This window comes from Myotis nattereri (assembly GCF_964212035.1).
Source record: "Myotis nattereri genome assembly, chromosome: 12".
Lineage (NCBI taxonomy): Eukaryota > Metazoa > Chordata > Mammalia > Chiroptera > Vespertilionidae > Myotis > Myotis nattereri.
Genome location: NC_138087.1, coordinates 66750067 through 66894245, shown reverse-complemented (window position 1 = coordinate 66894245; position 144179 = coordinate 66750067). Strand labels below are relative to the sequence as shown.

The following is a 144179-nucleotide window of genomic DNA, read 5'->3' as shown; positions in this document are numbered from 1 at the left end:
CTATTCCTTATGTTTCTTTTATATATACTTCCAGTTGGCTTCTCTGAGAGGCCTCCAGGCCCAGATGAGGAGAATATACCAGGGATCAGCATGGACTTGAGCTCTGAGGTGAGGGTCAAGGGCAGCTGGGTGGGGGCCAGACCAGACAGAAGACTGAGGTCCCGGTGTTCTTGACCCTGCTCGGTTCCTCGGCACCTCTGCCTGAGATATAAACTGTCTGACATGGAAGCACAACTCCAGAGAAGGGGGTGGGGAACCTAAGTTAAATAATATTTTGTTTTTGTTTTTCCAGTTGGCAGAATGAAGGCTGAAGTTGAAGTTAGATTTGGTTACTAAACAATAAAGAAAGCAACATTTCTTGCATACCCGACTGTGTGGTCTGAGTTTGCTTCTGCCTATAAACTGAGAAAAAGTTATAAAATGAAGGACTAATCTCTAGGGTTTAGGTCAGACCGAGGAGTAGTGCCACTCAGCCAGAAGCTGGCTCATGGCTGGCCAGTGCAGAGGTGGTGGCAGGATCCTCTCCCACCTCCGTGGCAGCATTAAGAATGTCCAACTTGAGAAACTAAGATGGCGGCATAGGGAAACACCGAAATTGCTGCCTCCTACAACAACTTCAAAACAAAATAAACAGACAAAACGGACATCATCCAGAACTTACAGGAAGGCTGGCGGAGTGGACATTCTACAACTAGAAGGAAGGAGAAAAGCACATTGAGGGTCAGGAGCTGCGGAAGTAAAGTGCAAAGGTATGGAGGCTCGTGCGCGCGGAAAGGGGCTGGTACCTGAGGACGCAGCTGTCTTTGAATCGGGAGGGAGTCACAAGCTCCCGACTGCTCTGAAATCCGGTTCCGGGAAGTCTCTGGGGACCCAGGACTCATACGGGAAGAAACTGGACTGTTTGGCAGCGGGCAGAACTCGGAACTCAGGGCGGCTTTCCCTCAGAGGTGCTTGCAGCAATTGGATTGTCGGGACACTGAGATGCACGTGTGGTCCCTTAGGGCAGGGCTGAGAATCTGCCATAGTTCCTTGCTCCACCCTTTGACTCCCTGAGACCCCGCCCCACCCAGGCTACAGCAGAGGCTTTTGCATATGAATACCCTGGCCCTTTGCAACCTGAAAATTACCTAACAAATTGCAGCTGGGCCACAGACCCAGCACTTCCAAGAGAAGGCCCAAGGCCCCACAGCAGCTTGCATTGCTTCACAGCTGGGCCTCATCAGGGCACCTCCAAACTCCAAAAAAGGAAGGGGAATCTGCAGTTCTCTTCATAGCTCCTGCTGGGTAACCTCCAAGAGCCAGTGTACCCAGTGGTTAGAGGGGGACCATCCTGATTACAACTCCTCAGATCCATAAGGGACACACCCATGGGGCAGACTCAGTGAACACCAAAGCCCCACTGAAGCAAGTCTTGCCCCAGAAGGGTGTCTTCAGCACAGAAGTTCTCCCACTGCAGACACAGCCGATTCTCACTGCCAATTGGCCTGGAGATCAATTCCTCCTGGTGATCCTACAACAATCAAGGCTTACCTACAACAAGACTGTGCACAAAGCCCACAACGGGGTGCACCAAGAGTGTCCACCTCAGGTAACTGGGGAGGCTGAGCCACTGGGCCCTACAGGACACCTAGCACACAAAACCACTCTACCAACACAGGGAAGCATAAAAAATGCAGAGACAAAGAAACAGGTCACAAATGACAGAAATGGAGGAAAGCAAACGACTGGATATAGAGTTCAAAACCACGTTTATAAGGTTTTTCAAGAATTTTATGGAAACCGCCGATAAATTTAGTGAGACCATCAAGAAATCTAGTGAGACCCTCGAGGATATGAAAAAGGACCAACTAGAAATTAAGCATACACTGACTGAAATAAAGAATAATTTACAGAGATCCACCAGCAGACAAGAGGATCCCAAGAATCAAGTCAAAGATTTGAAAGACAAAGAAACAAAAAATACCCAACCGAAAAAGAAAAAAGAAAAAAGAATCCAAAAATATGAAGATAGTGTAAGGAGCCTCTGGGACAACTTCAAGCGTACCAACATCAGAATTATAGAGATACCAGAAGAAGAGAGAGGGCAAGATATTGAAAACCTATTTGAAGAAATAATGACAGAAAACTTCCCCTACCTGGTGAAAGAAATAGACTTACAAGTCCAGGAAGCGCAGAGAACCCCAAACAAAAGGAATCCAAAGAGGACCACACCAAGACACATCATAATTAAAATGACAAGAGCAAAAGATAAAGAGAGAATCTTAAAAGCAGCAAGAGAGAGAAAGTCAGTTACCTACAAGGGAGTACCCATACGACTGTCAGCTGATTTCTCAACAGAAACCATGCAGGCCAGAAGAGAGTGGCAAGAAATATTCAAAGTGATGAATAGCAAGAACCTACAACCAAGATTACTTTATTCAGCAAAGCTATCATTCAGAATAGAAGGTCGGATAAAGAGCTTCACGGATAAGAAAAAGCTAAAGGAGTTCATTACCACCAAACCAGCATTATATGAAATGCTGAAAGGTATTCTTTAAGAAGAGGAAGAAGAAAAAGGAACTCTTACCATTTGCCACAGCATGGATGGAACTGGAGAGCGGATAAATACTACATGATCTCACTCATTTGTGGAACATAATGAACAACATAAAGTGATGAACAAGGACTGATCCAGAGACGGAGAGGCATTGATTGGACTGTCGGGCCTTGGAGGGAAGGTAGGGGAGGGTGGGGGTAAGGGGGAAAGATCAACCAAAGGACTTATATGCAAGCATATAGGCCTAACCAACGGACATGGACAACGGGTGGGGCGGGGGGGGGGGGGTGAGGGCATGAGCGGGGGGGGGGGGTTAGGGGGTAATGTGGGGATAAGGACACATATGTAATATCTTAATCAATAAAAAATATATTAAAAAAAAGAATGTCCAACTAATGGTTTAGGCCCGATCCCTTGGGGGCCTAAGCCTTTAGCAGACATCCCCCGAGGGCTCCCTGGCTGCCAGAAGGATATCTGACTGCAAGCTTAGGCCTGATCCCCCAGGAAGTGGGCCTAAGTCAACAGGTGGACATCCCCCAAGGGGTCCTGGACTGCAAATGGGCACAGGCCGGGCTGAGGGACCCACCCCCGAGTGCACAAATTTTTGTGCACCGGGCCTCTAGTTTTTAATAAAAACTCAGTATAGTGAAGGCCTGGAGCAGAGGGGGGACAGGCTAGAAGGGGTACTTGGGGAAAAAAGGGGATATATGTAATACTTTCACCAATAAAGATTAAAAGAAAACTCAGCAAAGTGAGAATAGAGGTATCATACCTCAACATAATAAAGGCCACATATGACCAACTTATAGCCAAAATTATACTCCATGGGCAAAAACTAAAACCATTTCCCCTAAGAACAGGAAGAAGACAGGGATGTCTGCTTTCACCACTCTTATTCAACATAGTACTGGAGTTTTAATAGCCACAGCAATCAGACAAGAAGAAAAAATAAAAGGCATCCAACTTGGAAAGGAGGAAGTAATAAAAGCAGGCAAGAGCATACAATGGAGTAAAGACAGTCTTTTTGTTAATCTTTAATTTCTTTATTGGTTAAGGTATTACATATGTGTCTTCATCCCCCCATTAATTCCCAAACCTCACCCCGCCATTCATGCTCTCATCCCCCTGTTGTCTGTGTCCATTGGTTGGGCTTGTATGCATGCATACAAGTCCTTTGGTTGATCTCTTGCCCTTACCCCCACTCTCCCCTACTTTCCCTCTGAGGTTTGACAGTCTGATTGCTGCTTCTCTGTCTCTGGATCTGTCCATGTTCATCAGTCTATGTTGTTCACTATATTCCACAAATGAGTGAGATCATGTAGTATTTATCTTTCTCTCACTGGCTTATTTCACTTAGCATTATGCTCTCCAGGTCCATCCATGCTGTTGCAAATGGCAAGAATTCCTTCTTTTTACTGCAGCATAGTATTCCATTGTGTAGATGTACCACAGTTTTTTTAATCCACTCATCTGCTGATGGGCACTTAGGCTGTTTCCAAATCTTAGCTATGGTGAATTTAAATAAATGGTGCTGGGAAATTGGACAGATACATGCAAAACAAAATACAAAAAAGAAAGAACCAATAACTTACACCATACACAAGAGTAAACTCAAAATGAATACAATACTTAAATATAAGTCGTGAAACCATAAAATATTAGAAGAAACCATAGGCAGCAAACTCTCAGATATCTCTTGTAGCATTATGTTTGTAGAGACATCTCCTAGGGCAAGAGAAACAAAAGGGAAAATAAATAAATTGGACTACATCAAAATAAAAAGCTTCTAACAGCAAAAGAAACCATAAACATAGTGAAAAGGGAACCTACTGTATGGGAGAACATATTTGACAATGATACATCTGATAAAGGATTAATATCCAAAAAATATAAGGAACTCATACAATTAAACAAAAGGAAGACAAACAATTCCGTTAAAAATGGGTGAAAGACCTAAATAGACACTTTTCCAAAGAGGACACACAGATAGCCAAGTGACATATGAAGAAATGCTCAAAGTCACTGATCATTAGAGAGATGAGATGCAAATTCAAATACAATAAGGTATCACCTTATACCTATCAGAATGGCTACCATCAACATATCAACAAATGAGAAGTGCTGGCGAGGATGTGGATAATAGGGAACCCAAATACACTGCTAGTGGGAATGCAGATCGGCACAGCCGTTATGTAAAATAGTATGGAGTTTCCTTAAAAATTAAATATGGAACTACCATTTGACCCCGCAATTCCACTTCTAGGAATATATCCTAAGAAACCCAAAACACCAATCAGAAAGAATATATGCACCCCTATGTTCATAGCAGCGCAATTCACAATAGCTAAGATCCAGAAATAGCCCAAGTGCCCACCAGTAGATGAGTGGATAAAAAAGCTGTGGTACATTTACACCATGGAATACTATGCAGCTGTAAAAAAGAAGGATCAAAAAAAAAAAAAAGAAAAGAAAAGAAAAAAGAAGGATCTTTTACTCTTTGAGACAGCAGGAAGGAACCTGCAGAGTATAACACTAAGCAAAAAGCAAGTCAGAGAAAGACAAGTATCACATGATCTCACTTAAATGTGGAATCTAAAACAAAATAAGCTGATGAACAAAATAGATTCAGCGACGTAGAAGCATGGAACATACTGTCGAATCTCAGAGGGAAGACAGGCATGGGTGGGTGGGTGGGTGGGAAGAGATCCACCAAGAACGTGTATGCATGTATTCATAAGAAATGGACCCAGATATTAGTCTGGTGAAGGTCTAGGGTAGGGAGTGGGGCAGGCTAGAAGGGTTAATGGGGGAAAAAGTGATATATGTAATACTTTCAACAATAAATTTTTTTTTGAAAATTTGTTAAAAAAGGATTAAAAACACTAGCTACTGGAAACATTATCATATGCCTTCTGATAATATGCACTGGTATATCAGCTATAAATCTAAGCCTGAAATATACACACCAACATACATACATATATAAATATACACACCCAGAATGTAGAATGTTAACCATTGGGGAATTGGCTGAAGATTGCCCAGGAATTCTTAATATCATTATTACAACTTTTCTATATCTTTAAAATCATTTCAAAAGAGAAAGTTGAAAAATCTTTCTTCCCAGCAGGAACAATGCCCAAGAACAAAGCAGTCTAGGGCATGACTGGAATCAGGGACACTGTCCCCTAGGACTCCAGTCCCTCTTACTCTTGGATACACAGCTCCCAAAGGGCAGTCAGAAATCAACCACAAGCTTGGGGACCACTGTCCCCTAGGACTCCAGTCCCTCTTACTCTTGGACACACAGCTCCCAAAGGGCAGTCAGAAATCAGCCACAAGCTTGGGGACCACTGTCCCCTAGGACTCCAGTCCCTCTTACTCTTGGACACACAGCTCCCAAAGGGCAGTCAGAAATCAACCACAAGCTTGGGGACTTGGGTGCAGTCTCTCATTAGCAGTTAAATGTCATTTGTGGACTCATTTTTCTGGAGTCAGATAAGGAAAAGGAAAGTCTGTAGAAGTGCAAAGGCCCCAGGTATTTCCTCTGTGTCAGCATGTTAGATCTCCTGAAGAAAACCTGAGGAGATGGGTGATAATTTGGAGCAGAAGGTGTCTGAACTCACCAATGACGAGCCCAGGTGAGAGGAGCTGGAAATCTGCCCTTGGCTATGTGCTACGGGGTTCATGTGTGAGACTCTGTCCATGACCCTGTGTGTGTGCATGTATTGTGTATGCTTGTATATGTGCTGTTTGATAGTTGTATGTATGTGCTGTGGATCTGACTCACAGTCTCATTTTAGTGTTTGTAGACCAAGTTCTCAGCCTCCTGGTGTGTGATTAAGGACTCCTGATTCATGTCTGTGACTGTAAACACTGGCATCACAGCTGAACACCGGGAGTGAGACTGTGGACTCTTCCTTTACAAGGAGATGCTGACCTCATAAGATACCAAGGTCAGCTCAGAGGGAGCTCAGGCCTCTGCTCAGCAGTGTGTTGAAGTGCACATGTAAGCTGTGCCTGTGGGTGATACTTTTGTATATGAGAGCTGGAAGTAATGTTATTGGATTTTCTCTGTGTGTATGTGACCATGAGTGTGTGAGACCATATGCATGGGTGTTGGTGGTGGTTTAATGACTGTACCTGTGACTGAATAGACTTAACTGCCCCATGCTGACTGCCCTCACCCAGCAAGGGGAAAGTCAGAAAGTGGGAAGCTCATTAATACACTCTTATTAATAGGAGAGTGTATACTGTTTGTTGTAGCAAGTGTGTCTGGGTATGCATATGTATTATGGTGTGGTTGTCTTGTAAAATTTTTGAATTGTTTGTGGTCTTGTGTGTTTTTGGTGAAGTGTGTGTAGTGTTTGAGTTATGTATATGTGGTGAGTTGAGTGCTCAACCAGGTGCATCATTAAGCAGATGTGTTGATGTACATTGTGAGTGTTTTTTGGGGTGAGAGGTATATTATTGTATGTGTGTATGTCCGCTTTGTGTTAATTCTGACTTGTATGTATGCATATGGGTGTTTATGAGGTGAGCCACATATTGGCTATTCTTCCTTTAGGATGGAAATTTGGTCAGGAGTGACTTACATTCTGCAATCAGCAGTGTGTGTGTGTGTGTGTGATCTGTATCCATGACTCAAGTATTTCCTGAAGTGTCCTCCTTCTGGGGCACCATTATCTAAGATACACAAATTCTAAGTAACACCCTGTTTCTTGAAATGGATCTGCTATCATTTTTAGGTACCTGAGTGTGAGTGAGTTGCTCAGAATTTTCCAACCTTTCTTTATTTTTACTAAACATTCCAGGGAAGCAAACAAAAAAGTAAGTGAAGCAAAAAATCCAGGCATCATGATATGTGGAAGGTATTGGGTAGAATTAGAATTAAATAGTGATGAGACCTTGGGGAAGTTATATAAAACATCTGTCTCACTTTCACGTCTATAAAATGGAAAGAATGAATCAAGTTTTGTGAATCTTGCAGACACTCTTAGTAAATAGTTATTGCATAAGTAGACCTTAATGTATTTGAGAATTCTTTGTCAGTTGGAAAGTAAATAAATATGAAGGACTATAAATATCTAGTAAAGGGAATAAAAAATTTTGGACAACTCTGGGTCCTCACAGCTCTAAAGTAATATGTTGTGCTTCGCTCCTAAGCAAGAAAAGGGAACTTTCCCTGTGTAAGAGTTAAGAGCATAGTTTCTGATCACACAGATATATTAGACTGAAATCCATGAAGTATCAAACAGTTGGCGATTTTTAATTTATAGAAAATGGTAATACATATATATCAAGTTATAAACATCACATATCACATATGTAATAGATACTGATATACACAATGTGTATTTGTGTACCATTCTGTCCCTGCTGCACTGCTGTGTGCCTACAGAATTTGTGTCATTTATGTTTCTATTTCTTAAAAACTAAAATAGGTCAAAGAATACAAATCCTTAGAGCAGCTGTTAAGAGGTTTTAAAATCTGGGACTGTAAGGCTGATGTGTGAATTTAATTGGGAAATGTAGGTAAAGTCCTTAGCCTGGTACCCAAATATTCATCTAAATGTTCAGCATTATTATGAAAGACTAGAGGCCTGGTGCACGAATTTGTGCACACTAAAAGGAAATTAATTAGAAGAAATATTTTAATATCGCTATTTGCCCTTTCTCTATAATAGATGTGTCAACCCAAATCATGATCGGCAATGACAGATAGAAACACAGGTGTGCTATAGGCGCCAGTGAGAGCTTTATATTTATATATAAACTTGCTTAATTAGCTAAACTTTTTACAGCCCAGTGAAGCACCTCAACTTCTCTTTCAGGTAATTGTAAGCAACACAGCAATAAATATCAACACGAAGCACATTATTATTGTATATCACACAGGGAGAACAAAGAGTAAAATATATAACTGCTGCAGTGTTTGACTATATTCTGCGCAGAGAGAAAACCTAAAGTCACTTTATTTATTTACTTATTTTATTATTTATTTATTGATTAAGTTATTTTATATGTATCCTTATCCCCACTTTACCCCCTATCCCCCACACTCATGCCCTCATCCCCATGTTGTCTGTGTCCATTGGTTAGGCCTATATGCTTGCATATAAGTACTTTGGTTCACCTCTCCTCCTTATCCCCACCCTCCCTTACCTTTCCTCCAACCTGAAGTTATTTTTTTTATATATATATTTTTTATTGATTAAGATTTTACATATGTGTCCTTGTCCCCACGTTACCCTCTACCACCCACCCCCCGCTTATGCCCTCACCCCCCCCATTGTCCGTGTCCATTGGTTAGGCCTATATGCTTGCATATAAGTCCTTTGGTTGATCTTTCAACCCCTCCCCTACCTTCCCCCAAAGGCCCGACAGTCCAATCAATGCCTCTCCGTCTCTGGATCAGTCCTTATTCATCAGTTTATGTTGTTCATTATATTCCACAAATGAGTGAGATCCTGTGGTATTTATCCGCTCTCCAGTTCCATCCATGCTGTGGCAAATGGTAAGAGTTCCTTTTTCTTCTTCCTCTTCTTAAAGAATACCTTTCAGCATTTCATATAATCCTGGTTTGGTGGTGATGAACTCCTTTAGCTTTTTCTTATCCGTGAAGCTCTTTATCTGACCTTCTATTCTGAATGATAGCTTTGCTGGATAAAGTAATCTTGGTTGCAGGTTCTTGCTATTCATCACTTTGAATATTTCTTGCCACTCTCTTCTGGCCTGCATGGTTTCTGTTGAGAAATCAGCTGACAGTTGTATGGGTACTCCCTTGTAGGTAACTGACTGTCTTTCTCTTGCTGCTTTTAAGATTCTCTCTTTATCTTTTGCTCTTGTCATTTTAATTATGATGTGTCTTGGTGTGGTCCTCTTTGGATTCCTTTTGTTTGGGGTTCTCTGCGCTTCCTGGACTTGTAAGTCCATTTCTTTCACCAGGTAGGGGAAGTTTTCTGTCATTATTTCTTCAAATAGGTTTTCAATATCTTGCCCTCTCTCTCCTTCTGGTACCCCTATAATTCTGATGTTGGTACGTTTGAAGTTGTCCCAGAGGTTCCTTACACTATCTTCATATTTTTGGAATCTCTTTTCTTTTTTCTTTTTCGGTTGTGTTTTTTTTTGTTTCTTTGTATTTCAAATCTTTGACTTGATTCTTGGGATCCTCTTGTCTGCTGGTGGATCTCTGTAAATTATTCTTTATTTCAGTCAGTGTATGCTTAATTTCTAGTTGGTCCTTTTTCATGTCCTCCATGGTCTCACTATACTTATTGAGGGATTCATTAAATTTATCAGCGGTTTCCATAAAATTCTTGAAAAACCTTATAAACGTGGCCTTGAACTCTATATCCAGTCGTTTGCTTTCCTCCATTTCTGCCATTTGTGACCTGTTTCTTTGTCTCTGCATTTTGGCTGCTTCCCTGTGTTGATAGAGTGGCCCTGCGCGCCAGGTGTCCTGTAGGGCCCAGTGGCTCAGCCTCCCCAGTTACCTGCGGTGGACAGTCTTGGTGCACTCTTGGTGCCTTGGTTGTTGTAGGATCACTGGGAGGAATTGACCTCCAGGCCAATTTGCTGTGAGAATCAGCTGTGTCTGAAGTGGGAGAACTTCTGTGCTGAAGACACCCTTCTGGGGCAAGACTTGCTTCAGTGGGTCTTTGGTGCTTACTGAGTCTGCTCCCCGAGTGTGTCCCTTATGGATCTGAGGAGTTGCAATCTGGATGGTCCCCCTCTGACCACTGGGTACAGTGGCTCCTGGATCTAAGGAGGTGCTAATTCAGCCTCTGCCTGAGGCCACACAGCAGGAGCCACGAAGAGGCTCAGCTGTGAAGCAATGCAAGCCGCTGCGGGGCCTTGGGCCTTCTCTTGGAGGTTCCGGGTCTGCCGGGCTCGACTGCAGTTAGGTACATTCACATGCAAAAGCCTCTGCTGCAGCCTGGGTGGGGCGGGGTCTCAGGGAGTCAAAGGGCAGAGAAAACAGCTATGGTGATTCTCCGCCCGGAGTCGCGCGTCTCAGTGACCCGATAATTGCTGCAAGCACCTCTGAGGGAAAGCCGCACTCAAGCTTGCCCGCTGCCCGACAGTCCAGCCTCTCCCCGCATGAGTCCTGGGTCCCCAGAGACTTCCCGGAACCGGAGTTCAGAGCAGTCGGGAGCTTGTGATTCAAAAAAACCAGCCGCGTCCTCAGGTGCCACCCCCTTTCCGTGTGCGCGAGCCGCCGTACCTCTGCACTTCACCTCGGCAGCTCCTCTGGCTCTCAGCGTGCTTTTCTTTCCTTCTAGTTGTAGAATTTACACTCAGCCAGGCTTCCCGTTGTTCTGGATGATGTCTGCTCTGTCCTTTGCGGTATTTTTCAATTGTTGTGGGAGGCAACAATTTCCCGGTGTTTATATATGCCGCCATCTTAGTTTCTCCCAACCTGAAGTTATTTTAAAGTTCTACCATTTCTTACTTCTTTTTAGTTGGGTCAAGTTTCTAAACTTTCTAAATCCCCATTATCCAGCTAATGAAAAGAAAATAGGATTCTACCGAGTCTCCTATCTACCTACTCCAGGACTTCTGTGCTGATCAAATGAGATGAGGCCCCTGAAAAAGCTTCACAGACATTTGGTTAAAGTGTAAAATGTTTCCACCTGGCTATAAAGCAAGTTGTGCTCCTGCGCTGAAGAAACTCCAGGGAGGCTAGTCCATGGGAAGAGGAAGCCAGGTGTTGCTATGTGACATCATTAAGCCGGGTGTTGCTACGTGACATCATTACCCAGCGCCCACAGCCACCATTTCCGGGCTCATCTGGTGGACTGGGCTGGTCTGTGGGCCCCAATTTGCACCTTAGGGTCTCAGCAGCTTTGGCTGCAATTTGGTGGGCTGTCATTCTGGGGTGGTGGCGGGGCCTGTATCCCACTTGGGGGAAGCCAAGTGTTGCTTTGTTGGTGCCAGGTCCCTGGAGCCATTTCTTTGGAAATGGCCAGTGCACATCACAGCAGCTCCTGTATTGAGCGTCTGCCCTCTTGTGGTCAGTGTGCATCAAAGAGACCAATCACATGGTCAGAAAGACACTTAGCATAGCAGCCATATATATATATATATATATATATATATATATATATATATATATATATATATTTTGTGAACTATTCTGGTTTTGGAGATATTCTGGCATCCAGTGGCTTTCAATAGCCTCCCATTTCCAGAGTGTTCCTGAGTTTACAGCTGAGGGTCACTGGGAGCCGGCAGGTTCACAGGAGGTCTGACAATGCTCCAACAACACCCACTCAGCACTGGAGTCTCACATTACTTTCAGGCAGAAACAACTGACACTGGTTTGCAGGGGCTCATCTAACATTCCTGCCACAGTGAATCATTATGGTTAGGCTCTGGCCTGGTGTAGAAATGATCCCTCCATGTTCATCAAGATATAAACTCATAGAAGTGGGCACCTTGCTTTTCTTATTCACTGCTGCCTTTCAGTCCTTAGTAGAGGTCTCAACTCAGTCTTAATGTTAATAGTAGTATTTGAATGAACAGTGAACCCCTCTTACTTCTATGTGATGAGGTCCTGATGATTACTTTGGGGTTCAATGTTTTCCTTGAGCCAGGCTAGAATAGAGGGAAGGTGCATACATCCACAAATGTGTGATACTAATATGAAAGTATTTAAAAATTAATTGTTTTCCCAGAGAATGACAGTATGAGATGTGATGGTTCTGGTCTTCTTTCTAGGTTCCTGAGATTCCGACACTTTTTTAATCCCCAGCAGACAGAAGAGCAGCATGAGGCCTGAGAACCAGAGCAGCGTGTCCCAGTTCCTCCTCCTGGGGCTCCCCATCCCACAAGGGCAGCAGGGCGTGTTCTTCACCCTGTTCCTGGGCATGTACCTGACCACGGTGCTGGGCAACCTGCTCATCATCCTGCTCATCAGGCTGGACTCTCGCCTGCACACGCCCATGTACTTCTTCCTCAGCCACTTGGCCTTCTCTGACATTTCTCTCTCCTCTGTCACTGTCCCTAAGATGCTCATGAACATGCAGACTCAGCAACAATCCATCTCCTATGGGGGATGCATTTCTCAGTTGTATTTTTTCATAATTTTTAGTACTCTTGATAATTTTCTTCTGGCTGTGATGGCATATGACAGGTATGTAGCCATCTGTCAGCCTCTGCACTACACCACCATCATGAGGGAGGGGCTGTGTGCAATGCTAGTGGCTGGCTCCTGGATTCTCTCCTGTGGCCAATCCCTGTTGCACACCCTCCTCTTGGACCGACTGTCTTTCTGTGCTGACAATGCCATCATCCACTACTTCTGTGACCTCGCTGCACTCCTGAAGCTGAGCTGCTCAGACACCTTCCTCAATGAGCTGGTCATATTCACCGAGGGAGCAATGATTTTGTTTTTGTGTTTTGGTATTATTTTGTGCTCCTATATTCGTATAGGGACCACCATCCTGAGGGCGCCCTCCACTAAGAGACTGTTTAAAGCCTTTTCTACCTGTGGCTCCCATCTCTTTGTGGTGTCTTTATACTACGGGACACTTGCTGGTGTTTACTTTTCCTCCTCATCATGGGGTTCCAAAGACATAATTGCTTCGGTCATGTACATGGTAGTTACCCCCATGCTGAACCCCTTCATCTACAGCCTGAGGAACAGAGATATAAAACAGGCCTTAGAGATGTGTGTCAACAGGGTTAAGTTCTTTAAGCAGCAATCACTAGATCCTCCTGTTGCAGTCAGGAGCACAGTGAGACAGATCTCCTAAAATTATTGTATGGTTGACATCTGCATATAACTTTTATAGAATATACTTTCTGTCATATGTACAGTGTTTTACATCTGTCATCTATGTAAGTTTGCTACTTGGATTATTAATAATTCTTTATTCCAAATCAATATTTTTCACATGCCTATCATCTCTTATTATATATATATATATATATATATATATATATACATATATATATACATATACATAATGTTATGCAAAACATGTTGTATGATTATAACTGTGGTTTTGTCTCTTTCTGTTTTGAGATATGTCACTTTTTGCTTATGCATTTTTAAAAATTTTATGTTATCAAATAGCCACTTATTAAGCATCAGGATCTGCTTCTGGTAATCTTCCCTTTTTATTACCTGATTTTTTAAATGCTGCCTTTTGTTGGCTTCTGCTTTGCACATCTCTTCCTAATGTTGGCTGACTGCCATCAGGCATGATTAAGAATAATTACACTATGAAAATTGGTATGTCCTACAAAGCAAGGATGTTGGAGAAAGAGACTTTTAGGAATGCATTTAAGAGCACACCACTAGTTTTATAATTAGGAAGAGTTTCTAGCAATGGGTCTTACCTTAATACCTCATCTACTTCTGATATTAATATAAATATGTTATATCTGTATAGAGAGCAATACATATACAGATAGACATACAGCTAGATATATAGATACTACTATAGCATAGAATAGTAAAGTATAGCATAGTATGGTATGGTATGGTATGGTATGGTATGGTATGGTATGGTATGTTAAGGTATGGTATGGCATGGCATGGCATTGCCTGTCATGGCATGGCATACTATAGTATAGTATAGTACAGTATAGTATAGTATAGCATAGTATAGTATGGTATGGTATGGCATGGCATGGCATAGCATAGCATAGCATAGCATAGCATAGTATAGTGTAGTGTTGCATGGCGTGCTATGGCATGGTATAGTGTAGTGTAGTGTATTGTAGCATAGCATAGCATGGCATAGCATAGCACAGCATAGTGTAGTGTAGTGTAGTATAGTAAATATAGTATAGTATAGTCAGGATGCAGCTTTCTCGTTGTTGGTGTTTAAATGGTATTTCTTTTCCATCAATTTAAACATTTCTTCGTCCTTATATCTGTGAGGTGTGCATTGTTCAATATGTAATGCTGGAAAATGTTCATTTTATGTAAAACAAAAATTATTATATTTCTGGATATACTGTCTATGGACATCTACTATAATTATAATACATTAGAATTTATATTTTCCTTATTACTATATTTTCCATTTGATTCATCTGTTTCACATATACTCTTCTTGTCTTCCTCTGTTTTAAGTAAATACATATATTCAGTTCCATTTTCTCTCTATTAACATATTAATCATACATTATTATTATTGTTTTATAATTCTTTTCTGTGATGTATGCAGGCATCACTTTTTACTTTCTACTTAGGTATTTGAGGTATACAATTTAGTGGCATTTAGGACACATATCAACAATATCGCATTTCATGACCATTAAAAAAAACTATAAAATATCAACTGAGTATTTTTCAACTGTGAGTAAATAAGAACAAAGATATCTGTAAGTCAATGTGGAGAAATATTAGAATATATTGCTGGATGAAAAAAGCAATGTGTGAAAGAGTATAGCATGCTATTTTTTATGTAAAAACAAAGGAGAATAACATATACATGTGTCTGCCTATTTGAGCAGAAAGAAGCACAGGAAGAATGAATTACAAACTGATGAAATTGTTTACCAACAGGAGTTGTGGCAGAAGAAATGAGGAGATGAGTAAAATTATTTGTGTAGTCTGGACTATGCTAATTTTGCAAGTAAAACATAAATATTAAAGGTGTTTAATAACGCAAAGTAGAATAAAACAAATCAAATGTACTTAAGTATTTTTCAAACTCCAAAATTAGAGTAACAGGGAAAATTAAATAAATACCCTAAGATATTGTTGAGTCCAGAATTTATATTTATCTTTAAATTAAAAATAAAACACTGAAAACAATGTCTTAAGTTGTACATTGCATGGCATTAACAGTTCAAGGTTCTGAATCAAGTCACCATGTATCCAACAATTCAGCACATAAGCAACCATTGAGGAAAAGGAAGTGACCCTCACTCTGGGAAAGGAGCTCTGTACATGGAAAAGGAGAGGCTGGAACGGACTCTATGGTGTCAAACTAGAATTGGAACTATCAATTCAAACTCCTGGGTTTTAAATGTATAAACAGGTTGCAATTTACATGTTATATATCATCGTCTATACTGTTCCCATCCTCATTCTTTCTGTCCTGCTCTGACCCACCTGCTATGGGCAAACATGCTTTTAGGTCTTCGTTTCCAGTTTTTCCTTCCTGTGTTTCTTTTATATATATTTCCCAGTTGGCTTCTCTGTGACCATTTAGAATCCTTGAAAGCAATGAACTCACCCAACGCTATAAAATGAATAACAACAGTAATGGACTATAACTTAGAGAATATGAATCAACAAATACATAATGAAGAAGAAATTATAGAATTTGAAAATCACCATTTAGCCTTCATATTTGCAATAATTTTCTCACATAAGAATCACCAATGATGGCTTCACAGGGGAGTTTTACCAAACATTCCAAGAAGAACTACTAACATTTTGTCTTCAAACTACTACAAAACATTCAAGAGGAAGGGACACTTCCAACCTCTTTTTATGAGGCCAGCATTATCCCAATTCTAAAACCAGATAAAGACACTACAAAGAAAAAATATTATAGGCCAGTATTCCTGGTGAACATATCTGCCAAAAATCACAATAAAATATTAGCAAATCGGATCCAGCAATATGTTAGAAAGATCATACACCATGACCAAGTAGGATTTATCCCAGGGATGCAAGGCAGGCACAGTATTCACAAATTAGTAAAACTGATACATCACATAAACAAACTGAAAGACAAAAATCACATGACCATATCAATAGAGGCAGAAAAAGCACTTGACCAAGTCCAACACCCATTTTTGACAAAAACTCTCAGCAAAGTGCGATAGAGGGATCATACCTGAACATAATAAAGGCCATATATGACCAACCTACAGCCAAAATTGTACTCAATGGGCAAAAACTAAAACCATTTCCAGTAAGAACAGGAGCAAGAGGGCATTTATACTTTTACTACTGTTATTCAACACTAGAGGCCTGATGCATGAAATTCATGCAAGAGTAGGCCTTCCGGCCCCCTGCTTCCAACACCAGCTTCCCTCTGTTTCCGGGGACCCGGGCTTCCCTCATCTGGAAGGTTGTCCGGAAGGTCGTCTGGTCTAATTAGCATATTACATTTTTATTATTATACATAGTACTGGAAGTGCTAGGACAGTGATCAAACAAGAGGAAAATATAAAAGTCATCCAAATTGAAAGGGAGGAAGTATAATTCTCATTATTTACAGACGACACAGTATTGCACATAGAAAACTGTAAACAGTCCATGAAAAAAACTACTAGATTTAATAAATTAATTAGGCAATGTAGCAGGATAAAAAATTAACACCCAGAAATCCATAGCATTTTTATACACCAATAATGATCTATCAGAAAGAGAAACTAAAAAACAATCTCATTTACCATTGCAAGAAAAAGGTAAGAATTTATTAATAAACTTAACCAAGGAGGTAAAAGACTTGTCCTTGAAAAACTACAAAACAATGCAAAAAGATATAGAAAAACATATAAACAAGTGGAAGAATATATTGTATACATAGATTCATAGAATTAACATCATTAAAATGTCCAATCTACCCAAAGCAATCTATAAATTCAATGCAATACTTATTAAACCACCAACGGCATATTTCGCAGATCTAGAACAAACACTCCAAACAAACTATGAATAGCTGCAGCAAACTTGAGAAAGAAGAACAAAGTTGGAGAGATCACAATACCAGACACCAAGTTATATTACAAAGACTCTGTAATCAAATCAGCCTGGTACTGGCACAAGTACAGGTATACAGATATGGAACAGACAGAGACCCCAGAAACTGACTCAAGCTGTTATGCTCACTTAAAATTTGACAATGGAGAAAAGAGCATACAATGGAGTCAAGACAATCTCTTCAATAAATAGTGTTGGCAAAACTGGAGAGATGCATGAAAAAAAAAAGAAAGAAAGAAAAGAAACTAGATCACCAACTTACATTATACATAAAAATAAATTCAAACTGGATAGAAGACTTAAATGTGAGTCATGAAACCAAAAAATCCTAAAAGAAAACAAAAACAGAGGCATCAAAATCTCAGACATTTCATGTAGCAGAAATTTCACAGGTATATAGACTAGGGCAGTGGTCGGCAAACTGGGGCTCGGCAAACCACGGTTCGCGAGCCACATGCGGCTCTTTGGCCCCTACAGTGTGACTCTTCCACAAAATACAGACTTCTGCACATGGGCCACAAAGTTTCAATTGCACTGTACGTGTGTGCCCACACGTGGTATTTCGTGGAAGAGCCACAATGAAGGGGACAAAGAGCCGCATGTGGCTCGCGAGCCACTGTTTGCCAACCACGGGCCTAGGGCAAAAGAAATAAGAAAAAATAAACAAATCAGACTACATCAAAATAAAAAGCTTTTGCACAACAAAGGAAAGTAGCATCAAAATAAAAAGGGACCCCAATGTATGGGAGAACATATTTGCCAATGATACATCTGATACGGGGTTAATTTCCAAAATATATAATGTACTCATGCAACTCAACAAAAGGAAGCAAACAATCCAATTGAAAAATGGGCAGGAGACCCTAATAAACACTTCTCCAAAGAGAATATGCAAATATCCAAGAGACGTGTGAAAAAGGCTCAATGTTACTGATCATCAGAGAGATGCAAATTAAAATGACAATGAGGTGCTACGACACACCTGCCAGTATGACTATCATCACTAAGTCAACACACAGCAAGTGCTAGTGAAAATGTGGAGAAAAGAAAAGCCCTAGTGGGAATGTAGACTGGTATAACCACTATGGAAAACAGTGTGGAGTTTCCTAAAAAAATTAAAAATGGAACTGTCATTTGACCGCATGATCCCACTTCTAGGAATATATCCTAAGAAGCCTAAAACACCAATGAGAAACAGTATGTGCACCCCCATGTTCATAACAGCATTGGTTATAATAGCTAAGATCTGGAAACAGCCCAAGTGCCCCTCAGTAGATGAATGAATTAAAACAAACAAAACACAGTCACATATTTCACAATGGAATACTATGCAGCTGTGAAAAAGAAGGATCTCTTAACCTTTGAGACAGCATGGAGAGACCTGGAGAGCATTATGCTAAGTAAAATAAGCCAGTCAGAGAAAGATAAGTAATACATGATCTAACTTATATGTGCTATCTATTGAACACAATAAGCTGACTAGCAAAAGAGACCCAGGGACATTGAAGCATGCCGCAGACTGATGTATTTCAGAGGGAAGGGGGACAGGGAGAGATTAATCAAAGAGATAATATGCATATATGCATAACCATGGACACAGACAATAGTGCAGTGAAGGCATGGGGAGGGGGTGGCAGTGGGGAAGAGGGGATCAATTGGGGAAAAGGGGACATCTGTAATACTTTCAACAATAAAGATAAATTTAAAAAATAAAATAAAATAAAAAAGAAGTTACAAAATAGTCATGAAGATATAAGTTACAGCATAGGGAATATAGTCAATAATATTGTGATTAACTGTGTGTTGCCCGTTGAGTACTGGAAATATCAGGATGAACACTTTATAAAGTACATGATTGTCTAACCACTATGCTGTACATGTGAAACTAATACAAAATAGTATTGAATATAAACTGTAATTTAAGATTGTAATTAAAATATTAGTAAAATAAAAATAGGTATCATATGATCTCACTCAGATGTGGAATCTAATGAACAAGATAAACTAATGAACAAAATAGATCCAGAGATATAGAAGCATGGAATAGATGATGTATCTTAGAGGGAAGGTGGGGGTGGGGCAGGTGGGAGTGAAGAACCAGGGACCTTATATGCATATATGCATAGCCCATGGACACAGACAATAGTGTGGTGAAGGCCTGGGAGGGGCGGGTGTGGGGTGGAGGGAGTCAATGGGGGGAAAAAAGGTGACAACTATAATACTTTCAAAAATGAGGATACATTTAAAAAATAAAGAGATTTTTTTTTGAGGCTTAAGTGAATGCAAAAAACTTCATATATTTAAAATATACAATTTGAATACTTCTGACATATGTATACACCCATTAAGCTGTCAGGACCAGGAAGTTTCCCCAAGCCTACCTCCTGCTCCTTCTTTGCTCCTCACCTCTGTCCCCCAGGGGAACTACTGATATGTTTCTGTCACATCAATTAGTTTGCACCTTCTAGAAGTTTATCTAAGTGGGATCATACAGAATCTATTCTTTTATTGCTGCCTTCTTTCACTCAGCATAAGCATTTTGAGATTGTTTAACGATGAATATGTATGAAGACATTTTTATATTCTTTTTGTCCTTTAGATGATTCTTTTATTGGCAAGTCCTATTCCACTGTACAGATCTACTACCGCTTTTCTGTTCACTCACCTGTTGAAGGGGCTTTGTGTTCTAACAGAGGTCTGTATAGGTTTTGGGGAGCCTGCTGAATGACATCATTGGAATTGTGATGCAGAGGCCACGGGCAACTGGGAGCCTTCTGCTTGCCACCTGGAGACTTGGGCAGAGGCCCTAGGTATCAATGACATTACGGACACTGTCTGCTGGGACTCCAGTTGCAGTTCAGTCTCTGGCCCCTAACCATGTTCCTTCCCAAGGGGCCTGCAGGAAGTTGGGCAATTATCCCAATTGACTGGGAGGCTTGGGGCTGTCTCCCTCTGGGGTCTCTTTCTGAAGCTAAAAGGAGATCACCTGCTCACTGTTTTGAAGCTGGTGAAGAGACATGAGAATCTGTAAAGTTCCTGGACCACGAAAGTATTTTTCCTTCCCTTTAAGCCTGGGTCTCCTGCACAGAATCTGAGGATTCCGGAGACAGCACAAAGCACAAGGTATGAGAGCTCACAGCTCTGGTTTAGATTAGAAGGGACCCAGAAATCTCCATATTCATGTGTGTGTGTGTGTGTGTGTGTGTGTGTGTGTGTGTTGTGTTGTATGACTTTGTGTGTGTGTCAGTGACACACACTGAATGTCTCCACTGAGGATAAGTATAAGTCAGGGAAGCCTGGAGGTTCCACAGCGATGTCTGCCTTATTTCTCTTGTGTTTGCTGCCTGTGTGCTGCATGGAAGACCTTGTGCCTCACTTGTGATTTGAATCTGTGACTGCCTGTGACTGCAATGTGTGTGGTGGAGGATGCTTGATAGTTACGTGTGCACAACTGTGTTGCACACATGTGAGTGAGTTTTGTGTGAGTTTTGCATAGATTTGTGTGACATTGACTCACACTCTGGCTGTATTTACTTAGCTGGAGTGTAAGCCAGGGAAGTCTGTAAGTCTCCATCTGGCAAGGCTGTGGGTGTGGTAGTGTGTGAGTGCTTTTGTGTTATACAAACTCACACCTTGACTTCCTTCACACAGAAGATACATAGGACGGAGACTTAAAACCAAGATACTGAAAAGGCCAACAAATATCTTGCTTTGATATGTTGGGATTCACCATAGCTACAGACCAGAACCCACACAGGCAGCTCCAAAAAAAGCCCATTTTGAAGATCTGTTGGGGCCATTTTTCAGTGACTTGAATAATACAGGAGCATCCCTGGAAGCCCAATGCTTTTGAACTTTTTCTTCAACTTTGTTACATAGTTTAGAAACTAAATGCTCATATCTGATATCACATATGTCTACACTCAATTCTATGTCTTTTCCCCACTTAACAGCTTTGTGGTCGTAGATGCTCAGCAGCCTCCACTGTCAAATGGGAATAATGACAATCACTGTGGAATCTGGTCTGTAAGGTGCTTAAATACTAGCACATTGTAAGCACTTAGTAATTTGTAGCCTGTAGAGGCCATGACACCCGACTCTCCATTTCCTGAATGCTAGGAGACAATACCTGGTACACTGACAGGAAAATTATCCAACCAAAGACTCCCCTGGACCTCCAGGCAGCTGCTTCTCCTCTCCATTACTAAGTGTCTCCCAGGCACCTCTTTCACTCATGGTGCTGACAGAATCAAGGTACTATTTCTGTATTGTTCCCATCCCTCCAAATGGGTCTCTTCCAGTAGATGTTTGAGATCCTAGTTACTTACTGGGATTATTTAACCTTGTTACACACACACACAACAATATCAATGCCAAGTTCCTCTCCCGAGCTTATGGGTATTTTGACATTCAACTTTAGCGTAACCTTTCTGCCACCCACAGGAAGAAATGCGTGAATTCTCTTCCCAGTGAAAAGATGACTAGAAAATCTACCTTTGAGACCAGGTTCCGCTGGGTAATGTCTATTTGAAATTGTGTAAGCCATCTCACTACTCCTGTTAGTAAATTAAGGAACAAATATCACTATTTTCTCTACTTCCCAGACACAGTATAAACAATGGTAGATTGAGTGAAATTGAAGGTACATGAAATCCATTTGCAAAATACTGGGCTGTAGGACTATGAGTGGTGACTGCAGTCTGAGCAGAAGGACTTCCTCAAATCCTGAGACTATATTTCTTAAGGTCTTGGCTCTTTTGTCTAATTGAAAAGAGGGAGAAACAGCAGGGTCATAGGAGCAAAGATTCTAATATATCTAAGAAACATGAGAGAATTGAGACTACAGCAGTTACTAACTGTGGCAATAAATGCAAAAATGGATTGGTTTGACAGAGTGTTCACTAAATGTCAATTATTATAAATGTGAAGATCGGTACTAGAAATAGTGATGGTCAGTCAGGTAACTGTGAATCCTAATAGACACTTCCCATCCTTCAGGGTCCCCAGTTCTCACCTGCCTGATCTCGGGTCTCTCTTGCCATGGATCCTCATTTTGGACCCAGCTCGAAGCACCAGATGCAGATGGAGAGAGATGCACTGAGGTAAGTTTATTTCTTCGCAAAAAGATGGATGTGCATTTAGACTTGTCTCACCAGAAGATTTACCCGATGACAGGAGCTCCGCAATGCCTCTTGAGAGGGTGAGAGCTCCGATAAGGTAGCACAAGGGGCTGGATCAGCTCCTTGGCCCTTTGCTGATCTTCTCAAGATGCTTTTTATTGAATTTCTACATTTGATTTTGGCTTTATTTGGATAGTTAGCACATCATAAAAATAATAATTAAAATTTTATGTGTTTATTTTATACAGTCACTGTTCTTAGATATTCATGTGTTTTGAATTAGAATCCTCTTATTGACTCTAGGAATGTGTGATATTGGTATCTTCACATACTGTGGCACAACATGTAACCACGATAGAATCAGCTCCTTAAGTCAGTTGTCCAAGGAGCAATGTCACCAGACTCATAGCACAAGGAATCTGCCCACAGAGCCTTACCTTTACTCAGTCCTCTGTCAGGGGTGCCCAGAGGGTCAGGGGGCAGAGGAAAGAGGTTCTGTGTGTCCCATTTATTCTTGCATCTCTAATTAGTAGCACGGTGCCAGGACCTGGGTGATTAAGAAAATAAAGATGAATTTGTTCTGGTTTCATTTGAAAGAAGCATTGAAGGTGTGTTGCTTGCAATGAAAGCTCTAGCAGATTATATGAATGCAAGGAGATGTTATTTTTCTCCAGGAGTGTGGGAAACTGATATAGGGTTAAGCCTTGGACTGACCTGATGGCAAAGTCACAAACAAGTCCTAGCTTAGAGGGCACAGTCCTCTTAGCATAATTAGGCTTGACCTTATAACACTCCTAGATCTTATCTGGGAATCTAATGTACCTTTTTCAAGAAAACAGAAGTTATGTTCTATAACAACATGCAAAAACTATAAGAGATTACCTTCTGAAACTTTTAACTCCTTAAACATGAAACTCAAAAGTCTATAATAAAATTTCTTACTTTTTTAAAAGCCCAATCTACTTTTTAAAAGCTGAATCCTGCCCCGTTAGCCTGGTTGAGAAAACGTTCCCACACCGCCTACAGCTCCGGACCACTGTAGCTGATTGTGGGTGTTTGTGTGCGGTGAAATAACCCCTCACCTTTACGGTGAATTTTCCTACCTTAATGGTGAATTCTTTGTTCCTCACTTTGCCTTCACTTCCAGAGCCCCACGTTGGGCGCCAGATGTCGTGTTTCCCTCCACGTCCTGCGTGGTTCAGGGTTCGGGTCTGGAAGAGGAGCCGCACAACAAATGAAAAAGAAAAGACAGGAGATAATTTGGGAATATTGGGGGACCAGGTGGCAAGTCCAACTCAAGAGGAAGGACTTCCACTGTGCTCAGGCCTCACCAAGGTTTTTATAGTGAGAGGTAAACAAGGTAGTGGTTACCAAAGTTACACTTTTCTTGTGAGTTTCACTTGTTTACACCATGGTTATACTTCCTGCACTTCCTCAGCCCATTAGATTCCCAGATAAGATCTAGGGAGTGTTTTAAGGTCTGCCTAATTATGCTAAGAGGACTGTGCCCTCTAAGCTAGGACTTGTTTGTGACTTTGCCAGCAGGTCAGTCCAAGGCTTAACCCTATATCAGTTTCCCACACAGGAGAAAGTAGGAAACCCTACAGTGGTGACCATAAACACATTCAATGTCTCTAGCCTTCTTCACTGTCCTTTCATCCCCAGCAGACAGAAGAGCAGCATGAGGCCTGAGAACCAGAGCAGCGTGGCCCAGTTCCTCCTCCTGGGGCTCCCCATCCCGCCAGGGCAGCAGGGCGTGTTCTTCACCCTGTTCCTGGGCATGTACCTGACCACGGTGCTGGGCAACCTGCTCATCATCCTGCTCATCAGGCTGGACTCTCGCCTGCACACGCCCATGTACTTCTTCCTCAGCCACTTGGCCTTCTCTGATATTTCTCTTTCCTCTGTCATTGTCCCTAAGACCCTTAAGAACATGCAGACTCAGCAACAATCCATCTCCTATGTGGGATGCATTTCTCAGTTGTATTTTTTCATACATTTTGCTGGTCTTGACAATTTTCTTCTGGCTGTGATGGCATATGACAGGTACGTGGCCATCTGTCACCCTCTGCACTACACCACCATCATGAGGGAGGGGCTGTGTGCATTGCTGGTGGCTGGCTCTTGGATGGTTGCCTGTGCCCATGCTCTTATTCATACCCTCCTCTTGGTCCGACTGCCTTTCTGTGCTGACAATACCATCACCCACTTCTTCTGTGACCTCGCTGCACTCCTGAAGCTGAGCTGTTCAGACACTTCCCTCAATGTGCTGGTCATATTCACTGAAACAGGAATAATTTTCTTTCTTTGTTTTGGTATTATTCTGGGCTCCTATATCCGTATAGGGACTATCATGCTTAGGGTGCCCTCCACTAAGAGACTCTTTAAAGTCTTTTCTACCTGTGGCTCCCATCTCTCTGTGGTGTCTTTATACTACGGGACACTTGCTGGTGTTTACTTTTCCTCCTCATCATGGGATTCTAAAGACATAATTGCTTCGGTCATGTATACAGTAGTTACCCCCATGCTGAACCCCTTCATCTACAGCCTGAGGAACAGAGATATAAAACAGGCCTTAGAGATATGTGTCAACAGGGTTAAGTTCTTTAAGATGCAATCATTAAATCCTCCTGTTGCAGTCAGGAGCACAGGAAGATAGATCTAAAAGTATTGTATGGTCGAACCTCCATATAACTTTCATAGAATATGTGTTTTGTCATCATGTACATGTGTTATTAATATGTTAACTATGTCACATTTGCTACTTGGATTGTTAATAATTTTATATTACTAATTAATATTTTTTGCTTGTTCATCATCTCTTACAAGATGTATGCAAAATCTCATGCAAAACATTTTGCACAATTATAATTGTGGATTTTTGTTTTTTTCCTTTGAGTCATGTCTATTTTTGTTTATGTATTGTTTATACTGTGTTAATAAGGACGCCCTGATTTAGCATCATAGTCTGCTTCTGGTGAACTTTCCATTTATTTTTTAATGTTGACTTTTCTTGGCTTCAAGCTGATTATGCGTATTTCTACCCAGATCACATTCAATGTCATCATGTTGGTAGATTGTAATCAGCCATAGTAAGAAATATAATAAATTGGAAAGTCCCAGGTACTACAAAAAAAAAGCTTTGTAAAAAGAGAGAGACTTTTGAAAAATGCATTTAACAGCATATAATAGCATTTATAATTAGAAGATAGTTCTAGTACTGGGTCCTACCTTAAGACCTCATCTACTTCTGATACTTTCTATCTATATGTACAGATGCAGATAGAGCTATAGATACTAGTGTAATATAGATGGTAAAGATGCAGCTTTCTTATGGTTAGTGTTTACAGGTATTTCTCTTCTATCACTTGAAACTTTTCTTTGTCCTTATATCTGTGAGATGTCCATTGTTAACAGTGTAATGTTAGATTTTGCTCTTTTTATGTAGAGTAACCATTATTATATTTCTGGAGAAATATATCTACTAACATCTAATGTAATCCTATATAATAAAAGACTAATACGCAAATTGACTGAATGGCAGAATGGCCAGTCGCTATGATGCACACTTACCACTAGGGAGCAGATGCTCAACATGGGAGCCGCCTCATGGTGGTCAGTGCACTTCCACAGGGGGAGGGTCTCTCAGCCAGAAGCTGGGCTCACAGCTGGGAAGCGTAGTGGTGGTGGTGGGAGCCTTTCCTACCTTCATGGGTGCATGAATTTCATACACCAGGCCTCTAGCCTATATATATAAAAGCCTAATATGCATAGTGTCCCCTTGGGAGTTCGACTGACCAGGAGTTAGATCGCTAGCTATGATGTGCACTGACCACCAGGGGGCTACGTGGAAGGACAGAAGGCCCCAGCCGGCAGCCAGCAGCCAGGAAAGGAAGACCCAGGCCAGCAGCCGGCAGCCACTAGTGACCCTAACTGTGCACAAATTTTGTGCACTGGGCCTTGAGTCAGAATACATTTGCATTTATATTTTCTTTTTTGTATTTATATTTTTAACATTATTATATATTTATTGTTTTTTTTAAAGCTCTGTACTTTATATTTTTTAATATATTTTTATTGATTTCAGAGAGGAAGGGCGAGAGAGAGAGAGAGAGAGAGAGAGAAACATCAATGATGAGAGAGAATCATTAATAGGCTGCCTCCTACATGGCCCCTACTGGGGATCGAGCCTACATAACCCAACCATGTGCCCTTGACTGGAATTGAACCCCGGACCCTTCAGTCCACAGGCCGACGCTTTACCCACTGAGTCATACCGGCTACGGCCCATATTACTATGTTTTTTTATTTGATATATGTGTTTCACATTTATTCTCTCTTATCTTCTCCTTGTTGATTAATTAAGTATATTTTTGTTATATCATTCCCCTCTATTTACTTCTTGTTCATATATTATTATTTTATAATCCTTTTATGTATTGTATGTAGAGATTATTTTTACTTTCTCTTTTCATTTTTAATTGTAATTTAAATACAAAATATGAAATTTATTATGTTAGCTCTTGCAGTGTCATTTAGAACACTCATCACCTATATCTCATTCTAGGACACCTATAAAAGCTCTATAGAACATCAGTGAAATCAAGTGTTTGACAATTGTGAAAAAAATTAGAACAAAGTTATCTATGAATCAGTATGAAGAAATATCCAGATAACTGGGAAAATAGCAATGTGTAAAAGCGCATTTACAAGATTCCAATTTTAAGTTAAAATAAAGGGGAGATAGAACACACATAAGTCTGTGTATTTGAACTAAAAGAAACACAGGAAGAATAAAACAGATCTGGAAAAAGCCCAAGTGCCTATCAATAGATAAATGAATAAAAAAATTGTGGTACTTTCATACAATGGAATACTACTCAGCTGTATAAAGGAAGAAAATCTTATCTTTTGCGACAGCATGGATGGGTTTGAAAATTATTATGCTAACTGAAATGAGCCAGTCACAGAAAGGCAAATACAATATGATAGCACTTATAGGTAGAATCTAATGAACAAATAATATTTTTCAACAAATAGAAACAGAAGCATAGATACACAGAATAGCCTGACAGCTATCAGAGCGGAGGTGGTTACTGGGGCTGTATGAACAGGTGAGGGGATAAAGCAAATATATATATATATATTTACAAATATGATATAATATATTATGACAGATAGACACAGACAAACAACAATATGTGATAGAGGGAAAGGGGTGGTAGAAGGTGGACGTGAACAAAGGGGATAAATGGGGATGAAACGGGACATGACTTTGGGTGGAGAACTCACCATGCAGTATGCAGATGATGTTTTACTGAATTGTACATTTGCAACCTGTATTGTTTTATTAACCAATGTCACCCCAATAAATTCAATAAAACAGAAACTAATGAGCTTTTTTTACCTACAGGAGGTGAGGCAGAGAGATGGGAAGAGGAGGACAGTTATGTGTAAACTTTTGACTATGTTCTCGTTTGCCATTGAAAAATAAACAGAAGAGGTGGCGAATAAAGCAAAATAGAAAACAGAACAGGCCTCGCCAGCTTGGCTTAGTGGAGAGAGTGTCAGCCTTCGGACTGAAGGATCCCAGGTTCAATTCCAGTCAAGGGCACGTACCTCAGTTGCAGGTTTGATCCCCAGCCCTGGTTGGGGCACATGCAGGAGGCAACCAATTAATGAGTCACTCTCATATTGATGTTTCTCTCTCTCTCTCTCTCTCTCTCTCTCTCTCTCTCCCCGCCCCCCCTTTCTCCCCTCTCTAAAAATCAATGGAAAAATATATTCAGGTGAGGATTAACAAAACAAAAAGAATATAATAAAACAGAAACAAAGAATAAAACAAAACAAATGAACCTAACTATATTTCAAATTAATACCATAATTAGACTAAAGGGGAAAATAAAATAAGTAACTAAATTAATTTTTGAACCCCAAATTTTGTCTACATACTCTCACAAGTGAAAAAAATACACTTGAAATAAAATTTTAAGCTGTATTTAGTGCCATTGACAGTGGTGTGGATAGAATACTTAAATATAAGTCACGAAAGCATAAAAACACTATAAGAAGCCATAGGCAGCAAAATCTCAGACATCTCTTGTAGCATTATGTCTATAGAGACATCTCCTAGGGCAAGAGAAAATATACAAATTAGACTACATCAAAATGAAAAGCTTCTAAACAGCAAAAGAAACCATAATGAAAAGGGGGCCTATTGTATGGGAGAACATATTTGCCAATGATACATCTGATAAAGGATTAATATCAAAAAAATATAAGGAACTCATACAATTAAACAAAAGGAAGACAAACAATCCAATTAAAAATGGGCAAAACATCCCTAACCGGTTTGGCTCAGTAGATAGAGTATCAGATTGCAGACTGAAGGGTCCCATATTCAATTCTGGTCAAGAGCATGAACTTTGGTTGCGGGCACATCCCCAGGAGGGAGTATGCAGGAGGCAGCTGCTCGATGTTTCAAATTCTCTATCCCTCTCCCTTATTCTCTGTAAAAAATCAATAAAATATATTAAAAATTATTTAAAAAGGGCAAAATACCTAAATAGACACTTTTCCAAAGAGGACACACAGATAGCCAAGAGACATATCAAAAAATTCAAAATCACTGATCATCAGAGAGATGAGATGCAAATTCAAACTACAATGAGGTATCACCTTATACCTATCAGGATGGCTACCATCAATATATCAACAAATGACAAGTGCTGGTGAGGATGTGGAGAATAGGGAACCCTAATACACTGCTGGTGGGAATGCAGTTTGGTGCAGCCATTATGGAAAACATTATGGAGTCTCCTCAAAAAATTAAATATGGAACTGCCATTTAATCCTGCAATTCCACTTCTAGGAATATATCCTAAAAAACCCAAAACACCAATCAGAAAGAATATATGCACCCCTATGTTCATAGCAGCGCAATTCACAATAGCTAAGATCTAGAAACAGCCCAAGTGTCCACCAGTAGATGAGTGGATAAAAAAGCTGTGGTACATTTACACCATGGAATACTATGCAGCTATAAAACGAAGGATCATTTACCCTTTGAGACAGCATGAAGGGAACTGCAGAGTATTACACTAAGCAAAAAGCCAGTCAGAGAAAGACAAATCTCATATGATCTCACTTAAATGTGGAATCTAATGAACAAAATAAGCTGATGAACAAAATAGATCCAGCAACATAGAAGCATGGAACATACTAGTACTGTCGAATCTCAGAGGGAAGGCAGGCATGGGTGGGTGGGTGAGAAGAGATCAAACAAAGAACGTGTATGCATGTATGCATAATCAATGGACCCAGATATTAGTATGGTGAACATCTGGGGTAGGGAGTGGGCCAGGCTAGAAGGATTAATCGGGGAAAAAATGGGGACATATGTAATACTTTCAGTAATAAAATATTTTTGAAAATTTGTTTAAAAAGGATAAAAACACTAGCCTTGAAAACATTATCATATGCCTTCTGATAACATGCACTGGTATATCAGCTATAAATCTAAGCCTGATATATATACATATATATATACATACATACATACATACATACATATATACACACACACAGAAGGTAGAATGTTAACCATTGGGGAATTGGCTGAAGATTGCCCAGGAATTCTTAATATCATTATTACAACTTTTCTATCTCTTTAAAATCATTTCAAAATAGAAAGTTGAAAAATCTCTTTCCCAGCTAGAGCAATGCCCAAGAACAAAGCAGTACAGGGCATGACTGGAATCAGGGACACTGTCCCCTAGGACTCCAGTCCCTCTTACTCTTGGACACACAGCTCCCAAAGGGCAGTCAGAAATCAGCCACAAGCTTGGGGACTTGGTTGCAGTCTCTCATTAGCAGTTAAGTGTCATCTGTGGACTCATTTCTCTGGAGCCGGATAAGGGAAAGGAAAGTCTGTAGAAGTGCCAAGTCCCCAGATATTTTCTCTGTGTGTCTGATGTTAGGTCTCCTCAAGAAAAGCTGAGGAGATGGGCGATAATCTGGAGCAGAAGGTGTCTGAACTCACCAATTATGATATGAGCCCAGGTGAGAGAAGCGGGAAATCTGCCCTTGGTGATGGACCTGCCTGTGTGCTAGTGGGTTCATGTATGAGACTCTGTCCATGACCCTGTGTGTGTGCACGTATTGGATATGCTTGTATATGTGCTGTTTGATAGTTGTGTGTGTGTGTGCTATGGATCTGACTCACAGTCTCATTTTAGCATATGTAGACCAAGTTATCAGCCTCCTGGTGTGTGGTTGGGACTCCTGATTCATGTCTGTGATCATAAACACTGGCATCACAGCTGAGCACCGGGAGTGAGACTGTGGTCTCTGTTGCTGGACAGGAAGATGCCGACCCCATGAGGAACCAAGGTCAGCTCAGGGAGCTCAGACCTCTGCTCAGCAGTGTGTTGTGGTGCACATGTGAGCTGTGCCTGTGGGTGACACTCTCGTATATGAGAGCTGGAAATTATGTTATTGATTTTCTCTGTGTGTATGTGATCATGTGTGTGTGACCATATGCATGGGTGTTGGTGTTGGTTTAATGACTGTGCTTGTGACTGAATAGGCCTAATTGGCCCATGTTGATTGCCCTCCCCCAACAAGGGAAGGTCAGAAGAAGGGTAGATCGTTAATACAATCTCATTAATAGGAGAGTGTATACTGTTTGTTGTAGGGAGTGTGGCTGGGTGTGCATATGTGTTGTGGTGTGTGTGTCTTGTAAGATTTTTGAATTGTTTGTGGTCTTGTGTGTTTTTGGTGAAGTGTGTGTATTGTTTGAGTTATGTATATGTGGTGAGGTGAGTGTTCATCTTGGTGCATCATGAAGCAGGTGTGTTGATGTGCATTGTGAGTGTGTTTTGGGGTGAGAGGTATATTATTGTATGTTCTGTATGCCCACTTTGTGTTAATTCTGACTTATATGTATGTATATGAGTGTTTATGAGGTAAACCACATATTGGCTATTCTTCCTTTAGGATGGAAATTTGGTCAGGGGTGACTTACATTCCCAAATCAGCAGTGTGTGTGTGTGTGTTTGAGTGTGTGTGTGTGTGTGTGTGTGTGTGTGTGTGTGTGTGTGATATCTGCATCCTTGACTCAAGCATTTCCTAAAGTGTCTTCCTTCTGGGGCACCATTACCTAAGATACTCAAATTCTAAGCAACAGCCTGTTTCTTGAAATTGATCTGCTATCATTTTTATGTACCTGAATGTGACTGAGTTGCTCAAAATTTTCCAATCTTTTCTTTATTTTTACTAAACATCCCAGGGAAACAAACAAACAAACTAACTAACTAACTAACCAACCATAAACTCCAGGCATCATGACGTGTGAAAGTATTGGGCAGAATTACCATTAAATAGTGATGAGATCTTGGGAAAGTCATATAAAACATTGGTCTCACTTTCTCCTCTATATAATGGAAAGAATGAAACAAGTTTTATGAATCTTGCAGAGGCCTCAGTAAATAGTTGTTGCATAAATAGACCTAATGTATTTGAGAATTTTTGTCAGTTGGAAAGTAAATAAATATGAAGGAATAAAATTATCTAGCAAAGGGAATAAAAAATTTATGGACAACTCTGGGTCCTCACAGCTCTAAAATAATATATTGTGCTTGGCTCCTAGGCAAGAAAAGGGAAGTTTCCCTGTGTAACAGTTATGTGCATGGGTTCTGATCACACAGACATATTAGACCAGTGATGGCGAACCTATGACACATGTGTCAGAGGTGACACGCGAACTCATTTTTTTGGTTGATTTTTCTTTGTTAAATGGCATTTAAATATATAAAATAAATATCAAAAATATAAATCTTTGTTTTAGTATGGTTGCACATATCAAAAAATTTCTATATGTGACACGGCACCGGAGTTATGTTAGGGTTTTCAAAATGCTGACACGCTGAGCTCAAAAGGTTCGCCATCACTGTATTAGACTGAACCCCATGAAGTAGCTAACAGTTGGCGATTTTTAATTTATAGAAAATGGTAATACATCCATATCAAGTTATAAACATTACATATCACATATGTAATAGATACTAATATACACACGTGTATTTTTGCGCCATTCTGTCCCTGCTGCACTGCTGTGTGCCTACAGAATTTGTGTCATTTATGTTTCTATTTTTTTAAAACTAAAATTGGTCAAAGAATACAAATTCTTAAAGCAGCCGTGAAGAGGTTTTAAAATCTGGGAATGTAAGGCTGATGTGTGGATTTAATTGGGAAATGTAGGTAAAGTCCTTAGCCTGGTACCCAAATGTTCAACTAAATGTTCAGCATTATTATGAAAGATACTTTGTAGACCATTCTGGTTTTGGAGATATTCTGGCATCAAGTGGGTTTCAATGGCCACCCAATTCCAGAGTGTCCCAAAGTTTACAACTGAGGGTCAATGGTAGCCAGCAGGTTCACAGGAGGTCTGACTATGCTCCAATAACACCCACTCAGCACTGGAGTCTCACGTGACTTTCAGGCAGAAACAACTGACACGACTTTGCAGGGGCTCACCTTCTATTCCTGCCACAGTGAATCATTATGGTTAGGCTCTGGCCTGGTGTACAAATGATGTCTTCATGCTCATTAAGATGTAAACTCATAGAAGTGGGCACCTTGATTATCTTGCTCACAGTTGCATCTCAGTCCTTAGTAGAGTTTCCAACACAGATGAGATGTTAAAAGTAATATTTGAATAAACAGCGAACCCCTCTTCCTTCTCTATGATGAGGTCGTGTGACTACTTTGGAGGTTTAATGTTTTCCTGGAGCCTGGGTGGGAGAGAGGGAAGAGGCATACTTCCACAGGTGTGAGAAATTAATAAAAAATATTTAAAAATGAATTGTTTTTCCATTAATGACAGTATGAGATGAGATGTCCTGTTCATCCTTTCTAGGTTCCTGAGACTCCCAAGCCTTCTTCATCCCCAGCAGACAGAAGAGCAGCATGAGGCCTGAGAACCAGAGCAGCGTGGCCCAGTTCCTCCTCCTGGGGCTCCCCATCCCACAAGGGCAGCAGGGCGTGTTCTTCACCCTGTTCCTGGGCATGTACCTGACCACGGTGCTGGGCAACCTGCTCATCATCCTGCTCATCAGGCTGGACTCTCGCCTGCACACGCCCATGTACTTCTTCCTCAGCCACTTGGCCTTCTCTGACATTTCTCTCTCCTCTGTCACTGTCCCTAAGATGCTCATGAACATGCAGACTCGGCAACAATCCATCCCCTATGTGGGATGTATTTCTCAGTTGTATTTTTTCATATTTTTTTGTGCTCTTGACAATTTTCTTCTGGCTGTGATGGCATATGACAGGTATGTGGCCATCTGTCACCCTCTACACTACACCACCATCATGAGGGAGGGGCTGTGTGTGCTGCTGGTGGCTGGCTCCTGGATTCTCTCTTGTGGCCAATCCCTTTTGAACACCCTCCTCTTGGACCGACTGTCTTTCTGTGCTGACAATGCCATCATTCACTACTTCTGTGACCTCGCTGCACTCCTGAAGCTGAGCTGTTCAGACACCTTCCTCAATGAGCTGGTCATATTCACTGAGGGAGGAATGATTTTCTGTTTTTGTTTTGGTATTATTTTGGGCTCCTATATCCGTATAGGGACCATCATCCTGAGGGTGCCCTCCACTAAGAAAATCTTTAAAGCCTTTTCTTCCTGTGGCTCTCATCTCTCTGTGGTGTTTTTATACTACGGTACATCTACAGGTGTTTACTTTTTCTCCTCATCATGGGGTTCCAAAGACATAATTGCTTTGGTCATGTATACAATAGTTACCCCCATGTTGAACCCCTTCATCTACAGCCTGAGGAACAGAGATATAAAACAGGCCTTAGAGATGTGTGTCAATAGGTTAAAGTTCTCTAAGATGCAATCACTAAATCCTCCTGTTGCAATCAGGAGCACAGTGAGATATATCTCGTAAAATTATTGTATTGTTGACACCTCTATATTACTGTCTTTTTTTTTTTTTTACAGAGAGGAAAGGAGAGGGATAGAGACTTAGAAACATCGATGTGAAAGAAACATCGATCAGCTGCCTCCTGCACCCCTCCCCTTGGGGATGTGCCCACAACCAAGGTACATGCCCTTGACTGGAATCAAACATGGGACCTTTCACTCCACAGGTCGATGCTCTATCCACTGTGCCAAACCGGTTAGGGCTACTTTCATAGTATATCGATCATCTTGTCATGTATACGTTGTTATATGGCCATGTTTGCTTCTAGGATTGTTAATAATTTTTTATTCATAATTGATAGTTTTTGGTTTTTCATCATCTTTTACAATATATATAAAAAATCCCATGCAAACCTGTTACACAATCATAATTGTGGTTTGTCGCATTCTGTTTTGAGATATCTGATTTTTTGCTTATGCAGTTTTAAAAATTTTATGCTATAGAAGACTCACTTATTTAGCATCATGATCTGCTCCTGGTGATCTTTCTTTCTTGTTTTTTTTTTTTTTTTTTTCCAACTGATTTTTATATGCTGGCTTAAAGCTGATTGTGCACATCTCTTCCTGATTCACAATCAATGACATCATGTTGTCTGACTGCAATCAGCCATGGTAAGAATAATTACACTATGAAATTATGTGCTGCAAAGCCTAGCTGTTAGAAAAGAAGAGGAATGGAGTTTTTAAAAATGCATTTAAGATCAAACCATGTTGTTTATAATTAGGAAAATCTCTAGTAGTGGGTCCTACCTTAACACCTCATCTACTTCTGATAACTGTATAGATATTTATATCCATCGATATAGTTACAGATATATAGATACAGATAGAGATATAGATATCAGTATAGTATAGCTGGTCAAGATTCAACTTTCTTATGGTTAGTGTTTAAATGGTATTTCTTTTTCATCACTTTAAACTTTTCTTTGTCCTTGTGTCTGTCAGGTGTGCACTGTTAAAAATGTAACGCTGGTTTTTGCTCATTTTATGTAAGGCAACAATTATTATATATCTGGAGAATATTGTCTATAAACATCTAATCATAATATATTTGAATTTATATTTTCCATACTACTCTGTTTTTTATTTGATACATCTGTTTCACAGATATCCTCTCTCATATTCCTTCATTTTAATTAAATGCATACTTTAATTCAATTTTCCCTCAATTAACTTATTAATCATACATTATTATTTTTATTGTTTTATAATTATTTTCTGTGCTGTATGCAGATATCACTTCTTACTTTCTTTTTAGCCATTTGAGGTATACAATTCAGTGGCATTTAGGGCACTCATCACCAATATCTCATTTTATGACCACTAAAGAACTCTCTATAGAACATCAATTGAGTATTTTGCAACTGTGAATCAAATAAAAGCGAAGGTATCTATGAAGCAATGTGGAGAAATATGCAGATATATTGCTAAATGAAAAACAGCCATGTGTAAAAGAGCACGATACCACATTCCTCTTTATGTAACAATGAAGGGGAATAAAAACACATGTGTCTGCACATTTGAGCAGAAAGAAGCACAGGAAGAATAAATCAGAAACTGATTGTTTATCCACTGGAGGTGGGCAGAAGGGATGGCAAGAGGAGTCGGGTTTTTTATGTACTTTTGAATATGCTGTATTTTGCCACTAAAAAAGAAATAGGAGAGGTGGTGAATAAAGCAAAATTGATTAAAACAATACAAATGAACTGAAATTATATTTCAAATTAACTCAAAAAATTAGATTACAGGGGAAAATAAAATAAATAACCTAAACAATTCTTAAACCCCAAATTTTGTCTGTATATTCCCACAATTAAAAATAGTCTAAACAATGTTATAAGCTGTTGAGTATCATTAACAGTGGTGTGAGTTCAAGATTCTGAAACAAGTCACCATATATCCAAAGACTCAGGAACTAAATAAACACGGAGGAAAAGGGTTTCACTCTCACTCTCAGGAAAAGGAGCTCTGTACATGGAAAAAGAGAGGCTGGAAAGGACTCTATGGTGTCAAACCAGAATTGGAGCTATCAATCAGAAATCATGGGTTTTAAAATGTATAAATAGATTGCAATTTATAGGTTTATATGAACATCTATACTGTTCCCTTTCCCCATTCTTTCTGTGCCACTCCTGACCCATCTCCTGAGGTAAAAATTTACTTTAGTTTCTTAACTTCTGATTTTTTCTTCTGGTGTCTCTTTTATACATATTTAGAATCTTTGTAAGTAATAAAGACACCGAAAGTTTCAAAATAAATAACACTGGTAAGGTATTATAAGTCAGAGACTAATAATCCATGTATCCATAATGGTATAAATGAATAAATAAATAAATGGCTGAAGAATAAGGATAAGTTCATTCTTATAAAGGAATATCATCTTACACCTGCCAGAATGGTTCCTATCAACAAATCAACAAACAACAACTGCTGGCAAGGATGTGGAGACAAGTAAAGCCTAGGCACTGTTGCTGGGAATGCAAACTGGTGCAGCCACTGTGGACAACAGCATGGAGTTTCCTCAAAAAATTAAAAATGGAACTGCCTTTCAACCCAGTAATCGTTCTTCTGGAAATATATCCTAAGAATCCCAAAACACCAATCAGAAAGAATATATGCACCTCTATGTTCATAGCAACACTATTCACATTTGTTAAGATCTGAAAACAGCCCACATGCCCATCAGCAGTTGAGTGGATAAAAAAGCTGTGGTGCATTTACACAATGGAATACTACACGGCTGTATAAAAGAAGGAACTCTTACCCTTTGCAACAGCATAGATGGACCTGGAGAGTATTATGTTAAACAAAATAAGCAAGTCAGAGAAAGACAAATACCATACATGGTGTCTAATGAACAAATTAACGGATGAACAAGATGGAATCAGAAGCATGGATACATAGAACAGAAAGGCAGAAACCAGAGGGGAGAAGGCTTGGGGTGACCAGATAAAGAAGCTGAAAGTATTAGCTGAAGAACATATTTGCGTACCTCATATTACATAAACAATAGTGTAAGGAAGGCAAAAAAGAGGGAGGAGAGGGTAGTGGATGTGACAAGGGGAAAATCTGCAATAATGTCAACATTAATTTTTTTTCATAAAAAGAAAAGAATACGACTAAAAAGGAAGAAGAAGTGATAGAATTAGAAAACTTGCCATTAGACCACCATATTTGCCAAGTAGGCATCAGCAATGGATGTGAAACATAGTGGGTGAGATTTTAATAAGAAAAATGTTAATGTTATAGAATCAAAATAACTACCCAAATGATACCTATTAATTACAAATTTAAAGGAGTAACGTTTAATAAATGTTAACATTATAGTATAGACACCACCTTAACCAATTGATCAAAGATAAAAACACAAGTATTTGGAAAAATTAACATCAGAAGCTTAATTATATGCACTGCGGTATATATGCTGAAAACAAAGCCTGAAACATGTATGTATAAATGCACACACACATAGAACGTAAACATCATAAAATGTTAACCATTAGGGAATCTGGCTGAAGCCTGTCCAGGAATTCTTGATACCATTTTCACAACTTTTCTATATCTTTGAAATCATTTCAAAATAAAAAGTTGAAAAAACTTTGTCCCAGCTGGAGCAATGCCCAAGAACAAAGCACTCCAGGGCATGACTGGAATCAGGGACACTGTCCCCCAGGACTAAAGTCACTCATCAGAAATCAGCCACAAGCTTGGGGACTTGGCTGCAGTCTCTCATTAGTAGTTAAGTGTCATCTGTGGACTCATTTCTCTGGAGCTGATTAAGGAAAATGAAAGTCTATAGATGTGCCAATTCCCCAGATATTTCCTCTGTGTGTCTGGACATTAGGTCTCCTGAAGAAAAGCTGAGGAGATAGGCAACAGTCTGGAGCAGAAAGTGTCTGAACTCACCAATGATGAGCCCAGGTGAGAGGAGTTGGAAATCTGCCCTTGGTGATGGACCTGCCTGGGTGCTAGTGGGTTCATGTATGAGATTCTGTGTCCATGACCCTGTGTGTGTGCACGTATTGTATATGCCTGTATATGTGCTGTTTGATAGTTGTGTGCGTTTGTGCTATGAATCTGACACACAGTCTCGTTTTAGCGTATGTAGACCAAGTTCTCAGCCTCCTGGTGTTCGCATGGGTTCAGGTCTGATTCATGTCTGTGACTGTAAACACTGGCATCACAGCTGAGCATCAGGAGTGAGACTGTGGTCTCTGCTGTTGGACAAGAGGATCCCGACCTCATAAAGAACCAAGGTCAGCTCAGAGAGATCTCAGGCCTCTGCTCAGCAGTGTGTGGTGCACATGTGAACTGTGCCTGTGGGTGACACCTCGTGTATGTGAGCTGGAAGTTATGTTATTGGATTTTCTCTGTGTGTATGTGACCATGTGTGTGTGACCATATGCATGGGTGTTGTTGGTGGTTTAATAAATGTGCCTGTGACTGAATAGGCTTAACCGCCTCATGCTGACTGCCGTCCCCCAGCAAGGGGAAGGTCAGAAGTAGGGAAGCTCGTTAATACACTCGCATTAATAGGAGAGTGGCCCTAACTGGTTTGGCTCAGTGGATAGAGCGTTGGCCTGCGGACTAAAGGGTCGCGGGTTCGAATCCGGTTAAGGGCATATACCTTGGTTGTGGGCACATCCCCAGTAGGGAGTGTGCAGGAGGCAGCTGAATTGATGTTTCTCTCTCATCAGTGTTTCTAACTTTCTATCCTTCTCCCTTTCTCTCTGTAAATAATCAATAAAATATATATTAAAAATATAGGAGAGTGTACACTGTTTGTTGTAGCAAGTGTGGCTGGGTGTGCATATGTGTTGGGTATGTCTTGTAAGATTTTTGAATTGTTTGTGGTCTTGTGTGTTTTTGGTGAAGTGTGTGTAGTGTTTGAGTTATGTATATGTGGTGAGTTGAGTGTTCACCAGGTGCATCATGAAGCAGGTGTGTTGATGTGCACTGTGAGTATGTTTTGGGATGAGAGGTGTATTATTATACTAGAGGCCTGATGCACGAAAATTTGTGCAAAAGTAGGCCTTCCTTCCCCTGGCTGCCGGCACTGAATTCCCTCAGGCAAATGGGACCCAGGCTTCCCTTTGGCCACTAGCAGGCACCGGGACCCAGACTGCTCTCCTCCGGCTCCTGGCAGGCACCTGGGACTCGGGCTGCCTCCCTCCTGCCCTGGCTTCATCCAAAAATGATGCCTGGAAGGACGTCGGTCTAACTAACATATTACCCTTCTATTATTATAGATGTTGTGTATGTCCAACTTTGTGTTAATTTTGACTTGTATGCATACATATGAGTGTTTATGAGATGAACCACATATTGCCTATTCTTCCTTCAAGATGAAAATTTGGTCAGGGGTGACTTACATTCCCAAATCAGCAGTGTGTGTGTGTGTGTGTGTGTGTGTGTGTGTGTGTGTGTGATCTGTATCCATGACTCCAGTATTTCCTAAAGTGTCCTCCTTCTGGGGCACCATTACCTATGATACTCAAATTCTAAGCAACAACCTGTTTCTTGAAATGGATCTGCTATCATTTTTATGTACCTGAGTGTGACTGAGTTGCTCAGAATTTTCCAACCTTTTCTTTATTTTTACTAAACATCCCAGGGAAACAAACAAACAAACAAACAAACAAACCATAAACTCCAGGCTTCATGATGTGTGAAGGTGTTGGGCAGAATTACCATTAAATAGTGATGAGAACTTGGGGAAGTTATATAAAATATTGGTCTTACTCTCACGTCTATAAAATGGAAAGAATGACACAAGTTTTATGAATCTTGCAGACACTCTTAGTAAATAGTTATTGCATAAATATACCTAATGTATTTGAGAATTTTTTTCTCAGTTGGAAAGTAAATAAATATGAGGGACTATAATTGTCTAGTAAAGGGAATAAATTTTTTTTTGATAACTCTGGGTCCTCACAGCTCTGAAATAATATATTGTGCTTGACTCCTAAGCAAGAAAAGGGAAGTTTCCCTGTGTAACAGTTATGAGCATGGGTTCTGATCACACAGACATAATTAGACTGAGCCCCATGAAGTAGCTAACAGTGGCGATTTTTAATTTATAGAAAATGGTAATACATATGTGTCAAGTTATAAACAGTACATATCACATATGTAATAGATACTAATATACACACGCATATTTGTGCACCTTTCTGTCCCTGCTGTACTGCTGTGTGCCCACAGAATTTGTGTCATTTGTGTTTCTATTTCTTAAAAACTAAAATAGGTCAAAGAATACAAATCCTTAGAGCAGCTGTGAAGAGGTTTTAAAATCTGGGAATATAAGGCTGATGTGTGAATTAAATTGGGAAATGTAGGTAAAGTCCTTAACCTGGTACCCAAATATTCATCTAAGTGTTCAGCATTATTATGAAAGACCAGAGGGTTAGTGCAAAAATTTGTGCACATTGAAAGGAAATTAATTAGAAAAATATTTTAATATCACTATTCGCCCTTTCTCTATAACAGAAGTGTCACGATAGGCAATGACAGATGGAAATACACGCATGTGATAGGCGCCACCGAGAGCTTTATATATATAGATAAACTTGCTTAATTAGACATGCTTTCTGATTTAGCTAAACTTTTTCCAGCCCCGTGAAGCACCCCAACTTCTCTTTCAGGTAATTGTCAGCAACACAGCAGTAAATATCAACACAAAGGAGATTATTATTGTAGATGACGCAAGGAGAACAAAGGGTAAAATATTTAACTGCCTCAGTGTTTGACTATATTCTGAGCAGCGAGAAAACCTAAAGTCACTTTCAAGTTCCACCATTTCTTCTATTCAGTCAGGTCTAATTTAGAAAGTTTCTAAACTTTCTAAATCTCCATTTTCTGGCTAATGAAAAGAATATAGGATTCTACTGAGTCTCCTATCTACCTACTCCAAGACTACTGTGCAGATCAAATGAGATGAGGTATGTGAAAATGCTTCACAGACATTTGGTTAAAGCGTAAAATGTATTCACCTGGCTATAAAGCAAGTCGTGTTCCTGGGCCGAAGAAACTCCAAGGAGGCTAGTCAATGGGGAGAGGAAGCTGGGCGTTGCTAAGTGACATCATTACCCGGTGCCAGAGCCACTGTTTCTGGGTTGGGCTGGGCTGTGGGCCGCATTTTGCACCATGGGGTTTCAGCAGCATTGGCTGCAATTTGGTGGGCTGTCACCCTGGAGTGGTGGCAGAGCCCAATTCCCTCTTTGGGGAAGCTGAGTGTTGCTTTGTCAGCGCCAGGTCCACGGTGCCGTTTCTTTGTAAATGGCCAGTGCACATCACAGTAGTTCCTCTGTTGAGCATCTTCCCTCTGGTGGTCAGTGTGCATCACAGTGACCAGTCGGATCAAAGCGGCGAGTCAGATGGTCAGAAGGACACTTAGCATATTAGCCTTTTACATATATAGATACTTTGTGAACTATTCTGGTTTTGGAGATATTCTGGCATCCAGTGGCTATCAATGGCTACCCATTCCCAGAATGTTCCTGAGTTTACAGCTGAGGGTCAATGGGAGCCGGTAGGTTCACAGGAGGTCTGACAATGCTCCAACAACGCCCACTCATCATTGGAGTCTCACATTACTTTCAGGCAGAAACAACCGACACCACTTTGCAGGGGCTCACCTTCCATTCCTGCCACAGTGGATCATTATGGTTAGGCTCTGGCCTGGTGTAGAAATGATCCGTCCATGCTCATCAAGATGTAAACTCACAGAGATGGGCACCTGGCTTTTCTTGCTCACTGCTGCAGTGCAGTCCTCAGTAGAGATCCCGACTCAGTCGTGATGTTAAAAGTAATATTTGAATTAACAGTGAACCCTCTTATTTCTATGTGATGAGGTCTGTGACTATGTTGGAGGTTCAATGTTTTCCTTGAGCCAGACTGGGAGAGAGGAAAGAGGCATACATCCACAGGTGTGAGAAATTAATATGAAACTATTTAAAATTTAATGGTTTTCCCAATAATAACAGTATGAGATGAGATGTCCTGTTCATCCTTTCTAGGTTCCTGAGACTCCCAAGCCTTCTTCATCCCCAGCAGACAGAAGAGCAGCATGAGGCCTGAGAACCAGAGCAGCGTGTCCCAGTTCCTCCTCCTGGGACTCCTTGTCCCGCCAGGGCAGCAGGGCATGTTCTTCACACTGTTCCTGGGCATGTACCTGACCACAGTGCTGGGAAACCTGCTCATCATCCTGCTCATCTGGTTGAAAGCAGGTATCTGGGGTTTATTTACCTTCTGTAATTGCAACTTTGTTGCCTTCAGTGGGGCTCAGAGCCGGCCGGAAAGCTTGGCTTCCTCCACCACTGGAGCAACCAAGCCTCCTTCTCACTTCAACTCCGTGGCTGCCAGCTGCCATCTTGGTTGGGTTAATTTGCATATAGTCGCTCTGATGGGCTGGTGAGAGTGGCTTCAGGCGTCACGAAGGTATGGTCAATTTGCATGTTTGTCTTTTATTAGTGTAGATTAATATTTTTATACGTCCATCATCTCATATAATAGATATGCATAATCTTATGCAAAACGTGTCTCACAATTATCACTGTGGTTTTGTATCTTTCTGTTTTGAGATATGTTATTTTTTGGTTATGTATTTTAAAAAATTTTATGTTATCAAATATCCACTTACTAAGCATCATGATCTGCTCCTGATAATCTTCCCTTTTTATTACATGATTTTTTTATGCTGCTTTTTGTTGGTTTCTGGCTGATTGTGCACATCTCTTCCTAATGTTAGCTGATTGCCATCAGGCATGATAAGAATAATTACATAATAAAGAATTGGTATGTGTTACAAAACAAGGATGTTGTAGAAAGAGACTTTTTAGGAATGCATTTAAGAGCACACCACTAGTTTCATAATTAGGAAGAGTTTCTAGTAATGGGTCCTACCTTAATACCTCATCTACTTCTGATATTAATATGAATACATTATATCTATATAGATGTAGATACATATACAGATAGAGATACAGCTAGATATATAAATACTACTATAGCATAGTATAGTAAAGTATGGAATGGCATGGCATGTTACAGCATGGTATGGTATGGTATGGTATGGTATGGTATGGTATGGTATATTATAGTATGGTAGGATATGTTATAGCATGGCATGGCATGTCCTGGCATGGCACAGCATAGTGTAGTATAGTATAGCATGGTATGGTATGGTATGGTATGGTATGGTATGGTATGGTATGGTAGCATATGGTATGGTATGGTATGGTATGGTATGGTATGGCATGGCATGGCATGGCGTGGTATGGTATGGTATGGTATGGTATAATATAACATAGCATAACATAGCATGGCATAGCATAGCACAGCATAGCGTAGTGTAGTGTAGTATAGTAAATACGGTATAGTATAGTCAGGATGCAGCTTTCTCCTGGTTGGTGTTTAAATGGTATTTCTTTTCCATCAATTTAAACATTTCTTTATTCTTATATCTGTGAGGTGTGCATTGTTCAATATATAATGCTGGATACTGTTCATTTTATGTAAAGCAACAATTATTATATTTCTGGATATACTGTCTATAGACATCTAATATAATTATAATACATTTGAATTTATATTTTCCTTATTACTATAATTGCCATTTGATTCATCTGTTTCACATATACTCCTCTTGTCTTTCTCTGTTTTAAGTAAATACATATATTCAGTTCCATTTTCCCACTATTACCGTAATATATATATATATATATATATATATATATATATATATATATATGTTTTATTGATTTTTTACAGAGAGGAAGGGAGAGGGATAGAGAGTTAGAAACATCGATGAGAGAGAAACATTGATCAACTGCCTCCTGCACACCCCCTACTGGGGATGTGCCCGCAACCAAGGTACATGCCCTTGATTGGAATCGAACCTGGGACCCTTCAGTCCATAGGCCGATGCTCTATCCACTGAGCCAAATTGGTTAGGGCCATACATTATTATTATTGTTTTATAATTCTTTTCTGTGCTGTATGCAGGCATCACTTTTTACTTTCTACTTAGCTATTTGAGGTATACAATGCAGTGGCATTTAGGACACATATCAACAATATCTCATTTCATGACCATTAAAGAAAACTCTATAAAACATCAACTGATATTTTTCAACTGTGAGTAAAATAAGAACAAAGATATCTGTAAGTCAATGTGGAGAAATATTAGAATATATTGCTGAATGAAAAAAGCAATGTGTAATAGAGTATTTATAGCATGCTACCTCTTATGTAAAAACAAAGGGGAATAAAATATACATGTGTCTGCCAATTTGAGCAGAAAGAAGCACAGGAAGAATGAATTAGAAACTGATGAAATTGTTTACCGACAGGAGTTGTGGCAGAAGAGATGAGGAGATGAGTAAAATTATTTGTGTAGTCTTGACTATGCTACTTTTGCAAGTAAAACATAAATATTAAAGGTGTTTAATAACACAAAGTAGAATAAAACAAATCAAATGTACTTAAGTATTTTTCAAACTCCAAAATTAGAGTAACAGGGAAAATTAAATAAATACCCTAAGATATTGTTGAGTCCAGAATTTATATTTATCTTTCAATTAAAAATAAAACACTGAAAACAATGTGTAAAGTTGTACATTGAATGGCATTAACAGTTCAAGGTTCTGAATCAAGTCACCATGTATCCAACAATTCAGTGCATAAGCAACCATTGAGGAAAAGGAAGTGACCCTCATTCTGGGAAAGGAGCTCTGTACATGGAAAAGGAGAGGTTGGAAAGGACTGTATGGTGTCAAACTAGAATTGGAGCTATCAATTCAAACTCCTGGGTTTTAAATGTAGAAACAGATTGCAATTTACGTGTTATATATCAAGATCTAAACTGTTCCCATTCTCATTCTTTCTGTCCTGCTCCTGTCCCACCTCCTATGGGCAAACATGCTTTTAGTTTCTTAGTTTTTCCTTCCTGTGTTTCTTTTATATATATTTCCCAGTTGGCTTCTCTGAGACCATTTAGAATCCTTGAAAGCAATGAAATCACCCAAAGCTTTAAAATGAATAACAACAGTAATAGATTATAACTTAGAGAATAAGAATCCATGAATACATAATAATATAAATGAATAAATAAAAAACTAACAGGTGTTGGATAAGGATAATTTCCTTCCTTTAGGATAGCACAACTAATAAAGAAGAAATTATAGAATTTAAAAATCACTATTTGGCCTTCACATTTGCAATAATTTTCTCACATAAGAAGCACCAATGACGGCGTCACAGGGGAGTTTTACCAAACATTCCAAGAAGAACTAACACTTTGTCTTCAAACTACTCCAAAACATTCAAGAGGAAGGAACACTTCCAACCTCTTTTTATGAGGCCAGCATTATCCCAATTCCAAAACCAGATAAAGACACTACAAAGAAAGAAAATTACAGGCCAGTATTCCTGGTGAACATAGATGCTAAAAATCACAACAAAATATTAGCAAATCGGATCCAGCAATATATTAGAAAGATCATACACCATGACCAAGTGGGATTTATCCCAGTGGTGCAAGGATGGTACAGTATTTGCAAATTAGTAAAACTGATACATCACATAAGCAAACTGAAAGACAAAAATCACAGGATCATATCAATAGAGGCAGAAAAAGCACTCGACAAAATTCAACACCCATTTTTGACAAAAACTCTCAGCAGAGTGGGATAGAGGGATCATACCTGAACATAATAAAGGCCATATATGACCAACCTATAGCCAAAATTGTACTCAATGGGCAAAAACTAAAACCATTTCCAGTAAGAACAGGAGCAAGAGGGGATTTACACTTTTACCACTCTTATTCAACACTAGAGGCCCAATAGATGAAATCGTGCAAGAGAAGGTCTTCCTTCCCCTGACTGCCAGCACTGGCTTCCCTCCGACACACACGACCCAGGCTTCACTCACAGCGCCAGATTCATTTGGAAGGTTGTCCAGAAGGACATCGGTCTAATTTGCATATTATATTTTTATTATTATAGATAGCACTGAAAATGCTAGGAAAGTGACCAAACAAGAAGAAAATATAAAAGTCATCCAAATTGGAAAGAAGGAAGTAAAAGTCTCATTATTCACAGATGACACACTATTGTACATAGAAAACCATAAACACTCCACCAAAAAACTGCTAGATTTAATAAATTAATTCGGCAATGTAGCAGGATAAAAAATTAACTCCCAGAAATCCATGGCATTTTTATACACCAATAATGATCTATCAGAAAAAGAAGCTAAAAAAAAACCTCATTTACCATTGCAAGAAAAAAGGTAAGAATTTATTAATAAAACTTAACCAAGGAGGTAAAAGACTTGTCCTTGGAAAACTACAAAGCAATGCAAAAAGAAAAAGAAAAAGATATAAACCAAGTGGAAGAATATATTGTATAAATAGATTCATAGAATTAACATCATTAAAATGTCCATACTACCCAAAGCAATCTATAAATTCAATGCAATACTTATTAAAATACCAACGGCATATTTTGCAGATCTAGAGCAAACACTCCAAAAAGACCATGAATAGCCACAGCAAACTGAGAAAGAAGAACAAAGTTGGAGAGATCACAATACCAAATACCCAGTTATATTACAAACACACTAATCAAATCAGCCTGGTACTGGCACAAGTACAGGTATACAGATATAGAACAGAACAGAAACCCCAGAAACTTACTCAAGTCGTTATACTCAATTAAAATTTGGCAATGGAGAAAAGAGCATTCAATGGAGTCAAGACAATCTCTTCAATAAATAGTGTTGGGAAAATTGGAGAGATACATGCAAAAAAGAAAGGAAGGAAGGAAGGAAGGAAGAAAAGAACCTAGATCACCCACTTACACTATACATAAAAATAAACTCAAATTGGATAAAAGACTTAAATGTGAGTAATGAAACCATAAAAATCCTTAAAAAACACATAGGCAGCAAAATCTCATACATTTCTTATAGCAGAAATTTCACAGGTATATAGCCTAGGGCAAAAGAAATAAGGAAAAAAACACAAATGGGACAACATGAAAATAAAAAGCTTCTGCACAACAAAGGAAACTAGCATCAAAATAAAAAGGGACCCCACTGTATGGGAGAACATATTTGCCAATGATACATCTGATAGGGGATTCATTTCCAAAATATATAAAGTACTCATACAACTCAACAAAAGGAAGACAAACAATCCAATTGAAAAATGGGCAGAAGACCCTAATAGACAATTCTCCAAAGAGGATATGCAAATGTCCAAGAAACATGTGAAAAAAGGCTCAATGTTACTGATCATCAGAGAGATGCAAATTAAAATGACAATGAGGTGCTACGTCACACCTGCCAGTATGACTATCATCACTAAATCAACAAACAGCAAGTTCTAGTGAAAATGTGGAGAAAAGAAAAACCCTAGTGAGAATGTAGACTGGTATAACCACTATGGAAAACAGTGTGGAGTTTCCTAAAAAAATTAAAAATGGAACTCTTTTTTTTTCTTTCTTTTTTTTTTTAAAATTGTTTTATTGCTTAAAGTATTACAAAGAGTATTATATATGTTTCCTTTTTTTTCTCCCCTTGACCTTACCCTAGCCTCCCAAACCCCCCAGTGTCTTGTGTCCATTGGTTATGCTTATATGCATGCATAGAAGTCCTTTGGTTGATCTCTTACCCACCCCCCCAACCCTCCCCGGCCTTCCTGCTATAGTTTGACAGTCTGTTCCATGTTGCTCTGCCTCTGTATCTATTTTTGTTTATCAGTTTATAATGGTCTTAATTATCCATAAATGAGTGAGATCATGTGGTATTTTTCTTTCATTGACTGGCTTATTTCACTTAGCATAATGCTCTCCAGTTCCATCCATGCTGTTTTTACAGCAGCATAGTATTCCATTGTGTAGATGTACCACAGTTTTCTAATCCATACATCTGCTGATGGGCACTTAGGCTGTTTCCAGATCTTAGCTATGGTTAATTGTGCTGCTATGAACATAGGGGTGCATATATCCTTTCTTATTGGTGTTTCTGTTTTCTTGGGATATATTCCTAGAAGTGGGATCACTGGGTCAAATGGGAGTTCCATTTTTAACTTTTTGAGGAAACTCCATACTGTTCTGCACAGTGGCTACATGATCTCACTTCTAGGAATATATCTGAAGAAGCCTGAAACACCAATCAGAAACAGTATGTGCACCCCCATGTTCATAACAGCATTGGTTACAATAGCTAAGATCTGGAAACAGCCCAAGTGCCTATCAGTAGACGGATGGATTAAAAACAAACAAACAGTGGCATATTTCACAATGAAATACTAGGTAGCTATAAGAAAGAAGGATCTCTTAATCGCTGAGACAGGATGGAGAGACCTGGAGAGTATTATGCTAAGTAAAATAAGCCAGTCAGAGAAAGATAAGTAATACATGATCTAACTTATATGTGGAATCTAATGAACCCAATAAGTTGACTAGCAAAAGATATCCAGAGACATTGAAGCATGCAGCAGACTGATGTATTTCGGAGGGAATGGGGGACAGGGAGAGATTAACCAAAGAAGTAATATGCATATATGCATAACCATGGACACAGACAATAGTGTAGTGAAGACATGGGGATGGGGTGACAGTGGGGAGGAGGGGATCAATTGGGGAAAAGAGGACATCTGTAATACTTTCAACAATAAAGATAAATTTGAAAAATAAAATAAAATAAAAAAGAACTTACAAAATAGTCATGAAGATATAAATTACAGCATAGGGAATATAGTCAATAATAATTGTAATAACTGTGTATTGCCTGTTGAGTACCAGAAATATCAGGATGAACACTTTATAAAGTACATGATTATCTAACTACTATGCTGTACATGTGAAACTAATCTACACTAATAAAAGAGAAAAATGGTAATTGGCGTACGGCGATACCTTTTTCATTGGTTAATCAGGGCTATATGCAAATTAACTGCCAACTAAGATTGGCAGTTAACTGCCAACTAAGATTGGCAGTTAACTGCCAACAAGATGGCGGCTAATTTGCATATGTAGGCACAATGCAGGGAGGCAAAAGGGAAAGCAGGAAGAAGCCCCCTGCCACTGACAGTGATCGGAAACCCAGGGGGGAGCTAAGAGCCCTGGGGCCGCCTTTGCCCTGCCCCCCAGCCATGATCGGAGAATCAGGCGCCTTTGCCGCCCTGGCCAGTGATAGCAGGAAGTAGGGGTGGAGCCAGCAATGGGAGCTGGACACGGTCGAAGCTGGCAGTCCCAGGAGCTAGGGGTCCCTTGCCTGGGCCTAAAGCGAAGCCCACGATCGTGGTGCCCCCCGCTGCCACTGCAGGTCCCCGCTGCCTGGGCCGGACGCCTAGGCCAGAGGCATTAGGCCTGGGCAGGGGCGGAGCCTGCAACCGCGGGGAGCTGGGGGTCCCCTGCCCAGGCCTGACACCTCTGCCGGAGGCCTCAGGCCTGGTCAAGGGGCCGATCCGGTGATTGGTGATCAGAGGGTGATGAGGGTCAACTCCTCTGGCTGAGGCATCAGGCCTGGGTGGGGGGTGGAGCCGGGGATTGGGGGGATATGATGGTCCCCTTGCCCAGGCCTGAAGCCTGGGTCAGAGGGGTCAGGCTTGGGCGGGGGGTGGAGCAAGCGATCAGAGGGAGATGGGGGTCCCCTGCCCAGGCATGATTCCTGGGCCAGAGGCCTCAGGCCTGGGCGGGGGCCAGAGCCAGTGATCGGGGGGAGATGGGGGGTCCCCTGTCCAAGCCTGACACCTCTGGCGGAGGCGTCAGGCCTGGGCAAGGGGCTGATCAGGCGATCGGAGGGTGATGGGGGTCAACGCCTGAGGGCTCCCAGTATGTGAGAGGGGGCAGGCTGGGCTGAGGGACACTCTCCCCCCCACCCCCACCCAGTGCACGAATTTCGTGCACCGGGCCCCTAGTACAAAATAATATTGAATATTAACTGTAATTTTAAATTTTAATTAAAAATGAGTAAAATAAAGATAGGCATCACATGATTTCACTCCTATATGGTATCTAATGAACAAGATAAACTAATGAACAAAATAGATCCATAGTCATAGAAGCATGGAATAGACTGATATATCTTAGAGGGAAGGTGGGGGTGGGGTAGGTGGGAGGTATGAATCAGGGACCTTATATGCATACTAGAGGTCCAGTGCACAGATTCATGCACTGGTGGGGTCCCTCAGCCTGGCCTGTGCTCCCTTACAATCTGGGACCCCTTGGGGGATGTTGGACTGCTGGTTTCAGCCAGATTTCCTACAAAGATATAGCAGTGTGTGAAGTGGCAGGTGGCTGGGGAGGAGCCCAAGCCCCGGCTGGGTGTTGCATCGCTCCCACTCAATCCAGCCCCCTGCGTCTGCTGCTGCCACTGTCATGGTAGTGCTGCCATGGAGGTGGGAGAGGCTCCCCCAGCTGCAGCTGTGCTCGCCACCTGTGAGCCCGGCATCTGGCTGAGAGGCGCTCCTGCTGTGGGAGCACACTGACCATCAGGGGGCAGCTCCTGCATTGAGCATCTGCCCTCTGGTGGCCAGTGCACATCATAGCGACCAGTTTATGGGTCAAGCAGTTGTAATGGTTGCGTAGGCATTTATATATATAGATATGCATAGCCCATGGACACAGACAATAGTGTGGTGAAGGCCTGGGAGGGGCGAGTGTGGAGTGGAGGGGGCCAATGGGGAAAAAAAAGGTAACAACTGTAATACTTTCTAAAATAAGGATACATTTAAAAAGTAAAGAGATTTTTTGAGGTTTAAGTGAATAAAAAAAACTTCATATATTTAAAGTATACAATCTGAATACTTTTGACATATGTATACACCCATTAAGCTGTCACTACAAGCTGTTAGGACCAGGAAGTTTCCCCAAGCCTACCTCCTGCTCCTTCTTTGCTCCTCACCTCTGTCCCCCAGGGAAACTACTGATATGTTTCTGTCACATCAATTAGTTTGCACCTTCTAGAAGTTTATCTAAGTGGGATCATACAGAATCTATTCTTTTATTGCTGCCTTCTTTCACTCAGCATAAGCATTTTGAGATTGTTTAACGATGAATATGTATGAAGACATTTTTATATTCTTTTTGCCCTTTAGATGATTCTTTTATTGGCAAGTCCTATTCCACTGTACAGATCTACTACCGCTTTTTTGTTCACTCACCTGTTGAAGGGGCTTTGTGTTCTAACAGAGGTCTGTATAGGTTTTGGGGAGCCTGCTGAATGACATCATTGGAATTGTGATGCAGAGGCCACGGGCAACTGGGAGTGCTTGCCATCTGGAGACTTGGGCAGAGGCCCTAGGTATCAATGACATTACGGACACTGTCGGCTGGGACTGCAGTTGCAGTTCAGTCTCTGGCCCCTAACCATGTTCCTTTCAAGGGGCCTGAAGGAACTTGGGCAATTATCCCAACTGACTGCTGCTCTAGTCGGAGGCTTGGGGCTGTCTCCCTCTGGGGTCCTTTTCTGAAGCTAAAAGGAGATCAACTGCCCACTGTTTTGAAGCTGCTGATCAGACATGAGAATCTGTAAAGGTCCTCAGACCATGATGGTTTGTTCCCTTCCCTTTAATCCTGGGTCTCCTGCACAGAAACTGAGGATTCCGGAGACAGCACAAAGCACAAGGTATCAGAACTCACAGCTCTGGTTTAGATTAGAAGGGACTCAGAAATCTCCATAGTCGTGTGTGTGTGTGTGTGTGTGTGTGTGTGTGTGTGTGTGTGTGTGTTGTATGACTTTGTGTGTGTGTCAGTGACACACACTTAATGTCTCCACTGAGGATAAGTATAAGTCAGGGAAGCCTGGAGTTTCCTCAGCGATGTCTGCCTTATTTCTCTTGTGTTTGCTGCCTGTGTGCTGCATGGAAGACCTTGTGCCTCACTTGTGATTTGAATCTGTGACTGCCTGTGACTGCAATGTGTGTGGTGGAGGATGCTTGAGAGTTATGTGTGTGCAACTGTGTTGCACACGTGTGAGTGAGTTTTGTGTGAGTTTTGCATAGATTTGTGTGACACTGACTCACACTCTGGCTGTATTTACTTAGCTGGAGTGTAAGCCAGGGAAGTCTGTAAGTCTCCATCTGGCAAGGCTGTGGCTGTGATAGTGTGTGAGTGCTTTTGTGTTGTACAAACTCACACCTTGACTTCCTTCACACAGAAGATACATAGGACGGAGACTTAAAACCAAGATACTGAAAAGGCCAACAAATATCTTGCTTTCATATGTTTGGATTCACCATAGCTACAGACCAGATTCCACTCAGGCAGCTCCAAAAAAAGCCCATTTTGAAGATCTGTTGGGGCCATTTTTTACTGATTTGAATACAGAAGCATCCCTGGAAGCCCAATGTTTTTGAACTTCTTCTTAAACTTTGTTACATGGTTTAGAAACTAAATGCTCATATCTGAGGTCACATATATCTACACTCAACTTAATAGCTCTGTGGTCATAGATGCTCAGCAGCCTCCACTGTCAAATGGGAATAATGACAATTACTGGAATTTTGTCTGTAAGGTGCTTAAGTTCTAGCACATTGTAAGCACTTAGTAATTTGTAGCCTGTAGAGGCCATGACACCTGACTGTCCATTTCCTGAATGCTAGGAGACAATACCTGGTACCTGACAAGAAAGTCAGTCCATCCAAAGACTCCCCCCGGACCTCTAGGCAGCCACTTCTCCTCTCTATTACTGAGTGTCTCCCAGCCACCTCTTTCACTCATGGTGCTGACAAAATCAAGGTACTATTTCTCTATTGTTCCCATCCCTCAAAATGGGTCTCTTCCAGGAGATGTTTGAGATCCTAGTTACTTACTGGCATTACTTAATCTTAAGTAATGCCAGTAAGTAACTAGCATTAGACACACATACACAACAAGATCAATGCCAAGTTCCTCTCCCAAGCTTATGGGTATTTTGACATTCAACTTTAGCTTAACCTTTCTACCTCCCACAGGAAGAAATGGGTGAAATCTCTTCCCAATGAAAAGATGATGAGAAAATCTACCTTGAGATCAGGTTCCGCTGGGTAATATCTATGTGAAATTGTGTAAGCCATCTCACTACTGTTAGTAAATGAAGGAACAAAAATCACCGTCACCCTACTTCCCAGATACAGAATAAACAATGGTAGATTGAGTGAAATTGAAGGTACATAAAAGCCATTTGCAAAATACTGTGCTTTAGGACTATGAGTGGTGACCCTGTCTGAGCAGAAGGACTCCCACTAATGCTGAGACTATATTTCTTAAGGTCCTGGCTCTTTTGTCTAATTAAAAAGAGGGAGAAACAGCAGGGTTATAGGAGCAGAGATTCTAATAAATTTAAGAAACATGAGACAATTGAGACTACAGCAGTTACTAACTGTGTGGTCATGTGGGTTCTCACAACTTCTGAATATGTATATAATGAAGTTTTACAATACCTACCTCCTAGGACAATTGAAATTTAATGTGTCAATGAATGCAAAAATGTATTGGTTTGACAGAGTGTTTACTAAATGTCAATTATTATAAACTAGGGGCCCACTGCATGAATTCGTGCACCTTGAAAGGAACTGGAGGCCGTAAGGTTGCGGTGGGCACAGGGGCGGGTCTTGGCCCATCCTTGGAGCCCCTGCCAGGTCCATCCTACTGAGGCCCCCCAGGTCCCCTGTCTGTCAGCAGCCCTTCTCTCACCGCCACTGACAGCGCAAAGCGATTTGAGCCAGTGCCAGCTTCAGATGCGAGCAGCAGCAGTGCCGGCAGCAGATGAGAGCAAAGAATTTTCAATAACTACGAGAGGCTCGCCCCAATCACAGCGACTGGTGCCGAGCCTTGGACTAGCATCCGCGCTCACCTACTCCACCATCACACCATGGCCGATGCCCACCATATTCTGCACTCTGCCACCTGGTGGTCAGCACACATCATAGCGACTGGTTGTTTGGTTGTTCCACCATTCAGTCTATTTGCATCATAGCCTTTTATTATATAGAATGTGAAGATTGGAACTAGAAATAGTGATGGTCAGTCAGGTATCTGAATCCTAATAGGCACTTCCCATCCTTCAGGGACCCCAGTTCTCACATGCCAGATCTCAGATCTCAGGTGTTTCCTGCCAATGGATCCTCATTTCTGAGCCAGCATGAAGCACCAGATACAGATGGAGATAGATGCACTGAGGTAAGTTTACTTCTTGGCAAAAAGATGGATGTGCATTTAGACTTGTTTCACCAGAAGATTTACCCAATGACAGGATATGAGCTCCGCAATGCCTCTTGAGAGGGTGAGAGCTCCGATAAGGTAGCACAAGGAGCTAGGCCAAATCTTTGGCCCTTTGCGCTGATCTTCTCAAGATACTGTTTGATTAAATTCCTACATTTGATCTTGGCTTTTTGAGGGTAGTTAGCACATCATAAAAATAGTGACTAAAATTTTGTGTATTCATTTTACACAGGCACTGTTCTTAGATATTCATGTGTCTTGAATTAGAACCTTCTTATTGACTCTAGAAATGTGTGATATTGGTATCTTCACATACTGTGGCATAACATGTGGCCATGATAGAATCAGCTCCTTAAGTCAGCCGCCCAGAGAGCGATGTCACCAGACTCACAGCACAAGGAATCTGGCTCCAGAGCCTTTCCTTTACTCAGTCCTCTGTCAGGTGTGCCCAGAGGGTCAGGGGGCAGAGGAAAGAGTTCCTGTGTTTCCCATTTATTCTTGTATCTCTAATTAGTAGCACAGTGCCAGGAACCTGGGGGATTAAATAATAAGGATGAATTTGTTCTGTTTTCATTTGAAAGAAGCCATATTCGGCATTGAACATGTGTTGCTTGCAATGAAAACTATAGCAGATTACATGAATACAAGATGTTATTTTTATCCAGGAGAAAGTAGGAAACCCTACAGTGGTGACCATAAACACACTTTCAAAGTCTCTAGCCTTCTTCACTGTCCTTTCATCCCCAGCAGACAGAAGAGCAGCATGAGGCCTGAGAACCAGAGCAGCGTGTCCCAGTTCCTCCTCCTGGGACTCCCCATCCCGCCAGGGCAGCAGGGCATGTTCTTCACCCTGTTCCTGGGCATGTACCTGACCACGGTGCTGGGCAACCTGCTCATCATCCTGCTCATCAGGCTGGACTCTCGCCTGCACACGCCCATGTACTTCTTCCTCAGCCACTTGGCCTTCTCTGACATTTCTCTTTCCTCTGTCACTGTCCCTAAGATGCTCAGGAACATGCAGACTGAGCGTCAATCCATCCCCAATGTGGGATGTATTTCTCAGTTGTATTTTTTCATACATTTTGCTGGTGTTGACAATTTTCTTCTGGCTGTGATGGCATATGACAGGTACGTGGCCATCTGTCACCCTCTGCACTACACCACCATCATGAGGGAGGGGCTGTGTGTGCTGCTGGTGGCTGGCTCTTGGATAGTTGCCTGTGTCCATGCTCTTATTCATACCCTCCTCTTGGTCCGACTGTCTTTCTGTGCTGACAATACCATCACCCACTTCTTCTGTGACCTCACTGTGCTCCTGAAGCTGAGCTGTTCAGACACCTTCCTCAATGAGCTGGTCATATTCACTGAGGGAGGAATGATTTTCTTTTTGTGTTTTGGTGTTATTTCATGCTCCTATATCCGTATAGGGACCATCATCCTGAGGGTCCCCTCCACTAAGAGACTCTATAAAGCCTTTTCTACCTGTGGCTCCCATCTCTTTGTGGTGTCTTTATACTACGGGACACTTGCTAGTGTTTACTTTTCCTCCTCATCATGGGATTCTAAAGACATAATTGCTTCGGTCATGTACACAATAGTTACCCCCATGCTGAACCCCTTCATCTACAGCCTGAGGAACAGAGATATCAAACAGGCCTTAGAGATGTGTGTCAATAGGGTTAAGTTCTTTAAGCAGCAATCATGAAATCCTCCTGTTGTAGTCAGGAGCACAGTGAGATAGATCTAAAATTATTGTATGGTCGAACTTCCATATAACTTTCATAGAATATGCGTTTTGTCATCATGTACATGTGTTGTTAATATGTTAACTAGGTCATATTTGCTACTTGGATCGTTAATAATTCTTTATTACTAATTGATATTTTTTGCTTGTTCATCATCTCTTACAAGATGTATGCAAAATCTCATGCAAAACATTTTGCACCATTATAATTGTGGATTTTTGTTTTTTTCCTTTGAGATATGTCAGATTTTGTTTATGTATTGTTTATACTGTGTTAATGAGGATGCCCTAATTTAGCATCATAGTCTGCTTCTGGTGAACTTTCCATTTATTTTTTTCCCCCTGATATTTAAATGTTGGATTTTCTTGGATTCAAGCTGATTATGCACATTTCTTCCCAGCTCACATTCAATGTCATCATGTTGGTAGATTGCAATCATTCAAAGTAAGAAAAATTACACTTTGGAAATTCCTAGCTACTACCAAAAATAGCTTTGTAAAAAGAGACAGACTTTAAAAAATGCACTTGACAGCACACAATTGTGTTTATAATTAGAAGATATTTCTAGTACTGGGTCCTACCTTAAGACCTCATCTACTTCTGATACTTTCTATCTATATGTACAGATGCAGATAGAGATATAGATACTAGGGTAGTGTAGATGGTAATGATGCAGCTTTCTTGCGGTTAGTGTTTACATGGTTTTTCTCTTCTATCACTTGAAACTTTTCTTTGTCCTTATATCTGTGAGGTGTCTATTGTTAACAGTGTAATGTTAGATTTTGATCTTTTATGTAGAGTAACAATTATTATATTTCTGGAGAAATGTATCTACTAACATCTAATGTAATCCTATATTATAAAAGGCTAATATGCAAATTGACCAAACAGCAGAACGACCGGTCGCTATGATGCACACTTACCACCAGGGGGCAGACTCTCAACGCAGAAGCTGCTTCCTGGTGGTCAGTTTGCTCCCACAGGGGGAGAGCAGATCAGCCAGAAGCCGGGCTCACGGCTGGCGAGCACTTAGGCACACTCCCCATGTCAGTTCAACATCCTCCGAGGGCTCCCAGACAGTGAGAGGGTACAGGCCAGGCTAAAGAACCCCCCAAGTGCATGAATTTCTTGCACTGGTCCTCTAGTATATATATATATAAGTCTAATATGCAAAGTGTCTCTTTGGGAATTCGACCAACCAGAAGTTCGATCGCTTGCTATGACGTGCACTGACCAGCAGGGGGCATCGTGGAACGAAGGAAGGCCCTGGTGGCATCCAGCAGCCAGGAAACGGAGGCCATGGCCGGCTGCCTGCAGCCACTAGGGACCCTACCCATGCACGAATTTCGTGCACTGGGCCTCTAGTTATAATATATTTGCATTATATTTTTTCTTTTTGTATTTATATTTTCAATATTACTATGTTTTTTATTGTTTTCTTAAAGCTCTGTACTTCCTTTTTTTAAAATATATTTTTATTGATTTCAGAGAGGAAGGGAGAGAGAGACAGAGATAGAAACATCAATGATGCAAGAGAATCATTGATTGGCTGCCTCCTGCATGCCCCCTACTGCGGATTGAGCCTGCAACACGAGACTGTGCCCTTGAATGGAATGAATCCCGGACCCTTCAGTCCATAGGCTGACACTCTATCTTCTGAGCCAAACTGGCTATGGCCCATGTTACTATGTTTTTTATTTGATACATCTGTTTCACATTTATTCTCTCTTGTCTTTCTCCTTTTTGATTAATTAAATATATTTTTGGTATATAATTCCCCCTCTATTTACTTCTTGTTCATATATTCTTATTATTTTACTAGAGGCCCAGTGCATGATTGAATTGGGCATGTGTAGGGTCCTCTAGGCCTAGTCTGTCAGCAGAGCCATGTCTGCCACCCCGTGATGCCTCGCACACTCCCTGGATGCTGCCGGTGCCCTGCGATGCTCCACCAATGCTGCCGGTGCTCTAGGGTGGGGTGGGGGGAGGGCTCAAGAGGTGCTCCATGCACCTTCTGGGACTGGTCATTTGGTCGGCCCGGTGTTACCATGTTATGGCCACAGGCTTTTATAATATAGATAGTCATTTTATGTATTGTATGTAGAGATTATTTTACTTTCTCTTAATTTTTAATTGTAATTTAAATACAAAATATGAAATTTATTATTTTAGCTCTTGCAGTGGCATTTAGAACACTCATCACCTAGATCAGGGGTAGGCAACCTTTTTGTGAGTGCCTGCCAAAACCAGCAAAATGTCTGACTCAAAATTCTTCTGCGTGCCAACCCTAATTTTTTGAGAACATGTTACGCCTACTTGATATCTCTTAAGGTGTACGTATGTGAAGAACCTTGAAGAAATAATAAAATTCATTTGAGCAACAACAACAGTATATGATGATGAAAAATACATTGATTTTTTAATGTATACATGTACACTGGTAGTCCAACAGAAAACTTTATGACTCCACTTGATATTACCAGTGGGACTTTTGCTGCTGCATCACTGATGACAGAGATTTTACATCAGGTTTATATTTCATGACCTTCAGAGATATGCATGAGCTACTACTTTCATCCATCAGGCTACTCCTATTACGAGACTTAACAAAATTCATCACTGAGAACAAAGATTCACAAGCATATGTGGATGAAAACATGGAGAGTAACGCTGTTGCAAAGTTTTTTAAACAGAAATAATTTTCTGGATTGGCATTCCAAGTCCTCAATAGTTCGTTTTCTACACTTCTCTCTGGGACTCCTGTCTCTAGTCGCTTTTTTTCAATGTTTTCCAAGTCAACTCTGAGGTCAATAAATTTCTGCTTCCAAATAAAAAAGTCGATATTAAGAACAAAATTATAAATGGAAGATTATAAAAGAGGGTTTCGCGTGCCACAAAAGTTACTGGCGTGCCATGTTTGGCACGCATGCCAGGGGTTGCCCACCCCTGACCTAGATCTCATTCTAGGACACCTAAAAAAAACTCTATAGAATATCAGTGTAATCAAGTGTTTGGCAATTGTGAAAAAATTAGCACAAGGATATCCATGAATCAGTATGAAGAAACATCAGGATAAATGGGGAAAAAGCAATGTGTAAAAGAGCATTTACTAGAGTCCAATTTTAAGTGAAAATAAAGGGGAGATAGAACACACATATGTCTGCCTATTTGAGCAAAAATAAACACAGGAAGAATAAAACAGATCTGGAAACAGCCCAGGTGTCCATCTATATATATAAAAAGCCAGCATCCATAAGGACTGGAATGACCAATGCCTGGTCGCTATGATGCCCACTGTGGCCAGGGAACTGACCTGATCAAAAGGTGGGGCCAGTTGGCCAACCTCCTGCAGACCCTCCCCCTGGCCAGCCCAACCCTGATTGGCCCACCTCTCCACGATAGGCCTGCAGACCCTCCCCCAGGCCATCCATGCCCTTGATTGACCCCCAACCCCAATAGGGAAGGGGTCTGGCTGGCTAACCTCCTGCAGCCCCTCCCCTACAGCTGGCCCCACCCCTAATGGGACCCTACCACCAATTGGCCTGCAGCTCTTCCCCCTGGCCAGCCCCGCCCCTGATCACCTCTCACCCCAATAGGGGTTGGGGCTGGCCAGCCAACCTCCCGCAGCCGCTCCCCCCACCTGGCCACACCCCAGGTCAGCCCCCCTACCCCGATCAGGGGCAGGGCCGGCTGGCTAACCATCCATGGCCCCTCCTCCAAGGTGCTGGCCCCCAGTGGGCATCCCCCACCCAATTAGGGGGTGGGGCCAGCTGGCCCATGCTCCATAGCCCCTCTCTTTGGCCAGCCCCGCCTCCAATCGGTCCCCCAACCCAATAAGGGGTGGGGCTGGCCGGCCAACCTCCTGTAGCCCCTCCCCCTGGCCGGCCCCATCCCTGATGGGCCCTCACCACTCTGATTGGCCTGCAGCCCCTCCTCCTGTCTGGCCCCACCCGTGATTGTCCTTCCATCCCAATAGGTAGTGGGGTTGGCTGGCCAAGCTCCTGTAGCCCCTCCCCCTGGCTGGCCCCACCCCTGATAGGCCCCCCCACCATTTCTATCAGGGGTGGAGCCCACTGGCCAATTGCCCACTGCCCCTACCCTAGTTGGCCTAGCTCTGATTGAGCCCCGATCAGGGCAGGCCGGCTGGCCAACCTCCCGCTATCTCCTCCCCGCAACAGGCCCAGCCTTGGTCTGCCCTGATTGGGGCCGAGCTGGCTGGACCCCACCTGTGCACGAATTCGTGCACTGGGCCTCTAGTCAATAGATAAGTGAATAAAACAATGGTGGTACATTCATACAATAGAATACTACTCGGCTGTAAAAAGGAAGAAAATCTTATCTTTTGAAACAGCATGGATGGGTTTGAACATTATTACGCTAAGTGAAATGAGCCAGTCACAGAAAGGCAAATAAAATATGATAGCACTTATATGTAGAATCTAATGGACAAATAATATTTTTCAAAAAATAGAAACAGAAGCATAGATACACAGAACAGACTGACAATTATCAGAGGGGAGTTGGTTAATGGGGTTGGATGAACAGGTGAGGGGATAAAGCAAAAATACATATATTTACAAATATATATATATATATATATATATATATATATATATATCAGATAGACACAAACAGATGACAATATGTGATAGAGGGAAAAGGTTAGCGGAAGGTGGAAGTGAACACAGGGGGAAAAATGGGGATGAAATGAGACATGACTTTGGGTGGAGAACTCACCATGCAGTATACAGATGTTTTACTGAATTGTATGCTTGAAACCTATTTGGTTTTATTAACCAATGTCACCCCAATAAATTCAATAAAACAGAAACTAATGAGCTTTTTTACCTACAGGAGGTGAGGCAGAGAGATGAGGAGGACAGTTATGTGTAAACTTTTGACTATGTTATTGTTTGCCATTGAAAAATAAACAGAAGAGGTGGCGAATAAAGCAAGCAAAATAGAAGACAAAACAGGCCTAGCCAGCTTGGCTTAGTGGAGAGAGTGTCAGCCTTCAGACTGAAGGATCCCAGGCTCAGTTCCAGTCAAGGGCACGTACCTCAGTTGCAGGTTTGACCCCCAGCCCTGGTTGGGGCACATGCAGGAGGCAACCAATTGATGACTCACTGTCATATTGAAGTTTCTCTCTGTCTCTCTCTCCCTTCCACTCTCTCAAAAAAAATCAATGGAAAAATATCTTCAGGTGAGGATTAACAAAACAAAAAAGAATAAAATAAAACAGAAACAAAGAATAAAACAAAACAAATGGACCTAGCTATATTTCAAATGAATACCATAATTAGACTAAAGGGGAAAATTAAGTAAGTAACTAAATTAATTTTTGAACCCCCAATTTTGACTATATACTCTCACAAGTGAAAAACAACAACACTTGAAATAAAGTTTTAAGCTATATTTAGTGTCATTGACAGTGGTTTGAGTTCAAGATTCTGAAACAACTCACCACGTATCCAAAGATTCAGCAAATAAGTAACATTGAGGAAAAAGTAGTCCCTCTCACTCTGAGGGAAAGTTGCTCTGTACATGGGAAAGGAGATGCTGCAAAGAACTCTATGGTGCCAAACTAGAATTAGAGATATCAATTCGAAATTATGGGTTTTAAAAAGTATAAACAGATTGCAACTTATAGCTTTTATGTCAACATCCACACCATTCTTTCTGTCCCACTCCAGACCCACGTCCTGTGGGTAAACTTTCTTTCAGATTTTTAGTTTCTAGTTTCTATTCCTTGTGTTTCATATATATATATATATATATATATATATATATATATATATATATATATATATATTTCCAGTTGGCTTCTGTGAGATCATTTAGAATCCTTGCAGGCAATAAACACACCTAAGGCTTCAAAATGAATAACTACAGTAATGGATTTGAACTTAGAGAATAAGAATACACAAGTCCATAATGAAATAAATAAATAAATAAATAAATAAATAAATAAATAGAAATAAATGAGGTGGAATATGGGCAAGTTCCTTCTTATAGGAGAATACAACTAATAAATATATAAGAAATGATACAATTGGAACAATCACTATTTGGCCACCACTTTTGTAATAATTCTCTCATATGAAAAATCAAACAATGAATATTTAGTAGGTGAAATTTTAATAAGCAAAAATTTCATGGTTACATAGTATCAAAATATGTACCTAAATGATACCTATTAAGTATAAGGTTAAAATAATAACAAAAAAATAGCAACTTTACAGTAGAGAACCTTGTACACACTACCTTAACTAACTGATCAAGGAAAACTTTTTATGAGGCCAGCAGTACCCTAATTTCAAAACCAGATAAAGACACAACAAAAAAAGAAAATTACAGGCCACTATCCCTCATGAACATAGATGCTAAAATCCTCAAAAAAACACTAGCAAATTGGATCCAGCAACATATTAAAAAGATCATACACCATGACCTAGTGGGATTTATTCCAGGGATGCAAGGCTGGTATAATATTTGCAATTCAGTAAATGTCAGCACATAAACAAACTGAAAGACAAAAATCACATGATCATATCAATAAATGCAGAAAAAGCATTTGACAAAATCCAACACCGATTTTTAATAAAAACTCAGCATGGTGAAGGCCTGAGTGAGGCGTGGGGGGTACGGGGGAGGCTAGAAGGGGTCCTTGGGGGAAAGGGGAATATATGTAACATTTTCAACAATAAAGATTAAAATAAAAAACTCAGCTAAGTGGGAATAGAGGGATCATACCTCAACATAATAAAGGCCACATATCACCAACTTATAGCCAAAATTATACTCCATGGGCAAAAACTAAAACCATTTCCCCTAAGGACAGGAACAAGACAGGGATGTCCGCTTTCACCACTCTTATTTAACATAGTACTGGAGTTTTAATAGCCACAGCAATCAGACAAGAAGAAAAAATAAAAATCATCCAACTTGGAAAGAAGGAAGTAATAAAAGGAAGCCAGACAGTCTAATAAATGGAATAAAGACAGTCCTTTCCATAAATGGTGCTGCGAAAATTGCATAGATACATGCAAAATAAAAAATATAAAAGAAAGAAGCACTTGCTTATACCACACACAAGAGTAAACTCAAAATGGATTGAATCCTTAAATATAAGTCGTGAAACCATAAAATCCTAGAAGAAACCAGAGGCAGAAAAATCTCAGATATCTGTTGTAGCATTATGTTTGAAGAGACATCTCCTAGGGCAAGAGAAACAAAAGAGAAAATAAACAAGTTGGACTACATCAAAATGAAAAGCTTCTAAACAGCAAAACAAACCATAAAAGTAACGAAAAGGGAGCCTACTCTATGGGAGAACATATTTGCCAATGATACATCTGATAAAGGAGTAATATCCAAAAAAATATAAGGAACTCATACAATTAAACAAAAGGAAGACAAACAATCCAATTAAAAATGGGCAAAGGACCTAAATAGACACTTTTCCAAAGAAGATACACAGATAGCCAAGTGACATATGGAAAAATGCTCAAAGTCACTGATCATCAGAGAGATGAGATTCAAATTCAAACTACAATGAGGTATCACCTTATACATATCAGAATGGCTACCATCAACATATCAACAAATGACAAGTGCTGGTGAGGATGTGCAGTATAGGAAACCCTAATACACTGCTGGTGGGAATGCAGATTGGTGCAGCTGTTACGGAAAACAGTATGGAGTTTCCTTAAAAATTAAATATGGAACTGCCATTTGACACCGCAATTCCACTTCTAGGAATATATCCTAAGAAACCCAAAACACCAATAAGAAAGAATATATGCACCCCTATGTTCATAGCAGTGCAATTCACAATAACTAAGATCTAGAAACATCCCACCAGTAGATGAGTGGATAAAAAAGCTGTGGTACATTTACACCATGGAATACTATGCAGCTGTAAAAAAGAAGGATCTTTTACCCTTTGAGATAGCATGAAGGGACCTGCAGAGTATTATACTGAGCAAAAATCCAGCCAGAGAAAGGCAAATATCACATGATCTCACTTAAATGTGGAACCTAATGAACAAAATAAACTGATGAACAAAATAGATCTAATGACATAGAAGCATGGAACATACTGTCCAATCTCAGAGGGAAGACAGGCATGGGTGGGTGGGTGGGAAGAGATCCACCGAACAACTTCTATTCATGTATGCATTATCAATGGATCCAGATATTAGTATGGTGAAGATCTGGGGTAGGGAGTTGGGGGCAGGCTAGAAGGGTTAATGAGGGGAAAAAAGGGACATATGTAATACTTCCAACAATAAAATTTTTTGAAAATTTGTTAAAAAAAGAATAAAAACACTAGATATTGGAAACATTATTATATACCTTCTGATAATATGCACTATGGTATATCAGCTATAAATCTAAGACTGAAATAGACATACAAACATACATACATATATACATATAGACACAGAGAAGGTAAACATAGTAGAATGTTAACCATTGGGGAATTGGCTGAAGATTGACCAGGAATTCTTAATATCATTATTATTATAACTTTTTATATCTTTAAAATCATTTCAAAATAGAAAGTTGAAAAATTTTTCATCCCAGCTGGAGCAATGCCCAAGAGCAAAGCAGTCTAGGGCATGGCTGGAATCAGGGACACTGTCCCCTAGGACCCCAGTCCCTCTGGCTCTTGGACACTCAGCTCCCAAAGGGCAGTCAGATATCAGCCACAAGCTTGGGGACTTGGCTGCAGTCTCTCATTAGCAGTTAAGTGTCATCTGTGGACTCATTTCTCTGGAGCTGGTTAAGGAAAAGGAAAGTCAGTAGAAGTGCCAAGGCCCCAGATATTGCTTCTGTGTGTCTGATGTTAGGTCTCCTGAAGAAAACTGAGGAGATGGGCGATAATTAGTAGCAGAAGGTGTCTGAACTCACCAATGAGGAGCCCAGGTGAGAGGAGCTGGAAATCTGCCCTTGGCTATGGACCTGCCTGTGTGCTAGGGGGTTCATGTGTGAGACTCTGTGTCCATGACACTGCGTGTGTGCACATATTGTACATGCTTGTATACGTGCTGTTTGATAGTTGTGTGTGTTTTTGCTGTGGATCTGACTCACAGTCTCGTTTTAGTGTATGTAGACCAAGTTATCAGCCTCCTGGCATGTGGTTGGGACTCCTAGTTTCTCAGGGGCTCTGGATCCGGAGCTCCTTGTGGCTGTTGCTGAGCTGATGATAGTTTAGAAGCCTCTTATCCACTGGCTTTAGATACACTACTGTTTAGTGTCTTCTCTTAGCTTTCTCTCTGTGTTCCTTTTGTGTACTTGGCTCACTCTGCTTTTTCATTCTTTCCCTTATGGAGATGTCCAAAGTTATGACTTTGCCCATCTTTTCTCCCTATATGTTGCCATATACAAACCCTGGTCCACTTTCATCACCAACTTGCTGTTTTCTGAACTTGCCCTGTACTTTCCCACTTTACATTTAAGGTCATACACTTCCCTCTACCTAACAAATCCCACCCAATGTCTGTCATCGTAAACACTGGCATCACAGCTGAGCACCGGGAGTGAGACTGTGGTCTCTGCTGCTGGACAAGAAGATGCCGACCTCATAAGGAACCAAGGTCAGCTCAGAGAGAGCTCAGACCTCTGCTCAGCAGTGTGTTGTGGTGCACATGTGAGCTGTGCCTGTGGGTGATGCTCTCATGTATGAGAGCTGGAAGTTATGTTATTGATTTTCTCTGTGTGTATGTGATCATGTGTGTCTGACCATATGCATGGGTGTTGGTGGTGGTTTAATGAATGTGCCTGTGACTGAATAGGCTTAACCGCCCCATGCTGACTGCCCTCCCTCAGCAAAGGGAAGGTCAGAAGGAGAGATGCTCGTTAATACACTCTCATTAATAGGAGAGTGTATACTGTTTGTTGTAGCGAGTGTGGCTGGGTGTGCATATGTGTTGGGTATGTCTTGTAAGATTTTCGAATTGTTTGTGGTCTTGTGTGTTTTTGGTGAAGTGTGTGCAGTGTTTGAGTTATGTATATGTGGTGAGTTGAGTGTTCACCAGGTGTATCATGAAGTAGGTGTGTTGATGTGCATGTGAGTATGTTTTGGGATGAGAGGTATATTATTGTACTAGAGGCCCAATGCATGCAAATTCGTGCCAGAGTAGGCCTCCCTTCCCCCGGCTGCTGTCACTGGATTCCCTCTGGCACCCAGGACTCTGGCTTCCTTCCAGCTTCTTCCAGAATGATGCCTAGAGGACATCTGGTCTAATTAGCATATTACCCTACTATTATTATAGACTAGAGTACTGGTGCATGAAATTCATGCACGGGAGGGTTGGGTTCCTCAGCTCAACCTGCACCCTCTTGTAATCGGGGACTGCTGGCTCCTAACCACTTGCCTGCCTGATCACCCCAACCACTCTGCCTGCCTGCCTGCCTGATCACCCCTAATTGCCTCTGCCTACCTGCCTAATCATCCCTAACTGCCCACCTGCCTGCCTGATCACCCCTAACTGCCTCTGACTCAGCCCCTGGACCTGGGACCCAGGCTTCCCTCCTTCATCCGGCCGCAGGCAACCGGACCCGAGCTTCCCTTCCTCTGGCTGGCCGCAGGATCCTGGGACCCGGGCCAGCTTCGCTCAGGCTGGCTGCTGAAACCCAGGACCCTGGGTGGCTTCCCCCTGGGCCACAGGCACTCAGGACCTCAGGTGGTTTTGCCCAGGCCCAGCTTTGCCAGGAAGGATGTCCAGAATGACATCCGGAAGACTTCTGGTCTATCCAGTCCAATTAGCATATTACTCTTTTATTAGTATAGATGTTATGTATGTCCAACTTTGTGTTAATTCTGACTTGTATGTATGCAAATGAGTGTTTATGAGATGAACCACATATTGGCTATTCTTCCTTTAAGATGGAAATTTGATCAGGTGTGACTTACATTCTCAAATCAGCTCTGTGTGTGTGTCTCTGTGTGTGGGTGTGGGTGTACCTATGACTCAAGTATTTCCTAAAGTGTACTCCTTCTGGGGCACCATTAATTAAGGTACTCAAATTCTAAGCAATACCCTGTTTCTCGAAATGGATCTGCTCTCATTGTTATGTACCTGAGTGTGACTGAGTTGCTCAAAATTTTCCAATCTTTTCTTTATTTTTACTTAACATCCCAGAGAAACAAACAAACAAACTAACCATATCTCCAGGAATCATGATATATGGAAGGTGTTGGGCAGAATTAGCTTTAAATAGTGATGAGACCTTGGGGAAGTCATATAAAACATTGGTCTCACCTTCACTTCTTTACAATGGAAAGAATGACACAACTTTTGTGAATCTCGCAGAGGCCCTCAGTAAATACTTATTGCATAAATAGACCTAATGAATTTGAGAATTTTTGTCAGTTGGAAAGTAAATAAATATGAAAAAATACAATTATCTAGTAAAGGGAATAAAAATTTTTTGGACAACTCTGGGTTCTCACAGCTCTAAAATAATATATTGTGCTTGGCGCCTAAGCAAAACAAGAGAAATTTCCCTGTGTAACAGTTAAGAGCATGGGTTCTGATCACACAGACATATTAGACTGAACCCCATGAAGTAGATAACACTTGGCAATTTTTAATTTATAGAAAATGGTAATACAAATATATCAAGTTATACAGTACATATCACATATGTAATAGATACTGATATACACATGTGTATTTGTGTGTCTATCTGTCCCTGCTGTATTGCTGTGTGCCTACAGAACTTGTGTCATTTATGTTTCTATTTCTTTAAAACTAAAATTGGTCAAAGAATACAAATGCTTAGAGCAGCTGTGAAGAGGTTTTAAAATCTGGGAATATAAGGCTGATGTGTGGATTTAATTGGGAAATGTAGGTAAAGTCCTTAGCCTGGTACCCAAATGTTCATCTAAATGTTCAGCATTATTATGAAAGATACTTTGTGGACTCTTCTGGTTTTGGAGATAATCTGGCATCAATTGGGTTTTAATGCCTCTCACCCCATTTCCAGAGTGTCCCTGAGTTTACAGCTGAGGGTCAATGGGAGCTGGCAGGATTACAGGAGGTCTGACAATGCTCCAACAACAGCCACTCAGCACTGGAGGCTCACATTACTTTCAGGGAGAAACAACCCACACCACTTTGCAGGGGCTCATCTTCTATTCCTGCCACAGTGAATCATTATGGTTTGGTACTGGCCTGGAGTGGAATGATCCCTTCATGCTCATCAAGATGTAAACTCATAGAGGTGGGCACCTTGCTTCTCTTATTCACAGCTGCATTTCAGTCCTTATTTGAGGTTCCAAACAGACGTGATGTTAAAAGTAATATTTGAATAAACAGCGAACCCCTCTTCTATGTGATGAAGTCTTGTGACTACTTTGGAGTTCAATGTTTTCCTGGAGCCAGGGTGGGAGAGAGGGAAGAGGCATACCTCCACAGGTGTGAGAAATTAATATGAAAGTATTTAAAAATGAATGGTTTTCCCAATAATGACAGTATGAGATGAGATGTCCTGTTCATCCTTTCTAGGTTCCTGAGACTCCCAAGCCTTCTTCATCCCCAGCAGACAGAAGAGCAGCATGAGGCCTGAGAACCAGAGCAGCGTGTCCCAGTTCCTCCTCCTGGGGCTCCCCATCCCGCCAGGGCAGCAGGGCGTGTTCTTCACCCTGTTCCTGGGCATGTACCTGACCACGGTGCTGGGCAACCTGCTCATCATCCTGCTCATCAGGCTGGACTCTCACCTGCACACGCCCATGTACTTCTTCCTCATCTTCTTGGCCTTCTCTGACCTTTCTCTTTCTTCTGTTATTGTTCCAAAGATGCTCATGAACATGCAGACTCGGCAACAATCCATCCCCTATGTGAGATGCATAATTCAGTCATATTTCTTCATGCTTTTTGGTACTCTTGACAGTTTTCTTCTGGCTGTGATGGCATATGACAGGTACGTGGCCATCTGTCAGCCTCTGCACTACACCACCATCATGAGGGAGGGGCTGTGTGTGCTGCTGGTGGCTGGCTCCTGGGTTCTCTCCTGTGGCCAATCCCTGTTGCACTCCCTCCTCTTGGTCCGACTGCCTTTCTGTGCTGACAATGCCATCACCCACTTCTTCTGTGACCTCGCTGCACTCCTGAAGCTGAGCTGCTCAGACACCTTCCTCAATGAGCTGGTCATATTCACCGAGGGAGGAATGATTTTCTTTTTATGTTTTGGTGTTATTTTGGGCTCCTATATCCTTATAGGGACCATCATCCTGAGGGTGCCCTCCACTAAGAGAATCCTTAAAGCCTTTTCTACCTGTGGCTCCCATCTCTCTGTGGTGTTTTTATACTACGGGACAGCTACAGGTGTTTACTTTTTCTCCTCAGCGTGCGGTTCCAAAGAGATAATTGCTTCAGTCATGTATACAATAGTAACCCCTATGCTGAACCCCTTCATCTATAGCCTGAGGAACAGAGATATAAAACAGGCCTTAGGTATGTGTGTCAATAAGGTTAAGTTGTTTAAGGAGCAATCACTAAATCCTCTTGTTGCAGTAAGGAGCACAGTGAGATATATCTCCTAAAATTATTGTATCGTTGACACCTTCATATGTCTTTCATAGTATATACATCGTCTTGTCATGTATAAGTGTTGTTTATATGGTCACATTTGCTTCTAGGATTATTAATAATTTTTTATTCATAATTGATAGTTTTTGCTTGTCCATCATCTCTTATTATATGCAAAATCCCATGCAAGCCTGTTACACAATCATAATTGTGGTTTTTCTCATTCTGTTTTGAGATATCTGATTTTTTGCTTATGCAGTTTTAAAAATTTTATGCTATAGAAGACTCACTTATTTAGCAGCATGATCTGCTTCTGGTGATCTTTCTTTTTTTTGAACAATTTTTTCTATGCTGGCTTAAAGCTGATTGTGCACATCTCTTCCTAATTCACAATCAATGACATCATGTTGTCTGACTGCAATCAGCCATGGTGAGAATAATTACACTATGAAAATTATGTGCTACAAAGCCTAGTTGTTAGAAAAAGAGAGGAATGGACTTTTAATAATGTATTTAAGAGCAAACCACTTTGTTTATTATTAGGAATAGTTTCTAGTAGTGGGTCCTAACTTCACATCATCTACTTCTGATGACTGTATAGATATTTATATCCATAGATATAGATGCAGATATATAGATATAGATACCAGTATAGTGTAGCTGGTCAAGATTCAGCTTTCTCATGGTTAGTGTTTAAATAGTATTTCTTTTTCATCACTTTAAACTTTCTTTGTCCTTATGTCTCTCAGTTGTGCATGGTTTAAAATGTAATGCTGGTTTTTACTCATTTTATGTAAGGCAACAATTATATTTTTGGATAATATTGTCTATAAACATCTAATCATAATATATTTGAATTTATATTTTCCATACTACTCTGTTTTTTATTTGATACATCTGTTTCACAGATATCCTCTCTTGTATTCCTCCATTTTAATTAAATACTTTAAAATTCAATTTTCCCTCAATTAACTTATTAACCATACATTATTATTTTTATAGTTTTATAATTATTTTCTGTGCTATATGCAGATATCACTTCTTACTTTCTTTTCAGCCATTTGAGGTATACAATTCAGTGGCATTTAGGGCACTCATCACCAATATCTCATTTAATGACCACTAAAGAACACTTTAGAGAACATCAATTGAATATTTTGCAACTGTGAATCAAATAAAAGCAAAGGCAGAAATCAGAGGGAAGAAGGCTTGGGGTGACTACATAAAGAAGCTGGAAGTATTAGCTAAAGAACATATTTGCATACCTCATGGACACAAACAATATTATAATGAAGGCCAAAAAAGGGGGAGAGAGGTGGCAAGGGACAAGTCTGCAATAATATCAACATTAAATTTTTTTTCATAAAAAGAAAAGAATACAACTAAAAAGGAAGAAGAAGTGATAGAATCAGAAAGCTCACCATTAGACCTCCATATTTGCCATATGTTCACAGACATGAATCCGGAGTCCCTCACCACAAGCAGAAGGTAACTTGTCTATTTGTCTGCACACCCTAAAACAAGACTGTGGATCAGATACCTAGCAAACACTCACTCACATTCACACACACACACACACACACACACACACACACACACACCTATAAAACAACATGTACCCAAGCATACACAATCCATGCACACACACACAGAGTCATGGACAGAGAGCCTCACACATGAACCCACTAGCACACAGGCATCAGCAATGGATGTGAAATATAGTGGATGAGATTTTAATAAGAAAAATGTTAATGTTATAGTATCAAATTAACTACCCAAATGATACCTATTAATTACAAATTTAAAATATTAACTTTAAAAACAATGGTAACATTATAGTACAGATACCACCTTAACCAAATGATCAAGGATAGAAACTCTACTAATTGGAAAAGTTAACATCACAAGCTTAATTATATGCACTGTGGTATATGCTGAAAACAAAGCCTGAAACATATATGTATACTAGAGGCCTGTTGCAGGAAGATTCCTGCAAGAATAGGGCTTCCTCCAGCCTATTCCTGCAAGAATAGGGCTTCCTGAGGCCTGAGCGAAGCAGAGAAGGAAGCGAAGCCCACCGAGGCAGGCTTCACTCCCTTCTCCGCTGACTCCCTCCCTCCCTTTGCCGCTTAGCCCTCGGCTCCCTCCCTTCTCTGCCACCTGGGGTCTCTCCCTTCTCCGCTGCTTTGCTCCCTCGCCAGGTCACAGATCCAAGGCCTGGATCCCCCGGGCAGCATCGGGTGCTACTGGCCCCGCCACACCGGGTCAGAAATCCAGGGCCCGTGACCCACGGGCAGTGTCCTGCGCTGCCAGCCCTGCCTCGCCGGGTCAGGGGTCCGGGGCCCGGGTCCTGCGGGCAGCATTGTGTGCTGCTGGCCCCACCTGAAGTATGCAAATTAGACGCCATCTTTGTTGGCAGTTAATTTGCATTTCGAGCTGATTAGCCAATGGGAGGTGTAGCAAAGGTACGGTCAATTACCATGTTTGTCTATTATTAGATAGGATATGTAGACACACATAGAAGGTAAATATCATAAAATGTTAACCATAAAGGAATCTGACTGAAGCCTGTCCAGGAATTCTTCATACCATTTTCACAACTTTTCTGTATCTTTGAAACCATTTCAAAATAAAAAGTTGAAAAAACTTTGTCCCAGCTGGAACAATACCCAAGAACAAAGCAGTCCAGAGCATGACTGGAATCCCCTAGGGCTTCAGTCTCTGGCTCTTGGACACACAGCTCCCAAAAGGCAGTCAGAAATCAGCCACAAGCTTGGGGACTTGGCTGCAGTTTCTCATTAGCAGTTAAGTACTATCTGTGGACTCATTTTCCTGGAGCTGGTTAAGGAAAAGGAAAGTCTGTAGAAGTGCCAAGGCCACAGCTATTTCTTCTTTGTGTCTGGATATTAGGTCTCCTGAAGAAAAGCTGAGGAGATGGGTGACAGTCTGGAGCAGATGGTGTCTGAACTCACCAATGACGAGCCCAGGTGAGAGGAGCTGGAAATCTGCACTTGGTGATGGATCTGCCTGTGTACTAGTGGGTTCATGGGTGAGACTCTGTCCATGACTCTGTGTGTGGATGGATTGTGTATGCTTGGGTACATGTTGTTTTATAGGTGTGTGTGTGTGTGTGTGTGTGTGTGTTTGTGTGTGTGTGTGTGTTTGCTAGGTATCTGATCCACAGTCTTGGGTGTGAAGACAAGCAGACAAGTTACCTCCTGGCTTGTGGTGAGGGACTCCTGATTCATGCCTGTGATCGTAAACATTGGCATCACAGCTGAGCATTGGAAGTGAGACTTGTCTCTGCTGCTGGACAGGAAGATGCCGACCTCATAAGGATCCAAGGTCAGGTCAGAGAGGGCTCACACCTCTGCTCAGCTGCATGTGCTGGTACCTGTGCGAGCTCTGTTTGTGGGGGACACACTCGTGTGTGAGAACAGGAAGGTGTGTTGTTGGGTTTTCTCTGTCTATTATCATGTGTGTGACCACGTGCATGGGGTGTTGTTGCTGGGTTAATGATGTGCCTATGACTGAATAGGCTTAACTGCCCCATGCTGACTGCTTCCCCAGGAAGGAGATGGTAAGGAGGAGGGTGTGTGCTGATTGTTGTACTGAGTGTGGCTGGGTGTGTATGTGTGTCGTTGGTGTGTGTTTCTTGTGAGAAATTTGAATTGTTTTTGGCCTTATGAGTTTTGGTGACGTAGGTGTATAGTGCAGAGTTATGTATATGTGGTGAGTTGAGTGTTTTCCAGGTGTGTCACGAGTCACCTGTGTTGATGTGCATTGAGAGTGTGCTTGTGGGTGAGTGGTGCATCATTGTGTGTTGTGTACGTCTCACTTTGTGTTTTACTTGTGACTTGTGTGTATGTATATGAGTATTTATTAACTGAACCCACATTAACCATCCTTCCATTAGGTTGGGAAAGTAGTCACACGTGACTGGAATCCTCAAATCAGCTGTGTGTGTGTGTGTGTGTGTGTGTGACTTGTATGTGTGTCTAGAGCTTCCAACTTGCCCACATGACCTGAAATATTTCTTTCAGAGCCCTTCTCCTGGGGCAACATTGGCTGAAATAAAATTCAAAGAACCCGTATTTCTGACATGGATCTGCTGATCTTCCCACATAGCTGAGTGTGACTGCATCACTCAGAGATTTCTAACACTTTCAGGCAAAGGAACGTTAGGTGTCCCGGTGCATGAAGTCAGAGGGCAGGACTGCTACCAAATGGTGGCGACCTTGAGACAGTTACTTAACTTGGTGGCCTCAATCTACAAAGTGGAAGGAATGACACTTGCCTCAAAACACAGGCCCTCAACTAACACGTATCTGTAAGCAAATGATAATGAATGTAAGGGTCATTTGTCAATTGAGAAACATCATATAATTGATGAGAATTCTCTAGGTAGGGATCTAAGAAAATTTTGAAGTACTGGCAAAGGGTGGTCCCAAGGAAGGGGGAAATTTCTGTGGGGAGTGGGCAAGAGCACGGAATTTGATCATGCAGGCATATTAGACTGAACTGCATGATATAGTCAATATTTGTTCATTTTTCTCCTTTACATTTATTGTTAATTAAAGTAGACATACAAGATTATATTAGATTTTTGTGTGTACAACGTGGTGATTAAACACTTATATACCTATCACCATGATAAATCTAATAACAGTCAGTCACATACAAAGTTATTACAATACTATTGACTCTATTAAAGAGTATTTGGTACTTTTAACCTACAGAATATGGAAATACCTATAGTTTATATATATATGGATCCCTTATATTTCTATTTCCAAACATCCCTTATATTTCTATTTCCAAACAACTGAAATAGGAAAACGACCATTCATTCTTAGTGCAGCTGGAAAGATTTTTAGTCTGGGAATGTAAGGCTGATGTCGGATTTAGTTAGGAAAGCTCAATAAAGCCCTTAACCTCGTGTTCAGCACAGTGTTTATGCCCCAAATGCTCAGCATTGTTATGGAAGACAGTTTTTGAAATATTCTGTTTTGGGGTTTTTCTGGCATCAAGTGGGTTTCAATGGCCACCCATTTCTAGAGTGTCTCTGAGTTTACAACTGAGGGTCAATGGGAGCTGGCAGGTTCACAGGAGGTCTGGCAAAGCTCCAACAACACCCGCTCAGCAGCTCAGCACTAGAGTCTCACATTACTTTCAGACAGAAAGAACTGACACCACTTTTCAGGGGCTCACCTTCTATTTCTGCCACAGTGAATCATTATGGTTTGGCTCTGGCCTGATGTAGAAATGATCCTTCCATGCTCATCAAGCTGTAAAGTCAGAGGAGTAGGGATCTTGCTTTCCTTGTTCACTGCTGCATCTCTGTCCTTACTAGAGATGTTAAAAGTAAGCCTATATAATAAAAACCTAATATGCAAATTGTTCGATCTGGAGTTTGACTGCTCTCTATGACGTGCACTGACCACCAGGGGGCAGCACAGAACATGGCAGGCATCAGTGACAGGACGCTGGCAGCAGGAGACAGTGGAGGCACTGCTGGCCCCAATGCGTCCCAACAAGAGCGGGACCACAGCGGGATGGTGGAGCAGGTTAGTGGGCAGCGCCAGGCCAAGGTGGGTGCGATCAATCACCCTGCAGATGGTGACCAGCAGCAGTGGTGGGGGGTGGGGCCACTGTCCAGCTTCCAGGAGCTGAGAGAGCCAAGCGGGGGGGGGTGGGGGGGGGCCTGGGCCCGATTGATTGCCCCACAGGCAGGATGGTGGAGGAGGTGAGGGGGTGGCACCAGGCCACAGCAGGGTGCCAGGTGGGATTGTGGGGCTGTGAGACTGGGGGCGCAAGCTGGGGAAGCGAGCTGGGGCCCAATCCCTGCAGGCCACCCTGAGGGACCCCACCCATGCACGAATTTGTGCACCAGGCCTCTAGTCTTTATATATGCCTAAGCAACTGTTACGACGGAATGACTAGAATGACCAGAACGACTGGTCAACCAGTCGCTATGATGCACACTGAGCACCAAGGAGCAGACACTCAATGCAGTAGCTGCCCCCTGGTGGTCAGTGTGCTCCCACAGCCAACCTCCCACAGCTCCTCCCCCCAGACGTCTGACCTCGCATAGCCCCCACCCCAGCCAGCCGGCCCCCCTGATAAGCCCCAATTGCTGGTCAGGCCTAGGGACCCAACCTGTGCATGAATTCATACACCAGGCCTCTAGTGTTTGAATAAAACAGTGAACCCTCTCTTGCTTCTGTGTGATGATGTCTGTTTATTACTTTGGGGTTCAATGTTTTCCTGAACACAGACTACAACGGGGGGAGGTTGTATATATTCACTGATATGAGAAATTAATATGAAAGTATTGAAAAATGGTTTTCCCAAAAAATGACAGTATGGGATGTGATGGTCCTGGTCATCATGTTTAATATCCTGAGATTCCCACATTTTCTTCATCCCCAGCAGACAGAAGAGCAGCATGAGGCCTGAGAACCAGAGCAGTATGTCCCAGTTCCTCCTCCTGGGACTCCCCATCCCGCCAGGGCAGCAGGGCGTGTTCTTCACCCTGTTCCTGGGCATGTACCTGACCACGGTGCTGGGCAACCTGCTCATCATCCTGCTCATCAGGCTGGACTCTCGCCTGCACACGCCCATGTACTTCTTCCTCAGCCACTTGGCCTTCTCTGACATTTCTCTCTCCTCTGTTATTGTCCCTAAGATGCTCATGAACATGCAGACTCAGCAACAATCCATCTCCTATGTGGGATGCATTTCTCAGTTGTATTTTTTCATACTTTTTGCTGGTCTTGACAATTTTCTTCTGGCTGTGATGGCATATGACAGGTATGTGGCCATCTGTCATCCCCTGCACTACACCACCATCATGAGGGAGGGGCTATGCATGCTACTGGTGATGGGCTCCTGGATTACTGCCTGTGGCAATTCCGTGTTGAACACCCTCCTCTTGGGTCGACTATCCTTCTCTGCCAACAATACCATCCCTCACTTCTACTGTGACCTCGCTGTGCTCCTGAAGCTGAGCTGCTCTGATGTCTCCCTCAATAAGCTGATGATTTTCACTGAGGCAGGAATGCTTTTCTTTTTGTGTTTTGGTGTTATTTTGGGCTCCTATATTCGTATAGGGACTATCATGCTGAAGGTCCCCTCCACTAAGAGACTCTTTAAAACATTTTCTACCTGTGGCTCCCATCTCTCTGTGGTGTCTTTATACTACGGTACATCTGCAGGTGTTTACTTTTCCTCCTCGTCATGGGATTCCAAAGACGTAATTGCTTCTGTCATGTATACGGTAGTTACTCCCATGCTGAACCCCTTCATCTACAGCCTGAGGAACAGAGATATCAAACAGGCCTTAGAGATGTGTGTCAATAGGGTTAAGTTCTTTTAGCAGCAATCACTAGATCCTCTTGTTGCAGTCAGGAGCATAGGGAGATAGATCTCCTAAAATTATTGTATGGTCGACACCTCCCTATAACTTTCCTAGAATATGCCTTTTCTTGTCATGTATAACCATTGTTATATGTGTACTAGCTCATGTTTGCTAACTGTGTTAATAATTTTTTATTTGCAATTGATAATTTTTGCTTATTCATCATCTCTTATAAGATAATACAAAATCCTATGCAAAACAAGTTACACAATCACAATTGCAGGTTTGTCTCTTTCTGTTTTGAGATATGTCATTTTTTTGCTTATGCATTTTTAACAGTTTTTATTACTAATCGTGTATTGAAAGCAGTAAGAGGTTCCACGACACCAGAGAAACCAGTTCTGAGGTTTTACCCGAGATGAATTTTAACAGATCTAGGTTCTTCAGTGTTTATCAAAATACAAAAGAAAAATGTAGAGGTTGTTGTTTTTTATATCAATCTGGCCCTTGCAGGCTGAGGGAGTGAAGGCACATGTGGACGGGGGCTCTGAGGAGCTGGCTCTAGGATGACTAGTCACCTGTCTGCGTTCCTACTCGTGAGACCCAGACAACCTGGCGCAAGTGAGTGTGTGAAGGGACCATGGAGGCCTCCTGTTCTGGCCTGAGTGGACCCACCAAAGCACCTATGCTGATCCACACTGACCGAAGGGAAGGCTGGGGTCCCTCAAAGGGGTCTGAGTGGTGGCCGCAGCCCCAGCCCACCCCCATAGGCAGTGGTGTAGGCACAGGTAGAGCACGAATGCTATGGGATGCAGGTGACCCAGCGAGACAAAGCCCATCAGGGCCTGTAAGTGACCATGCAGAATGTATTGTGGCTGGTTCTGCCCACTGCACGCTCCAGATGGGACACAGACCACAGGCAACCTGGACTCAAGCCGTTACTGCAGAACCCACACTAGGAACATTTCTCCCTTCTCTGTGTTAAAGTGTCTCCTGACCTTGTATTTATACTATAAAAAATGCACTGAGGTTGTGTTAAAAACCAACCACCAAAATGGATCTCAACACAGATTTAAAGCCCAGAGGAGGAGCAATGCTGATCTCACAGCAACTCCTAGAGGCCCCGCCCCAGGTGCCTAAAATCCCTTCTCAGTATAAACAGTGGGTTGATTCTGTTATTTTTATTTTTTACAATAAGAAAAACTGAGTAATATTGCTTAGGCGTACAGAAACTGCCTCATTGGAAACAAGAACTATTTACATTAAATAAAAACCCAGTTGCAGGCTGTGTCTGCACATCTACAGCATGATGAAGCACACTGGGACCGACCATGGACACAGCTTCTGGCACTCACACCACAGGGGCACATCTGCCACATGAGAGGAAAGCAGGGTGAAGAGGGAGTGAGGCGGAAGAGAGGAGTTCGGCTCACTTCTGGTTTCGGAGCGGATTGGACAGCCAGTCCAGTCCCTCACAGAGCCCGTCCCCACTGGTGGCACAGGTAGCCTCAATGGGCTGGTTCCTGTAGCACAGGGAGTGGAGGCCCAGCTTGTCTGTGATCTCAGCTGTGTTCATGGCATTGGGGAGGTCCTGCTTGTTGAGCAGGACAGCAGCCCTGAGCTCATCCTCTGCCAGCATCCACATAAGCTTCTCTCGAGCCTCGTACACACGCCCTTGGTCATTGCTGTCAACCACAAAGATGAGACCTTTTGTGTTCTGGAGGTAGTGGTGCCACAGAGGCTGAATCTTGTCCTGGCCACCCACGTCCCACACAGTGAAGGTGATGTTCTTTTTTTTTTTTTTTAAAGGGGAGAATGGTGTTTTTTTTTTATTTTTTAAAATATATTTTATTGATTTTTTACAGGGAGGAAGGGAGAGGGATAGAGAGTCAGAAACATCAATGAGAGAGAAACATCGATCAGCTGCCTCCTGCACACTCCTTACTGGGGATGTGCCCACAACCAAGGTACATGCCCTTGACCGGAATCCAACCTGAGACCCTTGAGTCCTCAGGCTGATGCTCTATCCACTGAGCCAAACTGGTTAGGGTAAAGCTGATGTTCTTATACTCCACAGTCTCCACGTTGAATCCAATGATAAGGATGGTGGTCACGATCTCACCCAGCTTCAGTTGGTACAGGGTGGTAGTCTTCCTCGCAGAGTCCAGCCCATCATGAGAAGGCGCATTTCTTTTTTGCCAAAAAGGCCCTTGAAGAGGTTCACAAAGATATTCCTCACACTGTAGACTGGAGGGAGAGACACTGGCCAGAGAAACCCTCGGCAGCCGTGGTGACGCTGCTACTCCGAGCCAGTCGTTGGTTTCGCTCCCACCCATTTTTAATGTTGTTATGTTATAGAACACTCACTTATTTAGCATTATGATCTGTGCCTGGTGATCTGTCATTTTTTTTGGACTGATTGTTTTTATGCTGGCTTTTGTTGGCTTCTCCTAATTATGTTGGCCGACTGTAATCAGCCATGATAAGAATAATTACACTATAAAAATTGGTATGTGCTACAAAGCAAGGCTGTTAGAAAAAGAGACTTTTTAGGAATGCATTTAAGAGCACACCACTAGTTTTATAACTAGGAAGAGTTTGTTGTAATGGGTTCCTACCTTAATATCTCATCTACTTCTGATATTAATATAAATACTTTATATAAATACTAGAGGCCCGGTGCATGAAATTCCTGCATGGGTAAGGTCCCTAGGCCTGGCCAGCAATCAGGGCCGATCAGGGCCTTCTGGATGCTGGCCAGAGCCTTCCTTCATTCCGCGCTGCTCCCTAGTGGTCAGTGCACATCATAGTCAGTGATCAAACTCCAGGTCACCTGGTTGAATTCCCAACGGTAACACTTTGCAGTTTAGCCATTTATATATATACATACATATACAGATATAGATAAGATAGAGATATAGATACTAGTATAGCATAGTACAGTACAGTATAGTATAGTCAAGATGCAGCTTTCTTGTGGTTATTGTTTAAATGGTATTTCTTTTCCATCACTTTAAACTTTTCTTTGTCCTTATGGCTGTCAGGTGTGCATTGTTAAAAATTTAATGCTGGATATTGTTCATTTATGTAAAGCAATAATTATTATATTTCTTGATAAAATTGTCTATGTACATCTGATTTAATCATAATACATTTGCATCTATTGTTTCCTTATTACTATATTTGCTATTTGATTCATTTGTTTGACATATATTCCTCTTGTCTTTCTCTGTTTTAAGTAAATATATATATTCAATTCCATTTCCCTCTATTAACTTAGTAATCATACATTATTATTATTTTATAATTCTTTTCTCAGCTGTATGTAGGCATCACTTCTTACTTTCTATTGAGCCATTTGAGGTATACAATTTAGTGGCATTTAGGACACATATCACCAATATCTCATTTTATGACCATTAAAGAAAACTCTATAAAACATCAACTGAGTATTTTCAATTGGAAAACTGAACAAAGATATCTATGAATAAATGTGGAGAAATATTAGAATACTAGAGGCCCGGTGGAAAAATATTAGAATGCTAGAGGCCCAGTGCACGAATTTATGCACAGTTGGGGTCCCTTGGCTTGACTGGCTATCGGGGCCCATTGGGGCTATCACGCCCAGTCCAGATTGGGGCCAGCGGGGGCAGGGGTGAGGGACCGTGGGAGGTTAGCAGGCCAGCCTAATTGGGGCTGATCAGGGCTGGCTGGATTGGTGGAGGGACCATGGGATGTTGGCCAGCCGGGACCGCTGGAAGTTGGACAGCCACTGGAGGTTGGCTGTGAGAGCACACTGACCACAAGGGGCAGCTCCTGCATTGAGCATCTGCCCCCTGGTGGTCAGTGCATGTCATAGCGACTGGTTGACTCATTCCGGTCATAACAGTCGCTTAGGCTTTTACAGATATAGATATTGCTAAATGAAAAAAAACCCAATGTGTAAGAGTATTTATAGCATGCTACTTCTTATGTAAAAATGAAGGGGAATAAAATATACATGTGCTTTCCATTTGAGCAGAAAGATGCACTGGAATAATAAATTAGAAGCCCTAGCCAGTTTGGCTCAGTGAATAGAGTGTTGGCCTGAAGACTGAAGGGTCCCAGGTTCGATTCTGGTCAAGGGCACATGCCTGCACTGGGGGCTCGAACCCCAGTAGGAGGCGTGCAGGAGGCAGCCGACTGATAATCCCCTCTCATCATTGATATTTATCTCTCTCTCTCTCTCTCTCTCTCCCTTCCTCTCTAAAATCAAGCCAAGAAGTAATTGAAATCCAGAGGAAGGAATATGAAACACTGAAAATGTGAACATATAGGTATCTGAATATGTGGTATGTATGTAATTATACGTGTGTGTGTATATACAAATACTTATATTTGTACTCTTACACAATTTCATTTTTCCTTTCTGAAGTTCCTTAAAATCCTTCTAACTTCTTAAAGCAAAATAAAAAATTGTATTATTGGCTTTAAAATAAATAAATAAATAAATAAATAAATAGAAACTAATGAAATCGTTAGCTTATAGGAGATGGGGCAGAAGAGATGAGACAATGAGTAGAATTATTTGTGTAGTTTTGACTATGTTGTCTTTTGCAAGTAAAACATAAATATTGAAAGTGGTTAATAAAGCAAAATTGAATAAAACAAATCAAATGAGCCTAACTACATTTCAAATTAACTCCAAAATTTGACTAAAATGGAAAATAAAGTAGGTACCCGAAGTCAGTATTGAACCCAGTATTTTGTCTATATGTCTCAATTAAAAATAAAATACTGAAGCCTATGGGTGTGGCTTAGTGGTTTAGCATTGACCTATGAATCTGGAAGTCAAAGTTTAATTCACAGTCAGGGCACATACCTGGGTTGCAGGTTCGATCCCCAATGTGAGGTGTGCAGGAGGTAGCTGGTTAATGATTCTCTCTCATCATTAATATTTCTGTCTCTCTCTCACTCTTGCTTTCTCTCTGAAATCAATAATATATGTATATATAAAAGAAAAAAGTTATCTTCATATAATATCAAATTATTTACAAATGATAACTCTTAATTACAAGGTTAACATGGAGGCTTTTCTGTAGAGAACCTGGCAGACCATCTTAGCTCACCGATCAAGAATAAAAACACTGGAGATTTCATGATGGCTGCTGAGAAGTTGGAATCCGTGCTCACTTGCTACCAGCCCCCAACCAGATTTGCAGTTAAATTGCAGGGAAATCAACTTGAAAGACCAATTGAAGGATACTTGATGTGAAAAATTATAACTAAGGAGTAGAGAAGAGGCCACCTAGAGACTTGTAAGAAGGGTAAAGACCTCGATAGAGAGAACCCCGCACACAGGTAGGACTGTGGCTGAGAAGGTGAGGGATATGGCAGTTGTGAAGCTCACTCCCTCTAGGAACGAGGGGTCTCAACCCCACACAGAGATCCGCAACCCTGGGCAACGGAGTCAGGAAGAGGAGCTCGATTAGCATCTGGTGGGGGGTATTCTGTCCACCTGGGAGATTTGGACCATATCACCTAAGGGAAATTGAACTCTTATTGTTATCAGACAGGAGTTCACACCAAATTCTGACTGCTAGAGAGGCCACACAGCCATACTCAGGCCATGTGGAGGGGTCTGCTCGCTACACCCAGAAGACAAAGGAGCCATTTATTTTCTTGAAAGCCTTTGGGTGAAGACCCAGACAGTGACTCAACTGTGGAGTGGGAAAGAGGAACAGGCTCCTCTACCTCCAGCACACAGTCTATGCCCCTCCGTCCACCTGTTGAGCTGATTGGCCTGCCTTATCTTGTTGCATTCACCAGGACAGAGGAGTGGCCCCCTGGAATTTTCACCCTGTCCTGCTAGGTTTGAAGCTCAGTGGAGCGGGATTTTGGCATGATTTGCAGGGTTTGGAGCCTAAATGGAGCTCAGAACGGCAATGTGGAGAGATCAGACAGCCACACAGGGCTGCTTTTCAGCTTTTTCCTGATTGGTTGGGCAGCATGGTGGTGCCAGGGATATGTTCAGACCTGGAATTTTCGACTGTGTCTCTTGGGGAGGCTTCTGTTTGGGAGACAGACAAGCAAATGCTGGACTCTGTGGCTACATTGTGGGCAGGCAAATTCAAGCTCCCCTGCAAATTTAGCCTGCTTTTCCCTGAGAAGGAGAAGTGCCCATCACCCTCCTAAAGGTTGCAGGCACCACTCCCAACAGGACAGTGTTTGGATCATCCCTGCCCAGTCACAGACATTCCCGCTGGGAGGGGCTGGGGATGGGGGAATGGTTCACAGTGAGGACATTCAAAGTGTGAGACCCTTGGAGACTATTGTCTGGAATGCGGAGAAAGTGCTTAGCCTCCTCCTGTGGGCTGGGCCAGCATCATCCTCAAGAAGAGACTCTTTTTTTTAAAAAAATAATTTTATTGATTTTTTACAGAGAGGAAGGGAGAGGGATAGAGAGTTAGAAACATCGATGGGAGAGAAACATCGATCAGCTGCCTCCTGCACACCCCCTACTGGGGATGTTCCCGCAACCAAGGTACATGCCCTTGACCGGAATCGAACCTGGGACCCTTCAGTCCCAAGGCCGATGCTCTATCCAGTGAGCCAAACCAGCTAGGGCAAGAAGAGACTCTTGATCTATCCCCCTGAGCCTAGGTTTCATGGCTAAGCTCCTGTAGAGGGGTTGGCTGTCTGTATGCAACCTGAACCTGCATTGAGTCCCACTAGAGGCAGCTAGAGTTGTAGACTCTGGGTTTGGCTTTGAGGTAGAGAATACAGTACTTTCCCCTCACAGGCATGATCCCAAAGTAGGGTCCACACAAGCCCTATCTTGGCTAACCTGAGTATACCCTATATTCTCTCTTGAAAAGGCTCTGGAGGAAGACCAGGCAACCTCAGGGCGAAGGTGGAATAGCTGACAGATGGTCCCCAGCTCTAACCGGGAAGAAGCTCACCCTTTACACAGATTGGCCTCCCACCCACACACAGGTCCAATATATGCAGACACAAACAGTGATCAGTTTTGTACCTACAGAACATTAGCCCAAGACTTATTACACGCAATGTCTGACAGTGATCTACACCTGAATGGCTCCCAAGTGGACCCAGAACTAACACAACCAGTGGTGGGCCTCAGACCACACAGGAGCTTGATCCTACAGCAATACAAGCTGCACACCCAAAGGGGGATCCCTGCTGGGAACACACCACCTCTGGGGGTAGCCCCTGTACAGTGTCTCATACAAGGTGATGGAGGTTAATCCTTATAGTCACCGAGCCTGAAGGGTTAACTGTACTAACCATCAGCAAACAAACCTCACCTACAATAGGGTGTGCACATAACCCACAAGAGACATTTCTTAGTGCACTCAGCTCAGGAAATCAAGCAATTGCACCACTGGGTCCCAAGAAACACCTACTACATAAGGCCACACCATGAAGAGGGCATCATCATAGTTCTTTCTAATACACAGAAACAAGCACAAATAAAAAACCAAAAAGGGGAGACAAAGAAACAGGGCCCAAATGAAAAAACAAAATCAAACAAATAAACAAAAACATACACACACAGGAGGAATCTCCAGAAAAAGAGCTAAATGAAATGGAGGCAAGCAATTTATCAGATATAGAGTTCAAAGTAAGGTTTCAATGGTTCTCAACTTAAAGAATTAAAAAGAGAACAACAAGAAAAGCCCAGAGTAAGTAGAAGGAAGGAAATAATAAACACCAGAGTAGAAATAAATGGCACAGCAACAAAAACAACACAAAAACAAACAATACAAAAGATCGATAAAACAAGAGCTAGTTCTTTGAAAGGATAAACAAGATGGGTAAACTTTTACCCAGACACACCAAGAAACAAAGAGAGAGGACTCAAATAAACATAATCAGAAATGAAACAGGTGAAGTACCAACTGACCCCACAGAAATATAAAGGATTGTAAAAAAAAAAAAAAATACTACGAACAATTCTATTCCAACAAACTGGGAAACCTTGATGAAATGGACATATTGCTAGTTTTTATTACTTGAATTTCTTTTCTTTTCTTTTATTTATTTATTTATTTTTTTAATTTATTGCTTAAAGTATTACAAAGAGTTGAATTTCTTTTATATATAATCCCAGTTGGCTTCTCTGAGATACTTTAGAATCCTTGCAGGCAATAAACACACCTAAGACTTCAAAATGAATAACTACAGTAATAGATTTGAACTTACAGAATAAGAATACACAAGTCCATAATGATATAAATAAATAAATAAATAAATAAATAAATAAAAATAAATGAGGGTGGAACATGGGAAAGTTCCTTTTTATAGAAAAATACAACTAATAAATATATAAAAACGGTAGAATTGGAACAATCACTATTTGGCCACCACATTTGTAATAATTTTCTCATATGAAAATCACTAATGGATGTTAAGTATAACAGCTGAAATTTTAATAAGCAAAAATTTCGTGGTTATATAGTATCAAAATATGTACCTAAATGATACCTATTAATTATAAAGTTAAAATAGTAACTAAAAAACATGTCAACTTTACAGTAGAGAACCTGGCACATACTACCTTAGCTAATTATTCAAGGATAACATTTTATGAGGCCAGCATTATCCTAATTTCAAAACCAGATAAAGACACAACAAAAAAAGAAAATTACAGGCCAATATACCTGGTGAACATAGATGCTAAAATCCTCAACAAAATACTAGCAAATTGGATCCAGCAACATATTAAAAAATCATATACTATGACCAAGTGGGATTTATTCCAGGGATGCAAGGCTGGTATAATATTTGCAAATCAGTAAATGTCAGCACATAAAGAAACTAAACGACAAAAATCACATGATCATATCAATAGATGCAGAAAAAGCATTTGACAAACTCCAACACCCATTTTTTAATAAAAACTCAGCATGGTGAAGGCCTGGGGTGGAGGGCAGGGGGCAAACTAGAAGGGGTCCTTAGGGGAAAAAGAGGATATATGTAATACTTTCAACAATAAGGATTAAAAAGAACTCAGTGAAGTGGGGATAGAGGGATCATACCTCAACATAATGAAGGCCATATATGATCAAGTTATAGCCAAAATTATACTCCATGGGCAAAAACTAAAACCATTTCCCCTAAGAACACGAGCAAGACAGGGATGTCCGCTTTCACCACTCCAACATAGTATTGGAATTTTAATAGCCACAGCAATCAGACAAGAAGAAAAAAATAAAAGGCATCCAACTTGGAAAGGAAGTAATAAAAGGAAGCAAGAGCATACAATGGAGTAAAGACAGTCTTTTTCATAAATGGTGCTGGAAAATTAGACAGATATATGCAAATTAAAAAAGAAAAAACCACTAACTTACACCATACACAAGAGTAAACTCAAAATGGATAGAATACTTCAATATAAGTCGTGAAACCATAAAAAACTAGAAGAAACCATAGGCAGCAAAATCTCAGATATCACTTGTAGCATTATGTTTGTAGAGACATCTATGAGGACAAGAGAAACAAAAGAGAAAAACAATTTAGACTACATCAAAATAAAAAGCTTCTAAACAGCAAAAGAAACCATAAAAATAATGAAAAGGGAGCCTACTGTATGGGAGAACATATTTACCATGATACATCTGATAAAGGATTAATATCCAAAAAATATAAGGAACTCATACAATTAAACAAAAGGAAGACAAACAATCCAATTAAAAATGGGCAAAAGACCTAAATAGACACTTTTCCAAAGAGGACACATAGATAGCCAAGAGACATAGGAAAAAATGCTCAAAGTCACTGATCATCAGAGAGATGAGATTCAAATTCAAACTACAATGAGGTATCACCTTATACATACCAGAATGGCTACCATCAACATATCAACAAATGACAAATGCTGGCGAGGCTGTGGAGAATAGGAAACCCTAATACACTGCTGGTAGGAATGCAGATTGGTGCAGCCGTTATGGAAAACAACATGAAGTTTGCTCAAAAAATTAAATATAGAACTGCCATTTGACACCGCAATTCCACTTCTAGGAATATATCCTAAAAAACCCAAAACACCAATAAGAAAGAATATATGCACCCCTGTGTTCATAGCAGCGCAATTCACAATATCTAAGCTAGCCCAAGTGCCCACCAGTAGTTGAGTGGATAAGAAAGCTGTGGTATATTTACACCATGGAAGACTATGAAGCTGTAAAAAAGAAGGATCTTTTACCCTTTGAGACAGCATGAAGGGACCTGCAGAGTATTACACTAAGCAAAAAGCCAGTCAGAGAAGACAAATATCACATGATCCCACTTAAATGTGGAATCTAATGAACAAAATAAGCTGATGAACAAAATAGACCCAGCGACATAGAAGCATGGAACATACTGTCAAATCTCAGATGGAAGGCAGGCATGGGAGGGTGGGTGGGAAGAGAACAACCAAAGAACGTGTTTGCTTATATGCTAAATCAATGGACCAGATATTAGTATGGTGACGTCTGGGGTAGGAAGTGCGGGCAGGCAAGAAGGGTCAATGGGGGAAAAAACGGGGATATATGTAATACTTTCAACAATAAAATTTTTTTGAAAATTTGTTTAAAAAGGATAAAAACACTAGCCTTGGAAATGTTATCAGATGCCTTCTGATAATATGCACTGGTATATCAGCTATAAATCTAAGCCTGAAATATACACACAAACATACATACATATATACATATACACACAGAGAAGGTAAACATAGGAGAATGTTAACCTTTGGGGAATTGGCTGAAGATTGACCAGGAATTGTTAATATCATTATTACAACTTTTCTATATCTTTAAAATCATTTCAAAATAGAAAGTTTAAAAATCTTTTTTCCAATGGATCAAAGTCCAAGAACAAAGCAGTCCAGTGCATGACTGGAATCAGGGACACTGTCCCCTAGGACCCCAGTCCCTCTGGCTCTTGGACACACAGCTCCCAAAGGGCAGTCAGAAATCAGCCACAAGCTTGGGGACTTGGTTGCAGTCTCTCATTAGCAGTTAAGTGTCATCTGTGGACTCATTTCTCTGGAGCTGGTTAAGGAAAAGGAAAGTCTGTAGAAGTGCCAAGGCCCCAGATATTGCTTCTGTGTGTCTGATGTTAGGTCTCCTGAAGAAAAGCTGAGGAGATGGGCGATAATCTGGAGCAGAAGGTGTCTGAACTCACCAATGAGGAGCCCAGGTGAGAGGAGCTGGAAATCTGCCCTTGGCTATGGACCTGCCTGTGTGCTAGTGGGTTCATGTGTGAGACTCTGTGTCCATGACCCTGTGTGTGTGCACGTATTGTACATGCTTGTATATGTGCTGTTTGATAGTTGTATGTGTACGTGCTATGAATCTGACTCACAGTCTCATTTTAGCGTATGCAGACCAAGTTCTCAGCCTCCTGGTGTGTGGTTGGGACTCCTGATTCATGTCTGTGATCATAAACACTGGCATCACAGCTGAGCATCGGGAGTGATATGGTTGTCTCTGCTGCTGGACAAGTAGATGCCCACCCCATAAAGAACCAAGGTCAGCTCAGAGGGAGCTCAGACCTCTGCTCAGCAGTGTGTTGAGGTGCACATGTGAGCTGTGGCTGTGGGTGACACTCTCATGTGTGAGAGCTGGAAGTAATGTTATTGGATTTTCTCTGTGTGTATGTGACCATGTTGTGTAACCATATGCATGGGTGTTGGTGGTGGTTTAATGACTGTGCTTGTGACTGAATAGACTTAACCGCCCCATGCTGACTGCCCTCCCCTACCAAGGGGAAGGTCAGACAGAGGGAAGCTCATTAATACACTCGCATTAATAGGAGAGTGTACACTGTTTGTTGAAATGAGTATGGCTGGGTGTGCATATGTGTTGTGTTGTGTTGTGTGTTTCTTGTAAGATTTTTGAATTTCTGGTCTTGTGTGATTTTGATGAGTGTGTGTAGTGTTTGAGTGATGTATATGTGGTGAGTTGAATGTTCACCAGGTGCATCATGAGGCAGGTGGTTTGATGTGCATTGTGAGTGTGTTTTGTGGTGAGAGGTCTGTTATTGTATGTTGTGTATGTTTGAGTTATTTATGACTTGTATATATGCATATGAGTGTTTATGAGATGAACCACATATTGGCTATTCTTCCTTTACGATGGATATTTGGTCAGCGGTGACTTACATTCCCAAGTCAGCAGTGTGTGTGTGTGTGTGTGTGTGTGTGTGTGTGTGTGTGTGATCTGTATCCATGACTCAAGTATTTCCTAGTGTCCTTCTTCTGGGGCACCATTACTAAGACACTCAAATTCTAAGCAATACCCTGTTTCTTGAAATGGATCTGCTATCATTTTTATGTACCTGAATGTGACTGAGTTGCTCAGGAGTTTCCAACCTTTTCTTTATTTTTACTAAACATCCCAGCAAAACAAACAAACAAACAAAAAAACAAACAAACCATAAACTCCAGGCATCATGATGTGTGAAGGTATTGGGCAGAATTACCATTAAATAATGAAGAGACCTTGGAGAAGTTACATAAACCACTGGTCTCACTTTCACGTCTATAAAATGGGGAATGACACTCGTTTTGTGAATCTTGCAGACACTCTCAATAAATAGTCATTGCATAAATAGACCTTACTGTATTTGAGAATTCTTTGTCATTTGGATAGCACATAAATATAAAGGAGTAAAATTATCTAGTAATGGGAAAAAAAATTTGCACAACTCTGGGTCCTCACAGCTCTGAAATAATATATTGTGCTTGGCTCCTAAGGAAGAAAAGAGAAGTTTCCTGTGTAACAGTTAAGAGCATGGTTTCTGATCACACAGACATATTAGACTTAGCCCCATGAAGTAGCTAATACTTGGTGGTTTTTAATTTATAGAAAATGGCAATACATAATATATAAAGTTATAAACGTTACATATCACATATGTAATAGATACTAATATACACATGCGTATTTTTGCACCATTCTGTCCCTGCTGTACTGCAGTTGTGCCTACAGAATTTGTGTGATTTATGTTTCTATTTCTTAAAAACTAAAATAGGTCAAAGAATACAAATTCTTAGAGCAGCTGTGAAGAGGTTTTAAAACATGGGAATGTAAGGCTGATGTGTGGATTTAATTAGGAAATGTAGGTAAAGTCCTTAGCCTGGTACCCAAATGTTCATCTAAATGTTCAGCATTATTATGAAAGATACTTTGTGGACTATTGTGGTTTTGAAGATATTCTGTCATCAAGTGGGTTTCAATGCCCCCCACCCCGTTTCCAGAGTGTCCCTGAGTTTACAGCTGAGGGTCAATGGGAGCTGGCAGGTTCACAGGAGGTCTGACAATGCTCCAACAGCACCCCTCAGCACTGGAGTCTCATGTTACTTTCAGACAGAAACAACTGACACCACTTTGCAGGGGCTCACCTTCCATTCCTGCCACAGTGGATCATTATGGTTTGTCTCTGGCCTGGTGTAGAAATGATCCCTCCATGCTCATCAAGATGTAAACTCATAGACATGGGCACCTTGCTTTTCTTGATCACTGCTGCATTTCAGTCCTTAGTAGAGGTTCTGAAACAGATATGATGTTAAAGTAATATTTGAATAAACAGTGAACCCCTCTTCTATGTGATAAAGTTTTGTGACTACTTTGGGGTTCAATGTTTTCCTGGAGTCAGGTTGGAATAGAAGGAATATGCACACATCCACAGGTGTGAGAAATTAATATGAAAATATTTAAAAATGAATGGTTTTCCCAATAATGACAGTATGACATGAGATGTCCCGTTCATCCTTTCTAGGTTCTGAGACTCCCATGCCTTCTTCCTCCCCAGCAGACAGAAGAGCAGCATGAGGCCTGAGAACCAGAGCAGCGTGTCCCAGTTCCTCCTCCTGGGGCTCCCCATCCCGCCAGGGCAGCAGGGCGTGTTCTTCACCCTGTTCCTGGGCATCTACCTGACCACGGTGCTGGGCAACCTGCTCATCATCCTGCTCATCAGGCTGGACTCTCGCCTGCACACGCCCATGTACTTCTTCCTCAGCTTCTTGGCCTTCTCTGACCTTTCTCTCTCCTCTGTCACTGTCCCTAAGATGCTCATGAACATGCAGACTCGGCAACAATCCATCCCCTATGTGAGATGCATAATTCAGTCATATTTCTTCATGCTTTTTGCTGGTCTTGACAGTTTTCTTCTGGCTGTGATGGCATATGACAGGTACGTGGCCGTCTGTCACCCTCTGCACTACACCACCATCATGAGGGAGGGGCTGTGTGTGCTGCTGGTGGCTGGCTCCTGGTTTCTCTCCTGTGGCCATGCCCTTTTGCACACCCTCCTCTTGGTCCGACTGCCTTTCTGTGCTGACAATGCCATCACCCACTACTTCTGTGACCTCGCTGCACTCCTGAAGCTGAGCTGTTCAGACACCTTCCTCAATGAGCTGGTCCTATTCACCGAAGGAGGAATGATTTTCTTTTTGTGTTTTGGTATTATTTTGGGCTCCTATATCCATATAGGGGCCATCATGCTGAGGGTCCCCTCCACTAAGAGACTCTATAAAGCCTTTTCTACCTGTGGCTCCCATCTCTCTGTGGTGTTTTTATACTACGGGACAGCTGCAGGTGTTTACTTTTTCTCCTCTTCATGGGGTTCCAAAGACATAATTGCTTCAGTCATGTATACAGTAGTTACCCCCATGCTGAACCCCTTCATCTACAGCCTGAGGAACAGAGATATCAAACAGGCCTTAGAGATGTGTGTCAATAGGGTTAAGTTTTTTTAGCAGCAATCACTAAATCCTTTTGTTGCAGTCAGGAGCACAGTGAGATAGATTTCCTAAAATTATTGTATGGTTGACATCTCCATATTACTTTCATAGTATTCCATCATCTTGTCAAGTATAATTGTTGTTATAGGGTTACATTTGCTTCTTGGATTGTTTGCAACTTTTTATTCATAATTGATAGTTTTTGCTTGTTCATCATCTCATAATATACTAGATATCTGGTGCACGAAATTGGTGCACTCCAGGGGTGGGGGTCCCTCAGCCCAGCCTGCACCCCTCCAACCTGGGACCCCTCGAGGGATGTCTGACTGCCCGCTTAGGCCTGATCCCGGCAGTCAGACATCCCTCTCACAATCCAGGACTGCTGGCTCCCAACCACTCACCTGCCTGCCTGCCTGATTGCCCCTAACCGCTTCAGCCTGCCAGACTGATCACCCCCTAACCACTCCCCTGCCAGCCTGATCAATGCCTAACTGCCCCCCTGCCGGCCCTACTGCCCCTAACTGTCCTCCCCTGCCGACCTGGTCACCCCCAACTGCCTTCCCCTGCAGGCCTGGTCGCCCCTACCTGTCCTCCCCTGCAGGCCTGCTAACCCCCAACTGCCCTCGTCTGCTGGCCGGGTCACCCCTAACTTCCCTCCCTTGGCAGCCTGGTTGCCCCTAACTGCCCTCCCCTGCCAGCCCAATTACCTCTAACTGCCCTCCCCTTCCGGCCTCATCCCCCTTAACTCTCCTTTCCTGGTCGCCCCTAATTGCCCTCCTCTGCTGGCCTGGTCATCCCTAACTGTCCTCCCCTGCTGGCCTGGTCCCTCCCAACTACCCTCCCCTCCCGACCATCATTTGGCAGCCATCTTGTGTCCACATGGGTCGGTCATCTTGTGTATTGGAGTGATGGTCAATTTGTATATTAGCTCTTTATTATATAGGATATGCAAAATACCATGCAAACCTGTTACACAATCATAATTGTGGTTTGTCTCCGTCTGTTATGAGATGTCTGATTTTTTGCTTATGCAGTTTTAAAAATTTTATGCTATAGAAGACTCACTTATTTAGCCTCATGATCTGCTCCTGGTGATCTTTCTTTCTTTCTTTCTTTCTTTTTTTTAAACTGATTTTTATATGCTGGCTTAAAGCTGATTATGCACATCTCTTCCTAATTCACAATCAATGACATCATGTTGTCTGACTGCAATAGCCATGGTAAGAATAATTACACTATGAAAATTATGATCTAAAAAACCTAGTTGTTAGAAAAAGAGAGGAATAGACTTTTTAAAAAATGCATTTAAGATCAAACCACTTTGTTTATAATTAGGAAAAGTCTCTAGTAGTGGGTCCTACCTTAACACCTCATCTTCGTCTGATAACTGTATAGATACTTTATATTCATTGCTATAGATACAGATAGAGAAATAAAGATACAGATAGAGATATAGATACCAGTATAGTATAGCTGGTCAAGATTCAGCTTTCTCACAGTTAGTGTTTAAATGATATTTCTTTTTCATCACTTTAAACTTTTCTTTGTCCTTATGTCTGTCAGGTGTGCACTGTTAAAAATGTAACGCTGGTTTTTGCTTATTTTATGTATGGCAACAATTATTATATATCTGGAGAATATTGTTTATAAACATCTAATCATAATATATTTGAATTTATATTTTCCATATTATTTTGTTTTTTATTTGCTATATCAGTTTCACAGATATCCTCTCTCGCATTCCTCCACTTTAACTGAATACATATTTTAAAATTCAATTTTCCCTCAATTAACTTATTAATCATACATTATTATTTCTATTGTTTTATAATTATTTTCTGTGCTGTATGCAGATATCACTTCTTACTTTCTTTTTAGCCATTTGAGGTATACAATTCAGTGGCATTTAGGGCACTCATCACCAATATCTCATTTTATGACCACTAAAGAACACTCAAGAGAACATCAATTGAGTATTTTGCAACTGTGAATCAAATAAAAGCGAAGGTATCTATGAAGCAATGTGGAGAAATATGCAGATATATTGCTAAATGAAAAACAGCCATGTGTAAAAGAGCACGATAGCACGTTCCTCTTTACGTAACAATGATGGGGAATGAAATACACATGCGTCTGCCCAGTTGAGTTGAAAGAAGCACGGGAAGAATAAATCAGAAACTGAGATTGTTCACCCACAGGAGGTGGGCAGAAGGATGGCGAAATGAGTCGGGTTTTTTATGTAGTTTTGACTATGCTGCATTTTGCCACTAACAAATAAATAGGAGAGGTGGTGAATAAAGCAAAATAGATAAAAACAATACTAATGAACTGAAATTATATTTGAAATTAACTCCAAAATTAGACTAAAGACGAAAATAAAATAAATAACCTAAGCAATTCTTAAACCAAGAATTTTGTCTATATATTCCCAAAATTAAAAATAGTTTAAACAATGTTATAAGCTGTTGAGCATCATTAACAGTGGTGTGAGTTCAAGATTCTGAAACAGGTTACCATATATCCAAAGACTCAGCAACTAAATAAACACGGAGGAAAAGGGTTTCACTCTCATTCTGGGAAAGGAGCTCTGTACCTGGAAATGGAGAGGCTGGAAAGGACTCTATGGTGTCAAACCAGAATTGGAGCTATCAGTCAGAAATCATGGGTTTTAAAATGTATAAATAGACTGTAATTTATAGGTTTATATGAACATCTATACTGTTCCCTTTCCCCATTATTTCTGTGCCACTCCTGACCCATCTCCTGTGGTAAAAATTTCCTTTAGTTTCTTAATTTCTGATTTTTTCTTCTGGTGTCTCTTTTATACATATTTTCCAGTTGGCTTCCTGTGATCATTTAGTATTTTTGTAAGTAATGAAGACACCAAAAGTTTCAAAATAAATAACACTGGTATTGTATTATAACTCAGAGAATAATAATCCATGTATCCATAATGATATCAATGAATAAAGAAAGAAATGAGTGCAGAATAAGGATAAGTTCCTTCTTGTAAAGGAATATCAACTTACACCTGCAGAATGGTTCCTATCAATAAATCAACAAACAACAACTGCTGGCAAGGGTGTGTAGACAAGGAAACCCTAGGGCACTGTTGCTAGGAATGCAAACTGGTGCAGCCACTGTGGATAACAGCATGGAGTTTCCTCAAAAAATTAAAAATGGAACTGCCTTTCAACCCAGTGATTCCTCTTCTGGAAATATATCCTATGAATCCCAAAACACCAATCAGAAAGAATACATGCACCCCTATATTCATAGCAACACTATTCACATTTGTTAAGATCTGAAAACAGCCGAAACCGGTTTGGCTCAGTGGATAGACCGTCAGCCTGCGGATTGAGGGGTCCCAGGTTCAATTCCGGTCAAGGGCATGTACCTGGGTTGCGGGCACATCCCCAGTAGGGGGTGTGCAGGAGGCAGCTGATCGATGTTTCTCTCTCATCGATGTTTCTAACTCTCTATCTCTCTCCCTTCCTCTCTGTAAAAAATCAATAAAATATATTAAAAAAAAAAAGATCTGAAAACAGCCCACATGCCCATCAGCAGATGAGTGGATAAAAAAGCTGTGGTGCATTTACACAATGGAATAGGACATGGCTGTATAAAAGAAGGAACTCTTACCCTAGCAACAGCATAGATGGACCTGGAGAGTATTATGTTAACAAAATAAGCAAGTCAGAGAAAGACACATACCACATGATCTCACTGATATGTGGAGTCTAATGAACACACTGATGAACAAGATGGAATCAGAAGCATGGATACATAGAACAGAAAGGCAGAAACCAGAGGGGAGAAGGCTTGGGGTGACCAGATAAAGAAGCTGAAAGTATTAGCTGAAGAACATATTTGCATACCTCATGGACATAAACAATAGTGTAAGGAAGGCAAAAAAGACAGAGGAGAAGGGACAAGGGGCAAGTCTGCAATAATGTCAACATTAACATTTTATTCATAAAAAGAAAAAAGTACAACTAAAAAGAAAGAAGAAATTATAGAATTAGAAAACTCACCGTTAGACCACCATATTTGCCATGTAGACATCAGCAATGGATGTGAAATATAGTGGGTGAGATTTTAATAAGAAAAATGTTAATGTTATAGTATCACAATAACTACCCAAATGATACCTATTAATTACAAATTTAAAAGAGTAACTTTAAAAATGGTAACATTTTAGTGCAGACACCACCTTAACCAATTGATCAAAGATAAAAACTCTAGTAATTGGAAAAATTAATATCACAAGCCTTCTAATTATATACAATGTGGTATATATGCTGAAAACAAAGTGTGAAACATATATGTATAAATGCACACACACATAGAACATCATAAACATCATAAAATGTTAACTATTAGGGAATCTGCCTGAAGCCTGTCCAGGTTTCCTTGAAACCATTTTCACAACTTTTCTATATCTTTGAAATCATTTCAAAATAAAAAGTTGAAAAAACTTTGTCCCAGGTGGAGTGATGTCCAAGGACAAAGCAGTCCAGGGCATGACTGGAATTAGGGACACTGTCCCCTAGGACCCCAGTCCCTCTGGCACTTGGACACTCAGCTCCCAAAGGGCAGTCAGAAATCAGCCACAAGCTTGGGGACTTGGCTGCAGTCTCTCATTAGCAGTTAAGTGTCATCTGTGGACTCATTTCTCTGGAGCTGGTTAAGGAAAATGAAAGTCTGTTGAAGGGCCAAGGCCACAGATACTGCTTCTGTGTGTCTGATGTTAGGTCTCCTGAAGAAAACCTGAGGAGATGGACAGCAGTCTGGAGCAGAAGGTGTCTGACCTCATCAATGAGGAGCCCAGGTGAGAGGAGCTGGAAATCTGCCCTTGAAAATGGACCTGCCTGTGTGCTAGCGGGTTCATGTATGAAACCCTGTGTCCATGACTGTGTGTGTGTGTGTATGTATTGTGTATGCTTGGGTACGTGTTGTCTTATATTTGTGTGTGTGCGTGTGTGTGTTTTCTAGGTATCTGATCCACAGTCTTGTTTAGGGTGTGCAGAGAAACAGACACGTCACCTCCTGGCATGTGGTGAGGGACTCCTGATTCATGTCTGTGATCGTAAACACTGGCATCACAGCTGAGCACTGGGAGTGAGACTGTTGTCTCTGCAACTGGACAGGAAGATGCCGACCTTACAAGGAACCAAGGTCAGCACAGTGAGGGCTCACAACTCTGCTTAGCAGCATGTGTGAGCTCTGTTTATAGGGGACACACTCATCTGTGAGAACAGGAAGGTGTGTTGTTGGGTTTTCTCTGTCTGTTATCATGTGTGTGACCACATGCATGGGGTATTGTTACTGGGTTAATGATGTGCCTATGACTGAACAGGCTTAACTGCTCCATGCTGACTGCTTCCCCAGGAAGGAGATGGTAAGGAGGAGGATGTGTGCTGCTTGTTGTACTGAGTGTGGCTGGGTTTGTATGTGTGTTGCTGGTGTGTGTTTCTTGTGGGATTTTTTAAAAATATTTTTTATTGATTTTTTATGAAGGGAAGGGAGAGGGACAGAGAGTTAGAAACATCGATGAGAAACATCGATCAGCCGCCTCCTGCACACCCTCATAACACTGGTAATGTATTATAACTCAGAGAATAATAATCCATGTATCCATAATGATATCAATGAATAAGGAAAGAAATGAGTGCAGAATAAGGATAAGTTTCTTCTTATATAGGAATGTCAACTTACACCTGCCAGAATGGTTCCTATCAATAAATCAACAAACAACAACTGCTGGCAAGGATGTGGAGACAAGAAAACCCTAAGGCACTGTTGCTGGGAATGCAAACTGGTGCAGCCACTGTGGACAACAGCATGGAGTTACCATTACTGGGGATGTGCCCGCAACCAAGGTACATGCCCTTGACCGGAATCGAACCTGGGACCTTTCAGTCCACAGGCTGACGCCCTATCCACTGAGACAAACCGGTTAGGGCTCTTGTGGGATTTTTGAATTATTTGTGGCCTTGTGAGTTTTGGTGATGTCGGTGTATAGTGCAGAGTTATGTATATTGGTGAGTTGAGTGTTTTCCAGGTGTGTCATGAGTCACCTGTGTTGATGTGCATTGAGAGTGTGTTTGTGGGTGAGTGGTGCATCATTGTGTGTTGTGTATATCTCACTTTGTGTTTTACTTGTGACTTGTGTGTATGTATATGAGTATTTATTAGTTGAACACCACACTGACCATCCGTCCATTAGGATGGAAAAGTGGTGCCAGTGACTGGAATCCTCAAATCAACGGTGTGTGTGTGTGTGTGTGTGTGTGTGTGTGTACACCCTCATGCCCTGGTGTGATAATGTCTATTTACTACTTTGGGGTTCAATGTTTTCCTGGAGCCAGACTACAATGAAGGGAAGTTTTATACATTCACAGATATGAGAAATTAATATGAACATATTTAAAAATGGTTTTCCCCCCAAAATGAGAGTATGAGATGTGATGATCCTGGTCATCATGTTTAATTTCCTGAGATTCCCACACCTTCTTCATCCCCAGCAGACAGAAGAGCAGCATGAGGCCTGAGAACCAGAGCAGCGTGTCCCAGTTCCTCCTCCTGGGGCTCCCCATCCCGCCAGGGCAGCAGGGCGTGTTCTTCACCCTGTTCCTGGGCATGTACCTGACCACGGTGCTGGGCAACCTGCTCATCATCCTGCTCATCAGGCTGGACTCTCGCCTGCACACGCCCATGTACTTCTTCCTCAGCCACTTGGCCTTCTCTGACATTTCTCTTTCATCTGTCATTGTCCCTAAGATGCTCATGAACATGCAGACTCAGCAACAATCCATCTCCTATGTGGGATGCATTTCTCAGATGTATTTCTTCATACTTTTTGCTGGTCTTGACAATTTCCTTCTGGCTGTGATGGCATATGACAGGTACGTGGCCATCTGTCACCCTCTACACTACACCACCATCATGAGGGAGGGGCTGTGTGTGCTGCTGGTGGCTGGCTCCTGGATTCTCTCCTGTGTCCATGATTTGTTGCACACTCTCCTCTTGGTCCGACTGTCCTTCTCTGCCGACAATACCATCCCCCACTTCTACTGTGACCTTACAGCGCTCCTGAAGCTGAGCTGCTCTGATGTCTCCCTCAATAAGCTGATGATTTTCACTGAGGGAGGAATGTTTTTCTTCCTGCCTTTTGGTATTATTTTGGGCTCTTATATCCGTATCGGGACTATCATGCTGAGGGTCCCCTCTGCTAAGCGACTCTTTAAAACCTTTTCTACCTGTGGCTCCCATCTCTCTGTGGTGTCTTTATACTATGGGACAGCTGCAGGTGTTAACTTTTTCTCCTCATCATGGGGTTCCAAAGACATAATTGCTTCTGTCATGTATACAGTAGTTACCCCCATGCTGAACCCCTTCATCTACAGCCTGAGGAACAGAGATATAAAACAGGCCCTAGTGATGTGTGTCAATAGGGTTAAATTCTTTAAGCAGCAAATACTAAATCCTCATGTTGCAGTCAGGAGCATAGGGAGATAGATCTCCTAAAATTATTGTGTAGTCAACACCTCCATATAACTTTCCTAGAATATGCATTCTCTTCTCATGTATAAGCATTGTTATAAGTGCACTAGCTCATGTTTGCTACTTGCATTGTTAATAATTTTTCATTCCGAATTGATAATTTTTGCTTGTTCATCATATAAGAAAACGCAAAATCCTATGCAAAACAAGTTGCACAATCATAATTGCAGGTTTGTCTCTTTCTGTTTTGAGATATGTCATTTTTTTACTTATGCATTTTTAACATATTTTTTTTTCATGTATTGAAAGCAGCAAGAGGTTCCAGGACACCAGATGTACCAGTTCTGAGATTTTCCCCAAGCTAAATTTTAACAGCTCTATGTTCTTCAGTGTTTATCAAAATACAAAAGAAAAATGTAGAGGTTGTTGTTTTTGATGTCAATCTGGCCCTTGCAGGCTGAGGGAGTGAAAGCACATGTGGACGGGGCTCTGAGGAGTTAGGCTCTAAGGTGACTGGTCACCTGTCTGCATTCCTACTGGTGAGACCAAGACAACCTGACGCAAGTGAGTGTGTGAAGGGACCATGGCGGCCTCCTGTTCTGGCCTGAGTGGTCCCACCAAAGCCCCTATGCTGATCCACACTGACCGAAGGGAAGGCTGGGGTCCCTCAAAGGGGTCTGAGTGGTGGCCGCAGCCCCAGCCCACCCCCATAGGCAGTGGTGTAAGCACAGGTAGAGCACGAATGCTATGGGATGCAGATGACCCAGCGAGAGAAAGCCAATCAGGAACCATAAGTGACCATGCAGAATGTATTGTGGCTGGTTCTGCTCACTCCACGCTCCAGATGGGACACAGACCACAGGCAACCTGGACTCAAACCATTACTGCAGAACCCACACTAGGAACATTTCTCCCTTCTCCGTGTTAAAGTGTCTCCTTACCTTGTATTTATACTATAAAAAATGTACTGAGGTTGGGTTAAAAACCAACCACCAAAATGGATCTCAACACAGATTTAAAGCCCTGAAGAGGAGCGTTGAGGTGATCTCACAGTAACTCCTAGAGGCCCTGCCCTAGGTGCCCAAAATCCCTTCTCAGTATAAACAGTGGGTTGATTCTGCTATTTTTATTTTTATTTTTTACAATAAGAAAATCTAAGTAATATTGCTTAGGAGTACAGAAACTGCCTCATTGGAAACAAGAACTATTTACATTAAATAAAAACCCAGTTGCAGGCTGCGTCTGCACATGTACAGCATGATGAAGCACACTGGGACCGACCATGGAGACAGCTTCTGGCACTCACACCACAGGGGCACATCTCCCACGTGAGAAGAAAGCAGGGTTAAGGAGGGAATGAGGGGGAAGAGAGGAGTTCGGCTCACTTCTCGTTTCGGAGCTGATTGGACAGCCAGTCCAGTCCCTCATAGAGCCCATCCCCACTGGTGGCACAGGTAGCCTCAATGGGCTGGTTCCTGTAGCGCAGGGAGTGGAGGCCCAGCTTGTCTGTGATCTCAGCTGCATTCATGACATTGGGGAGGTCCTGCTTGTTTGCGAACACGAGCAGGACAGCATCCCTGAGCTCATCCTCTGCCAGCATCTACATAAGCTTCTCTTGAGCCTTGTTCGCATGCTATTGGTCATTGGTGTCAACCACAAAGATGAGACCTTGTGTGTTCTGGAGGTAGTGGTGCCACAGAGGCCAGATATTGTTCTGGCCATCCACGTCCCACACATGAAGCTGATGTTCTTATACTCCACAGTCTCCACGTTGAATCCTATGGTGGGGAAGGTGGTCATGATCTCACCCAGTTTCAGTTTGTACAGGATGGTGGTCTTCCCCGCAGCGTCCAGGCCCACCATGAGAAAGCGCATTTCTTTTTTGCCAAAAAGTCCTTTGAAGAGGTTTGCAAAGATATTCCTCATACTGTAGACTGGAGGGAGAGCCACTGGCCAGAGAAACCTTCGGCAGCCGCCGTGCTTCTGTTACTCTGAGCCAGGCTTTGCTTTCACTCCCACCCATTTTTAATGTTTTTATGTTGTAGAACATTCACTTATTTAGCATCATGATCTGTGCCTGGTGATGTTTCCTTTTTTTGAACTGATTTTTTTTATGCTGTCTTTTGTTGGCTTCTGGCTAATTATGTTGGCCGGCTGTAATCAGCCATGATAAGAATAATTATACTATAAAAATAGGTATGTGCTACCAAGCAAGGCTTTTAGAAAAAGAGACTTTTTAGGAATGCATTTAAGAGCACACCACTAGTTTTATAACTAGGAAGAGTTTGTTGTAATGGGTTCCTACCTTAATACCTCATCTACTTCTGATATTAATATAAATACTTTATATAAATACTAGAGGCCCAGTTCATGAAATTCATTTATGGGTAAGGTCCTGAGGCCTGGCCAGCAATCAGGGACAATCAAGGCCTACCAGATGCTGGCCGGGTCCTTCCTTCATTCCACGCCGTCCCCTAGTGATCAGCACACATGATAGCAAGCAATCAAACTCCCCATCACCTGGTTGAACTCCCGAGAGGACACTTTGCATATTAGCCTTTTATATATAGAGATAGGTATAGATACATATACAGAAATAGATAAAATAGAGATATAGATAGAGATATAGGTACTAGTATAGTATAGTATAGTATAGTACAGTACAATATAGTATAGTCAAGATGCAGCTTTCTTGTGGTTACAGTTGGTCTTCAGGTTACATCAGAGATCCGTTCCTATGGCACGAAGTAATGTAATGTGGTTTTCGCAGTAAGTCAGAACCCATATACATAAGCACCTATGTCACTCACATGGAGCAGATATACAGCAGTAATATAGTGAAACAGTAAAAACAATTTAAAAAAAATATAACAATTCTTGACTTTTTCTTGTGGTAAATAAATAATAAAAACATAAGGCCTATTGTGCTCAATTAATATCTGACAAAGGAGGCAAGAGCATAAATGGAGTGAAGATAGTCTCTTCAATGAATGGTTTTAGGAATATTGGATAGATGCATGCAAAAAAAAAATGAAATTAGACCACCAACTTACACCATACACAAAAAATAAACTCAAAATGAATAAAAGACTTAAATGTAAGACATGAAACCATGAAAATCTTAGAACAAACAATAGGCAGCAAAATCTCAGATATCTCTCATAGCAATAATGTGTTTCCTGATACATCTCCTAGGACAATAGAAACTAAGGAGAAATAAACAAATGAAAATACATCAAAATAAAAAGTTTCTGCACAGCAAAAGAAACCATCAACAAAATAACAAGAGAACCCATTGCATGGGAGAACATATTTGCTAATGATACATCCGATAAGGGGTTAATCTGCAGAATTTATAGGGAACTCATACAATTTAACAAAAGGAAGATAAACAATTGAATTAAAAAATGGGCAAAGGACCTAAATAGACACTTCTCCAAAGAGGATATACAGAAAGCCAAAAGGCATATGAAAAAATGCCCAAAGTCACTAATTATCCGAGAGATGCAAATCAAAATGACAATTAGGTACTATCTCACACCTGTCAAAATGGCTATCATCAACAAATCAACAAATGACAAATGTTGGTGAGGATATGGAGAAAAGGGAACCTTCATATATTGCAGGTGGAAATGCAGACTGATGCAGCCACTGTGGAAAACTGTATGGAGTTTCCTCAAAAAATTAAAAATGGAACTACCATTTGACCCAGTAATCCCACTTCTAGGAATATATCCCAAGAAATCAGAAACACCAGTCAGAAAGGATATATGCACCCCTATGTTTATAACAGCACAATTTACAATAGCTAAGATTTGGAAACAGCCTAAGTGACCATCAGCAGATGAGTGGATTAGAAAGCTGTGGTACATCTACACAATGGAATGCTACATTGCTCTAAAAAAGAAAGAACTCTTACCATTTGCAACAGCATGGATAGACCTGGAGAGCATTATGCTAAGCTAAATAAGCCAATCAGAGAAAGACAAATATCACATGATCTCACTCATTTGTGAAATATAATGAACAACATAAACTGATGAACAAAAATAGATCCAGAGACACAGAAGCATCAAACAGACTGTCATACCTCAGAGGGAAGGTAGGAGAGTTGGAGTGGGTGGGAAAAGATCAACCAATGAAATTGTATGCATAATCCATGGACACAGACATTAGAGTAGTGAAGGCCTGGGGTCGGGGGTGGTGGTGATGGTGGTGCAGGTGGGCTAGGAGAGGTCAATAGGGAAAAAAGAGGCCATATGTAATACTTTAAACAATAAAGATTTTTTTAAAAAAGAAAGGAAAAAAAAGAAATTGAGGAAGATACAAATAGGTGGGAGCATATATCTTGTTCACGGATCTGAAAAATTAACATTATTAAAATGTCCATAGTACCCAAACCAATCTAGGACAAATATTCCAAAAAGTTATATGGAACCAAAATAACCCCAAGAACCTAAGCATTTTTAAAAATATATATTTTATTGGTCTTTTACAGAGAGGAAGGGAGAGGAATAGAGAGTTAGAAACATCGATGAGAGAAACATCGATCAGCTGCCTCCTGCACACCTCCTACTTGAGATGTGCCCGCAACCAAGGTACATGCCCTTGACCGGAATCAAACCTGGGACCTTTCAGTTTGCAGGCCGATGCTCTATCCACTGAGCCAAACCAGTTACGGCAAAGCATTCTTAAGAAAAAAGAACAAAGTTGGATGCATCACAATACTCGATATCAAACTATACTATCAGGCCATTATAATCAAAACAGCCTGTCATTGGCATAAGAACAGGAATATAGAATATATGGAACAGAACAGAGAATCCAGAAGTCAACCCATGGCTTTCTAGTCAATTAGTATTTGACAAAGGAGGGAAGAGCATAGAATGGAGTAAAGACAATCTCTTCATGAGTGGTGTCGGGAAAATTGGACAGATACATGCAAAAAAATGAACTAGACCACCAACTTACACCATACACAAGAATAAACTCAAAATGGGTAAAAGACTTAAATGTAAGTCGTAAAAACCATAAAAATCCTAGAAGAAAACACAGGCAACAAAATCTGACACATTTCTCATAGCAATATTTTTGCTGATATATGTCCTAGGGCAGTGGTCGGCAAACTGCGGCTCATGAGCCACATGTGGCTCTTTGGCCCCTTGAGTGTGGCTCTTCCACAAAATACCAACTTCTGCGCATGGGCCAGGAAGTTTCAATCGCACTGTACATGAGCGCCCACACATGGTATTTTGTGGAAAAGCCACACTCAAGGGGCCAAAGAGCCGTATGTGGCTAGCGAGCCGCAGTTTGTCTACCACTGTCCTAGGGCAATGGAAAGAAAGGAAAAAATAAACAATGGGGCTACATCTACACTAATAAAAGACAAAGATGCTAATTGACCATACCTTTGGGACACCCACCAGCCAATCAGAAGAGTATACAAATTAACCCAACAAAGATGGCAGTTAATTTGCATACACAGGCACCCAGCAAAGACTGAAGACACTGTAGAAGGAAGCCAAGCACTGCAGAAGGGAGCCAAGTGGCGGAAAAGGGAAGAGATCGGAGGTAGCAGAGAGGGGAGCGTAGCTGAGGCAGCGGACACGGGAGGGAACCGAGGCAGCGGGGAAGGGGGGAGCCAAGTGGCAGGGAAGGGAGGGAGCTGTAGTGGCGGAGACGGGAGGGAGCGAAGCCCACCTCCAGCTTTGCTCCCTTCTCTGCTTCACTCAGGCCTCAGGAAGCCCTGTTCTTGCAGGAATACGCCTGAGGAAGCCCTATTCTTGCAGGAATCTTCCTGCAACGGGCCTCTAGTGAAAATATAATGCTTTTACACAGCAAAAGAAACCATCAACATAATGAAAAGGGAACCACTGTATGAGTGAACATATTTGCCAATAATACATCTGATAAGGGGTTAATTTCCAAAATATGTAAATAATGTCTACAACTCAAAACCAGGAAAACAAACAATCCAGTTAAAAAATGGGCAAAGGACCTGAATAGACACTTCTCCAAAGAGGACACACAGATGGCCAACAGACACATGAAAAAATGTTCAATATCACTAATCATCTGAGATATGCAAATTAAAACCATTATGAGATGTCACCTCACACCTGCCAGCATGACATCATCAATAAATCAACAAACAGCAAGTACTGGCAAAGATGTGGAGAAAAAGGAACCTTAGTACACTGTTAGTGGGAATGTAGACTGGTACAAGCACTATGGAAAAGAGTTAAAGTTTCCTCAAAAAATAAAAAATGGAGCTGTCATTTGACCCCATGATCCCACTTCTCAGAATATATCCTAAGAAGTCTGAAACACCAACCAGAACCAATATATGCACCCCCATGGTCATAGCAGCATTATTTACAATAGCTAAGATCTGGAAACAACTCAAATGGCCATCAGTATGTAAACTGATAAAAAATACAGTGGTGCATTTGCAGAATGGAATACTATACATCTGTAAAAAGAAGGGTCTCTTAACCTTTGAGACAGTATGGAGGGACTTGGAGAGTGTTATGCCAGTCAGAGAAAGACAAGCAACACATGATCTCACTTATACCTGGAATCTAATGAACAAAACAAACTGATGAACAAAAGAGACCCAGCATGCAATGGACTGACGTATTTCAGAGAAAAGGGGGTGAGAGGGCAGGGAGAGATTAACCAAAGAACTAATATGCATATATGCATAACCATGGACACAGACAGGAGAGCACTGAAGGCATGGGGAGGGGGTGGCATTGGGGTGGAGGGGGGTCAATGGGGAAAAAGGGGACATCTGTAATACTTTCAACAATAAAGATAAATTTTAAAAAACGAAGTTACAAAATACTCATGAAGATATAAAATACGGCATAAGGAACATAGTTAATAATATTGTAATAACTGTGTGTTGCCCAGTAGGTACAGGAAATATCAGGATGAACACTTTGGAAAGTACATGATTGTCTAACCACTATGCTGTACATGTGAAACTAATACAAAATAATATTGTACGTAAACTATAATTTAATTTTTTAATTTAAAAAATGAGAAAAAGAAAAGTAAGTATCACATGATCTTATTCATATGTGGAATCTAATGAACAAGAAAAACTGATGAACAAAATAGATCCAGAGACATAGAAGCATGGAACAGACTGACAAATCTTAGAGGGAAGGCGGGGGAGCGGGGGTGGGAAGTGATTAACCAGGGACCTTATATGCATAGCCCATGGACACAGACAATAGTGTGGTGAAGGAATGGAAGGAGGGTTGTGGGACGGAGGGGGTCAATGTGAAAAAATACAAAGGGAATATGTGTAATGCTTTCAACTAATAAAGATACATTTTAAAAAATAAAAACACCAAGATTTTTTGAGGTTTAAGTGACATATAAAAAATTTAATATATTGAAAGTATACAATTTGGATAGTTTTGACATATGTATACACCCATTAAGCTATCACTACAAGCTGTCAGGACCACAGAGTTTCCCCAAGCCTACCTCCTGCTGCCTCTTTGCTCCTCACCTCTGTCCCCCAAGGGAACCACTGATCTGTTTCTGTCACATAAACTAGTTTGCACCTTCTAGAAGTTTATCTAAATGGGGTCATACAGAATATATTCTTTTATTGCTGCCTTCTTTCACTCAGCATAAGCATTTTGAGATTCATCTATGTTTAATATGTATCAATACATGGTACATTCTTTGAGCTCATTAGGTCATGCTTTTTATTGGCAAGTAGTATTCCATTGTTTAGATGTACCACAGCTTTTTTGCCCATTCATCTGTTGATGGACATTTGAGATTGTTCCTAGTTTCAACCCTGATTTTTGTTGTGCCCCAGCACTTTTTGCCATTTACCGACCATATTTTTAATTAAAATTTGTTTTCGGCTCCCCCTACTTGAATGTGTGCTCTCCAAGAGGAATTTCTGTTTGTTTTATTCACTGCTGTGTCTCCAGAGTATGTATCTTACTTTTGTGAGAACCTTAGTAATTATTTAAGAGAATGTGTCAATGAATGAACAAATGAATCATTCAACATTACCAAATGCCTATTTCAGCCATAGCTGATACTTAGTGTTACACAGAAATTGACAATAATTCTAAACATTTATTAACCTTCCATTATGTGCTCATTTAATCATCCCTCAAACTCACCTGAAGAGTATTATTATTATTCCTACTTTGAAGGACCCAGGTCTCAGAGATCTTTGATAAATCTCTCAGACATGCTCTCTTAGTAAGGGGACAGAGCTCAGAATCTTTTTCCCAGAGCCTATAGACTCAATCCCATTGCCCCTGAACAAGGCACAGACCAGTGATGGCGAACCTTTTGAGCTCGGCGTGTCAGCATTTTGAAAAACCCTAACTTAACTCTGGTACCGTGTCACATATAGAAATTTTTTGATATTTGCAACCATAGTAAAACAAAGATTTATGTTTTTGATATTTATTTTATATATTTAAATGCCATTTAACAAAGAAAAATCAACCCCCAAAAAATGAGTTCATGTGTCACCTCTGACACGCGTGTCATAGGTTTGCCATCACTGGCACAGACCCTACACTATAGGACCCTACAGAGGATGGGGACACCAGTACATTTGAAGGGGCTTTGTGTTGGAACAGAGGTCTGTGTAAGTGTTTTGCCAGCTTGCTGAAGCCCGTACACTGCCTGGGCCATTCACTGCTGGGCAGAGAAGCTGAAATTGTGATGCAGAGGCCACGGGCAACTGGGTACATCCTGCTTCCCATCCAGAGACTTGACCAGAGGCCCGAGGTATCACTGGCATTAAGAACACTTTCTCCTGGGACTCCAGGTACAGCTCAGCTCCTCTGGCCCCTAAACATGTTCCATCCCAAGGGGCCAGGAGGAAGTTGGGCAGTTATCTCAATTGACTGCTGCTCTACTCAGGGACCTGGGGCTGCCTCCCTCTGGGGTCTCTTTCTGTTACTAACAGGGGATATTCTGCCTGTTGTTTTGAAGCTGGTGAACAAACATGAGAGTCTGTAAAAGTCCTAGGGCCATAAGGGTTTATTCCCCTTTCCTTTAAGCCTGGGTCTCCTGCACAGAAACTGAGGATTCCGGAGACAGCACAAAGCACAAGGTATGAGAACTCACAGCCCTGGTATAGATTAGAAGGGAACCAGAAATCTCCATAGTCGTGTGTGTGTGTGTGTGTGTGTGACTTACTCACACACTGAATGCCTCCACTGAGGACATGTATAAGTCACAGAAGGCGGAAAGTTTCCTCAGCGATGTCTGCCTTATTTCTCTTGTGTTTGTTGCCTGTGTGCTGCATGGAAGACCTTGTGCATCACTTGTGATTTGAATCTGTGACTGCCTGTGACTGCAATGTGTGTGGTGGAGGATGCTTGATAGCTATGTGTGTGCAACTGTGTTGCACACATGTGAGTGAGTTTTGCATAGATTTGTGTGATGTTGACTCACACTCTGGCTGTATTTACTTAGCTGGAGTGTAAGCCAGGGAAGTCTGTAAGTCTCCATCTGGCAAGGCTGTGGCTGTGATAGTGTGTGAGTGCTCTTGTGTTGTACAAACTCACACCTTGACTTCCTTCACACAGAAGATATGTAGGATGGAGACTTAAAACCAAGATACTGAAACAGGCCAAACAAACAAACAAAAAAAACCCCATCTTACTTTCATACATTTGGACTCACCATAGCTACAGATTAGAACCCACACAGGCAGCTTAAAAAAAAAAAAGCCCATTTTGAAGATCTGTTGGGGGCCATTTTTTAGTGATTTGAATAATATAGGAGCATCCCCGAAGCCCAATATTTTTGAACTTCATCTTCAACTTTGTTACATAGTTTAGAAACTAAATGCTCCTATCTGAGGTCACATATGGCTACACTTAACTTTGTCTTTTTCCCACTTAATAGCTTTGTGGTCGTACATGCTCAGCAGCCTCCACTGTCAAATGGGAATAATTACACTCACTATGGAATCTTGTCTGAAAGGTGCTTAAGTTCTAGCACATTGTAAGCACTTAGTAAATTGTAGCCTGTAGAGGCCATGACACCTGAATCTCCATTTCCTGAATGCTAGGAGACAATACCTGGTACACTGACAGGAAAATTATCCAACCAAAGACTCCCCTGGACCTCCAGGCAGCCGCTTCTCCTCTCTATTACTGAGTGTCTCCCAGCCACCTCTTTCACTCATGGTGCCGACAGAATCAAGGTACCATTTCTATATTGTTCCCTTTCCTTGAAATGGGTCTCTTCCAGAAGATGTTTGAGATCCTAGTTACTTACTGGGATTACTTAACCTTGTTACACACACACAAACCACCATATTAATGCCAAGTTCTTCTCTCAAAAGTATGGGTATTTTGACATTCAACTTTAGCGTAACCTTTCTACCTCCCACAGGAAGAAATGGGTGAATTCTCTTCCCAGTGAAAAGCTGATCAGAAAGTCTACCTTTGAGACCAGGCCCTGCTGGGCAGTATCTATGTGAAATTGTGTAAGCCATCTCACTACTCCTGTTAGTAGTGAGTAATAGAACAAAAATCTCTGTCTTCCCTACTTCGCAGACACAGAAGAAACATTGGTGGATGGACTGAAACCAGAAGTACATGAAAATCATTTGCAAACTACTGGGCTGTAGGAATATGACTGCTGTCTGAGCAAAAGGACTCCCTCAAATCCTGAGACCATATTGCTTAAGGTCCTGGCTGTTTTGTCTAATTAAAGAGAGGGATAAACAGAAGCATTATAGGAACAGAGATTCCAATAAATCTAAGAAACATGAGAGAACTGAGACTATAGCAGTTACTAACTCTGTGATTATGATAGTTCTCACTCCTTCTGAGTATGTATATGATGAAGTTTTATAACAGCTATCTTCTGGGAATATTTAAAATTTAGTGAGGCAATAATGCAAAAATGTATTGGTTTGACAGAGTGTTCACTAAATGTCAGTTATTATAAATGTGAAGATCTGTACTAGAAACAGTGATGGTTAGTCAGGTAACTGTGAATCCTAATAGACACTTCCCATCCCTCAGGGTCCCCAGTCTCACCTGCCAGATCTCAGGTCTCAGGTGTTTCCTGCCTATGGATCCTCATTTCTGAGCCAGCATGAAGCACCCGGTACAGAAGGAGATAGATGCACTGAGGTAAGTTTATTTCTCGGCAAATAGATGGATGTGCATTTAGACTTGTTTCACCGGAAGATTTACCCAGTGACAGGATATGCACTCCGAAATGCCTCTTGAGAGGGTGAGAGCTCAGATAAAAATAATGGGTATTATTTTGTGTTTATTTTATACAAGACACCGTTGTTCCTAGATATTAATGTGTCTTGAATTTTAATCCTCTGGGAATAAGTGACATTGGTATCACCAGCTACTGTGGCACAACATGAGGCGAAGACAATCACCCCCTCAACTCATCCACCCAGAAAGTGGTGGGGCCAGACTTGCAGCACAAGGAATCTGGCTGCAGAGCTTCACGTTTACTCAGTCCTCTGTCAGGGGTGCCCAGAGGGTCAGGGGCTGAGGGAAGAGGTCCTGTGTGTCCCATTTATTCATGCATTTCCAATTAGTAGCACGGTGCCAGGAACCTGTCTAATTAAAAAATTAGGAAGAATGAATTTGCTCTAGTTTCATTTGACAAGAACAATGCTGGGCATTGAGGGTGTGTTGCTTGCTATGGCAGCTCTAGCTGATTATGTGTATGCAAGGATAGTCTTTTTCTCCAGGAGAAAGTAGAAGACCCTAAAGTGGTGGCCATAATCACACCTTGGAAGTATTTTACCTTTTTACACTGTTCTTTCATCCCCAGCAGACCCAAGAGGAACATGAGGCCTGAGAACCAGAGCAGCGTGTCCCAGTTCCTCCTCCTGGGGCTCCCCATCCCGCCAGGGCAGCAGGGCGTGTTCTTCACCCTGTTCCTGGGCATGTACCTGACCACGGTGCTGGGCAACCTGCTCATCATCCTGCTCATCAGGCTGGACTCTCGCCTGCACACGCCCATGTACTTCTTCCTCAGCCACTTGGCCTTCTCTGACATTTCTCTCTCCTCTGTCACTGTCCCTAAGATGCTCATGAACATGCAGACTCAGCAACAATCCATCTCCTATGGGGGATGCATTTCTCAGTTGTATTTTTTCATACATTTTGCAGGTATTGACAATTTTCTTCTCGCTGTGATGGCATATGACAGGTACGTGGCCATCTGTCACCCTCTACACTACACCACCATCATGAGGGAGGGGCTGTGTGTGCTGCTGGTGGCTGGCTCCTGGGTTCTCTCCTGTGGCAGTGCCTTGTTACACACCTTCCTATTGGCCCAACTGTCCTTCTGTGCAGACCATACCATCACCCACTTCTTCTGTGACCTCGCTGCACTTCTGAAGCTGAGCTGTCCAGACACCTCCCTGAATAAGCTGGTCATATTCACTGAGGGTGGAATGCTTTTCTTTCTGCCTTTTGGTATTATTGTGGGCTCATATATCCATATAGGGACCATCATCCTGAGGGTGCCCTCCACTAAGAGACTCTTTAAAGCCTTTTCTACCTGTGGCTCCCATCTCTCTGTGGTGTCTTTATATTACGGGACAGTGGCTGGTGTTTACTTTTCCTCCTCATCATGGGGTTCCAAAGACATAATTGCTTCTGTCATGTATACGGTAGTTACCCCCATGCTGAACCCCTTCATCTACAGCCTGAGGAACAGAGATATAAAACAAGCCTTAGACATGTGTGTCAATAGGGTTAAATTCTTTAAGCAGCAAATTCTAAATCCTCTGGTTTCAGTCAGGAGCACAGGGAGGTATATCTCCTAAAATTACTTTATGGTCGACATCTCCATATAACTTTCATAGAATACCCAGTTCTTGTCATGTATAAGTGTTGTTATATGTGCACTAGGTCACATTTGCTTCTAGGACTGTTAGTAATTTTTTATTCCTAACTGATAGGTTTTGCTTGTTCATCATCTCTTATCATATACTATAGGCCCGGTGCACAAATTCATGCATGGGTGGGGCCCCTCAGCCTGACTGGCGATCAGGGCCGATCAGGGCCATCTTGCCCAATCCTGATGGGGGCCAGCTGTCTGGGGGCAGGGAACATGGGAGATTGGCCAGCCGTGGGAGTGCAGTGACCACCAGTGGGCAGCTTCTGCAGTGAGCATCTGCTCCCTGGTGGTAAGTGCGCATCATAGCTACTTGCAGGTTGTCTGGTCGTAATGGTCACTTAGGCTTTTATATATAGACTACAGGCCCCGTGCACGGATTCGTGCACTGGTGGGCGGCGTGGCCTGTGGTGATTGGCCACTGTGGGAGTGCTGCTCATCCTGGTCAGCTGAGCGACTGTGGACCTGCCCTCTGAGCAGCTGCTCCCGCTGTGGAAGCGCCGCTCATCCTGGTCAGCCAAGCAGCGCTCCCACTGTGGGAGTGCACTGACCACCAGGGAGCAGCTCCTGCATTGAGCATCTGCCCCCTGGTTGTCAGTGTGCGTCATAGTGACTGGTCAACCGGTTGTTCTGGTCATTCTGCCATTCGGTTCCTGGGCTTTTATTATATAGGACTAGAGGCCCGGTGCACAAAAATTTGTGCACTCGGCGGGGAGAGGGGGCCCCTCAGCCTGTCCTGTGCCCTCTCGCAGTCTGGGTCCCCTCGGGAGATAACGACCTGCTGGCTTAGGCCTTCTCCCGGATGGTAGAGGGCAGGCCCAATCCCTAGGTGCTGCCCCTGGTCGGGCTCAGAGCAGGGCCGATTGGGGAGTTGGGTTGCCGCCCCCTGTCATGCACAGAGCAGGGCAGATTGGGAGGTTGCGATGCCACCCTCAGTCACGTTCAGGGTAGGGCCGATTGGGGGGTTGGGGCACCGCCCCCTGTCACACTCAAGGCAGGGTCGATAGGGAAGTTGCGGCGCCACCCCCTGTCACGCACAGAGCAGGGCCGATCAGGGGTTGGGGCGCTGCCCCCTGTCATGCACAGAGCAGGGCCCATCAGGGGGTTTGGGGCTTTGTACCCTGTCACACAGAGTAGGGCCAATCAGGGGGTTGAGGAGCTCCCCCCTGTCACTCACAGAGTAGGGCCAATAGGGGAGTTGGGGCACCGCCCTCTGTCACACACAGAGCAGGGCAGATCAGGGGGTTGGGGCGCAGCCCCCTGTCATGCACAGAGCAGGGCCCATCAGGGCGGTTGGGGCTCCGTACCCTGTCACACACCGAGCAGGGCTGATCAGGGGGTTGAGAAGCTCCCCCTGTCACACACAGAGCAGGGCCCATCAGGGGGTTGGGGAGCTCCCCCCTGTCACGCACAGAGCAGGGCCCATCAAGGGGTTGAGGAGCTCCCCCCTGTCACTCACAGAGTAGGGCCAATAGGGAAGTTGGGGCGCCGCCCTCTATCACCCACAGAGCACGGCTGATCAGGGGGTTGGGGCGCTGAACCCTGTCACACACAGAGCAGGGCCTTTGGGGGGGGGGGGTTGGGGCGCCACACCCTGTCACACACAGAGCCGCAGGGCGATCAGGGGGTTTGGGTGCTTCCCCCATCACGCTGACCCCGGTGCCGGGAGGCCTCGCGGCTCCACTGATCCCGATGCTGGGAGGCATATTACCCTTTTACTATATAGGACAGAGGCCTGGTGCACGGGTGGTGGCCGGCTGGTTTGCCCTGAAGGGTGTCCTGGATCAGGGTGGGGGTCCTCACTGGGGTGCCTGGCCAGTCTGGGTGAGGGGCTGGGGGCCATTTTCAGGCTGTCAAGTGACTGAAGCTCCCAACCGCTCCTTTTTTTCTTTTTTTTTTTATTCTGGGCCAGCTTTAGCTCTGAGGCTTGGCTCCAGCCCTTAGGCCTCTGCTGCTGAAAGCAGGTTTCTGGCCTTTGTTTACCTTCTGTATTTGAAACAATGTTGTGGTCCTGCTGGCTGAAGCCTGGCTGACTAAATCAGGTTTCTGGGGTTTTGTTTAGCTTCTATATTTGTTACAATGTTTCAAACTGCAAGCTCAGAGACCGGCAAGGCAGGCGGGAACGTTGGAGTCCTCCGTCACTGAAGCAAGCAAGCCTCATGTTCACTTCGGGCTGCCTGGCTGCCGGCCGCCATCTTGGCTGGCAGTTAATTTGCATATCACCCTGATTAGCCAATGGGAAGGGTAGCGGTCGTACGCTAATTACCATGTTTCTCTTTTATTAGATAGGATATGCAAAATCCTATGCAAAACATCTTGTACAATCACAATTGTGGTTTTGTCTCTTTCTGTTTTGTGATATGTCATTTTTTCCTTATGCATTTTTAAAAATTTCATGTTATCGAAGAGCCACTTATTTAGCATCATGATTTTCTCCTGGTGATCTTTCTTTTTTTATAACCTGATTTTTTTTATGCTGGCTTTTGTTGGCTTCAAGCTGCTTGTGCGCATCTCTTCCTAATTCACAATCATTGACATCATTTTTGTCTGACTGCAATCAGCCATGATAAGAATAATTACAGTATAAAAATTGTTATGTGCTACAAATCCTGGCTGTTAGAAAAAGAGAGAAAGAGACTTTTAAATTATGCATTTAAGAGCATACCACTTCCATTTATAATTAGGAAAACTTTTCTGATAATAGGTCCTACCTTAATACCTCATTTACTTCCGATATTAGTATAGATACTTTATATCTATAGATATAGATAGATATACAGATATAGATATAGGTAGAGATATAGGTACTAGTATAGTATAGCTGGTCAAGATGCAGCTTTCTCATGGTATGCGATTAAATGGTATTTCTTTTCTATCATTTTAAACTTTTCTTTGTTCTTCTGTGAGGTGTGCATTGTTAAAAATGTAATGCTGGCTTTGCTCATTTTATGCAAAGCAACTATTCTTATATTTCTGGAGAATTTTGTCTATTTTCATCTAATGTAATCATAATACATTTGAATTTATATTTTCCATATTACTCTGTTTTTTATTTGATACATCCGTTTTACATATATTCTCTCTTGTCATCTTCTACTTTAATTAAATACATGTTTTAAAATTCAATTATCTCTCTATTACCTTATTAATCATACATCATTATTATTGTTTTATTATTCTTTTCTGTGCTGTATGCAGAGATCACTTACTTTCTTTTTAGCCATTTGAGGTATGCGATTCAGTGGCATTTAGGACACATATCACCAATCTCATTTTATGACTCATAAAAAAATCTCTATAAAATATCAACCGAATATTTTTCAACTGTGAGAAAAATAAGAAGATATCTATGAACCAACATGGAGAAATATTAGAATATATTGCTAAATGAAAAAAAGCAATGTATAAAAGAATATTTATAGCATGCTTCTTTTTATGTAAAAATGAAGGAGAATGAAATATACATGTGTCTGCCCATCTGAACAGAACGAAGCACAGGAAGAATGAATCAGAAACTGATATGGGGTAGGGGAGGCCAGGGGATTGTCAAGGGCGGGGAGAAAAAAAGGGCACATATGTAATACCCTTTGTAATACTTTAAGCAATAAAACAATAAAACAATAAATAAAAAAGAAACTGATATGTATTCTCCAGTTGGCTTCTCTGAGATCATTTAGAATCTGTTTACCTACAGGAGGTAGGGTAGGAGAGACGGGGAGATGAGTAGAATTATTTGTAAAGTTTTGACTATGCTGTATTTTGCCACTAAAAAAATAAATAGGAGAGGTGGTGAATAAAGCAAAATGTATTAAAACAATACAAAGGAGTCTAAATTATATTTCGAATTAACATCATAATTACTCTAAAGGGGAAAATAAAATAAGTAACCTAAGCAATTCTTGAAACCAGAATTTTGTCTATATACTCTCACAACTAAAAAAAACACACCTCTAAACAAAGTTTTAAGCTGTAGAGTGCCATTAACTATGGTATGTGTTCAAGATTCTGAAACAGCTCACCATATATCCAAAGACTCAACAATTAAATAAACACGGAGGCAAAGGGAGTGACTCTCACTCTTGGGGAAAGGAGCTCTGTACATGGAAAAGGAGAGGCTGGAAAGGTCTCTATGGTGTCAAACTAGAATTGGAGCTATCAATTCAAACTCCTGGGTTTTAAAATATATAAAGAGATTACAATTTATAGGTTATATATGAACACCTATACTGTTCTCTTTCCCCATTCTTTCGGCCCCACTCATGACCCAACTCCTGTGGGTAAACTTTCCTTTTGTTTTTTAGTTTCTAGGTTTTTTCCTGATGTTGCTTTTATACATATTTTCTAGTTGGCTTCTCTGACATCATTTAGAATCCTTGTAAGCAATGAAGACACCAAAAGCTTCAAAATAAATAAGATGAGTAATGGATTATAACTCAGAGAATAATAATCCATGTATCTGTAATGATATAAATGAATAAATAAGAAAATGAGTATGGAATGAGAATAAGTTTCTTCTTATAAATGAATATCAACATACACCTGCTAGAATGGTTCATATCAATAAATCAACAAACCACAACTGCTGGCAAGGGTGTGGAGACAAGGAAACCCTAGGGCACTGTTGCTGGGGATGCAAACTGGTGCAGCCACTATGAACAACAGTGTGGAGTTTCCTTAAAAAATTAAAAATGGAACTGCCTTTCGACCTAGTGATCCCTCTTCTGGCAATATATCCTAAGAATCCCAAAACACCAATCAGAATGAATATATGCCCCTAACTGCCCTCCCCTTCCAGCCCAATTACCTCTAACTGCCCTCCCCTGCTGGCCTCATCCTCCTTAACTCTCCTTTCCTGGTCGCCCCCAATTGCCCTCCTCTGCTGGCCTGGTCACCCCTAACTGTCCTCCCCTGCTGGCCTGGTCCCTCCCAACTGCCCTCCCCTCCCGACCATCATTTGGCAGCCATCTTGTGTCCACATGGGTCGGTCATCTTGTGTATTGGAGTGATGGTCAATTTGTATATTAGCTCTTTATTATATAGGATATGCAAAATACCATGCAAACCTGTTACACAATCATAATTGTGGTTTGTCTCCGTCTGTTATGAGATGTCTGATTTTTTGCTTATGCAGTTTTAAAAATTTTATGCTATAGAAGACTCACTTATTTAGCCTCATGATCTGCTCCTGGTGATCTTTCTTTCTTTCTTTCTTTCTTTCTTTCTTTCTTTTTAACTGATTTTTATATGCTGGCTTAAAGCTGATTATGCACATCTCTTCCTAATTCACAATCAATGACATCATGTTGTCTGACTGCAATAGCCATGGTAAGAATAATTACACTATGAAAATTATGATCTAAAAAACCTAGTTGTTAGAAAAAGAGAGGAATAGACTTTTTAAAAAATGCATTTAAGATCAAATCACTTTGTTTATAATTAGGAAAAGTCTTTAGTAGTGGGTCCTACCTTAACACCTCATCTTCGTCTGATAACTGTATAGATACTTTATATCCATAGTAATAGATACAGATAGAGATATAGAGATACAGATAGAGATATAGATACCAGTATAGTATAGCTGGTCAAGATTCACCTTTCTCACAGTTAGTGTTTAAATGATATTTCTTTTTCATCACTTTAAACTTTTCTTTGTCCTTATGTCTGTCAGGTGTGCACTTGTAAAAATGTAATGCTGGTTTTTGCTTATTTTATGTATGGCAACAATTATTATATATCTGGAGAATATTGTCTATAAACATCTAATCATAATATATTTGAATTTATATTTTCCATATTACTTTGTTTTTTATTTGCTACATCTGTTTCACAGATATCCTCTGTCGCATTCCTCCACTTTAACTGAATACATATTTTAAAATTCAATTTTCCCTCAATTAACTTATTAATCATACATTATTATTTTTATAGTTTTATAATTATTTTCTGTGCTGTATGCAGATATCACTTCTTACTTTCTTTTCAGCCATCTGAGGTATACAATTCAGTGGCATTTAGGGCACTCATCACCAATATCTCATTTTATGACCACTAAAGAACACTCTAGAGAACATCAATTCAGTATTTTGCAACTGTGAATCAAATAAAAGCGAAGGTATCTATGAAGCAATGTGGAGAAATATGCAGATATATTGCTAAATGAAAAACAGCCATGTGTAAAAGAGCACGATAGCACGTTCCTCTTTATGTAACAATGAAGGGGAATGAAATACACATGCGTCTGCCCAGTTGAGTTGAAAGAAGTACAGGAAGAATAAATCAGAAACTGAGATTGTTCACCCACAGGAGGTGGGCAGAAGGGATGGCAAGATGAGTCGGGTTTTTTATGTAGTTTTGACTATGCTGCATTTTGCCACTCACAAATAAATAGGAGAGGTGGTGAATAAAGCAAAATAGATAAAAACAATACAAATGAACTGAAATTATATTTCAAATTAACTCCAAAATTAGACTAAAGACGAAAATAAAATAAATAACCTAAGCAATTCTTAAACCCAGAATTTTGTCTATATATTCCCACAATTAAAAATAGTCTAAACAATGTTATAAGCTGTTGAGTATCATTAACAGTGGTGTGAGTTCAAGATTCTGAAACAAGTCACCATATATCCAAAGACACAGGAACTAAATAAACACGGAGGAAAAGGGTTTCACTCTCACTCTTGGGAAAAGGTGCTCTGTACATGGAAAAGGAGAGGCTGGAAAGGACTCTATGGTGTCAAACCAGAATTGGAGCTATCAATCAGAAATCACGGGTTTTAAAATGTATAAATACATTGCAATTTATAGGTTTATATGAACATCTATACTGTCCCCTTTCCCCATTATTTCTGTGCCACTCCTGACCCATCTCCTGTGGTAAAAATTTACTTTAGTTTCTTAACTTCTGATTTTTTCTTCTGGTGTCTCTTTTATACATATTTTCCAGTTGGCTTCCTGTGATCATTTAGTATTTTTGTAAGTAATGAAGACACCAAAAGTTTCAAAATAAATAACACTGGTATTGTATTATAACTCAGAGAATAATAATCCATGTATCCATAATGATATCAATGAATAAAGAAAGAAATGAGTGCAGAATAAGGATAAGTTCCTTCTTGTAAAGGAATATCAACTTACACCTGCCAGGATGGTTCCTATCAATAAATCAACAAACAACAACTGCTGGCAAGGGTGTGGAGACAAGGAAACCCTAGGGCACTGTTGCTGGGAATGCAAACTGGTGCAGCCACTGTGGACAACAGCATGGAGTTTCCTCAAAAAATTAAAAATGGAACTGCCTTTCAACCCAGTAATCGCTCTTCTGGCAATATATCCTATGAATCCCAAAACACTAATCAGAAAGAATACATGCACCCCGATATTCATAGCAACACCATTCACATTTGTTAAGATCTGAAAACAGCCCACGTGCCCTTCAGCAGTTGAGTCTATAAAAAAGCTGTGGTGCATTTACACAATGGAATACTACACGGCTGTATAAAAGAAGGAACTCTTACCCTAGCAACAGCATAGATGGACCTGGAGAGTATTATGCTAAACAAAATAGGCAAGTCAGAGAAAGACACATACCACATGATCTCACTGATATGTGGAGTCGAATGAACAAACTGATGAACAAGATGGAATCAGAAGCATGGATACATAGAACAGAAAGGCAGAAACCAGAGGAGAGAAGGCTTGGAGTGACCAGATAAAGAAGCTGAAAGTATTAGCTGAAGAACATATATGCTAACCTCATGGACACAAACAATAGCGTAATGAAGGCAAAAAAGAGGGAGGAGAAGTGACAAGGAACAAGTCTTCAATAATGTCAACATTAACATTTTATTCATAAAAAGAAAAAAGTATAACTGAAAAGGAAGAAGAAATTATAGAATTAGAAAACTCACCGTTAGACCACCATATTTGCCTTGTAGGCATCAGCAATGGATGTGAAATATAGTGTGTGAGATTTTAATAAGAAAAATGTTAATTCTACAGTATCACAATAACTACCCAAATGCTACCTATTAATTACAAATTTAAAAGAGTAACTTAAAAAATGTTAACATTTTAGTGCATACACCACCTTAACCAATTGATCAAAGATAAAAACTCTAGTAATTGGAAAAATTAATATCACAAGCCTTCTAATTATATGCACTGTGGTATATATGCTGAAAACAATGCCTGTAACATATATGTATAAATGCATACACACATAGAAGGTAAACATCATAAAACGTTAACCATTAGGGAATCTGCCTGAAGCCTGTCCAGGAATTCTTGAAACCATTTTCACAACTTTTCTATATCTTTGAAATCATTTCAAAATAAAAAGTTGAAAAAACTTTGTTCCAGCTGGAGCAATGCCCAAGAACAAAGCAGTCCAGGGCATGACTGGAATTAGGGACACTGTCCCCTAGGACTCCAGTCCCTCTGGCTCTTGGATACACAGCTCCCCAAAGGGCAGTCAGAAATCAGCCACAGGCTTGGGGACTCGGTTGCCATCTCTCATTAGCAGTTAAGTGTCATCTGTGGACTCATTTCTCTGGAGCTGGTTAAGGAAAATGAAAGTCAGTAGAAGTGCCAAGGCCCCAGATATTGGTTCTGTGTGTCTGATGTTAGGTCTCCTGAAGAAAAGCTGAGGAGATGGGCGACAGTCTGGAGCAGAAGGTGTCTGACCTCATCAATGAGGAGCCTAGGTGAGAGGAGCTGGAAATCTGCCCTTGAAAATGGACCTGCCTGTGTGCTAGCGGGTTCATGTATGAAACCCTGTGTCCATGACTTTGTGTGTGTGTATGTATTGTGTATGCTTGGGTACGTGTTGTCTTATACTTGTGTGTGTGCGTGTGTGTGTTTTCTAGGTATCTGATCCACAGTCTTGTTTAGGGTGTGCAGAGAAAAAGACAAGTCACCTCCTCGTGTGTGGTGAGGGACTCCTGATTAATGTCTGTGATCGTAAACACTGGCATCACAGCTGAGCATTGGGAGTGAGTGCTGTCTCTGCAACTGGACAGGAAGATGCCGACCTTGCAAGGAATCAAGGTCAGCACAGTGAGGGCTCAGACCTCTGCTCAGCAGCATGTGCTGGTACATGTGCGAGCTCTGTTTATAGGGGACACACTCATCTGTGAGAACAGGAAGGTGTGTTGTTGGGTTTTCTCTGTCTGTTATCATGTGTGTGACCACATGCATGGGGTGTTGTTACTGGGTTAATGATGTGCCTATGACTGAACAGGCTTAACTTCCCCATGCTGACTGCTTCCCCAGGAAGGAGATGGTAAGGAGGAGGGTGTGTGCTGCTTGTTGTACTGAGTGTGGCTGGATGTGTATGTGTGTTGCTGGTGTGTGTTTCTTGTGGGATTTTTAAAAAATATTTTTTATTGACTTTTTACGAGGGGAAGGGAGAGGGATAGAGAGTTAGAAACATCGATGAGAGAGAAACATCGATCAGCTACCTCCTGCACACCCTCATAACACTGGTAATGTATTATTACTCAGAGAATAATACTCCATGTATCCATGTATCCATGATATCAATGAATAAAGAAAGGAATGAGTGCAGAATAAGGATAAGTTTCTTCTTATAAAGGAATGTCAACTTACACCTGCCAAAATGGTTCCTATCAATAAATCAACAAACAACAACTACTGGAAAGGATGTGGAGACAAGAAAACCCTAGGGCACTGTTGCTGGGAATGCAAACTGGTGCAGCCACTGTGGACAACAGCATGGAGTTACCATTACTGGGGATGTGTCCGCAACCAAGGTACATGCCCTTTACCGGAATTGAAACTGGGACCTTTCAGTCCACAGGCCAACACCCAATCCACTGAGACAAACCGGTTAGGGCTCTTGTGGGATTTTTGAATTATTTGTGGCCTTGTGAGTTTTGGTGATGTAGGTGTATAGTGCAGAGTTATGTATATTGGTGAGTTGAGTGTTTTCCAGGTGTGTCATGAACCTGTGTTGATGTGCATTGAGAGTGTGTTTGTGGGTGAGTGGTGCATGATTGTCTGTCGTGAAGGTCTCACTTTGTGTTTTACTTGTGACTTGTGTGTATGTATATGAGTATTTATAGCTGAACCCCACACTGACCATCCATTCATTAGGATGGAAAAGTGGTCACCAGTGACTGGAATCCTCAAATCAGCTGTGTGTGTGTGTGTGTGTGTGTGTGTATCCCCTCATGCTCCTGTGTGATAATGTCTACTTACTACTTTGGGGTTCAGTGTTTTCCTGGAGCCAGACTACAATGAAGGGAAGTTTTATACATTCACAGATATAAGAAATTAATATGAACAAATTTAAAAATGGTTTTCCCAAAAAATTAGAGTATGAGATGTGATGATCCTGGTCATCATGTTTAATTTCCTGAGATTCCCACACTTTCTTCATCCCCAGCAGACAGAAGAGCAGCATGAGGCCTGAGAACCAGAGCAGCGTGTCCCAGTTCCTCCTCCTGGGGCTCCCCATCCCGCCAGGGCAGCAGGGCGTGTTCTTCACCCTGTTCCTGGGCATCTACCTGACCACAGTGCTGGGCAACCTGCTCATCATCCTGCTCATCAGGCTGGACTCTCGCCTGCACACGCCCATGTACTTCTTCCTCAGCCACTTGGCCTTCTCTGACATTTCTCTTTCATCTGTCACTGTCCCTAAGATGCTCATGAACATGCAGACTCAGCAACAATCCATCTCCTATGTGGGATGCATTTCTCAGATGTATTTCTTCATACTTTTTGCTGGTCTTGACAATTTCCTTCTGGCTGTGATGGCATATGACAGGTACGTGGCCATCTGTCACCCTCTACACTACACCACCATCATGAGGGAGGGGCTGTGTGTGCTGCTGGTGGCTAGCTCCTGGGTTCTCTCCTGTGTCCATGATTTGCTGCACACTCTCCTATTGGTCCGACTGTCCTTCTCTGCAGACAATACCATCCCCCACTTCTACTGTGACCTTGCAGCGCTCCTGAAGCTGAGCTGCTCTGATGTCTCCCTCAATAAGCTGATGATTTTCACTGAGGCAGGAATGCTTTTCTTCCTGCCTTTTGGTGTTATTTTGGGCTCTTATGTCCGTATCGGGACTATCATGCTGAGGGTCCCCTCTGCTAAGAGACTCTTTAAAACCTTTTCTACCTGTGGCTCCCATCTCTCTGTGGTGTTTTTATATTACGGGACAGCTGCAGGTGTTAACTTTTTCTCCTCATCATGGGGTTCCAAAGACATAATTGCTTCAGTCATGTATACAGTAGTTACCCCCATGCTGAACCCCTTCATCTACAGCCTGAGGAACAGAGATATAAAACAGGCCCTAGTGATGTGTGTCTATAGGGTTAAATTTTTTAAGCAGCAAATACTTAATCCTCTTGTTGCAGTCAGGAGCATAGGGAGATAGATCTCCTAAAATTATTGTATAGTCGACACCTCCATATAACTTTCCTAGAATATGCATTCTCTTCTCATGTATAAGCATTGTTATAAGTGCACTAGCTCATGTTTGCTACTTGCGTTGTTAATAATTTTTCATTCCCAATTGATAATTTTTGCTTGTTCATCATATAAGAAAATGCAAAATACTATGCAAAACAAGTTGCACAATCATAATTGCAGGTTTTTCTCTTTCTGTTTTGAGATATGTTATTTTTTTACTTATGCATTTTTGACATTTTTTTTCATGTATAGAAAGCAGCAAGAGGTTCCAGGACACCAGATGAACCAGTTCTGAGATTTTCCCCAAGATAAATTCTAACAGATCTAGGTTCTTCAGTGTTTATCAAAATACAAAAGAAAAAAGTAGAGGTTGTTGTTTTTGATGTCAATCTGGCCCTTGCAGGCTGAGGGAGTGAAAGCACATGTGGACGGGGGCTCTGAGGAGCTGGCTCTAGGATGACTGGTCACCTGTCTGCACTCCTACTCGTGAGACCAAGACAACCTGGCGCAAGTGAGTGTGTGAAGGGACCATGGAGGCCTCCTGTTCTGGCCTGAGTGGTCCCACCAAAGCACCTACACTGATCCACACTGACCGAAGGGAAGGCTGGGGTCCCTCAAAGGGGTCTGAGTGGTGGCTGCAGCCCCCAGCCCACCCCCATAGGCAGTGGTGTAGGCACAGGTACAGCACGAATGCTATGGGATGCAGATGACTCAGCGAGACAAAGACCATCAGGGCCTGTAAGTGACCATGCGGAATGTATTGTGGCTGGTTCTGCCCACTGCACGCTCCAGATGGGACACAGACCAAGGCAGACTGGACTCGAATGATTACTGCAGAACCCACACTAGGAACATTTCTCCCTTCTCTGTGTTAAAGTGTCTCCTTACCTTGTATTTATACTATAAAAAATGCACTGAGGTTGTGTTAAAAACCAACCACCAAAATGGATCTCAACACAGATTTAAAGCCCTGAGGAGGAGCGTTGAGGTGATCTCACAGCAACTCCTAGAGGCCCTGCCCTAGGTGCCCAAAATCCCTTCTCAGTATAAACAGTGGGTTGATTCTGTTATTTTTATTTTTTACAATAAGAAAATCTAAGTAATATTGCTTAGGAGTACAGAAACTGCCTCATTGGAAACAAGGACTATTTACATTAAATACAAACCCAGTTGCAGGCTGTGTCTGCACATGTACAGCATGACAAAGCACAGTGGGACTGACCATGGAGACAGCTTCTGGCACTCACACCACAGGGGCACGTCTGCCACATGAGAGGAAAGCAGGGTGAAGAGGGAGTGAGGCGGAAGAGAGGAGTTCGGCTCACTTCTGGTTTCGGAGCTGATTGGACAGCCAGTCCAGTCCCTCATAGAGCCCGTCCCCACTGGTGGCACAGGTAGCCTCAATGGACCAGTTCCTGTGGAGCAGAGTGGAGGCCCAGCTTGTCTGTGATTTCAACGGCATTCATGGCATTGGGGAGGTCCTGCTTGTTTGCGAACATGAGCAGGACAGCAGCCCTGAGCTCATCCTCTGCCAGCATCCACATAAGCTTCTCTCGAGCCTTGTTCGCATGCTATCGGTCATTGGTGTCAACCACAAAGATGAGACCTGTGTGTTCTGGAGGCCACACAGAGGCCAGATATTGTTCTGGCCATCCACGTCCCACACAGTGAAGCTGTTGTTCTTATACTCCACAGTCTCCACGTTGAATCCTATGGTGGGGATGGTGGTCATGATCTCACCCAGTTTCAGTTTGTACAGGATGGTGGTCTTCCCCGCAGTGTCCAGGCCCACCATGAGAAGGCGCATTTCTTTTTTGCCAAAAAGTCCCTTGAAGAGGTTCACAAAGATATTCCTCATGCTGTAGACTGGAGGGAGAGACACTGGCCAGAGAAACCCTCGGCAGCCGCCGTGCTTCTGTTACTCTGAGCCAGGCTTTGGTTTCACTCCCACCCATTTTTAATGTTTTTATGTTGTAGAACATTCACTTATTTAGCATCATGATCTGTGCTTGGCGATCTTTCTTTTTTTTTGAACTGATTGTTTTTATGCTGGCTTTTGTTGGCTTCTGGCTAATTATGTTGGCCGACTGCAATCAGCCGTGATAAGAATAATTACACTATAAAAATTGGTATGTGCTAGAAAGCAAGGCTTTTAGAAAAAGAAACTTTTTAGGAATGCATTTAAGAGCACACCACTAGTTTTATAATTAGGAAGAGTTTGTTGTAATGGGTTCCTACCTTAATACCTCATCTACTTCTGATATTAATATAAATACTTTATATCAATACTAGAGGCCCAGTGCATGAAATTCATGCATGGGTAAGGTCCTGAGGCCTGGCCAGCAATCAGGGACAATCAAGGCCTACCAGATGCTCGCCGGGTCCTTCCAAAATTCCACGCCATCCCCTAGTGATCAGCACACATGATAGCAAGCAATCAAACTCCCCATCACCTGGTTGAACTCCCGAGGGACACTGTGCATATTAGCCTTTTATATATGGAGATAAGTATAGATACATATACAGAAATAGATAAAATAGAGATATAGATAGAGATATAGTTACTAGTATAGTATAGTATAGTATAGTATAGTATAGTACAGTACAATATAGTATAGTCAAGATGCAGCTTTCTCGTGGTTACAGTAGGTCTCGGGTCACATCGGAGATCTGTTCCTATGGCGCGACATAATGTAACGTGGTTTTCGCAGTAAGTCAGAACCCATATACATAAGCACCTATGTCACTCACATGGAGCAGATATACAGCAGTAATATAGTGAAACAGTAAAAACAATTTAAAAGAAATATAACAATTCTTGGCCTTTTCTTGTGGTAAATAAATAATAAAAACATAAGGCCTATTGTGCTCAATTAATATCTGACAAAGGAGGCAAGAGCATAAATGGAGTGAAGATAGTCTCTTCAATGAATGGTTTTAGGAATATTGGATAGATGCATGCAAAAAAAATGAAATTAGACCACCAACTTACACCATACACAAAAAATAAACTCAAAATGAATAAAAGACTTAAATGTAAGAAGTGAAACCATGAAAATCTTAGAACAAACAATCGGCAGCAAAATCTCAGATATCTCTCATAGCAATAATGTGTTTCCTGATACATCTCCTAGGACAATAGAAACTAAGGAGAAATAAACAAATGGGACTACATCAAAATAAAAAGTTTCTGCACAGCAAAAGAAACCATCAACAAAATAACAAGAGAACCCATTGCATGGGAGAACATATTTGCCAATGATACATCCGATAAGGGGTTAATCTGCAGAATTTATAGGGAACTCATACAATTTAACAAAAGGAAGATAAACAATTGAATTAAAAAATGGGCAAAGGACCTAAATAGACACTTCTCCAAAGAGGATATACAGAAAGCCAAAAGGCATATGAAAAAATGCTCAAAGTCACTAATTATCCGAGAGATGCAAATCAAAACGACAATTAGGTACTATCTCACACCTGTCAAAATGGCTATCATCAACAAATCAACAAATGACAAATGTTGGTGAGGATATGGAGAGAAGGGAACCTTCATATATTGCAGGTGGAAATGCAGACTGATGCAGCCACTGTGGAAAACTGTATGGAGTTTCTTCAAAAAATTAAAAATGAAACTACCATTTGACCAAGTGATCCCACTTCTAGGAATATATCCCAAGAAATCAGAAACACCAGTCAGAAAGGATATATGCACCCCTATGTTTATAACAGCACAATTTACAATAGCTAAGATTTGGAAACAGCCTAAGTGACCATCAGCAGATGAGTGGATTAGAAAGCTGTGGTACATCTACACAATGGAATGCTACACTGCTCTAAAAAAGAAAGAACTCTTACCATTCGCAACAGCATGGATAGACCTGGAGAGCATTATGCTAAGCTAAATAAGCCAATCAGAGAAAGACAAATATCACATGATCTCACTCATTTGTGGAATATAATGAACAACATAAACTGATGAACAAAAATAGATCCAGAGACACAGAAGCATCAAACAGACTGTCATACCTCAGAGGGAAGGTAGGAGAGTTGGAGTGGGTGGAAAAAAATCAACCAATGAAATTGTATGCATAACCCATAAACACAGACATTAGAGTAGTGAAGGCCTGGGGTCGGGGGTGGTGGTGGTGGTGGTGGTGCAGGTGGGCTAGGAGAGGTCAATAGGGAAAAAAGAGGCCATATGTAATACTTTAAACAATAAAGATTTTTTTAAAAAGAAAGGAAAAAAAGAAATTGAGGAAGATACAAATAGGTGGGAGCATATATCTTGTTCACGGATCTGAAAAACTAACATTATTAAAATGTCTATAGTACCCAAACCAATCTAGGACATATATTCCAAAAAGTTATATGGAACCAAAATGACCCCAAGAACCTAAGCATTTTAAAAAATATATATTTTATTGGTTTTTCACAGAGATGAAGGGAGAGGAATAGAGAGTTAGAAACATCGATGAGAGAAACATCGATCAGCTGCCTCCTGCACACCTCCTACTTGAGATGTGCCCGCAACCAAGGTACATGCCCTTGACCGGAATCAAACCTGGGACCTTTCAGTTCGCAGGCGGTGCTCTATCCACTGAGCCAAACCAGTTAGGGCAAAGCATTCTTAAGAAAAAAGAACAAAGTTGGATGCATCACAATACTCGATATCAAACTATACTATCAGGCCATTATAATCAAAACAGCCTGTCATTGGCATAAGAACAGGAATACAGAATATATGGAACAGAACAGAGAACCCAGAAGTCAACCCATGGCTTTCTAGTCAATTAGTATTTGACAAAGGAGGGAAGAGCATAGAATGGAGTAAAGACAATCTCTTCATGAGTGGTGTCGGGAAAATTGGACAGATACATGCAAAAAAATGAACTAGACCACCAACTTACACCATACACAAGAATAAACTCAAAATGGGTAAAAGACTTAAATGTAAGTCGTAAAAACCATAAAAATCCTAGAAGGAAACACAGGCAACAAAATCTGACACATTTCTCATAGCAATATTTTTGCTGATATATGTCCTAGGGCAGTGGTCGGCAAACTGCAGCTCATGAGCCACATGTGGCTCTATGGCCCCTTGAGTGTGGCTCTTCCACAAAATAACAACTTCTGCACATGGGCCAGGAAGTTTCAATCGCACTGTACATGAGCGCCCACACGTGGTATTTTGTGGAAAAGCCACACTCAAGGGGCCAAAGAGCCGTATGTGGCTCGCGAGCCGCAGTTTGCCTACCACTGTCCTAGGGCAATGGAAAGAAAGGAAAAAATAAACAATGGGGCTACATCTACACTAATAAAAGACAAAGATGCTAATTGACCATACCTTTGCGACACCCACCAGTCAATCAGAAGAGCATGCAATTTAACCCAACAAAGATGGCAGTTAATTTGCATACACAGGCACCCAGCAAAGACTGAAGACACTGTAGAAGGAAGCCAAGCACTGCAGAAGGGAGCCAAGCGGCGGAAAAGGGAACAGATCGGAGGTAGCAGAGATGGGAGCGTAGCTGAGGCAGCGGACACAGGAGGGAGCCAAGGCAGCGGGGAAGGGGGGAGCCAAGTGGCAGGGAAGGGAGGGAGCTGTAGTGGCGGAGACGGGAGGGAGCGAAGTCCGCCTCCAGCTTTGATCCCTTCTCTGCTTCGCTCAGGCCTCAGGAAGCCCTGTTCTTGCAGGAATACGCCTGAGGAAGCCCTATTCTTGCAGGAATCTTCCTGCAACGGGCCTCTAGTGAAAATATAATGCTTTTACACAGCAAAAGAAACCATCAACATAATGAAAAGGGAACCACTGTATGAGAGAACATATTTGCCAATAATACATCTGATAAGGGGTTAATTTCCCAAATATGTAAATAATGTCTACAACTCAACACCAGGAAAACAAACAATCCAGTTAAAAAATGGGCAAAGGACCTGAATAGACACTTCTCCAAAGAGGACACACAGATGGCCAACAGACACATGAAAAAATGTTCAATATCACTAATCATCTGAGATATGCAAATTAAAACCATTATGAGATGTCACCTCACACCTGCCAGCATGACATCATCAATAAATCAATAAATCAACAAACAGCAAGTACTGGCAAAGATGTGGAGAAAAAGGAACCCTAGTACACTGTTAGTGGGAATGTAGACTGGTACAAGCACTATGGAAAAGAGTTAAAGTTTCCTCAAAAAATAAAAAATGGAGCTGTCATTTGACCCCATGATCCCACTTCTCAGAATATATCCTAAGAAGTCTGAAACACCAACCAGAACCAATATATGCACCCCCATGGTCATAGCAGCATTATTTACTATAGCTAAGATCTGGAAACAACTCAAATGGCCATCAGTATGTAAACTGATAAAAAATACAGTGGTGCATTTGCAGAATGGAATACTATACATCTGTAAAAAGAAGGGTCTCTTAACCTTTGAGACAGTATGGAGGGACTTGGAGAGTGTTATGCCAGTCAGAGAAAGACAAGTAACACATGATCTCACTTATCCCTGGAATCTAATGAACAAAATAAACTGATGAACAAAAGAGACCCAGCATGCAATGGACTGACCTATTTGAGAGAAAAGGGGGTGAGGGGGCAGGGAGAGATTAACCAAAGAACTAATATGCATATATGCATAACCATGGACACAGACAGGAGAGCACTGAAGGCATGGGGAGGGGGTGGCATTCAACAATAAAGATAAATTTTAAAAAAAAGAAGTTACAAAATACTCATGAAGATATAAAATATGGCATAAGGAACATAGTCAATAATATTGTAATAACTGTGTGTTTCCCAGTAGGTACAGGAAATATCAGGATGAACACTTTGGAAAGTACATGATTGTCTAACCACTATGCTGTACATGTGAAACTAATACAAAATAATATTGTACGTAAACTATAATTTAATTTTTTAATTTAAAAAATGAGAAAAAGAAAAGTAATAAGATCACATGATCTTATTCATATGTGGAATCTAATGAACAAGAAAAACTGATGAACAAAATAGATCCAGAGACATAGAAACATGGAACAGACTGACAAATCTTAGAGGGAAGGTGGGGGAGCGGGGGTGGGAAGTGATTAACCAGGGACCTTATATGCATAGCCCATGGACACAGACAATAGTGTGGTGAAGGAATGGAAGGAGGGTTGTGGGACGGAGGGGGTCAATGTGAAAAAATACAAAGGGGATATGTGTAATGCTTTCAACTAATAAAGATACATTTAAAAAAATAAAAACACCAAGATTTTTTGAGGTTTAAGTGACATATAAAAAATTTAATATATTGAAAGTATACAATTTGGATAGTTTTGACATATGTATACACCCATTAAGCTATCACTACAAGCTGTCAGGACCACAGAGTTTCCCCAAGCCTACCTCCTGCTGCCCTTTTGCTCCTCACCTCTGTCCCCCAAGGGAACCACTAATCTGTTTCTGTCACATAAACTAGTTTGCACCTTCTAGAAGTTTATCTAAATGGGGTCATACAGAATATATTCTTTTATTGCTGCCTTCTTTCACTCAGCATAAGCATTTTGAGATTCATCTATGTTTAATATGTATCAATACATGGTACATTCTTTGAGCTCATTAGGTCATGCTTTTTATTGGCAAGTAGTATTCCATTGTTTAGATGTACCACAGCTTTTTTGCCCATTCATCTGTTGATGGACATTTGAGATTGTTCCTAGTTTCAACCCTGATTTTTGTTGTGCCCCAGCACTTTTTGCCATTTACCGACCATATTTTTAATTAAAATTTGTTTTCGGCTCCCCCTACTTGAATGTGTGCTCTCCAAGAGGAATTTCTGTTTGTTTTATTCACTGCTGTGTCTCCAGAGTATGTATCTTACTTTTGTGAGAACCTTAGTAATTATTCAAGAGAATGTGTCAATGAATGAACAAATGAATCATTCAACATTACCAAATGCCTATTTCAGCCATAGCTGATACTTAGTGTTACACAGAAATTGACAATAATTCTAAACATTTATTAACCTTCCATTATGTGCTCATTTAATCATCCCTCAAACTCACCTGAAGAGTATTATTATTATTCCTACTTTGAAGGACCCAGGTCTCAGAGATCTTTGATAAATCTCTCAGACATGCTCTCTTAGTAAGGGGACAGAGCTCAGAATCTTTTTCCCAGAGCCTATAGACTCGATCCCATTGCCCCTGAACAAGGCACAGACCAGTGATGGCGAACCTTTTGAGCTCGGCGTGTCAGCATTTTGAAAAACCCTAACTTAACTCTGGTACCGTGTCACATATAGAAATTTTTTGATATTTGCAACCATAGTAAAACAAAGATTTATGTTTTTGATATTTATTTTATATATTTAAATGCCATTTAACAAAGAAAAATCAACCCCCAAAAAATGAGTTCATGTGTCACCTCTGACACGCGTGTCATAGGTTTGCCATCACTGGCACAGACCCTACACTATAGGACCCTACAGAGGATGGGGACACCAGTACATTTGAAGGGGCTTTGTGTTGGAACAGAGGTCTGTGTAGTGTTTTGCCAGCTTGCTGAAGCCCGTACACTGCCTGGGCCATTCACTGCTGGGCAGAGAAGCTGAAATTGTGATGCAGAGGCCACGGGCAACTGGGTACATCCTGCTTCCCGTCCAGAGACTTGACCAGAGGCCCGAGGTATCACTGGCATTAAGAACACTTTCTCCTGGGACTCCAGGTACAGCTCAGCTCCTCTGGCCCCTAAACATGTTCCATCCCAAGGGGCCAGGAGGAAGTTGGGCAGTTATCTCAATTGACTGCTGCTCTACTCAGGGACCTGGGCCTGCCTCCCTCTGGGGTCTCTTTCTGTTACTAACAGGGGATATTCTGCCTGTTGTTTTGAAGCTGGTGAACAAACATGAGAGTCTGTAAAGGTCCTAGGGCCATAAGGGTTTATTCCCCTTTCCTTTAAGTCTGGGTCTCCTGCACAGAAACTGAGGATTCCGGAGACAGCACAAAGCACAAGGTATGAGAGCTCACAGCCCTCGTATAGATTAGAAGGGACCCAGAAATCTCCATAGTCTGTGTGTGTGTGTGTGTGTGTGTGTGTGTGTGTGTGTGTGTGACTTACTCACACACTGAATGCCTCCACTGAGGACATGTATAAGTCACAGAAGGCGGAAAGTTTCCTCAGCGATGTCTGCCTTATTTCTCTTGTGTTTGTTGCCTGTGTGCTGCATGGAAGACCTTGTGCATCACTTGTGATTTGAATGTGTGACTGCCTGTGACTGCAATGTGTGTGGTGGAGGATGCTTGAGAGTTATGTGTGTGCAACTGTGCTGCACACGTGTGAGTGTGTTTTGTCTGAGTTTTGCATAGATTTCTGTGACATTGACTCACACTCTGGCTGTATTTACTTAGCTGGAGTGTAAGCCAGGGAAGTCTGTAAGTCTCCATCTGGCAAGGCTGTGGCTGTGATAGTGTGTGAGTGCTTTTGTGTTGTACAAACTCACACCTTGACTTCCTTCACACAGAAGATATGTAGGATGGAGACTTAAAACCAAGATACTGAAAAAGGCCAAACAAACAAACAAAAAAACCCCATCTTACTTTCATACATTTGGACTCACCATAGCTACAGATTAGAACCCACACAGGCAGCTTAAAAAAAAAAAAAAAGCCCATTTTGAAGATCTGTTGGGGGCCATTTTTTAGTGATTTGAATAATATAGGAGCATCCCTGAAGCCCAATATCTTTGATCTTCATCTTCAACTTTGTTACATAGTTTAGAAACTAAATGCTCCTATCTGAGGTCACATATGTCTACACTTAACTTTGTCTTTTTCCCACTTAATAGCTTTGTGGTCGTACATGCTCAGCAGCCTCCACTGTCAAATGGGAATAATGACAATCACTGTGGAATCTGGTCTGTAAGGTGCTTAAGTTCTAGCACATTGTAAGCACTTAGTAATTTGTAGCCTGTAGAGGCCATGACACCTGAATCTCCATTTCCTGAATGCTAGGAGACAATACCTGGTACACTGATAGAAAAATTTAGCCCAACCAAAGACTCCCCTGGACCTCCAGGCAGCCACTTCTCCTCTCTATTACTGAGTGTCTCCCAGCCACCTCTTTCACTCATGGTGCCGACAGAATCAAGGTACCATTTCTATATTGTTCCCTTTCCTTGAAATGGGTCTCTTCCAGAAGATGTTTGAGATCCTAGTTACTTACTGGGATTACTTAACCTTGTTACACACACACACACAACCATATTAATGCCAAGTTCTTCTCCCAAAAGTATGGGTATTTTGACATTCAACTTTAGCGTAACCTTTCTACCTCCCACAGGAAGAAATGGGTGAATTCTCTTCCCAGTGAAAAGCTGATCAGAAAGTCTACCTTTGAAACCAGGCCCTGCTGGGCAGTATCTATGTGAAATTGTGTAAGCAATCTCACTACTCCTGTTAGAGTGAGTAATAGAACAAAAATCTCTGTCTTCCCTACTTCGCAGACACAGAAGAAACATTGGTGGATGGACTGAAACCAGAAGTACATGAAAATCATTTGCAAACTACTGGGCTGTAGGAATATGACTGCTGTCTGAGCAAAAGGACTCCCTCAAATCCTGAGACCATATTGCTTAAGGTCCTGGCTGTTTTGTCTAATTAAAGAGAGGGATAAACAGAAGCGTTATAGGAACAGAGATTCCAATAAATCTAAGAAACATGAGAGAACTGAGACTATAGCAGTTACTAACTCTGTGATTATGATAGTTCTCACTCCTTCTGAGTATGTATATGATGAAGTTTTATAACAGCTATCTTCTGGGATTATTTAAAATTTAGTGAGGCAATAATGCAAAAATGTATTGGTTTGACAGAGTGTTCACTAAATGTCAGTTATTATAAATGTGAAGATCTGTACTAGAAACAGTGATGGTTAGTCAGGTAACTGTGAATCCTAATAGACACTTCCCATCCCTCAGGGTCCCCAGTCTCACCTGCCAGATCTCAGGTCTCAGGTGTTTCCTGCCTATGGATCCTCATTTCTGAGCCAGCATGAAGCACCCGGTACAGAAGGAGATAGATGCACTGAGGTAAGTTTATTTCTCGGCAAATAGATGGATGTGCATTTAGACTTGTTTCACCGGAAGATTTACCCAATGACAGGATATGCACTCCGAAATGCCTCTTGAGAGGGTGAGAGCTCAGATAAAAATAATGGGTATTATTTTGTGTTTATTTTATACAAGACACTGTTCCTAGATATTAACGTGTCTTGAATTTTAATCCTCTGGGAATATGTGACATTGGTATCACCACCTACTGTGGCACAACATGAGGCGAAGACAATCACCCCCTCAACTCATCCACCCAGAAAGTGGTAGGGCCAGACTTGCAGCACAAGGAATCTGGCTGCAGAGCTTCACGTTTACTCAGTCCTTTGTCAGGGGTTCCCAGAGGGTCAGGGGCTGAGGGAAGAGGTCCTGTGTGTCCCATTTATTCATGCATTTCCAATTAGTAGCATGGTGCCAGGAACCTGTCTAATTAAAAAATTAGGAAGAATGAATTTGCTCTAGTTTCATTTGACAAAAACAATGCTGGGCATTGAGGGTGTGTTGCTTGCTATGGCAGCTCTAGCTGATTATGTGTATGCAAGGATAGTCTTTTTCTCCAGGAGAAAGTAGAAGACCCTAAAGTGGTGGCCATAATCACACCTTGGAAGTATTTTACCTTTTTACACTGTTCTTTCATCCCCAGCAGACCCAAGAGGAACATGAGGCCTGAGAACCAGAGCAGCGTGTCCCAGTTCCTCCTCCTGGGACTCCCCATCCCGCCAGGGCAGCAGGGCGTGTTCTTCACCCTGTTCCTGGGCATGTACCTGACCACGGTGCTGGGCAACCTGCTCATCATCCTGCTCATCAGGCTGGACTCTCGCCTGCACACGCCCATGTACTTCTTCCTCAGCCACTTGGCCTTCTCTGACATTTCTCTTTCATCTGTCACTGTCCCTAAGATGCTCATGAACATGCAGACTCAGCAACAATCCATCTCCTATGGGGGATGCATTTCTCAGTTGTATTTTTTCATACATTTTGCAGGTATTGACAATTTTCTTCTCGCTGTGATGGCATATGACAGGTACGTGGCCATCTGTCACCCTCTGCACTACACCACCATCATGAGGGAGGGGCTGTGTGTGCTGCTGGTGGCTGGCTCCTGGGTTCTCTCCTGTGGCAGTGCCCTGTTACACACCTTCCTATTGGCCCAACTGTCCTTCTGTGCAGACCATACCATCACCCACTTCTTCTGTGACCTCACTGCACTTCTGAAGCTGAGCTGTCCAGACACCTCCCTGAATAAGCTGGTCATATTCACTGAGGGTGGATTGCTTTTCTCCATGCCTTTTGGTGTTATTTTGGGCTCCTATATCCGTATAGGGACCATCATCCTGAGGGTGCCCTCCACTAAGAGACTCTTTAAAGCCTTTTCTACCTGTGGCTCCCATCTCTCTGTGGTGTCTTTATACTATGGGACACTGGCAGGTGTTTACTTTTCCTCCTCATCATGGGATTCCAAAAACATAATTGCTTCTGTCATGTATACGGTAGTTACCCCCATGCTGAACCCCTTCATCTACAGCCTGAGGAACAGAGATATAAAACATGCCTTAGACATGTGTTTCAATAGGGTTAAGTTCTTTAAGACGCAATCACTAAATCCTCTGGTTTCAGTCAGGAGCACAGGGAGATATATCTCCTAAAATTACTGTATGGTCGACATCTCCATATAACTTTCATAGAATATCCAGTTCTTGTCATGTGTAAGTGTTGTTATATGTGCACTAGGTCACATTTGCTTCTAGGACTGTTAGTAATTTTTTATTCCTAATTGATAGGTTTTGCTTGTTCATCATCTCTTATCATATACTAGAGGCCTGGTGCACAAATTCATGCATGGGTGGGGCCCCTCGGCCTGACTGGAGATCAGGGCCGATAGGGGCCATCTTGCCCAATCCTGATGGGGGCCAGCTAGCTGTCTGGGGGCAGGGACCATGGGAAATTCGCCAGCTGTGGGAGCACAGTGACCACCAGTGGGCAGCTTCTGCAGTGAGCATCTGCCCCCTGGTGGTAAGTGCGCATCATAGCTACTGGCAGGTTGTCTGGTCGTAATGGTCACTTAGGCTTTTATATATAGACTACAGGCCCCGTGCACGGATTTGTGCACTGGTGGGGCATGACCTGCAGTGATTGGCCACTGTGGGAGCGCTTCTCATCCTGGTCAGCTGAGCGACTGTGTTCTCACCCTCTGAACAGCTGCTCCCACTGTGGAAGTGCTGCTCATCCCTGTCAGCCAAGTGGCACTCCCACTGTGGGAGCACACTGACCACCAGGGGGCAGCTCCTGCATTGAGCATCTGCCCCCTGGTTGTCAGCGTGCATCATAGTGACTGGTCGATCGGTTGTTCTGGTCGTTCTGCCATTCGGTTCCTGGGCTTTTATTATATAGAATATGCAAAATCCTATGCAAAACATGTTGCACAATCATAATTGTGGTTTTGTCTCTTTCTGTTTTGTGATAATTCATTTTTTGCTTATGCATTTTTTAAAATTTCATGTTATCTAAGAGCCACTTATTTAGCATCATGATTTTCTCCTGGTGATCTTTCTTTTTTTATAACCTGATTTTTTTATGCTGACTTTTGTTGGCTTCAAGCTGCTTGTGTGCATCTCTTCCTAATTCATAATCATTGACATCATTTTTGTCTGACTGCAATCAGCCATGATAAGAATAATTACAGTATGAAAACTGTTATGTGCTACAAAGCCAGGCTGTTAGAAAAAGAGAGAAAGAGACTTTAAAAAATGCATTTAAGATCATATCACTTCCATTTATAATTAGGAAAACTTTTCTAATAATAGGTCCTACCTTAATACCTCATTTACTTCCGATATTAGTATAGATACTTTATATCTATAGATATAAATAGATATACAGATATAGATATAGGTAGAGATATAGGTAGTAGTATAGTATAGCTGGTCAAGATGCAGCTTTCTCATGGTATGCGATTAAATGGTATTTCTTTTCTATCATTTTAAACTTTTCTTTGTTCTTCTGTGAGGTGTGCATTGTTAAAAATGTAATGCTGGCTTTTGCTCTTTTTATGCAAAGCAACTATTCTTATATTTCTGGAGAATTTTGTCAATTTTCATCTAATGTAATCATAATATATTTGAATTTATATTTTCCATATTACTCTGTTTTTTATTTGATACATCTGTTTTACATATATTCTCTTTTGTCATCTTCTACTTTAATTAAATACATATTTTAAAATTCAATTATCTCTCTATTACCTTATTAATCATACATTATTATTATTGTTTTATTATTCTTTTCTGTGCTGTATGCAGAGATCACTTCTTACTTTCTTTTTAGCCGTTTGAGGTATGTGATTCAGTGGCATTTAGGACATATATCGCCAATCTTATTTTATGACTCATAAAAAAATCTCTATAAAATATTAACCGAATATTTTTCAACTGTGAGAAAAATAAGAACAAAGATATCTATGAACCAACATGGAGAAATATTAGAATATATTGCTAAATGAAAAAAAAGCAATGTATAAAAGAACATTTATAGCATGCTTCTTTTTATGTAAAAATGAAGGGGAATGAAATATACATGTGTCTGCCCATCTGAACAGAAAGAAGCACAGGAAGAATGAATCAGAAACTGATATGTATTCTCCAGTTGGCTTCTCTGAGATCATTTAGAATCTTTGTTTAGCTACAGGAGGTGGGGTAGAAGAGATGGGGACATGAGTAGAATTATTTGTATAGTTTTGACTATGCTGTATTTTGCCACTAAGAAAATAAATAGGAGAGGTGGTGAATAAAGCAAAATAGATTAAAACAATACAAATGAACTGAAATTATATTCGAATTAACATCGTAATTAGTCTAAAGGGGAAAATAAGTAACATAAGCAATTCTTGAAACCAGAATTTTGTCTATATACTCTCACAACTAAAAAAAAAAAACACCTCCAAACAACGTTTTAAGCTGTAGAGTGCCATTAACTGTGGTATGTGTTAAAAATTCTGAAACAGCTCACCATATATCCAAAGACTCAACAATTAAATAAACACGGAGGCAAAGGGAGTGACTCTCACTCTTGGGGAAAGGAGCTCTGTACATGGAAAAGGAGAGGCTGGAAAGGTCTCTGTGGTGTCAAACTAGAATTGGAGCTATCAATTCAAACTCATGGGTTTTAAATATATAAAGAGATTACAATTTATAGGTTATATATGAACACCTATACTGTTCCCTTTCCCCATTCTTTCAGCCCCACTCATGACCCACCACCTGTGGGTAAACTTTCCTTTTGTTTTTTAGTTTCTAGGTTTTTTCCTGATGTTGTTTTTATACATATTTTCTAGTTGGCTTCTCTGACATCATTTAGAATCCTTGTAAGCAATGAAGACACCAAAAGCTTCAAAGTAAATAAGATTAGTAATGGATAATAACCCAGAGAATAATAATCCATCTATCCATAATGATATAGATGAATAAATAAGAAAATGAGTATGGAATAAGGATAAGTTCCTTCTTATAAATATCAACATACACCTGCCAGAATTGTTCCTATCAATAAATCAACAAACCACAACTGCTGGCAAGGATGGGGAGACAAGGAAACCCTAGGGCACTGTTGCTGGGAATGCAAACTGGTGCAGCCACTACAAATAACAGTGTGGAGTTTCCTCAAAAAAAAAAAAAATGGAATTGCCTTTTGACCCAGGGATCCCTCTTCTGGAAATATATCCTAAGAATCCCAAAACACCAGTCAGAAAGAATATATGCACCCCTATGTTGATAGCAACACTATTCACATTTGTTAAGATCTGAAAACAGCCCACGTGCCCTTCAGCAGTTGAGTCTATAAAAAAGCTGTGGTGCATTTACACAATGGAATACTACACAGCTGTATAAAAGAAGGAACTCTTACCCTTTGCAACAGCATAGATGGACCTGGAGAGTATTATGCTAATAAAATAAGCAAGTCAGAGAAACACAAATACCACATGATCTCAGTAATATGTAGAGTCTAATTAACAAATAAACTGATGAACAAGATAGAATCAGAAGCATGGATACATAGGACAGAAAGGCAGAAACCAGAGAAGAGAAGGCTTGGGGTGACTAGAGAAAGAATTTGATAGTATTAGCTAAGGAACATATTTGCATACCTCATGGACGTGTACAATAGTGCAATGAAGGCAAAAAGGAGGGAGGAGAGGATAGTAGAGGTGGACAAAAAGGAAGACAAGGGGGAATCTGCAATAATGTCAACATTAAAAAATTTTTACATAAAGAAAAGAATACAACTAATAAAGAAAAAATGATAGAATTAGAAAGATCACCAGTATGTCACCATATATGCCATATAAGCATCAGGAGTAGATGTGAAACATAGTAGGTGAGATTTTAATAAGAAAAATGTTATGTTTATAGTATCAAATTAACTATCAAATGGTACCTATTAATTACAAACTTAAAAGAGTAATTTTAAAAATTGGTAATATTTTAGTACAGAACCTGGCAGACACCAACCTTAGCCAATTGATCAAGGATAAAAACACTAGTAATTGGAAAAATTAATATCATAAGCTTTCTAATTATATGCACTGTGGTATATATGCTGAAAATCAAAGCCTGAAATTTTATATATATATATATATATATATATATATATATATATATATATATATATATATATATACTAGAGGCCCGGTGCAGAAAAATTTGTGCACTGTGGGGGGGGGTGTCCCTCAGCCCCACTTGTGCCCTCTCACAGTCTGGGACCCCTCGGGAGATAACGACCTGCTGGCTTAGGCCTGCTCCCGGGTGGCAGAGGGCAGGCCCAGTCCCTAGGTGCAGCCCCTGGTTGGGCTCAGAGCAGGGCCGATTGGGGAGTTGGGGCGCCACCCTCGGTCATGCACAGAGCAGGGTGGATCAGGAGGTTGTGATGCCACCCTCAGTCACGCTCAGGGTAGGGCCAATTGGGGGGTTGGGGCACCGCCCCCTGTAACACTCAAGGCAGGGTCGATGGGGAGGTTGCGGCGCCACCCCCTGTCACACACAGAGCAGGGCCAATCAGGGGGTTGGGGAGCTCCCCCCTGTCATGCACAGAGTAGAGCCTATACGGGAGTTGGGGCACCGCCTGGTCACACACAGAGCAGGACTGATCAGGGGTTTGGGGTACTCCCCCCGTCACACTCAGGGTAGGGCCGATGGGGAGGTTGCGGCTCTACCCCATCACACACAGAGCAGGGCCCATGGAGGGGTTGGGGAGCTCCCCCCTATCAGACACAGAGGAGGGCCGATCAGGGGGTTGGGGCGCCTTCCCCTGTCATGAACAGAGCAGGGCGGATAGGGAGGTTGTGGCCCTGCCCCCTGTCACACACAGAGCCACAGGGCGATCAGGGGGTTTTGGCGCTGCCCCGTCACACTGCTCCAGGGGCCAGGAGGCCTCACGGCTCCACTGATCCCAGTGCTGGGATGCCTTGCGGCTCCACTTGACACAGGGGCAGTGATGCCTCGTGGCTCCGCTGATCCCGGTGCTGGGAGGCATATTACCCTTTTACTATATAGGATAGAGGCCTGGTGCATGGGTGGGGGCCAGCTGGTTTGCCCTGAAGGGTGTCCTGGATCAGGGTGGGGGTCCCCACTGTGGTGCCTGGCCAGCCTGGATGAGCGGATGATGGCTGTTTGCAGCTGGTCACACTCCCTTCAGGGTGGGGGTCCCCACTGGGGTGCCTGGCCAGCCTGGATGACGGGCTGAGGGCCGTTTTCAGGCTGGTGGGTGACTGAAGCTCCCAACCTCTCCTTTTTTTCTTTTTTTTTTAAATTCTGGGATTTATTTACCTTCTATGGCTGTCACTGGAACTGAGAGCCAGCTTTAGCTCTGAGGCTCGGCTCCAGCTCTGAGACCTCGGCTGCTGATCTGGGTTTGTTTGGCTTCTATAATTGAAACACTGTTTCAGCTCCAGCTCTGAGGCCAGCTGGCTGAAAGCAGGTTTCTGGGGATTGTTTAGCTTCTATATTTGCAACATTGTTTCTTAGAGTGCAGCTCAGAGGCTGGCAGCGGCAGGCGGGGAACCTTGGCTTCCCCCTTCACTGGAGCAAGCAAGCCTCCTGTTCATTTCAGCTGCGTGGCTGCTGGCCGCCATCTTGGTTGGCAGTTAATTTGCATATCTTGTTGATTAGCCAATGGGAAGGGTAGCAAAGTTACAGTTAATTACCATGTTTCTCTTTTATTATATAGGATATATATATGTATATATATATTTTTATATATATATAAATATGTATATATATTTTTCATATAGACATATATATATATGAAAAATGTTAACCATTGGGGAATCTGGCACAAGCCTGCCAGGAATTCTTAATATCATTTTCACAACTTTTACATATCTTTGAAATCATTTCAAAATAAAAAGTTGAAAAATCTTTTTTCCCAGCTGGAGCAATGCCCAAGAAGTAAGGTGGCCAGGGCATGACTGGAATCAGAAACACTGTCCCTTAGGACTCCAGTCCCTCTGGCTCTTGGACACTCAGCTCCCCAAAGGGCAGTCAGAAATTAGCCACAAGCTTGGGGACTTGGCTGCAGTCTCTCATTAGCAGTTAAGTACTATCTGTGGACTCATTTCTCTGGAGCTGGTTAAGGAAAGGAAAGTCTGTAGAAGTGCCAAGGCCACAGATATTGCCTCTGTGTGTCTGGATATTAGGTTTCCTGAAGAAAAGCTGAGGAGATGGGCAACAGTCTGGAGCAGAAAGTATCTGAACTCAGCAATGAGCCCAGGTGAGAGGAGCTGGAAATCTGGACTTGGCAATGGATCTGCCTGTATGCTAGTAGGTTCATGTATGAGACTGTGTCCATGACTGTGTGTGTGTCTGCATGTATTGTATATGTGTGTACATGCTATTTAATAGTTGCATGTGTGTGTTTGTGTGTGTGAGTGTGCTATATATCTGACTCACAGCCTGGTTTTAATGCATGTAGAACAAGTTATCAGCCTCCTGGCGTGTGATTAGGGACTCCTGATTCTTGCCTGTCAACATAAATACTGGCATCACAGCTGAGCATCAAGAGTGACACTGTTGTCTCTGCTGCTGGACAAGAAGATACCTAACCTTATCAGGACCAAGGACAGCTCAGAGAGGGCTCACATCTCTGCTCAGCAGCATGTACTGTTGCACATGAGAGCTGTGCTGTGGGTGACACACTTGTGTGTGAGCGCTGGAAGGTGCATTGTTTGGTTTTCTCTGTGTGTATGTGACCGGGTGAATGGGATGTTGTTGCTGGTTTAATGACTGCCTGTGGCTGAACAGGCTTAACTGCTTAACTGCACCAGGTATACACCTGTCCCCTGGAAGGGGATGGTCCGAAGGGTGACCCTGTCTCTCAGTAATAGGAGGCTGTGTGCTACTTGTTGTAGTGAGTGTGTGGTTGAGTGTGCATATGTGTTGTGATGAGTGTTTCTGGTGAGATTATATATATATATATATATATATATATATATATATATATGATTTTATATATATTTATAAAATCGATTTCAGAGAGGAAGGAAGAGGGAGAGAGACATAGAAACAAATGATGAGAAAGAATCATTGATCAGCTGTCTCCTGTATGCAACCCCTCCCACCCCCGCGGGTTTCAAGCCCACAACACTAGCATGTGTTCTGACTGGGAATCGAGCTGTGACCTTCTGGTTCATAGGTCGATGCTCAACCACTGAGCTATACAGGCCAAGCTCTTGTGTGATTTCGTAATTGTTTTTGGTCTTGTGTGCTTTTGCTGCTGTGTGTACAGTGCCTAAGTTATGTATATGCATTGAGTTGAGTGTTTAGGAGATGAGTCATGAGTCAGATTGTGTTAGTATATGTTTTTGAGTGAGTGATCCATCATTGTGTGTTGTATATGTCTCACTTAGTGTGTTACTTATGATTAGTTTGTATGTAGACAGTGTTTTTGAGCTGAACCAAATATTGGCTATTCTTCACTTAGGATGGGAACGTGGTCACAGGTGACTAGAATCCTCAAATCAGCACTGTGTGTGTGTGTGTGTGTGTGTGTGTGTGTGTATGCGTGGGTGAGCATGCATTTATGGGTGTCAGAAATCAAGTATCGTTACCTTTCCTCCTCCTGGGGTACCAATAGCTGAGATATTCACACTCTAAGCAACTCCCGGTTTCTTGAAACAAATCTGCTCTTATTTCCATGTATCTGAGTGTGACTGAGTCCCTGAGTTTTTGCAACCTCTTCTTTACTTTTATGAAATATCCTAGGAAAAAAATATGTCAGGACATCAGGCTGTATGAAGTTATTGGGCAGAATCACCATCAAATAGCA

General features: G+C 41.6%; 11 protein-coding genes and 3 pseudogenes across 14 annotated transcripts; 11 read left to right on the top strand and 3 right to left on the bottom strand.

Moving 5' to 3' along the window:
* Positions 1–12309: 12309 nt before the first annotated feature.
* LOC308527768 (olfactory receptor 1J4-like) lies at positions 12310–13296 on the top strand (the record flags this gene model as incomplete). Its single annotated transcript, XM_081103166.1, has 1 exon — positions 12310–13296. One exon carries the CDS (start codon positions 12310–12312, stop codon positions 13294–13296), a length of 987 nt encoding a protein of 328 aa, XP_080959292.1.
* Positions 13297–24020: 10724 nt separating this feature from the next.
* On the top strand, positions 24021–24998 carry LOC308527906 (olfactory receptor 1J4-like; the record flags this gene model as incomplete). Its single annotated transcript, XM_081103340.1, has 1 exon — positions 24021–24998. The coding sequence occupies one exon, from the start codon at positions 24021–24023 to the stop codon at positions 24996–24998; it is 978 nt and encodes a 325-aa protein (XP_080959466.1).
* An 8309-nt stretch (positions 24999–33307) lies between these two features.
* LOC308527766 (olfactory receptor 1J4-like) lies at positions 33308–34294 on the top strand (the record flags this gene model as incomplete). The annotated part of the gene is made up of 1 exon (XM_081103164.1): positions 33308–34294. One exon carries the CDS (start codon positions 33308–33310, stop codon positions 34292–34294), a length of 987 nt encoding a protein of 328 aa, XP_080959290.1.
* Positions 34295–55308: 21014 nt separating this feature from the next.
* On the top strand, positions 55309–56250 carry LOC308527915 (olfactory receptor 1J4-like; the record flags this gene model as incomplete). Its single annotated transcript, XM_081103348.1, has 1 exon — positions 55309–56250. The coding sequence occupies one exon, from the start codon at positions 55309–55311 to the stop codon at positions 56248–56250; it is 942 nt and encodes a 313-aa protein (XP_080959474.1).
* Positions 56251–68858: 12608 nt separating this feature from the next.
* Positions 68859–69845, top strand: LOC308527765 (olfactory receptor 1J2-like; the record flags this gene model as incomplete). Its single annotated transcript, XM_081103163.1, has 1 exon — positions 68859–69845. One exon carries the CDS (start codon positions 68859–68861, stop codon positions 69843–69845), a length of 987 nt encoding a protein of 328 aa, XP_080959289.1.
* A 6434-nt stretch (positions 69846–76279) lies between these two features.
* On the top strand, positions 76280–77209 carry LOC308527928 (olfactory receptor 1J4-like; the record flags this gene model as incomplete). Its single annotated transcript, XM_081103358.1, has 1 exon — positions 76280–77209. One exon carries the CDS (start codon positions 76280–76282, stop codon positions 77207–77209), a length of 930 nt encoding a protein of 309 aa, XP_080959484.1.
* Positions 77210–78620: 1411 nt separating this feature from the next.
* LOC308527934 (ADP-ribosylation factor 1-like) lies at positions 78621–79418 on the bottom strand (annotated as a pseudogene). Its single transcript has 2 exons — positions 79255–79418; positions 78621–78980 (listed from the first exon to the last, which is right to left on the bottom strand). The product of its transcript is annotated as an ADP-ribosylation factor 1-like (transcript).
* An 11592-nt stretch (positions 79419–91010) lies between these two features.
* LOC308527927 (olfactory receptor 1J4-like) lies at positions 91011–91940 on the top strand (the record flags this gene model as incomplete). Its single annotated transcript, XM_081103357.1, has 1 exon — positions 91011–91940. One exon carries the CDS (start codon positions 91011–91013, stop codon positions 91938–91940), a length of 930 nt encoding a protein of 309 aa, XP_080959483.1.
* Positions 91941–98468: 6528 nt separating this feature from the next.
* On the top strand, positions 98469–99446 carry LOC308527904 (olfactory receptor 1J4-like; the record flags this gene model as incomplete). The annotated part of the gene is made up of 1 exon (XM_081103338.1): positions 98469–99446. One exon carries the CDS (start codon positions 98469–98471, stop codon positions 99444–99446), a length of 978 nt encoding a protein of 325 aa, XP_080959464.1.
* Positions 99447–100812: 1366 nt separating this feature from the next.
* LOC308527929 (ADP-ribosylation factor 1-like) lies at positions 100813–101357 on the bottom strand (annotated as a pseudogene). The gene has a single exon. The product of its transcript is annotated as an ADP-ribosylation factor 1-like (transcript).
* Positions 101358–111264: 9907 nt separating this feature from the next.
* On the top strand, positions 111265–112251 carry LOC308527764 (olfactory receptor 1J4-like; the record flags this gene model as incomplete). Its single annotated transcript, XM_081103162.1, has 1 exon — positions 111265–112251. The coding sequence occupies one exon, from the start codon at positions 111265–111267 to the stop codon at positions 112249–112251; it is 987 nt and encodes a 328-aa protein (XP_080959288.1).
* A 10495-nt stretch (positions 112252–122746) lies between these two features.
* On the top strand, positions 122747–123724 carry LOC308527905 (olfactory receptor 1J4-like; the record flags this gene model as incomplete). The annotated part of the gene is made up of 1 exon (XM_081103339.1): positions 122747–123724. One exon carries the CDS (start codon positions 122747–122749, stop codon positions 123722–123724), a length of 978 nt encoding a protein of 325 aa, XP_080959465.1.
* A 1356-nt stretch (positions 123725–125080) lies between these two features.
* LOC308527930 (ADP-ribosylation factor 1-like) lies at positions 125081–125617 on the bottom strand (annotated as a pseudogene). Its single transcript has one exon. The product of its transcript is annotated as an ADP-ribosylation factor 1-like (transcript).
* A 9906-nt stretch (positions 125618–135523) lies between these two features.
* Positions 135524–136510, top strand: LOC308527763 (olfactory receptor 1J4-like; the record flags this gene model as incomplete). Its single annotated transcript, XM_081103161.1, has 1 exon — positions 135524–136510. One exon carries the CDS (start codon positions 135524–135526, stop codon positions 136508–136510), a length of 987 nt encoding a protein of 328 aa, XP_080959287.1.
* Positions 136511–144179: the final 7669 nt, after the last annotated feature.